The 113,775-nt window shown below is 47.1% G+C and overlaps 23 protein-coding genes across 46 annotated transcripts; 9 read left to right on the top strand and 14 right to left on the bottom strand.

Moving 5' to 3' along the window:
• Positions 1-8,278: 8,278 nt before the first annotated feature.
• Positions 8,279-9,448, bottom strand: LOC122620749 (uridine diphosphate glucose pyrophosphatase NUDT14). The gene is made up of 2 exons (XM_043798356.1): positions 8,940-9,448; positions 8,279-8,765 (listed from the first exon to the last, which is right to left on the bottom strand). Exons 1-2 carry the CDS (start codon positions 9,341-9,343, stop codon positions 8,531-8,533), a joined length of 639 nt encoding a protein of 212 aa, XP_043654291.1. The 5' UTR covers positions 9,344-9,448; the 3' UTR covers positions 8,279-8,530.
• A 103-nt stretch (positions 9,449-9,551) lies between these two features.
• On the bottom strand, positions 9,552-10,355 carry LOC122621542 (uridine diphosphate glucose pyrophosphatase NUDT14). The gene has a single exon (XM_043799439.1). It carries the CDS (start codon positions 10,321-10,323, stop codon positions 9,610-9,612), a length of 714 nt encoding a protein of 237 aa, XP_043655374.1. The 5' UTR covers positions 10,324-10,355; the 3' UTR covers positions 9,552-9,609.
• Positions 10,356-10,395: 40 nt separating this feature from the next.
• LOC122622434 (RUN and FYVE domain-containing protein 2) lies at positions 10,396-20,083 on the bottom strand. 7 transcript variants are annotated; one of them, XM_043800855.1, is made up of 7 exons: positions 18,915-19,129; positions 17,971-18,797; positions 14,162-14,595; positions 13,853-14,103; positions 13,392-13,794; positions 11,503-11,600; positions 10,396-11,375 (listed from the first exon to the last, which is right to left on the bottom strand). In XM_043800855.1, the coding sequence occupies exons 2-7, from the start codon at positions 18,773-18,775 to the stop codon at positions 10,748-10,750; spliced, it is 2,619 nt and encodes an 872-aa protein (XP_043656790.1). In that variant the 5' UTR covers positions 18,776-18,797; positions 18,915-19,129; the 3' UTR covers positions 10,396-10,747. The 7 variants fall into 7 exon arrangements, with proteins under 7 accessions (XP_043656790.1, XP_043656794.1, XP_043656791.1 ...); XM_043800858.1 differs by lacking the exons at positions 10,396-11,375; positions 11,503-11,600 and adding exons at positions 11,638-13,022; positions 13,076-13,145 and having other exon boundaries at positions 18,915-19,208; XM_043800859.1 differs by lacking the exons at positions 17,971-18,797; positions 18,915-19,129 and adding an exon at positions 19,534-20,081.
• Positions 14,648-17,263, top strand: LOC122622435. Of its 3 annotated transcripts, none has more exons than XR_006326297.1 (5): positions 14,648-16,348; positions 16,404-16,765; positions 16,833-16,886; positions 16,956-17,059; positions 17,110-17,146. XR_006326297.1 is itself a non-coding variant. In XM_043800863.1 (5 exons), exons 1-5 carry the CDS (start codon positions 14,686-14,688, stop codon positions 17,155-17,157), a joined length of 2,244 nt encoding a protein of 747 aa, XP_043656798.1. In that variant the 5' UTR covers positions 14,648-14,685; the 3' UTR covers positions 17,158-17,263. The 3 variants fall into 3 exon arrangements, 2 of the variants coding, with proteins under 2 accessions (XP_043656798.1, XP_043656797.1); XM_043800863.1 differs by having other exon boundaries at positions 16,820-16,886; positions 17,110-17,263; XM_043800862.1 differs by having other exon boundaries at positions 16,817-16,886; positions 17,110-17,263.
• A 146-nt stretch (positions 20,084-20,229) lies between the features above and the next one.
• On the top strand, positions 20,230-22,355 carry LOC122622437 (DNA polymerase alpha subunit B). Its single transcript, XM_043800864.1, has one exon. The coding sequence runs from the start codon at positions 20,390-20,392 to the stop codon at positions 22,217-22,219; it is 1,830 nt and encodes a 609-aa protein (XP_043656799.1). The 5' UTR covers positions 20,230-20,389; the 3' UTR covers positions 22,220-22,355.
• Positions 22,356-22,391: 36 nt separating this feature from the next.
• On the top strand, positions 22,392-23,488 carry LOC122622438 (E3 ubiquitin-protein ligase MARCHF5). Its single transcript, XM_043800865.1, has one exon. The coding sequence runs from the start codon at positions 22,461-22,463 to the stop codon at positions 23,388-23,390; it is 930 nt and encodes a 309-aa protein (XP_043656800.1). The 5' UTR covers positions 22,392-22,460; the 3' UTR covers positions 23,391-23,488.
• A 1-nt stretch (position 23,489) lies between these two features.
• On the bottom strand, positions 23,490-26,400 carry LOC122622439. Of its 3 annotated transcripts, none has more exons than XM_043800866.1 (5): positions 26,173-26,400; positions 24,983-25,104; positions 24,607-24,923; positions 24,419-24,541; positions 23,490-24,358 (listed from the first exon to the last, which is right to left on the bottom strand). In XM_043800866.1, the coding sequence occupies exons 2-5, from the start codon at positions 24,986-24,988 to the stop codon at positions 23,878-23,880; spliced, it is 927 nt and encodes a 308-aa protein (XP_043656801.1). In that variant the 5' UTR covers positions 24,989-25,104; positions 26,173-26,400; the 3' UTR covers positions 23,490-23,877. The 3 variants fall into 3 exon arrangements, with proteins under 3 accessions (XP_043656801.1, XP_043656804.1, XP_043656803.1); XM_043800869.1 differs by having other exon boundaries at positions 26,346-26,392; XM_043800868.1 differs by lacking the exon at positions 26,173-26,400 and adding an exon at positions 25,681-26,057.
• Positions 26,401-27,249: 849 nt separating this feature from the next.
• LOC122621892 (filamin-A) lies at positions 27,250-29,283 on the bottom strand. 2 transcript variants are annotated; one of them, XM_043799910.1, is made up of 3 exons: positions 28,650-29,283; positions 28,189-28,563; positions 27,254-28,125 (listed from the first exon to the last, which is right to left on the bottom strand). In XM_043799910.1, the coding sequence occupies exons 1-3, from the start codon at positions 28,792-28,794 to the stop codon at positions 27,830-27,832; spliced, it is 816 nt and encodes a 271-aa protein (XP_043655845.1). In that variant the 5' UTR covers positions 28,795-29,283; the 3' UTR covers positions 27,254-27,829. The 2 variants fall into 2 exon arrangements, with proteins under 2 accessions (XP_043655844.1, XP_043655845.1); XM_043799909.1 differs by having other exon boundaries at positions 27,250-28,563.
• An 8-nt stretch (positions 29,284-29,291) lies between these two features.
• Positions 29,292-32,063, bottom strand: LOC122621889 (tubulin polyglutamylase TTLL13). 2 transcript variants are annotated; one of them, XM_043799901.1, is made up of 6 exons: positions 31,453-32,060; positions 31,100-31,396; positions 30,891-31,044; positions 30,197-30,831; positions 29,599-30,139; positions 29,292-29,538 (listed from the first exon to the last, which is right to left on the bottom strand). In XM_043799901.1, the coding sequence occupies exons 1-6, from the start codon at positions 31,875-31,877 to the stop codon at positions 29,428-29,430; spliced, it is 2,163 nt and encodes a 720-aa protein (XP_043655836.1). In that variant the 5' UTR covers positions 31,878-32,060; the 3' UTR covers positions 29,292-29,427. The 2 variants fall into 2 exon arrangements, with proteins under 2 accessions (XP_043655836.1, XP_043655838.1); XM_043799903.1 differs by lacking the exon at positions 29,292-29,538 and having other exon boundaries at positions 29,909-30,134; positions 31,453-32,063.
• An 85-nt stretch (positions 32,064-32,148) lies between these two features.
• LOC122621890 (serine/threonine-protein kinase pelle) lies at positions 32,149-34,204 on the bottom strand. 3 transcript variants are annotated; one of them, XM_043799904.1, is made up of 3 exons: positions 33,663-34,204; positions 32,929-33,615; positions 32,149-32,866 (listed from the first exon to the last, which is right to left on the bottom strand). In XM_043799904.1, exons 1-3 carry the CDS (start codon positions 33,980-33,982, stop codon positions 32,341-32,343), a joined length of 1,533 nt encoding a protein of 510 aa, XP_043655839.1. In that variant the 5' UTR covers positions 33,983-34,204; the 3' UTR covers positions 32,149-32,340. The 3 variants fall into 3 exon arrangements, with proteins under 3 accessions (XP_043655839.1, XP_043655841.1, XP_043655840.1); XM_043799906.1 differs by having other exon boundaries at positions 32,929-33,622; positions 33,709-34,204; XM_043799905.1 differs by having other exon boundaries at positions 32,929-33,594; positions 33,663-34,203.
• A 300-nt stretch (positions 34,205-34,504) lies between these two features.
• On the top strand, positions 34,505-37,533 carry LOC122621891 (transcription initiation factor IIA subunit 1). Of its 2 annotated transcripts, XM_043799907.1 has the most exons (7): positions 34,505-34,670; positions 35,607-35,807; positions 36,098-36,106; positions 36,172-36,477; positions 36,538-36,745; positions 36,807-37,051; positions 37,108-37,533. In XM_043799907.1, exons 1-7 carry the CDS (start codon positions 34,647-34,649, stop codon positions 37,213-37,215), a joined length of 1,101 nt encoding a protein of 366 aa, XP_043655842.1. In that variant the 5' UTR covers positions 34,505-34,646; the 3' UTR covers positions 37,216-37,533. The 2 variants fall into 2 exon arrangements, with proteins under 2 accessions (XP_043655842.1, XP_043655843.1); XM_043799908.1 differs by lacking the exon at positions 36,098-36,106.
• Positions 37,534-37,734: 201 nt separating this feature from the next.
• Positions 37,735-45,221, bottom strand: LOC122621888 (zinc finger MYM-type protein 4). 5 transcript variants are annotated; one of them, XM_043799896.1, is made up of 12 exons: positions 44,904-45,221; positions 43,705-44,622; positions 43,372-43,635; positions 43,261-43,305; positions 41,168-42,990; positions 39,793-40,868; positions 39,346-39,731; positions 39,158-39,283; positions 38,973-39,094; positions 38,786-38,915; positions 38,624-38,723; positions 37,735-38,560 (listed from the first exon to the last, which is right to left on the bottom strand). In XM_043799896.1, the coding sequence occupies exons 2-12, from the start codon at positions 44,561-44,563 to the stop codon at positions 38,386-38,388; spliced, it is 5,106 nt and encodes a 1,701-aa protein (XP_043655831.1). In that variant the 5' UTR covers positions 44,564-44,622; positions 44,904-45,221; the 3' UTR covers positions 37,735-38,385. The 5 variants fall into 5 exon arrangements, with proteins under 5 accessions (XP_043655831.1, XP_043655833.1, XP_043655832.1 ...); XM_043799898.1 differs by having other exon boundaries at positions 41,168-42,987; XM_043799897.1 differs by having other exon boundaries at positions 44,946-45,221.
• A 288-nt stretch (positions 45,222-45,509) lies between these two features.
• On the bottom strand, positions 45,510-46,636 carry LOC122620084. The gene is made up of 2 exons (XM_043797379.1): positions 45,903-46,636; positions 45,510-45,851 (listed from the first exon to the last, which is right to left on the bottom strand). Exons 1-2 carry the CDS (start codon positions 46,584-46,586, stop codon positions 45,591-45,593), a joined length of 945 nt encoding a protein of 314 aa, XP_043653314.1. The 5' UTR covers positions 46,587-46,636; the 3' UTR covers positions 45,510-45,590.
• Positions 46,637-46,648: 12 nt separating this feature from the next.
• LOC122620085 lies at positions 46,649-47,609 on the top strand. 2 transcript variants are annotated; one of them, XM_043797381.1, is made up of 2 exons: positions 46,649-46,935; positions 47,176-47,609. In XM_043797381.1, the coding sequence occupies exons 1-2, from the start codon at positions 46,666-46,668 to the stop codon at positions 47,461-47,463; spliced, it is 558 nt and encodes a 185-aa protein (XP_043653316.1). In that variant the 5' UTR covers positions 46,649-46,665; the 3' UTR covers positions 47,464-47,609. The 2 variants fall into 2 exon arrangements, with proteins under 2 accessions (XP_043653316.1, XP_043653315.1); XM_043797380.1 differs by having other exon boundaries at positions 46,649-47,127.
• On the bottom strand, positions 47,511-54,312 carry LOC122620083. 3 transcript variants are annotated; one of them, XM_043797377.1, is made up of 5 exons: positions 54,068-54,312; positions 53,901-54,000; positions 52,208-53,257; positions 49,921-51,501; positions 47,511-49,852 (listed from the first exon to the last, which is right to left on the bottom strand). In XM_043797377.1, the coding sequence occupies exons 3-5, from the start codon at positions 52,830-52,832 to the stop codon at positions 47,691-47,693; spliced, it is 4,368 nt and encodes a 1,455-aa protein (XP_043653312.1). In that variant the 5' UTR covers positions 52,833-53,257; positions 53,901-54,000; positions 54,068-54,312; the 3' UTR covers positions 47,511-47,690. The 3 variants fall into 3 exon arrangements, with proteins under 3 accessions (XP_043653312.1, XP_043653310.1, XP_043653311.1); XM_043797375.1 differs by having other exon boundaries at positions 49,921-51,504; positions 54,068-54,311; XM_043797376.1 differs by lacking the exon at positions 54,068-54,312 and having other exon boundaries at positions 49,921-51,504; positions 53,901-54,014.
• A 440-nt stretch (positions 54,313-54,752) lies between these two features.
• On the top strand, positions 54,753-55,625 carry LOC122622343 (short coiled-coil protein B). Its single transcript, XM_043800729.1, has 2 exons — positions 54,753-54,944; positions 55,022-55,625. The coding sequence occupies exons 1-2, from the start codon at positions 54,890-54,892 to the stop codon at positions 55,372-55,374; spliced, it is 408 nt and encodes a 135-aa protein (XP_043656664.1). The 5' UTR covers positions 54,753-54,889; the 3' UTR covers positions 55,375-55,625.
• Positions 55,626-55,853: 228 nt separating this feature from the next.
• LOC122622342 (cysteine-rich hydrophobic domain-containing protein 2) lies at positions 55,854-58,287 on the top strand. Of its 2 annotated transcripts, none has more exons than XM_043800728.1 (4): positions 55,854-56,049; positions 56,438-56,846; positions 57,436-57,646; positions 57,710-58,287. In XM_043800728.1, exons 2-4 carry the CDS (start codon positions 56,719-56,721, stop codon positions 57,875-57,877), a joined length of 507 nt encoding a protein of 168 aa, XP_043656663.1. In that variant the 5' UTR covers positions 55,854-56,049; positions 56,438-56,718; the 3' UTR covers positions 57,878-58,287. The 2 variants fall into 2 exon arrangements, with proteins under 2 accessions (XP_043656663.1, XP_043656662.1); XM_043800727.1 differs by having other exon boundaries at positions 55,854-56,072.
• Positions 58,288-58,391: 104 nt separating this feature from the next.
• On the bottom strand, positions 58,392-63,082 carry LOC122622340 (PH and SEC7 domain-containing protein). The gene is made up of 3 exons (XM_043800725.1): positions 62,989-63,082; positions 60,342-61,197; positions 58,392-60,243 (listed from the first exon to the last, which is right to left on the bottom strand). The coding sequence occupies exons 2-3, from the start codon at positions 61,144-61,146 to the stop codon at positions 58,727-58,729; spliced, it is 2,322 nt and encodes a 773-aa protein (XP_043656660.1). The 5' UTR covers positions 61,147-61,197; positions 62,989-63,082; the 3' UTR covers positions 58,392-58,726.
• A 2,001-nt stretch (positions 63,083-65,083) lies between these two features.
• On the top strand, positions 65,084-68,892 carry LOC122622339. The gene is made up of 3 exons (XM_043800724.1): positions 65,084-65,358; positions 65,412-67,481; positions 67,539-68,892. Exons 1-3 carry the CDS (start codon positions 65,296-65,298, stop codon positions 68,766-68,768), a joined length of 3,363 nt encoding a protein of 1,120 aa, XP_043656659.1. The 5' UTR covers positions 65,084-65,295; the 3' UTR covers positions 68,769-68,892.
• LOC122622341 (max-like protein X) lies at positions 68,834-69,974 on the bottom strand. Its single transcript, XM_043800726.1, has 3 exons — positions 69,778-69,974; positions 69,226-69,626; positions 68,834-69,169 (listed from the first exon to the last, which is right to left on the bottom strand). Exons 1-3 carry the CDS (start codon positions 69,917-69,919, stop codon positions 68,948-68,950), a joined length of 765 nt encoding a protein of 254 aa, XP_043656661.1. The 5' UTR covers positions 69,920-69,974; the 3' UTR covers positions 68,834-68,947.
• A 439-nt stretch (positions 69,975-70,413) lies between these two features.
• Positions 70,414-73,196, top strand: LOC122619381 (adipocyte plasma membrane-associated protein). Its single transcript, XM_043796284.1, has 4 exons — positions 70,414-70,645; positions 70,715-70,920; positions 70,980-71,280; positions 71,639-73,196. The coding sequence occupies exons 1-4, from the start codon at positions 70,530-70,532 to the stop codon at positions 72,735-72,737; spliced, it is 1,722 nt and encodes a 573-aa protein (XP_043652219.1). The 5' UTR covers positions 70,414-70,529; the 3' UTR covers positions 72,738-73,196.
• On the bottom strand, positions 73,134-73,868 carry LOC122619382. The gene is made up of 2 exons (XM_043796285.1): positions 73,724-73,868; positions 73,134-73,592 (listed from the first exon to the last, which is right to left on the bottom strand). Exon 2 carries the CDS (start codon positions 73,558-73,560, stop codon positions 73,264-73,266), a length of 297 nt encoding a protein of 98 aa, XP_043652220.1. The 5' UTR covers positions 73,561-73,592; positions 73,724-73,868; the 3' UTR covers positions 73,134-73,263.
• Positions 73,869-76,155: 2,287 nt separating this feature from the next.
• On the bottom strand, positions 76,156-109,800 carry LOC122619541 (dynein axonemal heavy chain 17). Its single transcript, XM_043796530.1, has 33 exons — positions 109,612-109,800; positions 109,192-109,490; positions 105,957-106,179; positions 105,495-105,583; positions 103,987-104,631; positions 103,430-103,712; positions 102,896-103,374; positions 102,341-102,840; positions 101,948-102,261; positions 101,737-101,840; positions 100,612-101,192; positions 100,138-100,352; positions 98,884-99,060; positions 98,450-98,824; positions 98,213-98,386; positions 94,462-94,734; positions 92,896-93,384; positions 91,871-92,842; positions 90,600-90,866; positions 89,361-90,406; positions 88,523-89,063; positions 87,965-88,464; positions 87,151-87,906; positions 86,495-87,083; positions 86,011-86,259; positions 84,143-84,619; positions 83,721-84,085; positions 79,834-79,972; positions 79,593-79,759; positions 77,897-79,541; positions 76,717-77,843; positions 76,349-76,543; positions 76,156-76,255 (listed from the first exon to the last, which is right to left on the bottom strand). Exons 1-33 carry the CDS (start codon positions 109,798-109,800, stop codon positions 76,156-76,158), a joined length of 14,544 nt encoding a protein of 4,847 aa, XP_043652465.1.
• Between the last annotated feature and the right edge of the window lie 3,975 nt (positions 109,801-113,775).

Below are 113,775 nucleotides of genomic sequence, written 5' to 3'. Positions count from 1 at the left end.
TTCACTGTACACGAGCCCCGTACATAATTCGCCAGTTTCGGCCAAGCCATATAATTTGTGGCAACAACAAGAGCGGCAAATTGTGGCCATGTTGATCCACAACGCATTTTACGTACATTTAGCCAACGTCTTATAAATGTGCGGGCTTTACATCATTTAGAGTCGCGCAGCGCAGACGTTTATTATTTTCGCGAGATTTACATTTTATTGTATATGTTTTAATTTAAATTTATAACTTGTTTCCTTTTGCGCCACCGTCGCTGTGCTCCGTGCTCCGTGCTCCGCCGTTAAATGTTGCCTTAATTCGACAATTTAATTTGGGTTTATGCGGCCTTAATAAGGGGAGCCATAATCTGGAGGCGAAGTCGCCGAGCAAAAGGGCGCATTTTGTTTGACTTATGTGAAATGAGGAAGCTCGGCTTTAGGGGGGCGTGGCCAGGTTGGCTTTGGCTCTGCAATTTTCGAGATTTTTCCTGCTGTCTGGGCTTGTTGTTCACATTTTGCTCAGAGCATTTGCATTTGATTGGAACTTAATTCCGGTTTTTAAGCTGCGAAATTCGGGTCACAGATATTGAGTTTTGGATTAAAAAAAAACTAATGAGAGGCGTCGTTTTCTTTACACACTAATAACAGTATACGAGTCTTTGGAAAGTTTCGCAAATCGATCCAATTTTGTATGAAAGTCATTAAAAACTCACTTCTTTTAGGAAGTGAATGCATAACTTCCCCGTTGAATAACTAACTTAAACAAAGTTAGGGAAAGGAAATCTTTTTAGTAACGAATTCAAAAATTCTTTTCTACTTCTACTCTGTGGAATCCCTAATCCAAAAATTACATTTTCACGCCTTGCAAAGGGGCATAAAGTTGTATTATAAAATCTTAATTAAAATTCGAGCACAAATTGGAATAAGGTCTAGAAAATCATTGAACTTCTAGATGGAATCGAGTGGAGATTCAATTCTGTTTCGATTCGGTGTGAGACAAAGGGTTTAAAGGGCGCCAAGCAGTTTAGTTCCACTTGGTGGCCAGACAAGGTTATATGAGGTCCCAAAACAATTCCTAACTAACATACAACTAAGATGTTGGATGAGTAATGCGGTCCGTTTACATTTTGTTCCCATGAAGAAAAATATTTAATTTGATTGCGGTTTTTATGTCTTCATTAGCCAAATGCTAGGAAGGCAATAAATTAGAGATTTCGGCTCTTGGAGGCTGGAGGCTGGCGGCTGTTTTGGGTTCGATATTGGTCTTGTATCTCCCATTATTTCTGATGTTCGGCCAGTAATGCGGCCCATGCATGAAGATTAACACTTGATTAATGAGCTCGATTATTCATAATTTGTTGTTGCTGCTTTATCTCTCGAATGCCCACAAATAATTGAAACATTTTGCGACTGCTGCGCATGCGCACATTCAATGCTAATGCAACTTCGATTTCAAGATCATTAAGCGCTACACGGACATGTACATGCTCTTCCTTTGGCTGGCATTATTGATGATGCCAAAGAGATAAACAAAAAGCTGAAAAAAAAATAAATAAAATACCCACACATCCACACACATGGTTGCTCCTCGAGGGGCACGCACCTGTGTGCGTGTTAGCTGCACATTTGAGGTACGCAACTCGTCAATCAGTTGACCATGTGCAACCGGTTTCTGCTCCACTTCCAGTTAAATCTTCTCCCGATTGATTCCACATACCCTCAGATACTCTCATCGCCGGGTTAGATCAGCTCGCCCGGATCGCAGGCACTGTTTCACGGAAAGATATCCGATCTAGAGGATTACGGCTGTTAACCACTCATTTGACGTGACTATTCAGAGAGCTGTTGTCAAAACATGATTTGTACAAATTATTCCACTTTATAATAACACTAGAAATCTGCGATAAGAACCAAGCTTTTCATTATAGTGAACTTTTACTACATTATTTCTACACAAAATATATTCAAGTTATTTGGAATATCGCATATCTTTCGTGATATATTACTATATATTAAATATTGCCATAGCCTGATTGAGTTTATTAAGATCTTTAAGCGAAAGCACATTCGATCTTCGACTGATACCAATTAGCCACGCAATCGAGTTCACTTTTTACTTCAGGTTTTTTTATTTTACCATTTTTTTTTATTATCTAAGCATGTGTTGATTTTTCCCGGACTCAGCGGCAGCGCTTTTCCAACTGTCAACGGCGCACAGCCGTCGCGTCGAATGATTTGCAGATTCTGTTTGACAGTTGGTCCGGTTTTTCATTAATGAACATGAGTCCATGGCGGATCGATGGCCGAAGGGGAGCGACTAGGAGTGGAACACACACGCACTGCATCAGTGGATGGGCTTGTTTTGATTTATGGCCACATTGGAATGGGGTTTTGGAGGAGATTCCCGGGCGGCCAGGAGCATTGAAGTAAGGGGTTGCTCGGCCAGTGGATCGCTGGAATATTTCGTCAGGCTCCAGACTCCATACTCCATACTCCAACTCGATTCTGTTTGATTTCGTTTCGGCACCGGAATCGAGCTCCCATCCCAGCGATTCAACCCTAATGAAGATAATTTATTATGCGATGCCGTTTAATTAAAATCAGATAACCCAGCCAAACCGACCAGAAACAACGATCGCTGTCCGTTCAGCTCAGCTCACCTCAGATCAACTCGACTCCTTCAAACTGCATACGAAGTCTCCGACGTTTACAGACTTAAGACTTCTTGCCAGTCGAACTGTGCTGCCGTTTAGAAGATATTCTCTTATTTTTCTGATTTTCATAGACAGTGGAACCAAGGTAAGTTGAACATTGCAAACCGTTCTATATGTTAAAATATGATATTCTGGAGGTCTGGCATAATTAATACATATCTGACTTCCGCTTCATATATTTAAGCTTGGTTGGTTGTGGTCCACAAAAGGCTTCACTGTAGTTAATTTCCCAGCCACTGGGCCAGACAGAGAGATTTCGCGTTAAGTTCAACAACTGGCGAGCGGCAACAAAGTTGTTGCGGTCAACGTTGTCGTCGAAATCGCCGAATCACCGGATCGCCGTACGACGCCGGTGGCAGCTGCCCGAAACGCTGCCCGAATCCCCTAATCCCCGAACCGCAGACCGCATCTTCCCATCATCATGATTGGTATTGGTTCCTTATCAGGATCTTGTTTAGGCCATCTCGGTGCTTTGTTGATTTTGACTTTGACTTTTAATGCGCCATTACTTCAGTGTGTGTCCGTGCAGGCGGCCTTCCCTCCAGCTTATCAGCCAGATCAGGCCAAGTTTCACTTTTCCCTCGCCGACTTCCCAGCGCAGGCATCCTTAGTCATCGATGTATCTGTATCTGTATCTGTATGTGGTGGGCTTCTCGCTGGATTGCTTGTTTTATTGTTTGATATGCAAATGATTTTTAATTGTGTGGTCGCTCCTTCTTGTTAACCCTTTAAATGCTCACGTGACTTATTCGAACAAAATTCGACCAAAAAGCAGGGTTTGTTTATCAGTTAAATCTCTATGTAGATATATCTTTCGAAAGAGGAATGAAAATAATCGTATATCCGTATGAAATAAATCTACATCTTTTACAAGATACTAATGTATTAAAAATTCCTCCATTTTTAGTTTTGATTACTTGATATAAACAAGAAAACGTAAACACTAAATATAATAGGCCTAAATGGTAAAAACGGCAGAAATGTCTGAATAATCATTGTTGATTAAGTCCTAGTCCTTGTGAATTTACTTCCCATTTTGGACCCCACAGAAAGCACAAGATGAGTCACTTGCATGGCAGCCAGTTTAACTAAAACAACTAATTAAAGCAAAGTAAATTCGAATCGCCCCATTTTGGCACTTTCTGTGTGGATATTTCGCGGTTTGTGGTTTCTCGAATTCCGCTTAAAGGGGGCGGAGCACACATCTAAGTCGGGTCTAACGAGTGGCTAAGAGAGTTTCGAAGGTAAAAGAGGTAACCCATTTAAGAGCAGGCCAAGAGAAACCATTAGAGAAACAGAGAAGCCGAGAAACATGGATCGAGAAAAAGAGAATTCGACTTGAGGAGGCCAAAAAGTGCGCGCAATTAAAGCTGGCTTCGAGTGCAAAAGGCCTGCAAATCAATCAGTTGGTCAGGTGCAGCGGTTTGGGAGCCACTGGACGACGGGTTTCCTTGCACGGAGGTTGTCCGTGGTGTGTTATGTGCTTTGTCGGAGTGTCATAAATCAAGGCAAAGAGTGTGAAATTTTTTCGCCATCTGGCCCGACTTGGCCCGGCTTCATTAGTATTTGCTAGCCATGTCCAATGAGCCGTGCTCGGTCGGCATTTTTGACCATTTATGACTTAATTTCAATTATACGCATTTGGCCAAAAATATTTCTTCGCACTTTGCAGGCAATTAAAATGGCGACACGTGCAAAGTGCCAACGACAGTGCCGAATTTTTCAGTGAGGCTGGGAAATGGATCAATATTTGAAGGTTAATGGAATGACTATTGATGTTAAGGCTGCTCTTGTGGGAAAAATACATCTGACAAAAATTAATAAAATTAGATACATAGTTAATGTAGTTCAAAAGTTTACTACGCAGACAAACAACCGATTTAATTATTGCTCATATATTTTTTATAGCACTGAGCTAATTTCGCAGTTCATGGCGCAATCAAATGACTTAAAACACGAACTTACTATTTCCACTGCTGTGCAACCCAAGCTTCATTAATTATAAATTCTAAACTGATTCGCTGCTAATAACCATAATTATGTTCGCCAGTTGTTTTGTTTTCAGGCATTGTGCAGCCACTTGACACACATTTATGGCAGTTCTTGTGCCCAATCTGTCGGATGCCGCACCTTGCGGAGCACATATCTCCGGATCTCGGCGTCTCTGGTCGCCGCAAGGTGCAGGAACAACGCCCCAAGAAGCCCTCGACCCCGAAGTTAGTGGCATCGATTTTAGAAAGTCCATGGACCAGTGCAACGGTAAAGCCGCCAATGGAGCCTTTTCCTTTTCGCCAACTGCCGCGTCAGGAGCGGAAAAGCAAAACTTCAGGCCGAAATCCGAAGCCTATATATAACTCGATGGCAAAGGCAGCCGCATAAATTTCATTGCAGACATTTGGCCTTTTATTAATTGTTTGACGGCGCCCGTGCCCATGAAGCGGGACATTCCCTCCTCCGGCTCCTCGACAGCTCCGCCGATGCCGCCTGCTCCTCTTCCCACCTGTAAGCTCCGCTCCAAGAACCAACCCAGGTGAAGCAGCAGCAGCAGCTTCGGGAGCAGCCGCCACTGCAACTGCATTTTCCTCTCTCTGGGCGTGATGAGAAATTTAATATTGGCAAACGGATAAAACCGCCAGATAATTATACATTTTGAGTGGGCAACGCTGCGGACTGCGGACTGCAGTTCGGAGTCTTTGGTTTTGGCTTTGGCCACAGATTCAGCTTCAGCTTCAGCTGCAGCTTCGGCTTTACAGTTCATGCGCCTCATGATAGTATAAGATTTCATTTCATTAAAGTGCATCACGACGGACAACGGCCAATGGACGGCAGGCGGAATCAATGAGCGGCGGCTACATAGTTTCCCCCTGAATCCCCCGCGAATGGCCAACCCAATCCCATTCCCTGCTAGGCAGCTACCAGTACGGTGCAGTGAGAGAAAATATTATTCACTTGCCTAGAAGAGCATATCCAAATAGGAACATTAAGTTGATAAAACATGGAGTATTTGCAATAGTATCATGAGATCACTTAAAGCTATTTTGTGTATAGTATGAAGAATATTTTGGAACTTTAATTTCCAGTGTACTTACCTCGCTTACTTTTCTTCTTATTGGCAGATTACAACGGCGGGGTGGCCGGGATGTAGCTGGGCAACTTATAATCAAATCCGATAAAAAATTTCATTATTGCTCCACAGCAGCAGCAGCAGCGGCAGCGGCAGCAGCAACAACAAAAACCATAACTGTTTTACAGGTAATTTTGCTGTTGTTGTTATGATTGTTGCTGGCTGCACTTAATTTTCGCATGCGCACTGGAAACCGAGCCATGATCGCGATTTCTTGATCTTCCGTCTTCCCATCCCAGAACTGAAGCTCTCGACCATCCCCCAATCCGCCGATCCGCCGATCCCCGCCTGGAACTTTTCACTCCCGTTCGTGTGCGGACGCCATTTTGCGATTGGGATTGGATTCTCAGGGGCCAGAGCTCCACAGCTCCACAGCTCCATGGCTATTGCCTTAGCCACTGGAGGTCAGTTGGGTGCGCAGGAATAGAAAGACGCTTTGATTCGAAATGGCAATCTCTGGCCTATCGCCGCGCTGCTACGGCAGCACATAAATTGGGACGTGATTATGAAATAATTGCAATTCTGTACAATTGGACTTGCGCAACTGAGCAAAGCCAAAAGGTAAAGCCACACGGAAAATAACTACAAAGTGTTTGCATCACAACGGGGTGGCATTTATATGAAAAAGAAATCACTGTATGGTATAATTTAAGTAAAGTATACTATGTTCTCTTGCTTAGATATTTTTTCAGATTTTTCTGAATGCAGTCACGTTTTTTTCTGAGTGTTAAGGCAATCAGTTTCTGCGATGACTTCGATTTGCACCTTGGGGAGCAACGGCGACCACTTCAAACGGGAGCAGGTGACATGCGACAGATGGGTTTCAGTGCGATGAGGAAGCAACTGCAACTGCAACTGCAACTGCAGCAGCATCTGCAGCAGTAATAGGCTGCAGCCGCGAAACTGTCGCCAGACAAATCAAAAGAAATCGCTCTGGAATACGCAACGGCCATTAAATTAACGCAAAAGAAACGCGCTTTCATTCATTGGAGGTTTCAAGGGAACTGAAATGCACACTTTAAATCAATCAATGGTTTTACATAGCCTAGGTATAGATTATGAGTCCCCTTCAAGTCCAGTTTTGATGCTCATAAACATATGAATTAATTACTCTTAATTTAAGTTGGCAACAACTTTCAGTACTTCAACCTACATAAAACCACTGTGGCCACAGTTTGAGAGCCACTGGTGCCGTGACAAATCCCTGTTGTCGACATTACACCTGATCCACGTGGAACTCCCTCAACTCATTTGCATCCTCGATTCGCTGAGGGGCCTCCTGGACCCTGGGGTCCGGTCGTCCGCCAACATATGCAAATTAAATATAATTTCAACACTCGCATTTTTGTTGACTCTGCTGCCGACGGCTCCTCCGCCTCGGGTCCATAATTTACATGAGGTTAACACGCAAGCGAACAGCAGACAACAACAAAGAACCGGCCTTGATTATCAGCGGCAAATCGAATGCACGCACATGCGAAGGATGCAGGAGGGGATTTGGGATTTGGGAGCTGAACTTGAAGCTGGAGTGGGGGAATCTGGTAAAGGGGCAGCAACGGGGACAGGGGGGATCCGCCGAAAAGGAAGTCAAGTCTGAATAGGCTGAAAGAAATTCTATTACAATGTTGAAATATTGCCAAATCATGGCTCTGGGGTAAATAAATTTCCACGCCGCCACTCGCCATGACCGCTGAACCGGGATGGATGGAAATGGAGGATGGGTCCGAGGCTAGAGGATGGATAGATGCTGGTGCACGGAAAATAATTGCGTGATAAATGAAAATACAAAAGTATTGTTTACCAAGAGACTTTTATATGCGTGATGTACTAAAAAGATATTATTAATATCAAACCCACTGGAGGATATATATAAATAATAATAATATATCATCTTAATAGGTGATGATTCATTGCATCATGCAATTATTCAAATGAATTCTACTGCTTAAAATATAAGGCATAAGAAATATGCAAATCAAATTAAACTATTAAATGCATATTTTAGTCGAGAATTGAAAATAAATATGACTGTATGGATATAAGGATGATTCGCCAGCGAAGTGATATTTCTTTCTCTGCGATCAGGAGTACCAGGAGCGTTCATGGAAGCTAAAGTCCCTGGCCGTGTATAAATAAGTAACCCGATCCCAGCAACACGCTGCCCGACAGGGGCCCAAAAACGGCACACAGCTTCGCTTCGCTTCGGTTGGAATTGGGATAGGATGAGATGGGTATGTGTATAGGTCCACCGTACCAGGTCCCATCCCATCCCATCGCACCGCATCGCATCGGATCGGATGGGATCGAAGAGAAAAGCGGAACCCGTTTGGAGCTTCTGCAGCAGCAGCGTCTTGCGGCATTTTGATTTATAGGCGATTTATGCACTTGGCTGCCGCGGTGGGAGTGGAACTCGACGCTGCGATGGAAGTGGGAAGTGGGAGACGTCTTGACCGAATTCATGAGCGGACAGCTGGCCAGGGTTTATTACATATTACACGGTACATATCATAAGGTAAGCCTCGACAGGCACGGGAATTTCAGTATTATCGTATGCGCTAGGCGCACTCACAGTGCGCTCGGTTGGAAAGCATTCGAATGGTTGTGTTGACTAACAGAAGTGTATAAGGCAACGCTGCGGATGCGGACGCATCTTATCATCTTATCACGGCCGCCGCTTATCTGGTTGAATCAACACCAACGTTCGCCCCTAGGCCTTCGCACAGGGTGCCCGATTGGCGAAGAACCACATTAGACCCATCAGGCAGCTGGGCGGACTGTTGTTCACGGCTCCCTGCTGGATCATTCGCTTCGCCTCCTCCAGGGACAGCTCCACCACCTCGATAATCTCGTCGTCGACGCCGCCGCCACCGGTGGCCTTGTCCGCATCGGTCACCTCGCAGTAATACATGGTTTGCTTGGCACCCGATGAACCAACTCCAGATCTGCAAGGGAATATTCGAATTAAACTCATTTGTTTGTTAAGAATTTGGAAAAATCAATTATGATGGTTTGAATTCTGCAAGGGTTTAGTGTTAGTAGATTGAAAAACAATATAAGGATAACCAAAAATATAAAAATATTTACTTAACTATGTATCTACATCTATTTATATTTACCGGTAGACCATGACTTCCTCGATCCGTTCCACTGGGACATCGTAGCCACACTCCTCGACCACTTCCTCCCGAGCGATTTCCACCCAGCTCTTGTTTTTGTCCACGATGCCGGCGCAGAGTTCCAAAGTGACGCCGATGGCGGGCGGAAACTCCTTGAGGTCCACCTCGTCGAAGGTGCCCTTGGCGCTGGAGATGATGCCGTGATAGACGGCGGGTCGGAACTGGCGAACCAAGACCAGTTTCTGGCGAAACGTGTTGTACAAGATGATAGCCACACTATCGTGGACCTTCAGCAGGTCCCAGTTCTTCTCCACGCCATTCTGGACGTAGTACAGCCGGAAGGGCTTCACGTAGGGCGAGTCCTGGGGCAGGGGACCCAGCCAGATCTTGGAAACGTTCTCCATGCTGAATATGTGAACCTGGGGCACGAAAACACGGCAGTGGCACTACCAACAGCTGACTGGGAAAGCTCCAACCGGCGATGGGGAGCCACAATCAGATGGCAGCTTTTGCTTTGGGGAGCTTTTCTGACGTTTAAGGCCAGGCAGCGGATGGTCATACTATTCGAATTCGAAAAGTTCGTTATAACAGAACAAAATAAACTAATGAATATATTTTAATAAAATTTAATAATAAATTACGCGCAGTTTATTTTAAGTATTTTATACTACTATGTAGAAGCTTTGGGTGCCTTGTGCAGAAAGAACCATAGCAGTCCCAGCAAGCAGGAGGGTCCACCATTAGTTACGGCCCCAGTTTGCACCAGTTTCCTCGTCTCCTCCAAGGACATTTCCAGCACCTGGATTTCCTCCGATTCAACGCCTCCGCCTTGCGAGACCTTTTGGGCATCACACACCTCGCAGTAGAACAATGTCATGGCACTACTGGAGGTACCAATTCCCGATCTATAGTCGTAGACATGTTGCAGGGATTCGGTGGGCACCTCGTAACCGCATTCTTCAAGGACCTCCTCCTTGGCGATCTCCACAATGCTTTTGTCCTTGTCCACGGCGCCGCCGCAGAGTTCCAAAGTAACTCCTAGTTCGGGTGGAAACTTGTCCAGATCAGCTTCTCCTTTGGACATGTCGGATGATCCAGCTGAATGTATTCCCTGGTAAACCGCTCCCCTGAACTGACGCACGAAGATCAATTTTTCCCGGGATTTGTTGTATAGTATCACCACCACGCCATCTATGGTTTTTATAATGTCCACTTGTTTCTCCACATCGTTTTCGATGAAGTGAAGACGACCTGGTTTTATCCAACTCGAGTCCTTGGGCATCGGACCAAACCAAATCCTTGAAATGCAACTTGGCTGCATCTTGAAACCCGATTTGGCTGACGAGCAGCAGTAGCGACCCAGGTTGACCAGTAGTTTTAACATGTTTTGTGTTTTTGAAAAGCATTTCGAAACTTTATAATTAGTTCTGAATGATTTTCCAACGACAGCGGCTTTTTCGTCTTCGTTTGTTTATTTTAATAAGTTTTGTAACACAATCTTTATAATTTGATTACACAACTCCATAAATGTACTATCATATACATCCCCAAAAGGGTATTAATCATAAGGTCGAATGGTCAATGCCTGCGATTGTTTAAGGGTGCGGTTGACATCAATATTAATGCAATAACATTTAGGTAAATTTTAAATCTCTTATTATTTCACATAAGATACGAGCACAATATTACCATTTAATGGAACAGGAAGTGTACTTATAAACATAATTTCTAGAGCTCTCTTAAAATCACGCCCGCCCCAACAATTGCCGGTCGAACAAATAACCATGTCCAGCATGCACCATAGATTATCATTTGGCGGCGTAGCAGTTATCGCACACACGTACTGGTTTCCCCGGCTGACCCTGGGCATTGAGGAGGGGCAGCGTGTGCTCCGAGCAGGCCTTGCAGAAGATCTCCCCGCAGCTGCGGCAGTGATGCTTCCGCCGCGTGAGATTGAACTCCCGCTCGCAGGCGGTGCAGTGGGTGGCAATGGAGTCCGGTGCCCAGATCCCTGGACTTCCAACCGCCTCCAGCGTGGCTTGCAGCGATTGGGCGGAGCCGGAGAGTAGCTGCCGCTGGCGACGCTCCTGATCCTGCATCTCCGACACCTTCAGCTTGCTCACGCTCAGCTGAATGCCGAGCTCCTCCAGCGTAGTTTGTGCCTCTGACCATTGCGTTCGCACCTTGTCCAGATCAGCCTTCAGCTTGCCGTTCCTCTCCTTCTCCTCGGCCAGCTCCTTGAGACAGGCCTGCAGATTGGATATTTTCTCCTTCAGCTTCAGCTCCTTCTCCTGCAGCGAAATCCGCCACTCGCGCTCGATCCTTGACTCGGCCTCCGCCCGGGCAGCCCGCTCCTCACTGGCGCTCACCTGGGTGGTCAGTGTTTGCGACGTGGTCTTGAGAATCTCCCCCAGGTTGCTCTTGTCGTTACTCCACCTGCAGAGGGGGTAAAACCAGGTTTAATGAGGATTTCCGAATAGTTGGAGAGAAACATCTTGATCAAGAAGCTACCAAATGAGTTCCCGATCAGTGGTTTCATATCCCTACTCCCCCGCGATCTTACTTTTTCTCCAGCTGATCGATGGTGCTGGCCATGTCCTCCTTTTGGACCTCCAACTTGGTCATCAGCTCCGTTTTGTGCGTTAAGGACGCCTTGCAGTCCTGCCAACGAAGAAAATAAGCGGATGTACCAACGTTCTAATCTCTCGTCGTTTAACTTAAGCTCGATGTTAGTATGGTGAAAAATGAAAGACTTGAGGTTCGGATAAGTTTTATTTCTCTGGGTTCGATTTGGAGGAGTACGTGGATTAGAATATATGCAGAAGTTCCAACGCGTATAGTACATTGCATGGACTTGTAGATTCATATAGTCTCAATATTTATTCATAGTATATAATTACAGTATTTGTATTTGACTAGACTGAGTGTATAATTACAATATAAGCGGTTGCGTGGGGATCCATACGTACATACATATGTATAATAAACATCTGAAGCCTCTTAATCACACTATACATATATACATACATACGTCGTTACAGTACATATAATCGTATTTAATCTTTGCTTACGGGGGCACTGGGAAGATAATTTAGCTAACAGGTTGCATACATTAGTAATTCAAAACCTTTAACAATTCTGGTATTCTTTCCTTTAAAGGGATCTGGTCTGCGGGGTAAAGGCATCCTATATGGTACACACTGGCTATAGGGTTCATATTTAGTTGTTGACTTCCCAATCGAGAGTCTTGGTAAGCAGTTTCACTTTGAGTTCCGTGCGGCACCTGGATCCGGACTTTGAGTGGCTATCCAGGTCCTTGGAATGTTGGGAGCAAAGCAGGCCTGTTCCGATTTTCACATGTTATGTTTTAATATGCCGATCTTTGGATCTACTACAATTTAACATTTGTAGGCAATTACTTCATGAAGGACTCTTCAGAAAGCCAAATAATAGTTTATAAATAGAATTAATCCTTAGGTATAAATGCAGTCAGGCACTAAATACATTCAGTAAATACATTAAACTAGTTATAGTTTCCATTGAAAGTAAATTAGGTTTCCATTCAAAAAACATATAAGTTAATTAATACATTTATGTATAACTCATTCTGTGAAAACCGAAACTGGCCCTATAAACAGAGGATCCTATTCTATAATTAGCTGCTGTTTAAGTTTCTCCATCGGCGGTCTGCTCGCGGCACAGGACATAGTCGCTTTGGGATGCATCCACTCCGAAGTGCTGGGTCACCACAGCCGCCGCCTCGGCGAGCTCATCGTTCAGGGACTTGGCGGACGTGGGCGTCTTGGCATCCTTGCTCTCCGGCAGCACCTCCGGATTGGGGGGATCCGACTGGCGCGGTGACTTGCGGTACTTGCTCGGATCGAAGGGCGGAAAGGCGTCCATCTTGAGATGCATACGCTTCATGGGCGGGCCAGCGTCCTGTTTGTGCTTCTTGGTGAGCGCCTCGAACTTTTCCAGATTCTGCTGTCGCCGCGTGTTTGGAGATCGATCTCCGCCAATGGCTCCGTTCCCAGCTCCAGATCCCGATCCCGATCCCGATCCCGATCCCGGTCCATGGTGTTGCTGGTCGATGAGCTTCGATTCGTATTTCTTTTCTAGCGATTGTAAAATGTTACCAATTTGTGAGGCTTTCGTTTGCAGGCGCGAGACCATCTCGCCCTTCTGTGTGAGTTCATCTTCACATTCCTGGTTAAATTTTAGACGGGATTACTTTTTGACTTGCAGGCTTAAACCGATTTACTTGGAGCTAATGATTAAATTATAAACCAAAGCTTACAACGAAAGTGAAATGATGCCAAAGCTACGAACCAGATGGAGCGAATGAATGTGGGCAGATGAGTTGTGGGCAGTGTAATGAATGTTTGAATGAGTCATTTTGGCATCGCAAGCAATCAACCAAACTGACCCATCATGATGGTGATGAATACTAACCTGCAGTTTTCGGTACATCTCCAGGTTGATCTGCTTGATATCGTCCAATTGGCGGCGCAGGGAGACTATCGTGTCCTGCTTTTCGTGAATGTCCTTCTCCAGCAGTTTCATGGCCATGTCCGATTCCGCCTTAAGGGACACCTGCAACTTGAGCTCCTTCTCCAACTCGCCGTTCTTGCGACGCTCCTCAACCAGCTCCTCGGACGCCTTCTCCTTGTCCTTGTCGGAGGAGCCACCCGAACCAGTTGAATTGTTGTCCGCTGCCGGAGTGGACTGTCGCATGGCCTGGTTCTCGGCCTGAAGAGCCAGCAGGCTATTCCGAGCGATTGCCAAATCCTCTTTCATCAGCGCATTTGTGGTCGTAAGGGACTCAACTTTGGCCTGAAGATTGCCCACAGTGGCGCTGAAAAATGAGTAATAACTTAGCTGGGGGGCACTACATTACAACAGCCGAAACCCACTTCAGGTGCCTGTTGAGCTCCTCAATGTAGTTCTTCTGATCCAGCACCGCAATCATGTTGCCCTGCCCAGTGGCATCCAGCAGGGCAGGCGGAGCACTGTCTTCTGGAGCGGCATCGGCGTTGCGGGAACTGGAACGCAGGTACAACGAGAAGTCGATGACGCCCTGCTGTGAGTCCAGGTCCTCCTCCTTGACGCACAGATTGCAATCGATTACGTTCAAGCCCACCAGAATGCCCATTATCACAACGATCTGGAGCAGGAAGAGATGGGTTAAAAGGAATCCTTCAGCAGATGGCGCGCAAGCTAACCTCATCGCTCATCATCAGAGCATGTGGCTCATAGTAGTCGAAGAGTGAGTCCTCCCGGTGCTCGATGAGCGCCTGCAGGTAATCCGATAGCTTCTTTTGCATCAAAGCGATCCTCAGCCAGGCTCGAGCCCGGCCGATGTGGGTACGGACGGTGGGCAGGTCCCTTACACTCGCCGTAATATCCTGCGCCTCCGGACAGTAGTGCTCGACGCTCTGCAGCAGGTCCCAGAGTTCCTTTCGCGGTCCCAGCAGACCCTTCTTGGGCCGCAGTCCGTGCCCCAGGACGTGCTCGATGACGATGAAGAAATGCTGCAGCGGCAGGTGATCCGAGTCCAGCATGCGACCATATCGCAGCGACTGCTCCAACAGCTCCTTGACCACCAACTTGCAGATGTTCACCAGATTGCTGCGCTCAATTTCCGCCGTGTCCCGGGCTGCAAATGGAGGAACGATGGTTCCCAGATTAAAGACTTGGCTGGCGCAGAACTTTGCTTCAAAACAACTGACAACTGAGTAACTGAGTAATGAAATTGTATGTGCTCTCCTGGCTGCTTTTCTTTCTGGCACCCGGTGGTTGTCCCATATACAGCATCGACCTGGCTACTTTGGAGGTGCCAACCAACGATTTTCAGAACGAACTGACCCTGCAATCCATGCTCAGCTCGGAGCTGCGGGATTACCGCAATGGCCTTATCGAGAGGGTCGATGACCAGATGACGAATCCTCCATATTCCCCGCCAAGGAGCTACCAGGAGCTGGAATGGTTTAAGGATGTGCCCAGGGACCTGCAAAAGGCGACGAGAAGTGCACCAGATTCGGACTCATTCCTGGGCACAAATCTGTTTGGCAACTATCGCAAAAATTGCTTTTCCGCGGAGGACATTGCTCTTATATCCGCCCGCAAAGACTTCGAGCTGCTGGTGCCCAAATCCTTTCCGTCATCCATGCTCACCGACAGCATTGTTTACATGCTACTCCGGTACTTCAATACTGTTAACCAGATCGTGAAGCGGATGTCAGACGAGGACACGCGACTCATCCTTCAGAGAGCATTCTACGACGCCCTCGGTGGCTACCTTCGCTATTATCTGTTGCCCATGGCCCAGTTATCCTTCTATGCCGGACGCATCAAGCTGAACACCGTGGAGCGCTTGGTGAACATTTATCAACAGTGCAAAACGACACTCAATACGAATGGAAATGGCTGGAGAACGCCGCACAAGGATATAATGTCCCAGTTCCAGTTGGGAAAGATCGAACCCGTCAAGCTGCCCAAGAGCTGCCATTCCCAGGAGGATGCCTCCAGCTGTGCTTCACTAGATCAAACTTGCATCTCCCAAGAGCCGGATCAAGGCAACATGATTGTGACTCTGCCCCGACTGGAGACTCTGGATGAGAATGGCTACCTAAGCAACATATATCTGCCGTTTCGGAAGCGACGCATCTACAATCTTCGTTCTCCAAGATCAGAATGCGTCCTGGTGAAGTTCTTCCAAACCCTAACCAGCTGTCATCGGTTTCAGGGCATCAGCCAGGCCAATTACAATCGTCAGTTGCTCGCCTGGATAAAGGAAAATCTAGAAATTCACTATGGGGATGATGTATTCTACCCGGGTCTCGGCAGGATTCTGCAGATCCAGGAGAGGCTGTCGAAAGAGAAGAATCCTGAGGAGGAATCCCGGGCACCACCCAATGAGAATGACGCGCAGAGACCTCCCTTCTCTCCCAAAGAGGACTCCCGCAAGATTAGTCGCTCTGCCATTCACTGGCAGGAGACTTCGGAACCAGAGCAGGAGCAGGAGCCGGAGCACCAAGACGAATGGCTAACCGGATTGGAGAAGGTGCAGAACCGGCAGGAGGATGTGGAGGAGTGCCGCGAGTGCGACAACGATGAGACATTGATTTGGTGCATTGCCGCCTTTCTGACCCTGCTCCTGCTCCTCATTCTGCTCATCATCTGCTGTTGCATGCGAAGGGGCAGGAAAAAGAGGGTTGGCCCAGCGGATGCAGAGGCTCCTCCGCCGAAAGAGAAACCCAAAAAAGAGAAGGAGCCGCCGAAGGCCAAAGAGCCAGAAAAGGAAAAAGAAAAAAAAGAAGATAATAAAAAAGAAGATACGGATGGTACTCGCCGGTACTACTACTCGGGTTCTGGTCGGTCCACCTCACAAAGATCGGTGCAGGGAAATCGTAAGTCAACATTTTCGGCAACTCAATCACTGTCTAACCCCTCTGGTGTTTACAGGTTATCCGAATAATCCCGAGCTAGATACCTTCACCTCAACCTCGTCGCTGGGCTGTCAGTTCAATAGAAAGTGCATGCCCATGAAGTTCTCGCGAGCGAAAGGTGGAGACTACTACGCCCCAGACAAGAGTCGGGATCAGATGGGAAAGCAGGGGACTGCCTTCAAACTTCTTTCCGATGACTCGTCTCCTAGCCGAGCTCCCTACAGGGACGTCAGTAAGCCCGCTTTAAAGTCGACCCTATCCGTCATTCCCTCGTCGGATAGCGAACTGGACACTAGAGAGAATAGGCGCCAAAGGTATACCCGGGAAGAAGCCAGGCGGAAGAAGCACAAGGACTTTGAGACTGGACGAAAAAAGGAGGTAAGTTATCAGATCCGCCTGCTTTTGAAATCCTGAACCCAGAGTCACCAGCAGACCAAATCCTCAGAAGACAAGAAGCAGTCATCCCCAGAAAGGCGATCGCCCAAACAAGTGAGGATAGGTAAGCCCATGACTAGAAATTGACCAATTGATAAATTTCCTTTATCTGTTGATATTAACATTTTTAAAGCAACGCCGAAAAAGGAAGATACATCCGATGATCCTCTACTGCACAGGAAAAAGTCTGAAGACAAACCAGATTCCTCTTCCCATCGACTAATGGGCGGTTCAGAGGTAAGTTGGATTTAGAAAATATAAAAATATTGATCTTATTCGTTTTTCAGTCTTTAAAGAATTCTCCCAGCTGGGAAACGACTTTTGACGATAGCTAGACTAGTTGGCGATATTTTAAGCTGTTTTGTTGTTTGACAATCTACTTTTTAAGTGTATATTTTTTGACAAGATAATAAATCCGTTGAGTTTTAACTTTTAAAATAAGTTTGTACGTTGTCATTGACCAAAATGAATTTCTCAGTAAAATAATATGTGAGATTAGAATTATCTGCCTAATTGAAATCTATCACTAATATCCCTAATCCAAGCTGCGATTCAAGTATTTCCTAAGTAAATCTCGTAACTTTTAATTAAGAGCAAGCAACTAAATGTGCAACAATGCAAAGAGGCATGCAAGTAGATGAAAGATTACAAAGGCCAATATAATCGAGAACCAAGATCTAGCCATTCACACATTTTAAAGACCTGATACATTTTCGTGCTTGATAAGAATCTGAAGTGTTCTATTATAGAACAAAAAACTAAAGCTAATTACTACACATAAAACAATGCCAATATCTTACGAAGAAAGATATGCTTGGGTGTTTAAGTTAATTATTGTAAATAAAGAAGAGAAATAATAACCTAGAGAAGTCTCAAGCCTCAAGAAAGTGGTGACTTGGCTCTTCAAGTTCTTCAGATTTTTGTGGCCCTTGCAATCTAACGAGAACTGAAGAGAGACTACAAAGTAGGAGCGTGCTGAGCAACAGAGGCATCAAGAAGCGACCTACAGAGATGCGACCACTCGGCGAAGAGGCCAACACTCTGGTGCTGCGACTGGGAGTGCGACTGGGACTGGCCGAGTGCCGAGGAGCCACTGTGGACCATGTCGCACAGCCGGCGGCCGATAAGGTTTTCAATTGCCATAATACCATTGTCGGTGATGTCCAAGGCGCCTCCTCCTCCGCCGGCGTTACCACCACCACTGCCGGTGGACAATCCGGAGAAGCGTTTGCTGTTGCGCTTGCTGGAGCTGGAGCCCACATTGTAGTTGGACCCGAAGCCCGTTTGGGAACTGCTTCCACCTGCCAGTTTTTCACTGGTCTGAGCTGCCTGACTGCCAGTGCCGCCGGCCACGTCGATGTCCTGCAGCTCCTTGAGGCACAGCCACTCGCCATCGACGGATACCCGGAAATTGCACAGGTAAATGGTGTCCTGGACACCGCCGGCCAGCTCCTCGCTGGTGTTGGCATGCGAGGCTTTTGGCAGGGCAATCGTGTTGCTGCTGTTGCTCGCCTGCTGTTGCTGCAACACCAGGGGTTGCTGCTGTGTCTGTTGCGGCTGCTGCTGTTTCGGTTGCACTTGCTGTGGGGGTGGATTCTGACCCTTTTGGCTTTTGGCCGCTGCTGCCTGCGCCCTTGTTGTTGCCGTTGCTCCAGTTGCTGCTGCTGTTGTGCCAGTTGGTGTTGCTGCCGTCGAGGACTTTGCGGACTTGCCAACTTGTTGTTGCCCCGTTTGAGGCGCCTTCTTGGCCGCCGTTGCTCCTGCTGCCAATGACGTCGTGCTGCCCGTGGTTGGCGTTTTCACCGCACTCCTCAAAGGTTTCGAGCTGCTGCCGCTGGCACTGGGTCCTGTTGCAAGGCTACTTGACTTCATGCGACTGCTGGTGCTGCTAAGGTTGTTGTTGTTCGCGGACGACAACTTGGTCCTTTTCGTATCCTCGACGAGTCCACGCATTTTGCTGGTGCTTCAAATACGGCTGAGTGTGTGTACGTGGGCGTCCATAAAAATACAGATATATACATATATCGATATTAGCCGTTCAATAAGTTCGGAGTTTCCTTTGCTGCGGCTTTCCACCAACTGTTTGCATTACCTTAGAGGAGCTTCCCTTGTGTAAACCTCTTTTTAAGAGGTTTTTCCTTCTGAAATGAACCAAATAACCGAAAATTCTCGCCGCTTTAAGGGTGCACTGTTATCCTGTTGTGTACGCGTTGAGTAAGACTGGCAAAAAGTTCTTTATCCTATTGATTTGTCAAGTGCGCCAAGCTCGCAAGCTCCTCGCGAGCTTTTGTTGGGGGTGTTCTCGATGGTTATGCTGTATGTGGTGTGTAAATCACCTTTGACACTTTCCCGATGCACTTTTATTAAATTAATTATATTATTTTAATTGTTTTTATAAATACCGAAATATTTAGACGACAGTTTTGCACACCCTAAGAAATGGCTAACCAATTCTTAAAGAAATTGGTTTTTGACTTCCCAAATTGAAATATATGTACATACATATGTATATGATTATATATTATATTTGTTAAAAGATATTTTAATATAATATTAATAACTAATTTTCCTTTTTAACGGTTTTTAAATGCGTTAATATTCAAAGAATTGTAGTTTAACCTTTTGTTTATACACAAAATCCTTATATTATTGATAATGCGCAATGGAAAACAAAGGCGCTTATCATCCAACGAATTATAGTTAGGACTCACCGCGTTTCAAACGTTTCGCTTTCAGTTTCGATGGCGATGGTGATGGAGCGCTGGCGCTCGCCACCGCGTCCGGTGCAACAGGTACAACAGGTGGCGCGGGCTTGTCGGGCTCGTCGGGATACGGGTACGTGGTGGTGCCATCGATTACCTCGGAGGAGGCGGCTGCTGCGGCCGCGTTTGAGAACTGTGTGGAGATGTGGCTGAAGATCTGCGACGAGATGCTCTCCGTGCGCCGGAAAGTGTTCCGCAGGCGGTCCAGCGATGACGTGGAGACGGTGGGCGCAGGCGCGGCATCTCCAGTGGGGGGCGTAAGAGAAACGGAGGCACTCGAGGATTGGGAGTCTTCGCTCCTTTCGCGGCGCACCAGCAGATCGTCCGTGCTCATGGCGAATCACTTACTTCGCGGCGATTATCGGCACACACTACGGGTTTACATCAATCCAAACGACGCGATTACAGCCGCTAGTTTGGATTGTTTGCACTTGAACGCGGAGTAAACAAAAAAGTTTGTCAATACAAAATTAAAACAGCTGTTGCATTTCGATTGGGGATGGGCGATAACTATCCCTGCTCTCAGACCTAGGTTATCGCAGCTCGATGGGTTTGTTATGTTATCGAACTTTAGTAAACACATTTAAAAAGCAAGCACTTTCATAAAGTTTATTTAAAAATTTGTTTATAAAACGCATATTTTAGCATGAGTTAAAGCTAGATTGAAATTAGCTATGTTATCGATAAGAAATCTTGAGCAGGTGTTAAAACTATCCAAGTCTGGCAACACAGTGCCCACTTTTACCGCCAAAATAAATTGCTAGGTTTATTTACGAAAATTACACGCCCAACGAAAGGACAACGAATGGAGGAGGAATTAAAGCAGCAGTTCGACGAGATGGGCGTGGAGCCAGCGGACCCAGTTCTGGGCAGGTGTGCGGAGCTGGCCATCACGTACAACATCCACGACGCCACCGAGTTCGTGGAGCAGTGGATGGCCTTCAGCTTGTCGCACCTCCATGGCGAAGATCCTGCGATCGAAAACCTGGGCGACTTCGAGCGCAAGGTGCTGCAGCTGCGGAAGGACAAGGCGGGATCCAAGGCAACTGCCCAGAGGGCGAAATCATATGCTCCCTCCGCTGTTAACGAGACAAGCTCACTGGCCACCTATGGCGTGATGGAGGACGATCCCATGATTGATGACTATGTCAGCGAATCGGCAGTGGACTCCTCCGTTCTGCATACACCCAAGGCTAAGAAAGATTTGGGTCGGACGTCAAATCTTAAGGGTGGCGTGCTCTTCAGCCCCGCCAGCTACACACCCCAATCAGCAAAGCGGAAAGCAGGGTTAGGAACACCATCTAACTCAGTGGCAGGGAAACCGGGCGACATTGTGGACACCTTCGGACATCCCAAACTGCTGGCAGGCTCCAGCTGGCAGTCGCAAATGGAGCACACGGTGCCCGTTACCCAAAAACTGCTGCACAACGACGCCCCGCTGACCATCGCCAATTTGGGCTACATGAACGACCTGCTGGCCGACCGATGTCATAACCTGCGCGTCCGCTTCAACCAAACCGGGCCTGCACTGGTGGACAAGAAGCTTGGACAAGCAGGCGCAGCCGAGTGCATTTGGTATCCGCAGGATAGACAGGTGCTGCAGTCCGCTGGTGGACTTCACGCGGTGGGAATGATTCATTCGGAGGACGATGGCCCCCTGGACGCCTATTCCGCATTTATGGTCGTTTTAGATGACGATGTAGAAGATGAAATGGACCCAACACTAACGCTTAACTTCTCCAGGACCAAGTCTGCCAGCATATTCCCCGGTCAAGTGGTGCTCGCCAAAGGGTTCATACCCAGAGGTAAAACCTTCATGGTAGAGGAGATTCATACAGAGCGCAAACTGACGCCAGCGAATCCTCTGCAAATAGACAGGGAGCTTCAGTTTGTGGTGGCCTCTGGGCCCTTTACGGACAGTACGGATCTGTTCTACGAACCGCTACACGACCTGCTCAAGTATATCAAGGATCACAGACCAGATGTGCTGGTGCTCACGGGTCCCTTCCTTGATGCAGATCACAAGATGGTCGGCGAACTGGCCGAGACTTTTGATACATTCTTCGAGAAGATGATCGCGGGAATAATGGAGGCAATTGGTAGCCACACCGCAGTGCTGGTGGTGACCAGTCAAAAGGACGCCATGGCGCTCTCCGTATATCCCACACCGCCACCCACTCTGCGCAAAACCTATCCGAATCTATATTTGCTGCCCGATCCCTCTCTGGTAGACTTGGATGGCATTACGCTGGGCGTCACCTCAACCGACGTGGTGGATCATCTGCTGAGCCACGAATTCGCTGTGAATGCCGGCGAACGGATGCACAGGGCCATTAATCATTTGTTTCACCAGGGCTCCTTCTACCCTTTGTATCCGCCGGCGGATGAAGACATGGCCTACGATTCCCAGCTGGCGCTGAAGTATGCCCAGCTCAAACAGCTGCCAAATGTACTCATCCTGCCCAGCGATCAGCGGCACTTCGTCCGCTTGGTAAACGACTGTCTGGTGATCAATCCCGGTCGGGTCGCAGACAAGAAGGGCGGCACTTTCGCCCGTTTCTTAGTGGCGCCTTCAGTACCAGGAAAGCCAGCCAACATGTTCAACAGTGTGGCATGTCAAGTCCAACGCATCTAACCTGACCACTTAGTGATGATGATATCCTTCATTAGCATTGAGTATGGTAATAAGATCAGTACAACATTATTTATAAATTTTTACACCCAGAACTTTTCTGTTAAATAAATTTAACCACAAACTATTAACAAATGAAGTTATGCCCTGAGTAGCTATTGTAATGTGTGTAAACATATGCCCTGTATATTTTTCAGATTCAAGTTTTGGATAAAACAAGAATATAATATTTCATTGAGTTTAGATGTCAGAAATGGCTAGCATAGTGGTTGTGCCAAAGGCGTCAGCTGGAGATGATGCAGATGGACAACCTTTTCCAATAGATAAAGAAGATCCTACGGAAACGGAGCGCTGCTGCTGGATCTGTTTAGTGACCGATAAAGAGGACGGTCGTCTGGCTTGGGTGAATCCCTGTCCCTGCCGAGGAACCAGCAAGTGGGTGCACGAGAGCTGTCTTTTCCACTGGATTGACGAGAAGATACGAAAAGAAAGCGATCTGGAAACCGTTTCCTGCCCACAATGCCAAACCCAGTACAACATCATATACCCGAAACTCGGGATTTTCGCCAGTGCCTTGGAGCTGATGAATAGTCTCATTTTAAGGCGCTTGTATAAATGCCTGGCCCCTGTCTTTACGTGGGTCTGTCTCTATTGGTTAGCAATTACGTTCGGAGCAAGTACATATATGCAGATCGGTGGTCATACCCATCGCGTCCATCACGTAATTCGGGCTAAAGACCCGTTGGTTATTCTGATCGGATTCCCATTAATCCCATTTGGTCTGATACTTGGACGCATGATTCCGTGGGACGACTTCGTGTTGCGCTTCATTAGAAAATGTTGTTTAATGATGCGAAATTTTGCCACGATGTGCCTAGGCCGTGGTTATGACCATAAGGCCGACCCATACCCTTGTGCTACTATGGCTCCAAAAATCGGATCGCGGGTACTCTGTGGGGCGCTCCTCTTGCCTACCATATCATTATACGTGGGTAGGGTTCTTTATAGCTCTGTCGATGATAGGTTGCAACAAACTCTTCTTGGAGGACTGACTTTCATAGCGATTAAGGGAATCTTTAAAATGTACCTCAAGCATAAACAATACCTTCGCCGAATGAAAAGTCGTATTTTGGATTACACGGATGAAAACCTAGCGGAATCAGCTGAACAATAGTTAATCTCAAAATCTGGAGAGAAGCAAGAAGTAATGAGAATATTTAAATTCTAAAGTGTACAATTTTTGTAATACAACTTGTCAATATTGCATGCTGGCTGCCATTCGTAAATAATCGTTAAAGCATTTATTAATTTATGTATAATAGTTTACAGCTAACAGTAGGAAATGGTGTCTAAATGTAATGTACTCCCTAGGATCTCTATGCACGATTGATCGATCCTGGCCCCCTTTACCGAAGTCAACTCTGTATCGAGGGTGTGATCGTCAAGAACTAAAACTCCAATGTATATTTTAACTATACAAAAAATACTGTATGCCGTGTGTGTGTCCAATGAACTTGGCCGCAACTCAGATGCGGTTAAGTAACTGCGCGCCACCTTAAGTAATCCTCGCCTGCCGTCTCACTTCGTTCGCCTTCTGGGCCTGATTCCTGGAGCTGCGTCGTCCAACAACTCGTTCAGTTGTTGGGCTCCTGCTTGTATTGTTATTGTCGGTTGTTGACCCCCTCGGGGTTGTGGCTGCTGACCATGCTGTGCTCCATGTTCTTCACGATCACGTAGTTGGTGATGTGGTTAATGGCCTCGTCCTGCAGCCGCTCCGGCCAGCGCTTCATGTACGATTTGATGAAGTCGCCGAACGTGTCCACTTTATCCGGAGTGCTCTTGTGGGTGTCCACGATGTTTTTTACAATGTCCACGAACTTGTCGTAGTCCTCGTGCGACTTCTTGATCTTCTGGTAGTTGGCCACGCCTCCATTGGTGTTGCCCCCACCACCACCACTGCCACCGCTTCCCCCGGCAGCCGTGTTCATTTGCTGATCCATGTTGTTATCCGCCAGGCGGGCCGAGGCAGCGGCAGCCACCGCCGCCACGGCCGCCGAGGAGGCCATGAAGTTGTCCACGCTGCCGGCATTGGGTGGTGGCTGGGAGTGGTCCATAAAGTGCCGGTGCATGCCGTACTCGGTCCTGCAAATTAAAATTATTATTTTTTTTATATGAAGAAGGTGTTGTATTGCTAGTACTCACTTATAGAACCCCTCCGTGTTGTTACTATTAAACTCTTGCTGAGACATTGGATTTTTCCAAACTGGTGACTCGGATGTAGATGGTAAACTGCTCGTATTGGACGAACTTGTCATGCGTTTGTCTCTGAGGAATAATAAGATTATTGTTAGTTTGAAAGTGCTATATGGCAAATATGTATCTCTACTGACTTGTAACCGGTGTGTGCGGCCAGACTCTTAAACACATCATCCACTTGACTGTAGAACTTCCAGGTGCTGATGATGCCAGTGGTCTCGAAGGTCTTCTGCTCCTGTCGGTAGCGCTGCGTAAGATTGTTGACTTTGAAGTGAACCTCGAGTGCAGTTACAGGGACGCCCAGCGAGGTTAGCTGCTTGGCCATTGCCACATAAAGATGGCCATTGCGTTTAATGGTGCGCAGCTCATAGGCGCAGACTTTCCATAGTTTGATCAGCTCTAGAACACCACTATCCTCCCATTGTCGGCGCTTTTTGTTGAATTTTTCATACTGTGGAAAGATATTCAATTATACTTGTGATAAAGTGGCGAATTCCGTAGACAACTTACAGGCATTTCACATGGGTCTTACTGCCGACAACTGGGATTGCCCGACAATCTTCGTTTGCCAGCTGGAGGAGCACATGAAGCGGATTATCTAGTGAACTGGCATAGTGTACACGGATTCGGTCCTGAAATAAATGGAATAATTATTTAACTTGCAGGTGCCATTGTTTATTATTTGTTTTGTTGTAAATATTTGCATTGCAATCCCTGAGTTTCAGGGATTCCTTAACAAGTTAGGTTTAGAAAGCACACGTAAATAAACAACCCGACATATGGCTTGCAACCTCTTTGATGACTATTTAATTGCATTGAAAGTGTAATTAATATTCTGCAGTCTTATCCCTTCGCACAAAAAGGGTAATGAAATGCCTGAAACTCAGCTTCTACGTCCGTATTTAATATCTTTAGCGGACATTTTTTGGATCCATCCGCATTACGTGCGTTCTTTGTCTGCTGGGATTGGTTATCATTGACTGTCAGTACAACTTTGTTTGTGGAGTTCGTAGTCACATTTTATCCCTAGTTATTAAGTCACCTATTTTTACAGTTATCAGTTTTCAATATTTGTTTCTGCTTGGAAATTTAAAACACAAGCTAGTCTAACCGCATTTCTTATCACTAGAAATAGAAAGCAATAGGTACTGCGTTAAATTGTCGTATAATTTTGAAATGGGTTCTTATGGCACCCAAGTTGTTTGTACCGTAAATGGTTCTAAGTAATCCTTGTAGCATGCAACATGGTTTCTGACACTGAAGGGTATCCACTAGTCTGTGTACATTGTCTATTTTCTGGCTTTCAATTATCATTAAGCCGGCTCACACACACCAACACAGCTCAGCCGCTCCCGCACAAACACACACGCATGCTATGCAAACCGAACGGTAAACGGTAAACAAATATTAATTGTGCGAGCGAAACAAGTTGCAATTTGCATGCAGCAGCAGCAGCACATGAAGGTAGTGAGAAGTGGATGCGGAGACGTTTGGAACCGAAGTGAAGCGGTAACTCAAGTGTACAAGGGAGTTGGGTTCAGATGCGGATGAAGATGCTCCGCCGACGTCGACGGCGACTGCGGCTGCGGGGTAGCAGCGGTGGGGGAGCCTATGTATGTAATTTTGCGGGGGGGAGAGGTTACTTTTCTCGAATACACACACGCACACACTTTTCCCATTTCAGAGATACACACACTCACATCACAGCCACATCCGATTTTCTTGCGTTGATTGCGTTCTATTGTTACGTTTCTCGCTTTGCTCCATGCACCAACGGACGAAACAACAACACTGCGACGCCAACAGCGGGGGCACAAAACTTAATAATAAGTCAAATAATTAAATTTTAATTATCTTCAAGAGGGAAACACACGAAAAACGTAGTTTGTAGCTCCTACGCTGCGCAGCTCTCGCCATTCGACTCTATAATGATGTTCTCCGCGGGAGCGAGACAGCATTGTATGGCAAGAGCAACAAGGTGTGAGCGGTGCGGCTAGTGTGCTATGGCGTTGCCAGACTGTCGCCGCTGCAGTACGTTGGGGTTTCGAACAGCGCCAAAAGGTGGAAAATTGAAAATGTTTGCAGGGGCTTTAGGCACATAGAACCAAGTCATCTGCCAATTTTCCTGCTCAATATACTCCTACTTCAATCTCGGCTCGTTAGGGCGCAACAAAACAAGCGCATTTCATCGCTCATCATCATCATTTTCATCTACACCACCTCCTCTCCCCCGCCAACAAATCGCTTCTCTTGGAGCATAATGCACACACACACTTGTACAGGCACACCGACACTTATGTGCCGGTCATCATCATCATCATTAGGTTGTGCGATGGAGCAACAACAACAACAACAGCAGCAGCAACAGCGAACGTCATTAGCGGGCTAAATAACAAAAAATGATAATGTCGCTGCCACAAAGTCGTCAGTTGGCTTTGCTTGTGGGGTAATCATCATTAAATTGCACATCGTCTCGATGAAAAAGTGGTAGAGGGGTGGTTGGTGGGCGACGGGGGTGGGGCAAGGCGAAAGAAGAAGAAAGTGGGGTAAGCAAAATCCCAATAACAAGGTCACCGAATATTTGAAAATCTATCTAAGAACTTTGTCAACAACATTGAAAGCAAACTTTGAGATAATAATATATATATTTTCAAATTCTGTGTTGTGTTTAGAATGTGCTAATCTTTTTATTTTGATTGTAAGCAACGTAGGATTAGAAAATAAATTTGTCATCATCAAGAACTGGACACTTTAATAGCAACAACATCGTCTGAACCCCGCCTTTAATCATTTCTATGAACAGTGATGGTCAGTTCAATAATAGCCGTAAATTAACCACATATACAAAACCCCAATTTTTTTTTTTTATAGAGTATGGTACTTAAATTATTTCATTGTGTATGATTTTTAATATGGCACTCTTAACATGGTACTCTTTTATATAATTGTTATTTTAGTACATTTATTATATATGGTTATTAACACATTGTTATTGGTAAATGCATGCTAAAATCTAAAATGTTGTATTTTTATTACATACTTCTGACTATTGCATCAACCTCGGCTGTACACATTACTATTTGCCCCCACAAACTCAGTTTACCCACATTCGCCGGTCATCATCATTAGGTTGTGAGGCGCCGACAGCATCAGCTCCCAAATGCGAACGTCATTAGTGGGGGAAAGGCCAACAAGGAACGCGGCTGGAGCACCCATAACGCTATCATCGGCAATCATCATTAGGGAGCACATCGCCCGGAGGAGCTGCTCAGGATTCCACTGAGGAGGCGGCTGATGGGTGGTAGTGGCGCCCCATCAAGGTCAGCTGATTTATACTGGCACATTTATATTGTACGGCTAATCCGCACTTAAGCTGAACGGTGAGCCCGGTACGTGCTCCTCGCCCCACTTGACCACCAGGATGTAGTCGCCGGTATCGCACACTCGGTAGGTCACCCTGTGAATGCCACGGCCCAGATGCCTGACCACCACCTCCTCGCTGGGACCGCGTTGCCCCAGCACCCCCACCAGGAGCAGGTTGCTTCCCGCTTGGCTGCAGTCCACGGTGAACTCATTGCGCTCCACCAAGCTGACATGGGTGAGTCCCAGGCCACGGCTCTGCACTCTGCTGGCATCCGAATCCAAGGTGGGCACTAAAACAGACCATTGCTCATTGATTATCTCAACTTGGGTGCACTTTTCTTGATAAAACATACCGGAAGAGCTCGCAGGTTTGCCCTCGATGGATTCGGGAGCACCTGCTATGGCCACGATGATGAATGGTGAGCGGGGCAGGGTGACGGAATTGCACTTGATGTGCACCTTGTAGAGACCCGCTCCGGCGGCCAGTTGGCAATCGATCTGGAAGCGCTCCGGATCCAGCTGCTGCTGCCGCACGGGCTGGATGGGCTGGCCACTGGGACCCTCGACGCGCACCTCGAAGTTTCCCTTGACCCCGTTGCGCTTGATGATGAAGCCCAGCGGGCTGTTGACCCTCACCGCTCCGCTGGGAAAGTGGAGCAGCTGCACCTTGCCGGCGTCGGTCAGCTCGGGTGCCACATAGACGCGCGGCGTTTCCGAGGGATAGGCATCTGCAGGCAGATGCAGAGAGGGGCGCAGAGATTGGTAGTGTATAAATAGCCGGTTCGATGTTTACTTCCTCATCGACGCTACTCACCCGCATCGGGCGTCCGCTGGTAGCGTCCAAAAATACCGCCCTCCTCCGGACTATTGCCATCCAGGCCACTCGAACTGGAGGTGGAAGTGGAGGCCGAGGTGGCTGCCTGCGTGTTGAGACGCATCTCCTGTGACACTTTGAACATGCCGCAGATATTTGAGGGCGATTTGAATATGAATCCTCTTTACGAGTTTACAAATAGTTTACAAATATTTTCTCAAATTTAATTGGCGACTGCCCGGGGCGTGCTCCTTCGACCGACTGAACTCGGTGCTCTCTCCTCCAACTCAATCGCATCAGCGAAATGCTCTCCAAATGCCAGATTCTCGATCTCCGATGTCGGAGCTCTCCCCCATCCATCCGATGGGGCAAATGTTTACGCTGCTTGTGTGCCGGGCAGCCTGCCAAGTATACACAATATAGATTGCCTCTACGCGGATCGCCCAGATGCGATTCCAATCTAAACAGGAGAGTACGCTGCCCGGAATTCGCTATCTAAGTCGATATGAATCGAGGAAATTTTAATGTGAATCGCTAAATTAACACGCCTTATTAATGGTATAAAAACTATTAAGATCGAATGTTAGATGGTCCCATAAAAAGTGTTTAAAAATCTATCTGTATTATAATTAAATGGCACTGTTTTAAAGATTCGAAAGCGTTTGATTTTATTTTTGTTGACGAGCAGCAATTTAAATTGAAATAACGAATTTAAGAACACATCGTCGAGGAGTGCAGTCTGCGTGTCTCCAACTGGGCAGAATGAACTCGAATATGATTATGCAGTATGTCGGATGTCAAAGCCGTGCTGCAAGTTGTGGTATAGATGTGGATAGACGACCATGTCCGTGTTGGTCAAGTGGCCAGTTTCATACAGATTGCTGTAGATCTGTGGAAAAATATATCCTTATATATGTAATATATAGTTATTAAAAATGGACTGACTTACATTCTCGGTGATCTTGAGCGTTCGTATCGCCTCCGATCGCATGTGCAGCCAAGTGTGGCGCAGTCGCTCCTCCGCATCCGAAATGAAGCCCGGCGCCCAGTTCTCGCGCAGCCGGAAGAGGTTCATCCGGTTCTTCTCGCGCACCGCCCGCGGCAGCAACAAGGCATGCCGTTTCCGAGCCTCCCGCTTGGCCTTTCCGTTCAGCATCTGCTGCTGCTTGGCCTTCTTCTCCTCGATCTGGATGCGCATCTTCCGCGCGAGATCCTCGCGCTTTTTACTGGCCGCCGTCTCCGCAAAGATGGACACCTGATTCGACTGGGCATAGAAGCGAGTATAGTAGTCCAGCTTGCTCAAGTCCGGTGGCGGCATTATCTTCCTGAAATTCCCCAAATGACTCTCCTCCCAGGCGATTTGCTGGGCCAATGGACCATGGTCCTCAGCATTCGGTTCCATATCAACGGGATGCGCCTCTGGACTGCCCTTCTGGGCATCTATTTTGGCTTTGGAGGTGCCGCCACCCAGACGCGGACGTTGAACTGGTCTGGAAAATTGACATATATCTGTATCGCTGGTACGAGACCAATGATCTGGAACTTACGGATCTCCCCTGATCTTGAGCAGCCGCTGCTTGACCCGCTTGCGATCCTCCTTGAGAATCTGCCTCTTGTCCGCCAGCACCGTACTGACCAGGTTCAAGGTGTCCCGGATGAGAGGTCGCTTAACCTCCCTGTCCACCTGTTCGTTGGTATGGAAGCTGGGCGAGTGGTTGACCTCGAGGATGTAGGGCTTCAGCTTCCAGTCCACCAGGATGTCAAAGCCAAGGATCTCGAAGCACGCCTGGATCTTGTCGTGCCCCGGAAAACAGGCATGGTAGTTATGCTTCAGCACTGGCCACGCACTCAGCACCGTCTTGATGATCACATCGTCCACATTGCTCCAGAACTCCTCCACATCGTAGTTGTGGCGTCGCATCCAGTTGTTGATGGCACTCAGTTTCCTCTTGCTCCCGCAGTCATCGTTGTCGCAGAGCTCGTAGTGCGAGTTCCGCTTGTTCACCGAGTAGTTGGTCAGGTGCATGTACAGATCGTTCGCGTTTCCGGGCGTGGGCTCCACATACTTGTTCGTGGCAAATCTGGCTAATCCCTCGTTGTACACGAAGATTCGCAAGGGATCCACGGAGGTAATCAAGGTGTAGACCCGCAGATCGAACTTGTAGCCATCGATGAGAAGCGGCTGCAAATAATGCGATGTTTAGCCAACTTGTGTCAACTTTCTGAAGTACTCCCTTTTACCCTGTTTATGTACGTCTGGCAGATTAGCCGCTCATGAGCACCTATGGTCTTCAGGTCGTTTGTGAGCCAGATGCCACGACCCTGGGCTCCAGAATCCGGTTTCAGGATGAATGTGCGCTTGTGGTTGAGGGCGTAGTTCATGGCATCTCCATAGCTGAAATCGGTGGAATCAATGATCATCATTGATTATAAATGACTATCGGTCTTACTCCGCCGGCAGCATCCAGGTCTTGGGAAAGATCTTGTAGTCCTGCGGGAAGAGCTTCAGCATTCGGTTCAGATTCCGCGACAGGAGATCCTTGCGGCAGATCTCGATCATGCCCGGAAAGTGATTGATCTGCTGGAAGCGCTTCATGTTCTTGAACAGCTCCACGCCCGGAAACGAATCGGACCAGAGGATGTTCCACAGCTTGGACTCCTTGACCAACTTGTAGCCCAGTGTCTTGGAGATTTTCCCAATCATGGCGTAGCGCGAGTTGGACACGCAGATGGTACTCTTGGTTTCGCTGAAGGCGATTACGTTAGAATCGGCTTTCAAAACTACAAAGCTAAGGAAGATCACCTGGCTGGCCGCTCCTCATCGACGTTCATGGGAGGATTAAGCACTCGAGTGGGGCATTCCACTCGGTAGGTCTTGTTGTTCAGTTGAATGAAGCCCTGCAGCTTGGCTTCCGCAGCAGGCATTGGACTATTTTCATCAGAAGATTGTCCGTAATATGGGGAGATCTCATCCACTTCCTTGCCGGCACGTGCCCTCCTCTTCACGCACCGGATCTTCTTCATCCGGCGACGCGGGGACGTGGGCTGTTGAGGCGGCGATTGCTCCGGACTGAACCATTCCCGGTCCAAGCACGGCTGCTCACTGAGTGCCATGTCCAGGGCGCGAACAACGTGGGTCCTTTTCTCGCGATCCTTCCGAAGCTTCTCCTTGGAGAAGTGGCGCAGCTCCTGAATCCTCTTGAAAAACTTGGAATTTTTTAAATTCATTGCCTTTTTCGCTGGTCGTCCTTGATTAAAAATTGAAAATTTATCTCGTGCTAAAATCTATATCTATAAAAGTGATTCGTGTCGATGGAGAAAGCCGGAATTCTTCGTCACGAATAAAAACAGTATTATTTTGCGATGATTGTGTTGCGAAAATGAAAATAGTTATAACCAAAATGACGCTAAAATCAATACGTCGCTGGGATGAGTTTTAAATCACCGATTTCAGGCATTCGTTAAATTTCGTTTTTCTGAACATAATAACACTAACAACTATGAGTACAAAATTTTAATATAAAATAGTTTAAGCATTTACAGTTTTCCATAACAATAAGTCTCTAGAGGGGATTTCCTCGGAATGTTAGAGTAAATAATATATTGCAATAGATCACAAAATGTGGAAATGGTTCAAATAGTTCTTCGAGCTTTCAAAGTTCGTCAATAAAGGTAACATAATAAGGCACATCTATTCGGTTTCAAATGGTTCGAAACCCATGAGCACCGCATGCATTGATGGGCGATTCTGCAGATTCAGGGCAGTACAGTTGAGGCCCGTCTCGATGGCGCACATGCACATGTCCAACTCCTTGCCCATCGGTGCTGCAAGGTGCTTCTCTAGCAGTTCTCTCCGGTTTTGCCGCCACTGCTGCTTGACATAGTCCAGCAAATTCTTTTTCGTTTCGTTTTCCGGCACGCGATCCGTCACTTGACGCCCCGTGAACACCTCCAACAGCACAATGCCAAAGCTGTAGACGTCCAAGCCCGTGCTGAGTTTTTTGGAGTTGAGGAACTCCGGTGGAAGATAGATCTTGGTACCGAAAACTTTGTTCACTTCCACCACAGCGTCCAAGGACTTGGGACCCTCGCGCACCAGCCCGAAGTCTCCGATTTTTGGCTGCATACATTGGTCCAGCAAGATGTTGGCCGGCTTGATATCTCCATGGATCAGCGGGCCAAGATCGCCGCGAGCCGTGTGCAGGAAGTAGATGCCTCTGTGGGAATGAATTGAAAAGGTAAAGTTGGTTGATAGGACTAAAGATACGATAAATCCCACCTAGCGGTGCCGAGGCTGATGTTAAACCGCTGCTGCCAGGTGAGAGCTGGTAGTGGGTTTTGGGCCTTGTGCGCTCTTAGGCGAGCCTCCAGGGAACCGCCCTTCATCAGCTGGTAAACAAGGCATGGCTTTGCCCCTTTGACGCTGTATCCGTAGAGGGCCACGATGTTGTCATGCCGGATGCTGTTTAGATACCTCAGTTCGTTGTAACTCTGCTGTAGCTCCACCTTTCTCTGGTCAATGTTGGGGCTGCGGTAATTCATCACCTTGATGGCCACGTCCAGTTGCATCCATTTCCCGCGGTACACGTCTCCAAATCCACCCTGTCCCAGGCGATTCTGCGGACTCCATCCGTCCGTGGCGTTTTCCAGCTCCGCATAATCGATCTGCAGCAAGGACTCAGCTGCCCGCTGGACCGTGCTATGGTGTATGTTGTCCAGGGACTCCAGGCTGGGAATCGCTTCGGTTGCAGCTGTGCTGGTGCGATTGTTGTTTGAGTTGCTGACGCCTGAGGAGGAGGGAAATGGCGGACCATTGTTCACTTTCGCACTGGAATCGGGAGCAGCACGCAGCTCTGTGATGTTCGGCCGACTCCTGGGAATGTGCTGGTGCAGATCCTCGCTAACGTAGTCTTTAATCAGCAGCATTGCGTTGGTCAGCAAAATTCTAGAGTTGCAAAGCTCAATTCTGGAATCTTAGGTTATTATATAGGTTATTATCTCCAACTGACTCACTTTCTGAACAAAATAAACAAAGATCTCATCGTGTGACCGTACTGACCGCCCCAAATGGTAAGAAACTCATTGGATGCTGAGCGGCCACGCTGTTTCTGACTCCTTATCTGCTCCACTTGGTCCGGATAGAGTTTTACGGTCGTGGCCATTTGGTGCCACACGTCCAATGCATCCAAATGGGCACAAAGTTGGGCTCGCACGGTCAGCGGCATCAGTCGGATGGGCATCGAGTCGTCGATGTGGGATCGCGATCTGGTCCTGTTGCCATTCGCTTGGTTTTGGGCCTGTGCCTCAGCTTCAGCGGTCTGTACGCCACTCATCTTTCACTGGTGGGCAGTTCAACTGGTTGCGACTGAATCATGCGGTCTGCGTCCCCGGATGCAAGCGTGCCCGTTGAACAGGGGTATGTGGCGCTGGGAACCTGTTGCAGCGAATCGAAAATCACTTTTGGGAAAATTCCCAACTTGATTCGAAGCGGACGACTTGTTAGCAGTGCAGCTAACAGCGGCGCAACAAGTGATAAAGCAGCTTAACAGCGGGAGCCAGTCTGGCAACGCTTTCAAAGTCTGGAAAATAATACACTGGGAAAAGCGGTAGGTACCTAGATGCCACTGTTTTAAATTCATAGCTTAAAAGAAGCAGAGGTCCATTTTAGGTTATTCAACATTGGTGTAAAATAAATTTTAAATAGATTTATAATTAAATACCACTTATTCTCTGCAGTTTTGTATATTATTTTGTGGACTAAAATATCTTAGAAATTACCGAATGCTGTAGCCGTAGTATGACCAAGTGCGGCGTTGCTGTTTGTGGACTTGTGTCATTTTCAAGCGGTCCGCAACCGGTCACACTGCTCCGCTTCACACCGTCACGAACGCATCTCTATCGCTAATTCTTCGCTTCGCCCATTTATAATTCAGCAAATACGTCAATTAGCGACCCAGCGAACGGAAAAGCCTCAAGCTGGCGGAGAAAAAGGTCCAAATGGCGCTGTGCCAGACATCGGTGGTGAGTGCGCAATGTGATCCCAGGGATCCGCTATCTGTGTCATCGGCGGTGGCTCCATTGCATCCGACATATGGAAGGCATCCTATCAAGGAGTTTCTCCTCCACCACCTCCTGCCGCCGCCCACGCGGGAAAGTGAAAGCTTTCCCAGTGGTCATGATTACTACAGTTGTACTACAGCATTAAGCGCTGCTGAAATCCGAGATACCCAAACTGCAACCTCTTTTGTGTCCATGTTCGATATGTGTGTGTTTGTGTGAGTGCGTGTCTGTCTGGCTGTCGGTGTATTGGTGCGTTCATTGGCTTGCAGTTTTGCGTTTACCATCTGGGTTTTCCGATTTTCGGCTTTTCCGCGGAGCAGTACGAACTCTCTTGGGGGTTATAATTAGCAGTAATACATGCTGCGTAGTCTGTGCTATTATCGGCAAAATGCGGGGTCTCCTTATCGCCCGCTGATAAGGCAAAACGAACTAGTAGTAAAACAATCGACTGGCATGCCGGTGTACGCAGTATATACATTTGTATATATACCAGCATATGCCTGGTATGTATGTATATATGTGCCTGCATATGTACTGCAACATTCGTCGCAAACAAATAATTTGCATAGCTTATTTGTGTTTTGCATATTCACATTACAGCTGCGTCTGAATTTTAATGGGGGCTCAAAAGGCGCACATATTGTACGCCACATTTTAACTTCTATAGCGTCTTAATGAGGAAATGGGCCTGTTTCAGTTTACTTGCTCCACGGATTTACTAGGCACGTAGTTCCGAAGCAATCCCTATTGTTTTGTCCCCAACTGTATGGACGCTAATAGCAGGGAGTTGAGCTGCGATAATATAATGAGTGTTTAAGTCAACACAATCCCAGATTGATCGTGCATTTCGAATTTAATTATATACAATTAACCGCATTCCCCCTTTACTACCCGCAGCTGAAGGTGTACCATGCTGTGATCGAGGACGTCATCACAAATGTGCGGGACGCGTTCCTGGACGAGGGCGTTGACGAGCAGGTGCTGCAGGAGATGAAGCAGATCTGGCGCAACAAGTTGCTGGCCAGCAAGGCCGTCGAACTGAGCCCAGACTCCAGCGACGGCTCCCACCCGCCGCCCATCGTGGCCAACAATCCAAAGGTAAACGAACTGGAACCCCTGGGTTAATATGTTCATCTCAAAATTTGTTGTGCACATAGAAGTCCTTACCATCTATATTTTTAAGCTATGTGTTACCACTTCACCCCAAATACATTCCAACTAAGATATCTTGCTTTATCTTCCTTATGCTCCACCACTTGAACCACTACAATGCAACGCGACTCACCAACAACATCGACTAATGCGCTGCCTTACACATCATCAAACTCCATTCAAAAACCCATTCATTTCCATGCGCCCTCACATCCAAACGCACATTTCGACTGCAGAGCAACAAGGTAAAGCCATCTGTCTGCAGAAGGATTTTCAGAATAAGGTCCACTAATCCTCTATCCCTTTGCAGGCAGCCAATGCCAAGGCCAAGAAGGCCGCCGCCGCAACCGCGGTCACATCACAGCCACAGATCGGCGGCAGCAGCTCCGCGTCCTCGCTGGTAGCGCTCAAGTCGTCCGCTGGAATGGCTGCCGGCAGCGGAATGAAGAACGGGCTGGTGCCCATCAAGCAGGAAGTTAACTCACAGAACCCACCGCCACTGCATCCTACCTCGGGGGCAGCACTCCTGCAGAAACAACAGCAGGCGGCGAGCAGTGGACAGGGTTCCATTCCAATTGTGGCCACGCTGGACCCCAACCGCATTATGCCCGTCAACGTAAGTTAAATGTAGATTACTAGATGCGAATCGAGCTAAATTTGCTAATGGACTTCACAGATCACGCTGCCATCGCCAGCCGGCTCAGCCAGTTCGGAATCTCGAGTGCTCACCATACAAGTGCCTGCCTCAGCGCTGCAGGAGAATCAGTTGACCCAAATTCTGACTGCCCACCTGATTTCATCCATCATGTCCTTGCCCACCACGTTGGCATCGTCTGTGCTGCAGCAGCATGTAAACGCAGCACTGAGCAGCGCCAATCACCAGAGTAAGCAGACTCAAATCTCTTTTTTTGCACACTAGTTGTAACTATTATTATGGAAAATTAGAAAACCTTGCCGCTTCCAAGCAATTGGACGGTGCCCTGGACTCCTCCGATGAGGATGAAAGCGAGGAGAGCGACGACAACATCGACAATGATGATGACGATGATCTAGACAAAGACGATGACGAGGATGTGGAGCACGAAGATGCTGCTGAGGAGGAGCCGCTCAACAGCGAAGACGATGTCACCGACGAAGACTCTGCTGAAATGTTTGACACAGATAACGTGATTGTTTGTCAGTACGATAAGGTGAGTTCGCAGAGGCACGTTTATGAGTTGAAGTTTATGACAAGCCTCCTCCACAGATTACCAGGTCGCGTAACAAATGGAAATTCTATCTCAAAGATGGCATCATGAACATGCGGGGCAAGGACTACGTGTTCCAAAAATCGAATGGCGACGCCGAGTGGTAATGGCAGTTGAGTGAAGAGCGGCGGCAGTGTGAATATATTTACAAAAGACAGCAAACAAAAAGCCTCATCGAATGCGCCTTCAGCCCTGGACAATAGCTAACCAGACAGGTCTCTGCATCACTGGAAGACATGACCAAGCGACACCGTCTGCACAGAAAGCAACGTACTCGGGCCGACACTGTATCTTATTTTAGTTCCATCTGTTTTGTATTACGATAGCTAAAAAGAGTGTGTTGAAATCAACCATCTCAATTAAATGTATTAAATAGAGTGCCGCATAACTTTTGTGTGAATAAAAAAAAACACTTGTGAAAGTTATACGCTTGCGTTGCTTGCTACCAATTAGGAGATTCTATTCCACATGATTCACTTATTTGATTAGGTCTTAAAGAAGTGTGTTGCATATTTTATTTTTGTATACTACAGATATAATGCCGAGAGCTTAAATTTAAATCAGGAAATACTCAAATTTCGGGTCAAAAGGAACCCTAATCTTTAGCCAAATAAAAACCATCTGAATTCATAGAAAGTATGTATGTATTTATATATAGACATGTACATGCACTTCGATCTTGCAGTTAAGGAGTACAGCATTTTACAATTCAACACTTACAACAACAGCGCGGCTAATTGTTAAGGTTCGCATCCTATGTACAACTCACATTGTACATGTTCTGGTCATCCATCGTCAATCTATGTACATACATACATGCACTTATCCGGTCGGGCACATCGCTCTTGCCTTATCGTCTAAACAATCTAAGTAATGACTAAAGATGCATGGTTGTCTGGCTTACGATCCTAAAACTAATGAAAATGTCTCGGGTGTCTGCATGAGTGTGCGTGTGTGAGTGTTTGTTAAGTTCGTGTATTGCTGGTTGTTGATTCCTAAGATTTAGTCAATCGAAAGTGAGATGGGCTTGGTTAGCGTTTACATTTTATACAAGGTCACCTCTTTCAGCGATATCGCAACTATAGACAATCAAAATAGGTGTACAAATAAGTTTAAAACAATTTATAATATAGCACAACTCTCGCTCCTAGGTTAGTCCTATTTGGTTTTGCCCGCAAACAAACTTGTGCTAAGCACCAAGCCGAAGAATCGTCCTCCGGGTGTCATTGCAGGACAAGCCGTGCACGTACACAATGATATAACTGCCTAACTAAACATTAAGTCGTTAGTAGCGCTATGTTGATTTCCTTGACCATCTTGACGCGGTGCAGCATCCGCTGCAGTGCGTCCTGCCCCAGAGCTTGCGTCGAGTACCAAACCGGCGAGTCGGGCACACAGGAGCGCTCGGGTTGCAGATAGAAGACATCGTTGCGGGTCTTCACGCTCTCAGGGCTGTTGAAAAAACGTATAATGATTAGCAATCTATTCTGTTGGGTATCAAGCATACTAACTAACCATTTAGAGAGATAAAATTCGTAAAGGCGGACGGGACAGCGCAGCGGATTCTCTTCATTCTCCTGCTGCTCGTAGACTTTCTTCTTCCGCGGATTGGCATCTGTTTGAAATAGTATGTATGAGCTCATGTGCTGTGCACCTTAAACTAAGTCGAAGACTTACCCAAGCCCGCCTGCGGTGGATAGAATCGTAAGAGCACGTTTCGTGAGCCAGGAACTTTTGAATTCTGTGATGAGCGCTTCCAGTGCTTCATTATGTGCGAGAAGGATAACTGCATGTGCTCCTCCACAGTCTGAAAATACAAACGAATTTAGCGCAGGTCAACAAACATAGCATCGGTTATTCCTACCGTCAAATTGAAGTGCTTGGTGTTAAAGAACATCAGCGTGCTCAGCAGAACATGCGGAGAGTGGGCGCCCAGTTGCTTACACTCCCATAAATGCTCCTCCTCCACGCGAGTGACAATGTATTCTGCCAATGTAAGGAAAGAGGTGATTATGTTGGAACTGAAACATTGAATGTGATTTAACTTACGCGAATCGTTGTAAAGCACGGAGAACTTGCGCGCCACCTCGTCAAGGCACTCGGTAAACCGCTCATAGTACGGATCATAGAAGATGTTGTCTATGCGTCCATTTACATACAGATATTGCTGAATGCCTGAAAAAAAGATTAGAATGAAATTAAATAATACACTTTAACCCCGAAAGTTAAACACATACCCAACACAAGGTAGTAGATGGTGTCCGGCGCGTATTCCGTCCCGTTGGGCTTGCGCACTTCCTTGACAAAGAGGCAAAGCGAGTAGTTCAACTCGTCGGCGGTCATTTGAAGCAGCTCCGTTTTGAAGGGTCGCCGGCGCATTGAGCTCTTCTCGATGTCCGCGTTCTTCGTCATCACCCACTGCTTCCATGCGTTCACCCCGAAGGTGTACTTAAGGAACATCTGGGCGTCGGGCTTCTCCTGCGGCTGCTGTGCCTGCTGCGACTGCTGCTGCAGGGCCGAGTGGTCCATTTCGCCGCCGCGCTGCCTCTTTACCGGCGACCGGCTATTGCGGTTGGGTGAGTCCATGACGACGCCGACGCCGCGCTTGCGTCCACGAGGTGTTCTGAAAGTCACAATTCGAGGACTTAAGTATTGACTTTTGATTACCATCTTGCATTACTCACCGCTGCGTGGCATCAAGCATGTGATGCTGCTGGTCTAGATGATGTACTCCCATTTGTCCCATTCCGTCGTGTCCCATTGGCGACTGGCTGCTGATCGTATTCGCCGTCATCGACGTTTCCAGATCCACCGTCGAGGTCTGGTGATGATTGTCGTAGTCGCCTGTGGCCATCTTGAGGGCAATCTGTAGCATATCGTCGCCGTAGGGATTATGCCCGGCTCCACTGACGTCCACCACTTGCTGTTGTTGCTGCTGCTGGGCGACGGACTCGAGGCTGTTCTGGTACTGCAGAGTGACCAGGCCTGGATCTGGCTTGATCTCGTTGTCCGAGTCGGAGTCTGATTCGTGCTTCTCCTCAGCTACCATCTCAGCCATCATAAGCAACTCCGCCTCAAGCGGATCCTCTGGCATCTTGTCTTGTATCTTTTTGATCTCCTTAAGAATGCCTTGCGAGGTGTTGCGCGTGGTGGGTATGAAAATAGGCACCGGGATTGGCAGCGGAATGGGCACTGGCACTGGGAACGGAGCCGAGTACATGTACATGGGTTGCGGCACGAAGATGGGCACCGGAACGGGGATGAGCACCTTGTTGGAGTAGTCCTTCTCCGTCTGGGTGGCGCAATCCCGCACGTCCGGGGTACACTGCTCGCCCTGGGTCACTGTTAAGGGTTTACAGCTTATGTTCACGTTTCGCACAGACTTGGGATATGGTGGCACTGTGATGATCTTGGTCTCCGTTACCGTAGCCGGTCCGAAGTCCATAGTTGTGGTGGTATTTCGCCTGCCCGGTATTCCCATGTGGGAGCTGCCGCCTGACATAGTGGGCGATGGCGACCGTGCTGCGTAGTCAACCACGTGCTTGCGGGGCCTTCCTCGAGGTGCTGGCGTATGTACGCCCGACATGGACAGCGGCGGCGGTGAGGGTCCCGATTCCCGGGGACGTCCACGCTTGCGTCGTACCGTCAAATTGCCGATTCGGGCTTCAGTTTCGCCGCTGGCCAACGATTGCACCGTGGATATAACCGGTAGCATGGTGCCGGAACCGGATTTCTTGCCTCCAATGCCTCCTTTTCCAGTCTGCAAGAATCGGGCATTTTAATCATTTAGTTAATTAGGTATAACAGTTAATTAATTCACATAGGTTTCTGTCTTAGTTGGCATTGAATTAGGTTGAAATGTGAAAAAAATTGCGATCGAATACGAATTGTAGTACATGTATTAATAATTAAGCAGGTAACTCTATAAAGAGTTGCTACACTTCATTTATGTTTAACATTCCAACACTAATAGCATGGTTGCATTACTTTCTTAATAGTTTTGTAATATCCCAAAAAACAGTGTGTACCCCCAAATGTATTCTTCAGTTTTCGACTCACCTGGGAGAGCTTCAGTTTGACACGTTTGGGCAGACCCGTGGGAAAGGGTGCCGCATTCTTGCTACCTCGATTTGATTGCTGCTGGGACTTGGAGCTGCTGCTGGGAGGCAAGTCGCTGTCCAGCGTGAGGGGAGCGCGGGCGAACTGATTCTGGAACTGCATCACACACTGGTAGGTGCAGAAGTTGCGCATGGAAGCGTCCGACATGGTTAGGTGATACTGAGGCGTATTGAAGTTGGAACAATTGTCACATTTGGTCACCGCTCTTGCGGAGATGTTGCAGCTAACGCCGTGCATGGTCAAACAGTTGATGGAGCAGGTGAGCGTCTCCTGATCGTGGGGGCCACCAATCTGGTAGATCATATCAAAGTTGTACTTCTTTACCTTGCACCACTGGCAGGACACGATGTGCCTGTTGACGATGATATACACGTTAATGCACACCCGTGAGCAGAAGACCTTGGGTGACTGCTGTTCGTTGTAGATGGTGTAGGATTCGGCGCTCCGCCGCTCAAAGTATTTGGCGCACATGGCGCATGGATCAGCGTTCACATTGCTCACAAACTTAAAGGCCGAGAAGCAGGGATTCGAGCAGAAGTAGTGCTCTCTGTCCTCCAATAACATCTCCACCCTCACTGGCTTCTCGTGGTTGCACACACCGCACACATCGGTGCGTAGTTTTCGTCGGGGATTGCACATGCTGTCATAGCGACGAAGGCAGGCTTGCGAGCAAAAGTCCTTGAACTGATCCTTGTCACCGACCGGGGCCAGGAAGCCCTCCTGCCCACCGCTGATGTCCTTTTGGCAGCAGGAGCACGTCTTCAGACCCTTCTTGAAGGTGTTAAGGCATCCGGCGCAGCAGAACTGCCGCACATCGAAACCGAATCGCACGCAGTACTTGCCAAGCGCTATGGAGCTCACCTCCTGCTTGCAGGTCTCGCATGTGGAGCCGATAGTGCGCTGATAGCTGCCTAGGCACACCTCATTGCAGAAGTCCATGGTCTCCCACATGAGCTGTTTCTCATCGGTATTGATCTCCGCCTCGCAGTCGGCGCAGCGCCTTCGGAAGCTTTCGATCCTGTCCAGGCGCGCCGTCTCTGCCTCCTCCACCGTCCTGGCCACCACGCTGCTCTCGGTCCGTTTGCTGGGCGAGTTTTGAGGTGGCTGCAGCGTTGTAGCGCCAATGTTGCGCACTCGAATTGAGTGACGCTTCAGCTTGAATTTCTCTGGCTCCTCGGCGTTGAGCAGATTGAAGCAATCGTCATTGCAGATGTAGAAGCAGTCCTGGTCCTGCTTGATGAAGTACTTGCACCGTATCTTTTCCTTGCACTGCAGGCAATCTTGCGTATTGGCTGGAGTAGCTTCCTCCTCAGCCTCTCCGGCCTCGACATCGGCACTCGCCTCCGTTTCGGCGGCGCCTTCTTCTCGAACAACTTCCTCGACCAGGAATTTCTTGCGGCGCACAAAGTACTTGTCGGGTTGATCTTCTAGCAGGGCGTTGACACAGGCGGTGTCGCAGATGTACTCGAAACCACTGGGAGCCGGTACTTGCGGAGCTTCCTGCTCCTCAGCGTTCTCCTCCGCCTTGTCCTTCTCCTTTTCTTCTGTCTCCTCTGGACTCCTGTACCTGAAGCCACAATTCTTTTCGTCGCCGCACTGCTTGCACTTCTGTACGCTGCCAACGATCCAACTGATGATGATTTTCGGCGTGGACCCCGGTTCACCCGCTCCGGCACTGGAGGATTCCTCGGCTGTGGGCTCGTCGGGATCGGGAACATCGCCACCGGCCTCCTCTTCGTTTGCTGCCGCATCTACTCCATCTGCTGGCAGGAGAAGGGGAATTGCATTAGTTTATGTACACGCAACAGGTGGATAAATCAAATACAAATGTGAACTCATAAATAAATTAATCAGTGCTTAATCGGAAAATTCAAGTGCAAGTTCACTGATTTGATTGTTTAGGAAACAGAATCATTCAAATTTTTTGTAAGAAAACCGAAATACAAAGCAGGAGAAGCTTAATTAAAACAATACAATGCAGGCGAACAAAGGTGTTAGTGTGTTTTGCCCAGAAATTAACCCAATCTGCTCACCTTCGGCAATATCTGTTGCCGCCGCCTTAGCTCCAGCTTGAGCATCTGCAGGCAAAATGGATAGAGTAGATGTGGGATTGGGCATTTCATGTCTTAGTGTGGCGCACTTACCAGTTGGCGTGGATGGAGATTCGTCGGTAGCGTCAGCGGCAGCTGCACTGTCGTCTTCTGGATCGACGGCGGCATCTGCCAGGGACTTTCCATCGTTATCGGGAGTCTTGGCTTGCCGCTCCTCGGCACGCTCCTCCTCTTCGGCGGCCTTCTCGGCGTTCTCGCGGGCCAGTTCCTTTTCAGCTTCAGTAACTTCCGTCTCTTGATCGTCGGGAATGAGACAAACATCTGATTCCTCTGGCTCCAAAACATTTTCCACCGTGTCTGCAATGAGTATATTTTAATTATTAAGAGTTTATATTGACATACATCTAAAATAATCCGGAAACTTACCATCGCCATGTTCGGCTTCACCAGCTTCCTCTGCATTTTCATCCACCTGCTCCGATTCTGCATCTGCTTCTGCATCGGGATCATCTTCATCGGCGGGCGTCTCCTTTTCCCGCTCATCTGGATCTTGACCATTGTCCTGTTCCTCTAGGCTTGTGTCCACCTCATCTCGGCCCTCCGGTGGCTCTGCATCCTCGGCCTGGTGCGAATCTGCGCCCACGGACTGCATATCTACATCATCTGCCGCCTCTCGCTCCAAAGCTGCATCCTCCTCGGCTTCCTGCTCAGCTTCACCTTCTGCATCCGCCTCGCCTTCCCCTTCATCCACATCCATTGCTTCCGGGGAAGCGGGACCACCGTCGACAGCATCTGCTTCAGCGGCTGCTGCCTCCACCTCCTCCGCAGTGGCCTGAAGGGCATCTGTCTCCTCCTCCGCTTCCTCCGGCTCTTCTTGTGGATCTACCCGGACGGCTTCTGTTTGTGGCTGCTCATCCTCACCGGCTTGAGGCTCCTCGGATGGCGTTGGTTCCTCGGCGGGTTCCTCTGATTCCACGGGATCTGCTGGTGTGCTGGCCGCCTTATCTCGCGACTGATTGTCATCGGCGTCAAGTGATCCCTCGGAGATCTGTTCAAAGTCGTCCTCCGTCTCCTTGGCCGGATCCTGTGGCTGAGGTTTGCTTTCCGGAGCAGCTGCATCCTCTGCTGGCGGCGAAGCGGGTGTATCCAGAGCTTCGCTTGCTGCCGCCGCAGGCTGTTCCTGATCCCGATCCTGCTCCTGTTGTTCCTCTGTCCTAGGGGTGGCCGACTCCGGTCGCGCATTGGAATCGGCGCCGAAAGAGTCCAAGCTGGATATCTCCTCCATTTCTCTGCTTGATTTTTTAACCGATATTCGCTGAGCGTTTGTTTATATAGACATGAAAACTGCAACAAAAGGAAAACAAACAACAAATGGTTATTGCTCGCCTATCGATAACAATTGCGGCGCGGCGGACTATCGGCTGGCCAGGGCCCCACACCATTGCCGCCTAAAATGTGTACACACACACGCACAGGCACACCGACGCACACACACACACCGAGCCCACGGTACAGTGCACGAAAAAACAAAACATGCGCCTCCAGAGAGAAAAAAAATGGGGAAAAAAAGGAGGAGTGTGTCTGTATGCGCCGCTCTGCCAGGCAATTAATATTACTGCACTTGCATTATCTTTTTTGGCCGCGATGCATGGGCGGCTTTTTCGTACTTTTGTTGCGTTGCCGTACGGTACTTCGATAATCCGCAATCCAACCGCCGACTTTTTTTCGGACAGCACGAGTTTGTTGTGGTGAGCGCGTCTTCACAAGCCGCAATTAACTGCCTTTCACCGCTGCGCGGGCGGGCACATCATTAACGGTCTGCTCACGGTACGCGCAAAACTTTTCACCAATTACCAAACACCTTTTTGCACTGTGCAATTTCTTGCTTTCTGGCCACTGTGTGAATTTTCGGCTTTATGTGAGTAAAATGGCGCACCAGTGTACCAAATGCGGCCCTCGCATAACGCATTCGGTTTTCGGCTGGTATATGCCAAAAAAATACCGAAAATGGAGCATCAAAAAATACCAGTGTGTGAGGTGCACCGGGTTGGCAGCGCTGGCCGTTTGACTTTTGAAAAATGTGTCTATTGGATTTGACACTTTTGATCAATTGGAAATGATGGAAATTTATAACTTATTTATAGACAGTGTTTCGTCAGTCGATTCAATCTGCAAGCTTCTCGTACATGAGTTTCCAATTCGCCATATCCCAAAGGTGGCCAATGCAAAGCTATTGAAAACTGATATTTTATTGGATTCCTTTTAAGAAAATGGGGCTTTAGGCAAGAAACTTGGGGATTCCCCCTGATAATTTAGTTTTGGTTGATAAACCCCTCGGCATCCAGCAGAACATTGGGAAAATACTTGATAATCTTGGTGAAGTGTGGGAATTTTTGGGTATTGGCAAAGGTTATCCCATTGATCTCCTGGTACTGCTTCAATATCTGGATGAGCTCATTAGGAGGCACTGCATCCGCCACTAGCCAGTGCTGAATGACGTAGTTTAGGGCATAAACCGGGAGATTCATCAAACTGGGTTCTTGTATTAAAGATGCCCCTTCCTTCACGATTTTCTAAAGGATAATCAACTTAGTAAGAGTCATTTTGTATTCCAATCTACTCACCTCGAGGCACACCCGCTCCACATCGGTTATGTTATGCCGGAATGCCACGTCAAAGGCAGGAAAGATCTCATCTGGCGGCCATTCCAGTTGCTCCAGTTTCTCTGCAAAGGAGCGGAGCAGCTCCGGCATGTTGTAGGCGCAGGACAGAATAAATATATCGCCCACCAGCTTCAGCTGGACCAACGGCGTTGTCACCTCAAAGGTGTATATGAACTCCAGAAAGATCTCCACGCTCTCGGGCGAAACCCCATTAATCTGCAGCACGCCGTTCCAGTGCTTGTTCTGATACACGTCCTGCTCCAGCTTGTCGGAGGCGGTGGCCAGGAAGATCCGGTGGCAGCCAAACTTTTTGTAACACACACTGACCGCCGGCTCGTCGGATTGGGGGCAAGTGCTCAGAACGTGCACCTGGCAATCGGCATCGGCTCCACTGCGAAAGTATTCCAATCGGCGGGTTCTACTTGTGGCGTGATTGGTTCCATCATTCGAGAAGCCCGCTCGGATATCCCCAACAACAGCGGTGGTTCTGGGGACCACCAAGCTATCCATATCCGCACTGGTCTTGTGCGATGATTTCAAGCTACGGATTCCTCCCTGGTCATCCGTCTCCTCCTCCGGGTCGGCCCATCCATTGGTGCTACCCTGGTGGGTTCCGCCGGCGGCCCCTTCCTCAGAGTCTGACATTCCTGCCAGGGAATCCCAATTTTGAATTTCAAATTGTGTGCTATGTGAGAGCAAAGGCCCTAAAAAATCCCCAGTCACTATGAACTGCAAGCTGCGTCGCCTGGACCTGTTGCGGAATGGCCAAAAGTCGGACTGCGAGCTCCACGTTTGGCATCCGGACAAGGCGAAGGAGGGCAAGCGTTGTCCATGCATCTTCCGCTGCCACCAAGTGATGCTCATCTCCGCCTCCGCGGAGTTTGAGCGGCTTATCCGGGATCCCGAGTTCCAGAAGAACAAGCGAGTGCTCAGCGTGGAAGACGCCTCCTCCACCGCCTACGAGGCGCTGCTCCTCTACATTTACACGTACGAGGTGTGCAATGCAGTCACCATTGACATGTGTGGCGACCTCATGCTGCTGGCCGAGCGCTATCAGATGTTGGACTTCATGGACTGCTACATCGACAAGCTGGCCCACCAGGAGTGGCCCATGGAGGTGGTTCTGCAGGTCTTTCACCTGGCCAGTGAGCACAACCATCCGGCTCTGATGGATCTCGTGGCGAAAGTATGAGTTCCCATACTTTTATCTTGCTTAATCCCTATGCCTTTCCAGAAAATCCTGCCTGTAGCCACCCAGGTTCTCAAGGACAACTCGTTCCTCAAGCTGAGTGTGAAGGAGCTGAAGGCTCTAATGATAATCCTGAAACAGGATGGAATTCTTTCCGATCACGAACTGCTGACCTCGCTGAAAAACTACCAGGAGGTGAACAACCTGCGCTACGAGAACATGGAGCACTTCCAACAGTTCGTTGAGGTGACCCAGTTGTTTGGTCACGTCCTCTTCGAAGTGGATGGCACCATGGTTCTGCGCGAGGCGGATAAACCTTCACCAGAGGAATAGGCTCAGACAACTATGTAGGTTCAGCCAAGGAAATAAGAATGGATGGATTACATATCTAGAGGGATCATTTATTGGATGAGGGGGCAAAAAACAAACAAAATCGAATTCATATCGGCTTATAGAATAAATACTACCTATAAACATAATACCCGAATGGGCCGAGGCCGGTGCAACAAAATAATCTTACAAATCAATCAACGGAAGCGGGATGCCTGGTATCCGGAGTTCTAGGAAGCCGTGCGCAAGGGCATGCGCACTTCCAGCGGCACCATCACCACATCGGCGTCGGCATCGCCATCGGCATCCTCGTCAATCACCAGGCAGCTCGGCTTAACGCTGAGAAAGTCATCGCTGTCGAGCATCACGTCCTCGTCGTCCCCGCTCTCGGAGAGCTCCTGGTCGTGCTCCGCCTTGTAGCCGTTGCTCTGGGACTGCTCCTGCTGCTGCTTTGCCGCAGCAAGAGGGGTGTCCTCCTCCCGAATCGGAGCATCGGCATTGATCGCCAGTCCGCTGGTATTGGAACCAAACTTGCAGACGACCGCGATGCGCAGATTCACAATCAGGGAGTAGAGCTTTACGGCCGGGCCCACCTTGAGCTTCAGGTACTTGTCCAACTCCTGGCGCCCCAGCATCAGCAGCGCCCTGCCGTCGATGTCCTGGTCGAGGATCAGCTTGGCAATGTCAGTGGAATTCAGGGCACGCTCGATGTACTCGCACACATCCCAGCTGGTCCAGTGAAGCGGATTGGAGCGCACCTCGTCCAAGTCAAAGGCGCTGTTCTGCTGCCAGAGGCGATAGTTTTGCAGGAACTGTGGTCCGTAGTCCTTTACAAAGGACTTGGCTATGGCCAGGGAGCGTTCATCTGGCACCTGCTCCGCATCCTGCTTCTGCTTTTTCACAACCTTCTCCTTCGGTGGAGGCGTCTTTCGCTTGGCTTGCGCCTTAGCAGCCGTTTTCGGCTGGATAACCTCTGGATGGGATTCATCCTTAACGGCTTGCTTGGCCTCCGAACTAGCTCGCTTTGGTTTCTTCGCCCATCCACGTCTGATATTCTCGGGCGCCACACGCGGTGGCTTCACCGTCTTGGAACGCCACTGACGCCAATTCTCCGGCGCATACGGACAGCAATCCCGCAAAGCATGCACATTGAGATTGAAGCGCTTGGCGTTGCCATAGCCCCGACATCCCTCCACATCGCAGGGCATCACGGACTTGGTCTGGAGATAGCCAGGCGGAGTTTCCAGTTCGTGCGAAGTGGCCTCGCACCAGCCGATGGGGTGTAGATCCGGACTGTCGTCCTCCAGCCAGAAGTAGTACTCCGTGGGCCAGCAGTCCAGGTGCAGTTGAACCCGGTAACCCTTCCGCGTCACCACAGTGGCCGGACGAATCAAGCAGGGATTACGCTGGTCCACCACCTCCAGTTTCATGCGTGCTTGGTACTCCATCGGCTGACGTGGTGTGAACAGCTCCTTTGAGGCGGCCATTCCTCCAACCTCTGATATGTAGTCATCCCAATTGAACGCCGACTTTTGGTAGTCCGGCGGAACGATCAACTGCTGGCGTCCCTCGTGCCAGCCGCAGGGATGGATGTACGGTGAGGTGATGTGTACCCACAGGTCGTAGCAGTCATCCCAGCCGTCGAAGTGGACTCGAATACGCTCGTCCAGAATATCCGTCACTGTGGCCACACAAATCTTTCCCGTGTCATTTAAATCCTCCGCCTCGAGATGCATGCCCACAGCGAATCCGTTGCGAACTCCCAACTGCTGCTGCATATTCAAATGAGCGAAGAGCGCCCGCGGAGCCGCCTTGCCGCCCGTTTTCACCAAGTAGCGGCTCCAACTGAAGCGCTCCGAGTTGTAGTCCTTGGGCGCCTGCAGAACGCGTGCTGTCTCATCGCACCAGCCTGGCGGAAAGATGTCCTGCGAGTCGGCATTCACCCAGAAGTCGTACATGGAGGAGTATCCATCGAAGCTAAGCTTCAGCCGATAGCCACGCACCTCGACAATGCTGCAGACACAGAAGAGTGAGCAGTTCTCCGGATCGATGGCCTCCAGCTTCATGCCGCGCTCGAAACAGTTGGGACTGATGGGGAACGGGTTAAGGAACAGGTGGATGGGCGCTGCCACATCCTTTCCCTTTGACTTGAGGTACTCGCTCCAGCGGAATGGCTTCCTAGCCTTATCCTTTTGCCGTTGCTGCAGCTGTTCTTGTATGGCAGACAGAGATTTCGTTTGGGTTTTGTAGTTGGCATGCTGCTTTTGTGGCGGATCTGGCACTGTTCCAGCTGTTTGCTCTAGCTGGGTACGGCTTATCTTGCTGTCCTTCTGAGTAGTCGTCGGCAGACGACGCTTCTGGGATCGACGCACACAGCCAACAGAGCAGAAATCTGTGGGAGAACATAATATATAATATATATAAAATATACAGTCTTTGGAAAATGATCTCTTTACTCACGTGGTGCCAGAAAGTCAGCGGCGGGACCGTGGCAATTGCAACGCTGGCACAAATAGAGAAGCGGATGGATGCTGCCCGATGGCCGGCGGCCCGGACGATCATACAGAGGCCGCTCGAAGTATGCAGCTGGTCCTTGGCGCGGCTGGCAGCGCTCGTTTATCTGCAGGAGGTTGAACTGGTTCAGCTCGAACCGGATGGTGGAGTTCTGCAGGTTGGCCGGCTGCTGGCCGCGCCATTTCAGCATGGTCAAGTTCTGCATCATGCTCCTTTTAAAGGTATTGGTCTTGCTGCCAGGAGATGGGAACACATCATGGTCGTGAGCTTTCTTTCCATTCTTTACAGGTGGACGTGCTGGCTTTGCATCGGCTAATTTGGGCGGCGGTGACGTTTCCGATGCATTAGAGCCGCTCGAGGAGGAAGAAGAGGAGGACTTGGGCGGAGTTTGGGGCACCTGCTCATCGCAGCGCAACGAGCGCTCAAAGTCTTCCCTGCTCAGTGGCAGAGATTCCGCCTTAATGATGCTTATGCCAGGCAGCAGACTCAGTTCCTCCTCGATTTTCTTGGCTGGCACCTCCTCCACATCGCTGTTGGACGAACTGCCGCTGGCACTGGAAGAGATTGTCGTCACGGAGGAGTTCTTTCTCACGGGTTTCTTTTTGGCCACCGCTCTGCTGGTGGTGGAAATGGTTATCCCTGCGGGCAGAATGGGCATTGTCATCTGTTTCTGCTTCGGCGTCTCCTTCTTTTCCGGCTTCTGCTGCTCCTCCTCGCTCTCATCGTCATCTTCTATGGTGATGGTCTCAATGGGCGCACTGGGCTGCTCGATTACATCCACTTCCTTGGCCATTATGGCCACCGAATGACGACGCTCGTTGCTGGCGACTGGAGAAGGGGGATGGTTGGACACGAAGGACTTCGAGCGCTTCAGCTTGGGCAAATCCTTGGGCACAGCCGACGGGAGTTGAGTGATTTCCTTGGTCACCGGTGGTTGCAGTTGCAGAGTGTCCATTGGCTTCTGTTTCTGCTCCTGGGCAGGTACCTTTTTCTCCTTAGCTTTGCCATTTGTGGAAATCTCTAAAGGTTTAGGAGTTGGTTTGGGTGTTGTCTTGGGTGTGGGCTTTGCACTGGGCCCTACATCAACCTTCTCTGGAGCTGTACTAACTGGCGCCACTTCCGGCACAGTGGGCGTTTCCTGGATGGGCAGCGGCACTGCCTTCATGGCCACGGGCTTGGCCTTAATCAGGCTCACGTGGTTGTTATTGATGGTCGGCTCCTCCGTGACAACGGGCATCGTTTTGGCTGCAACAACCGCCTTCAGTTGGCTGGCACTATTATTATGTTTGTTGTTCTGGACGCTCTTGGTCTTATCCTCGCCACTGGGGTTCGGCGATGGCAGAAGTTTCTTCACATGATTGGCTTTGCCGAGAACGAGGGCATTTGGATTGTTCTTGACCTGGTTGAACTTTAGACGCAGCTTGTCCACCGCCACCTTGCTGAGTATGAGTGGCGCACGTGGCTTGAGTGGATTGGCCAGCAGGGAGATCTGAGCACCCGGAACCGTGCTGGGAATCTGGACAGGTGCTGCTGCACGGATGCAATCAAATGGAGAGCAAGAAGACAGATAGACACGAATTAGCATTGAGTTTTCTTTAATTAGTCACCCGAAGGCAATCCGATTGGATCCTCCATTGAACCCGAACCCGATCCCCGCACCCTGCGCTCCGATTGACTGTTGATCCAAAATCTTCTCCTCTTATTGCAGCTGCAAAAACCTGATCGTCATCATCGTTGTCGCTTTGCTGCTGTTGTTGTTTTTGCTGTTTTCGCTGGCACCCCGCCTTTTGCATACTGCTATTGATAAAACCAGCATATATACACCATATATATTGGAAATAGCAATAAATTCTTCGTGTTTATTTTCCAATTTGTACCGCCCCATCCATGGAACTCAATTCGATGGTTGAACTTATTTCCGAAAATGGCACACGCACACAAACCCTATTAAATTGGTGTTATGAAATGTGCAGCAGTCGAACAACAACTAAAAACTAAACCCGCAGAGCGATGTGAACAACGAAAGTAAACTATAAAGATTGCCCCGCACCCCACACGCACACACACACTCACACACAGAGTTACACACACACTTGCAACAGTATTTCCCATTTTCCGACTGGCCTCGGATCTGGGGATCTGCTCTTCCTCTTCCTGTTCTTCGGCTGGCGGTTGGGAAGCCCACTTGTAACTCATAACTTACATAACTTGGAGGAGGGGAAACCCTACTTACCCGTTTGTATTTTCGGTGGAACGACCGTTTTGCCCACGAGCGTTAAAGGTGCTCCTCCAGTTCCAGTTGCGCCTGCTGCACCCGATCCTCCCGGCTGCACGGGCGTCCCGCTGGTGTCAACGGTCAGACTGCTCTTGTGCAAAGGTGTTCCGGAGCGTATGACCACAGGTTGGGTATTGGATGCACCTCCGCCAAGCAGCGTGGGTTTGCGATTCGGTGCCAGAATGGCCACCAACGGCTGGCTAGGATTACTGGGCGATGGCACCAGCTGAAACAGGGGCGCAGCTGCTGCTCCAGCAGTGGCGCCTGCACCAGCGGACTTTATGGAATTTGGCACTATGTTGACCGCCGTCAGTTTGGATTTCATTGGCTGGACATTGCTGATGGTGATGTTGCAGGTTTTGTTGCCGCCCATGGATGCGAGGGGCAGGAAGCGCAACTCCTCCTTGCGCGGAGCCAGCGTAAGGAGGCTGTTAGGATTTGGATTTCCGCCGGAGACGGAGGCAACACCATTTCCATTTGTGGTGGCCGAAGCGATGGCTGCTCCACTCGCTGGCGACATGGAGATGGATATATCGCGCTGGAGCTGCTTGGCCTCCGCGCTGGCCAACGACAATGGCAGCATTTTGAGTCGTTTATGCTAAAGACTCTATCTGTATTTTGGTTTTCCCAGCGGAAATCGAAACTATATTCGCGTCTTTACAATTTTTGTACGTTGAGGCGCACAAAAGTTTTTGGCATTTTACACTCTGCACCGGCGTTAGTATTTTTTGTATTCCCCCTTTTCACAAAACTCTTTGCCGATTTGTAATTTTCTTTATCGCCCGATTTGTGCTTTATATACGTATATTCCGCAATCACTTTTATACTTATTAAAATCGTAGCGGTTTTTAAGTTTTTGAATTAAAGTTATTGTTTCGCGCGTTTTTTTGCACTCATTATCTGTGTTTCTCGGATCTCGTAATATACCAACGGTTGGTATTTAAATGCGCAGATTGCGAATTTGTTTTAAATATTTACGGTTACTTTGGGTTTGTTTTTGTTATTTACCTGAAAATGGTTAAGTAAGATTTAGTTTCAAGTGCAATAAAAGGATTTTTAAGCTGCAAAAGTATGGTGATTAGAAAATAACTACCAGGTAGCAGTTTCTTTGCAGCTTGCAAAGTTGTGGACGTGAAAACCGAGAGCCATCTGGTCTTATAAAATGGACTATTTATTACAGCTGAAGGTTATTAGTTGCAATACCTCCGTTAATCGCTATCCTTGCTAGATCTTTTTATTGCGCTTAGTTTTCCTTTTATTTGTTTGACAATTTACCCGCGGCCATTGGGCGAAACCCCGTTGCCCTGGTACGGTCACACTGGATATATATTGAATTTTGATACCATTTTTAGTTATGCTGCCTAAAGAGTTATGTTATCTCAAAAATGACCTGACCCTATAAATAGATACTCTGTTCCTTATATCCCACCTTATGACCGCGTTTATAAGCCCTGGATGATAAAACCGATCCGATCTCCCAGCCCCATGTTACGTAGCAGCCCCATTCAATGTCACAATAACAGAAACCTCTTATCTTGGTTCGGATGAACCACTAGCCAGGGATTTGGGCAAGAGCCCATGGAATGTGTCTAGATTTTCTACTTTCTGGGAGTCAGGGGCACACATTGCCAGAATCCAACTGTTGACTTACCCGTACGCGATTCTTTTTGCCCGCGGAGCGAAATGAAATGTACAGCCTCGGAGGAGGCGGAAACCAGGATATCGGGATGCTGTTCGCTGGACGGACGCAGCTGGAATGAGAGAACTTTAGAAAGTCAGGTCGAGTGTCGAAAGGTGGGCCAGGATATATACGCTTACCTGCTTTATCCGTATGATTCGATTGAACTGCAGTTGGTTGCTGCGAGGGTGTTAATGCTCGTTCGACCTCGTATATGCAGGCAAAAACGAATGCCCAATGAAATCGGGCGGAAAAACTGAACAATTCAAGCACACTTTTCACCAGGTAAGCAAGCTAAAGCAGCTCGAAACAATCCGCACTCCCAGCGAAACGGAAGCGTTCTGTCGTCCAGCAATATTAAAAACTGCAAAAGCATGTGTGTATTTTAATTTCTATGATCGAACGTCACAGGTGGCAACTCTGGTCGCCGATTCGTGTGCGCCTGTTGTCGGTTATTTTGAAAAGGCGGAAATAAAATGGTCAATAAACACGCTGTCTTCCAAGTCTTGTGCGAACTGTCTTGGAAACGCGGTATTTAGCTCTCTTAAAAGCTTAAGTGAATATCATAAGCTGGCTTTACAAAGGCCTTATATTTTAAAACAACTTAATACGGAAATGGCCCCAATATTCAGAAAAGCGGCTTACTTTCTCGGTACACTTAAAACGAAAAGTGTTTGCTTACTGAATAGATGCAGATATTTTAAACCGCACATTAACTTAGCATTTTTATCTAAAACAATTGTTAACAGATTACAAAATGCAGCTGCTTCTTCTTCGCTTTAAAGTTCTGCTAGTATTGGAAAATGCCGCGCATACTAAACAACGGCAGCGCCAGCAGCTAGTGTTGCTCAACTTCACAAAGGGTAGTTTTATTTTTCGTGTCAATTGTTAAGAGAAATTTAGCAAAAGTTATTAGAGTTAAAGTTTAAAAGAATAAAGAGTACTCTTGAACACTGCCAGCCATGTCCCTGTTAAACAATGACGACAGCATTCCCAACATGGACGAGGATCCACAGGGTGAGTGAAATCCGAAGGGAGTGGGTGGAGTCCCAAGTGATGATGTTATCATTTGCTAATCCGCCCCAAAAACACAGTGGTCATTCCGGACGACGAGCCACCGGCGACGGGACGAATGCCCAGTGGGAGGTCCATGGACTCCTTGCGCTCCTCGTTCACCAACCGGAGTTCTACGCCAGATTCATCGCACAATTCGCTGGAGGCCATGGAAATGGCCCAGGACGATAGGGAGGAGAAGGCCCGCCTCATCACACAGGTCCTGGAGCTGCAGAACACCCTGGACGATCTGTCGCAACGCGTCGATTCCGTTAAGGAGGAAAATCTCAAGCTGCGCTCCGAGAACCAGGTGCTCGGCCAGTACATCGAGAACCTGATGTCAGCCTCATCGGTGTTCCAGTCCACCAGTCCCAGTGCGGCCAAAAAGAAGTAATCTTCTGAAGTCCATCGACCCACCGGTACTGGAAACCAAAAACCTTCTCAAATATGCCTTCTCGTTCACGCTAGAGCTACATATGTATATTTTAATCTGTAACACTCGTAATTAAGCTATTGCAATGTTATTTCAGTTGCCCAATTGTCGAATTTGTATTTGTTTAGGCTTAAGCTTATGGCGCGCTATGTATTTTATACATAAAAGTAATTAATTTATATAGATAATTAATAAATCAATATTACCCCATCGCAATTAAAGGATTTGAAAAGGGAATCGGGCTGGCAACACTGCTAAGCCAGCTGCCTTTGAAGGTTGTTAAACAAAATAGCCGTGTTCAAATTGCATAACTTACAACATAGTGTAATTTTTATTAAATTATAAAATGTATTTATTTATATAAATATTAGCCATAATTAAAAAAAACACCTGTGTACATTTTATTTGAAAATTTTGAGCTGCCACCAACGCAACAGCCTGGCATCCCTGGTCGGCCAGCTGTTCGTCGTGGTCGTGCAACAACAAATTGAGCAGTGAATTTTCGTATTCGGAAAACGTAGAAAGCGTGTATAAGTCGTAGTCTCTGCTCGGAATTAATCGAAAACAGTCCCAAGCTACAGGAAAAACTAGAAAACCGATCGTGCTTACACCAAAATAACCCAACGTGGAAGAAAAGTGATTGCGAAATACGCTGCAAGGTGTGTGTGTGTGTGTGATTTGGTGCTCTGTGAGTGGTGTGGGGGAAAACAAAACATTTACGTTGTGGTTTTGCTTTTAATGATGTTTGTTTGAGTGGGAAATTCCAACTTTAGTGGCTATTAATGGAACGCAAACATTTATCTGGCCTTCCTTTGTATTTGGAATCTCTTCCCCTCCCGCTCTATCTTGTAGAAAAAGCAACAACAAAGTGCACACAGCGGCCAGTGTTGTGAAACACCCCCCACACACACACGCACGCACACGCGTTGCATTTATTGTTTTTTAATATGCACTTTATTTTGAATGCCACCCACCAACGCCCCGCCAACCGCCACCCGCTCCGCCCACACATTTGCGTCAACAGAGGAGGCCAGACGTCATAATCGCATCACTGGAAAGCGCGACAGACGTCGACGTTTTATGGCGGAAGCAGCAGTGTCAATCTGCGATTGAAGGACAGCTCTAAAGGAACACCCAGATCCCCGCCAGCAACGGCAGACAGCAACATGTTTTGACCTCCCTCTCGGCACAGCTGGAGCGTCCGCTGCTCTTCTCTGTTCCCCCTGGTCACCTAGTCACCCGTTCTCGCCGCATCAACCCATCAGCCCTTCATAACAGGCACAAGATCCATAAGCACGGCCAACCATGTCCTTCTCCGACTTTGACGCCATCTACGAGGATGAGCAGCTGGACGAGCTGGAGCACTTCCAGGACCAAACAGTGGCGCCGGTCCAGGAGCCTATCATCATACGCGGCGCTGGCAACATGACGGTGTAAGTGGGTCTATACACGAGTGATAAGCGGGAAACCAGATAGCTGGTGTAGTTAGGAGTGTAACCCCATTCAGAAAGACAATAACATTATCAGCACTTCACACATGTCAATGGTGGATCACACACTTGCGGGCAAAGTAATAGCGGAAGAGCCATAGTAATACGCAGTGAGGGAATAACCCAATTATTTCATTTATTAAAGGATAGGATGCCACAGAGATTCTTTTTTTTTATTTATCTACAAATGTGGCCCTTGAAACCATACTTTGAATAATTTCTCTTGTCGACAAAAATGTAAAGTTATACAGAAAAAAATAACGAATTAGTGATTCGACCATTGGTGTATGTTATTAGCATTGATTGCTATATGTTCTGCATGAACCTATTTAAAAAAGTAGTTCAAGGTTACCGCCACCTAATTTCGATCTAGGCCCTGCATTGCTATTGATACCGCTTGACCTAATTTTTGGGGGGGGAAGGCGGCTTTGCTGCCCAGCAGTCAATTACGGGAAGGTTGCATAAGTGATGAGTCAGGGCAGAATAGTGCATTACCACACCAATTCAAACTTTCTCACATGCTTACTTGCAGGTTTGGGCTGAGCAACCGCTTCAACGCGGAGTTTCCCTGCGGTCTGCTGTCGCGAGTGGCTCCCGAGGAGTTCAAGGCGACGGTGGGCCGGATCAACGGAGTGCTGAAGAAATCCCTGCCCGTCAACGTCAAATGGCTCTTCTGCGGCTGCGTCTGCTGTTGCTGCACGCTCGGTTGTTCCCTCTGGCCTGTCGTCTGTCTCAGCAAACGCGTAAGCCTAAGATAAATCTAGTAGATTTGTTAGAATTCTATCTTAAACGCTTCACTTTTGCAGACACAACTCACACTGGACAAGCTGTTCGAATGGGAGAATAATCATCTATATCATAAGCTGGGCCTGCACTGGCGACTGCATAAGCAACAATGTGATTCCAATTCCATGATGGAGTATGTTATTTTAATTGAATTTATACCCAAAACGCCCATTTACCGGCCCGACTAAGTGCCGGACATTAGGAGGGGCATGGGCACGGTATCGCGGGGTCTCGGGGTCGTAATGGTAATTGTAAAATAAACACTAGCTGCTAACACTTTGCTTTAGGCGTTTACGGATCGTGCTAATCAGCAGAGAGTAGAAGTACACTAATCCATAGGACAGGCAGGCACAGCACACAAAACGGGCATTACCTAATTTAGTGCACTCGCAGATTGTCATTTTATACTAGTATTATTTGATTTTCGGTTTATAACAAATGTTTGCAAACTCTAGGCGGTAAGATTGATTTTTCGTAACTTTAGGGCGCTCTTCTACTTTTTCGATTTTGTTTAGTTGTAAATTCTTATTTGTTTCCCAAACTAATGCAATACTATTTAATAAATTTCTTGGTAGGAAATTTAAATGTATTATTAAAAGTTGTGTTTTTTTTAAACTGCATTCATATCAAATCGTATCACATGAATATTTTGTAAACTAATGATTACAAGCCCACTTCCGGATTCCCGAAAAAAATTCTCACTTTCTGTTATTGTACAAGGTACATATATATTTTGATATATATCATATGGTTACCTAAGTATTTTGTGGTTTCAATAACTTTACAGCACTTTGGGGCATAGACGGTCGATGAACAATAAATACATTTTAATTTACTTTAGGTTTCATTTATGTATTAATGCTTAAATATAATCAAGTCTTTTAACAATGCGCGGATCTGGCTCTAGGAATATATATATATATATATATAGTATATATAGCTTAAGGAATGCGATTGGAATGAATCGGTATTAACAATGGTGTTTGTCTTTTTGGGGTAATACTTGGAGATGTGTTAGGAAGTTGGGAAAAAGCCATCTACTGCTCTCCGCTAATGATTTCAACATTGTTGGAGCCCTCGGACATGGCTAGAGTGGACATTTCTAGGTCGCTGTCATTGGCCATGTTCTCGTCGTCGTCACCATCGTCATCGTCATCCTCATCCTCATCGTGCTCATAATCATCATCTTCATTGTCTTCATCTTCTGGCTCTCCCATAGTTTCCTGCACATCATCATCAGCATCCCCTTCTCCATCTTCATTATCCTCCTCGCTCTCCGGAGTTTGAAGTTCGGTTTCTGGCTCGAACGGCATCTGAGTTTCGGGAATGACACCGTTCTTATCGTCGGGTTCCATTTTAGCTGCCTCGGAAATTCCACTGACCAGCTCGTTGGCGGTTCTTAACAACGCATCTGTTTGTTTGCGCAACGTCCGCATTACTAACGAGTCCTGCTTCATCTGGAACTCGTGCTCCCGCCGTGCGATCTCCTTTTGCTGCAGGAAGAAGTCCTGCAACATCTCCTTCTGTGCGGTGCGCATGGCAGAAGCAAGTTGGCTGAGTTCTTTGGCCAACAACTCGTCCTGACGCTTCCTGCGCTGCTTGGTGTCCTCTTCGCTGGTCTTCTTTTTGTTTTCCTCACCAATCGCAGGGTGAGATCGGATGTCTTTCGGAGCTGAACCGTACATATTGCTGCTGCGCTGCAGTTTTACCGGCACAGGCATGCCCATCACCGGACTTTGGCCCAATCGACGCTTTCGCGGCTGGAGCTGTTGGTGCTGCAGCGGAGTCAACTGGTGGGAAGACATCATGTGAGCCTGTCTACTGGTAGAAGCACCTGCTTGTTGCCCAGCCATCGGATACTTGGGTGGCGGTCCGCGGCCCAAGAGACTGGCCATTGTGGACGGCGACTGCGGTGGACTGGACACGGACTGATCGATGTCGGGAATCATCCGCTCCGGACGCAGCGAGTAGCCCGTATCTCTCATTGGCACCGTCTTCATGCGCATTCCAGTCGGCTGGACACTGATATCCCTGGGCAGACGCAGCCCGGATTGACTGCTATTCGGATTCTGCTTCCGGGGCAGCATTAACTTGCTGTGTGGGTGGACAAAGTTGATGCTGCTAGTGCTTTGGAGCGGCACAGATCGGCTCATCTGCCCCGGACTGGATTGTTGCTGCCCCATCTTGGTGAGCGTTGGTGGCGGGCGGTCGATTTGTAGGATGCCGTGAGTGGGTCGTCGAACCTCGTCCTTGGCAAAGGAGGCCACACGCAGCGGAGGCGGTGCCACCGGCGTGGATGAGTAGACGCTCTCATCGTCGGTCTCATCCAGAGTTACTGGTGGCGGCGAGGGTGAGGCTGGCGCAGTGGGCGGCGGTGTGTTGGTGGTGTCCATGCCCAGATCCATGTCGGGTTCATGTTTAACGGACACTATAAACGGCATGTGGGGAACATCCTCCTGGTCGCCAAGATCGGCATGGGAACTTCCAGCCTCGTAGTCGAAGGACTCCATATCGGGTTCGGACACCATATCATGCTTTTCGGTCGTTTCATAGCCTGCAAACATCGAGAGGTACGTCATCAAAAATCACATTTCTATTTTCTAGTTATGGGAATCTAGAAAAACATTCATTTTTGACAATCTCCTCACTCACCTGTATCAATTGGCTCTGGTTTTATGGGTCCAAGTCGGAAGCCAAATATGGGATGCTCCACTCCAAGAATATCCTCCTTGTTATCATCACCCGCCGTCTTGGAACTGTCCATCGAATTTCCGCATTCACTCAGGCTGCCGTTGACATTGCTGCTGCCGCCGCCTTGATTTGAGTCGCTCAGCATACGGCAGAGCACGCGGTAAACCTCCTCCGGCACCACCTTGGGCACTCCTGTACCATGACGCGTTGTTGTGTTGTACGTGGACTTGAGGAACTTCCACTTTGTCCAGATCTGGATGCTGGACTTCTTCACGTAGCCCTTGCTGCGCATCACCTCCTCAATCTGGCGGAAGACCTGCTCGCTCTTCATGTTCCGGTCGTTTAGCTGCTCCAGGGCGTTTAGGTTCTGCATAATGCTTAGCATCTCTAGCATTTCGGCCCGGCTCCACAGGTTGCGTTCCGGCCGAGAGCTAAAGCTGAGGGAGTCGCTCTTGACGGAACTGCCGGCGGAATAGGGTGGCGACATGTGCGCCTTAATGCGCATGGGCGTCAGCAGTCCGTCGACATCGTCCACCACGCCGTTGCCCGTGGAGGCCGTGTGCAGAAGGTGGTTGATGTCCTGGCCGCTCGGGTTGCTCTGGATGTGACCTTGGCTCTGACGCATGTTGTGCTCCACTTTGCTCAGCAGCCGCATCTTCGTGTGAGCGGCCACCGTCGTCGGCGGAGAGGAGGAGCTGCTGGTCGCTCCTGCAGCTCCGTGGCTGCCAGACGACGAGGAGCTATCCAAATAGCGTGGCATTAACATGGATGTGGCTCTGGGCGTTCACCCTTTGATTAAGTTCCAAAATCGCCAAAGCTGTTGAAAAACAAGCGAGAAAATATTTCAATATTAGTTTTGAAAATAGTTTTTGAGAACCACGAAATATTGATTTGACACCTGAAGTCATAACCAGTTTTGGAAAACTTGAAAATTCTGGTTTAGACTATGAACACCTTGTCAGTCAATAGGAATGTTAAAGCACAATATGTGAAGTGCAACAAATGCAAAATCAGGCATATATGTATAGTTGGCGTTGTATGCCTAAAACTTACTATAAGTTTGATTTTGTTTTTGCAGTCGAATTATATTTTTTGGTACTCTAAAAGTATGCTACGATTCATTTCAAAATCACATCTATGATGTTACATAAATCACAGATATTATGAACAGGTGATTCACTGCAGGAAAACTTGATTCGGAATTTAATTTCTTAATCACCAAATCGGATTCCGTTTGATATGTACAGATACTATAACCCACCCGAAATTCACTTGGCAGATGGTTAAAAAAAATATGCTGGCTATGTGCCAACGAAAAAATCCAGTTTTGGACTTTTTGTGTCAAAAGTCAGACAATCGTGGATTCGGTTATCTTTCGGTTTTCGGCATTCGTCTTCAGAATCCACCACCAACTCGATATTTACTGGCATATACACATTTGTTTGTGTTAAGTTGACGTGTTTCCAACTGTTTAACACATTCCGAAACCAAACCGAAAACAAACCGAAATCGAAACCCATCAAAGGTGGCAGCTCACCGACACGCTCACCGTAGCCAAATAAATGCACGAAAAGAGCTTACAAATCTAAAGCGAGGAAACTTGTATATATATATATATATAATTTTTATCGATTTTGATTATTTCAAAACGAATAATGGCTGCACAAAAAGCGAACGTAAAAAACGAACTCTCCCGCACACAGATACACTGCGACAAAGTGGCAAGTGGAACACACTCAATAACAGAACATTTTCGAGATAGTGATTTCCAAATGCAAGTAAACAAGATAGCGCCGAATACCGAATAAAGCGTAGAAATACAAATTTTAAGAAGCGATTACGCATCGTACAATTCGGAGGATGATACGCCAGTACAGAACAACGAATATGAATGAAAGCGTGGAAGTTACATATAAAGTTTCATAGTGGCGGGTTGAAACTAGAATTGAATCTCAAATTTTGAGTATTTTTCCAGCAACGACGACTCAAGATTCGCACAGTGGTTGGGGGTAGTTCGAACATTTGCTTTCAAAGTGATATATCACTTGAAGTGTGCTGAAGGGCAGAGTCTGTCTTAGCAGCCCCAGTTAACCAACTAATTCCGAACTTGCACACTGACCACAGAATACCGAGGCGGAAATGTAATTGCCAACTTAATTTAAATCGCCTGCAGAGCACTGTAATGAAAAAGATACGATAATAAGCTGATAGATGTAGCGGGGGGTGGTGTGCGGGCTGGCGAGAGCCACTGAGAGAGCAAACTAATTTTTTTTCTCTCGCTCTCGCTCGGCTCACCCACACACACATGCACACCGACGGAGGGAGCTCACGAATTTACGCTTGTTATGTGCAGTTGAGAATTTTTCAAGAAAAAGAAACAGAACGTAACTTTCATCCATAGTGAATAACATCCATTGACAAGTGATATTTTGTGTGTGGCATTTTTCGCTAATCGGCGAATGGCAATGGTTGATAACTTAATGCACATGCCTGCCAATAAGTTTCAAATAATTCGACTTGAACTATTTATTTCCCAAGCAGAGCAACACCTTGCACACCGACACACAAGGCACACGCACGCACACGCTCACCGCACACACACACTTACCAGCGAAGAGAGCGGCGAGAGAGTGGAAAATACGAGCCGTTTTCAAGCGTCACAACTGAGGCAAACCGTCGCCGTTAACGACGATTTCAATACTAATTTTTAAAACTCGAAAAAGCGACGAACGGGCCTACAAAAACCCAACTATATACACGGCCACCTGCGCTTGTGTGCGTGTGCGCTACGACGTTATATATTCGTGTTCGTACTTGTATTCGTATTCGTATTCGGAAGGTACAAATAATGGTTATGGTCGCTAGTTGTTTTTGAGATTGCGAGAGATTGCCGGAGAGACAGTTGCCTATTATTTTTTATTTTGCCTTTTCTTCTTTCGCTGCCATTTACGTTTTTATTCCGCTCTTTTTTTAAGAACGGGGTTATTTCGGGGAATATATAAATTTATGGGTTCGCGCGCACACACACACATACACGCACACACACTGCATATAAAACTGCAAAAAAGCTACAGTTTTGATGTACATATATACACATGTTGAAATCGAGTATAATGATTTTTCAAGTTCTGTTTTCCGCTCGTCCACTGCCATTCACCGTGAAATGAAGAAGACACGAGCGGAAAGTTTCAGACTATCTCTAATCTTTATCTTCATATCCAATAATGCAGAATAAGTTATTAAGCTTGAAGGTTCGAAACTTTGGGGCTGCGTAAATTTTGATACAACTTTAAACCAGTTTGACAACTGCGCTTAAAAACCTATTTATTTTTTTTTGCGTTTCAGAGTATTGAAATAAATTCAATAGTATTAAAACTAAACCAAATTCACTATATTTCTGATTTTCCTATACCCTTTTAAAGTTCTTGTGGGAGATTACTTTTGGTGCGCACTGTAGTCTGAGCAATGTGAACGCAGATAATCGCTCCCGACTGTAATAACTTGCTTTTTTTGTGTAATAGCCAAGATATCAAATTTCCGTGGGCCGGGCCGTTTAAGTATTCGATTTCAGGTTCTCGTCGACGGGAGCCTACTGTAAATCGGATTCTCAGTATGAAACCAAACTTCTGCCAAGCTGTGTGGTAAATAATGTTTCGTGAATCCTTGTTACAGGTGAGAAACTACCCCTTTGCGGAATAAGACGTTTCTATTATGTACATATCTGTAATTGAGTATATAAACGACCTGCTGAATACTTGTTCAAAAAAATCCCATTCAGCCGAGCTTCCTTGAAGTTTTCGGGGTGGCAGATGCCGAGAATGCGAATAATAGGTTGTATCTCGTATCGTATCTGAAAGCCATGTGCTGAAGTTGAAACTAGATTTACAAGTATTGGGCGGACCGAAAAGATGGGTTGCGGGGAAGCTGGAGTTTTTCGAGCTCGGAGCGGAGCCAGAACAGGAAACTTGAACTCGAGTGCAACCTCTATGGATGAGCAGCAGCGGCGCTGGAAAAATGCGGAAAACCTCTTTTTTGCCTTAATTACGCATTGCACCAGTTCTCGGAAAATCCACACGTTTTATCTGAATTTCATGTAAATGAATAAATAAAACGCGATGCAAACCTTGCAAGCAATGAATCAAAGAGCGCAAACACATGCATTTTCTTATCATATCGAACTTTGAATTTATACATACATAGTTCAGTTAAATGAAACAAATTTGTAGAAAGCACTCACTTGCAAAAATAAAGAGTCGATCAATTGGCCTTTAGGTCTTTTCTTTTTTTCCGGTTCGCAATTTCTACTTTTTATATGTTTTTTTTTTGTTTACCGGACAAACGTTGGTTGCCAAGAAGACTTTTGAACTTACATGTAAGTTTTGCAAATTTCTGCTATCGAATCTATTATATCGGCCGTATCAAACAGCTGCTCGTTTTTTTATGAGACGCAACCTTTTTATTCTGAAATCTTTTATTTTAAAACATATTTAGTAACATCTAATACAAGATATAAATATATAAGATAATTATAATATCTGATATCTTTTTGAATACCGCCAATAAATATTTGTACCAAAATGTCGTATCAGAATCGTGTACCTAAATTCCCGCACCCCGTACCCTGTACCTAGTAAAGCCATGCAACCATACTTACAACCCTCACGAAATGAGAGCAAAATAAAAAATACAAACTGAGTCTCGTACAGGATAACTTGGTACCGGTATAACTGATAAATATTATACATTAATTAGTAACTTAATATCTAATCAATAACGGTTGGGCGTTTCAAGTTTTTTGATAACGAAGTCTTATCGATTACTGCGCGTTTATCGCCGCTCAGCGGGTGGTTTTTTGTGGAGCCCTGGTTGGGGTAAAACGAAAGTTCTGCGCCCCTCGCGAGAATTGAGTTTGGGCATGTCGGAGTCTCCGGGAAAACGGCCGAAAATCGGACCCAGCGATTGCCTCGTCTACCTGCAGGTGAATTGAGTACATCGCGGGGACTGAGCTCTAACAGATTGTGTGCTTTCCAGGGCCTGGGAGATGTCCGCCCGGAGGATGCCGCCCTGCAGCTGGCCCAGCGAATCCAGACGGAGGAGGATGAGGCGTCGCAGGCGGACACGTGCAGCGGTGCCAACCAAGCCGCCCTGAATATCAGCTTCCGGGTGTACTACCACATAGTGCACAAGTACGAGTTGCAGGACACGCACTTCGAGAATCTTTTCCAGCGTTTGACCAGCGAGCAGCCTACTGCCTTTTTGATGCTCCAATCCATTCTGCTTACGGATCACTGGAAGCGTCTGGATGCTGCGCTGCTGGAGGAAAAATGCACCACTGCCATAATTGAGGCTCTGCAGCGGAACAATCCCAGCCTGATGGCCGTGCTCAAGGCCACAAACTTGCTGGTAAAAAAGTTCCCCAAGCTCCAACTCCTTCCGCTGAAGCTGGAGCACTTCTATCACTGCCTGCAACGCCAGACGCAAACGGGATCCCGTGAGGAAACGCTGACGCTGTACAACCACTGCTGCAAACAGCCAGAAAGAGCTTTCTCCTACTTCCGCTTGATTGTGGAGTTCTGGCCATGGACTAATCGCAACAAGTACTATCTGCTGAGCGGTGCCCTCAACTCGCATTCCCTGCCTGATCTCTTGGCGGCCACTAATCAAAGCGAAGAGGAGTTCTTCAATGGCCTGAGGCTCAGCTTGAGTTATAAGGGACTTCGGGCAGCCAGTCAATATCCCGTGAAAAGCTTGAGCAACCAGCGCTCCCCGGCACTACTTGCCGCGAGTGTGGAGCTGCTGCTTAACGGAAGTGTGGCCGAGATACAGAACTTTCATTCACAGTGGTTTCTGCGCATCCAACAGCGAGAGGAGTTGTTTGAACTGCTGCAAGCAAATCCTCAGATTGTGGAGTTTCTGGCCTCCGAGGAGGTAAGGTCGCCGGGCGATCAATTGCGTCTGATTCTGATCTTTAGCATGTTCGCCAAGGAGATATATGCCACCTCCAAGCTACATTTCTTCAAAATCAGCACAGAACTGTTGACCAACTGCAGCCAGATGGAGACGGAGGCGCAGCTATTGATCTTTCGTTTTCTGGTTGACAATCTGGGAAACTTTGCCGTCGAGGACTGTCTGGATTTCTTTCACAGCTTCGTAGAGCGACATCGCTGTCTGGAAAGCTCAGAGTTCCGGAACACGATGCTGGGTAAGATGCCCACGATTATCAACCACACGGCCAAGCACTTTCATAAGGTGCTCAAAGCGGACAGCGGAGTGGGTGGTCATGCATTGGCTCAGAATATCAAGCGATTCTTCTCACATCTTCAGCATTTGATTGAGCGGGACATCCATAGCGAGGTTTATCAACCCAAGATCTTTGCCCTCAAGTTGCTGGAAATCCTAAATCGGTCGCTATATGCGGAACAAGTCGCAAAAAATGCCAAAATGTGCAGTCCCCAACAGAATCAGCGAATGGGAATTTTTCTCCTGGAGCACGGCGTCTTTCGACCAAAGGAAATGGCGCTACAGCTCTTCGATACCCTGAACAATCCACAAGGTTTCGATGATGCTTTGGACTTGACGGTGTCCCTGCTTATTCAGATGGGCCATGTGGACAGTGAAAAGTGTGTGGAGCGTTGCTTCGAGCTGTGTCACACGTCTGATATGGATGAATGCTCCTTGGTTTCCCTCTACGCACAATTGGCGGTTACTAAAGATCAGGCTGGACCAAAGATATTTGATGAGTGCCTGAAGCAGCTTACCGGCAAATTAGATCCGTTTTTCGAAGATCCTTTGCAGACTGCCAAGAGTGAAGGACATCTCTTTGGCTATCTCTGCGCATTGGACGAGGTGGTCAAGGCTGGCTTAGCAGTGGAGACGCCTCTGGAGGACTTGTTGCCATTGCTAGAGAGAATTCTTAGCGGCATTCTCAAGTTCCTCAATGTGGCCAACGCTCGACGCCAAGAAAATGCAGCCACTGCAGCTAGTTTTCAGGACATGGACGAGAGTCTCCAGTTGCTGGTCAGCGAAAGCTCCTTCAAGTCCGATGGCGAGGAAGAAGCTTGTCGGAAGTACTTACTGATGAGCTTCTGGTTAACATTGAAGGTGAGTAAATAGAAATCTAAACCTTTATACACTAATTGATTATATTACCTACTATAGGGCTGTTGCGATCTGGCCACCAGCATTGGGTGTTCCCAGCTGCAAACCTCTGCCAGTGCAGCAAACACCGAGGCTCTGCGTCGTTGCCTCAACATTAATGTGTCTGTTTTGACGCTCTGCCGGCACAAAGGAGCCATAGAGGCGGCCGGCTTAAGCATTGGCAGACTTACTCGTGCCATCACAAGTAGCTTGGAGAGCAGCGACTCGGGTTTCCAAATGCTACACGATTGTCTAGAGCGGGAGCTGCTGACTGAGAGCCGTCAAGTGAGCACTACGCGACGTGGTGCCGGCTTCGCAATAATGTTCCTCCACGTGCTGAAGAACGACAATCCGCGACAGCGTCTGCTGCTCCATCGCGCTGTGCAGCAAATTCTTAAGAGGCTAAATGAAAATCGATCCGCGGAGAGTGTTGCCCTTGATAGCAAACACGATCGCTGGGAGGCATTGGTACTGCATTACCTTTGCGTTCTCGTGCGCGACACTGAACTGAGGCCTGCTATGAGCAAGTACTACAATGAGATTCTACTGGTGGCCATGGAGCATATCACCAACCCCGAATGGACCATTTCGAATGCGGCACTTCAACTTTTCGGCGCCAATCTGGGCAAGCTGGTGGGACAGCGCCAGGCTACCGAGTTTGACACACGTCCCGCTTGGGAACCCAGTGAGCTGGACTACGACGAATTGGGCTGCTTGCTGCCCAAGGCTTGCGAGCACATGCTGATGTGCTGTGATCGCCAGGAGGTCACGTCCTCCATAATACTCTTTCTGGCCTTCTTGTCCAAGGTCGAGCACTTGCGTACATCGGGCGGCAAAGAGCCGAATCCCTTGCTAATTCGCTTCCGCCGACTCAGTTGGCGTTTGTTGCGGCACAAATGTGATCAGGTCCGCCAACTGGCGGCCACCTGCTTTGTGCGGTCACACGAATTCCGTTGCGATCTACCGGCGGCGCTGCTGGCCAGCGCCAAGTTAGCCGCGAATTTGGAGGAGGAGAATTTCTACGAGGGACTGATATACACTCTGACTTCGGGCGTGCTGAAACTAAAGCATGAAGCGCGTCATGTGTGGAGCGCGGGGCGTCTGGAGGGATTCCTTGAAGAACTGCTCACAGCGCTTGACGTCACGGAGCGAGTTCGTCGCTTCAAGCCGTACACACGGAACGTGCTGCTGGAACTGCTTGGACACCTCGGTAGTACGGATAAAGCGACTCTCGTCGATTCTCTCGGCTAACATTAGCAAATCTAGTTTTATCTAATCTTACATTAAGCCAAAAAGTCATATTTCCTTGTCAACGCTTTTACAACTATTCAAATGACGCATTTAATGTTTGTACGCAGTAAACGTAACGAAAGTATCTACCAAACAGGGATTTCTAAAATAACGAATGAGAAAATTAACTAACCGCGCGATCAGCTGAAACCCTCGCCGGACTCCTGCTCCATGGCCTGCAGTTCCTGTTTTTCCAGAGCCTCCTGCGCCATTTGCTGCAACGTGCGACTGAGGATGTTGCGCAGGATGTGCGGCTTGCAGTGCTCCTCCAGCCAGGGGATAATGCCGGTGGTCAGCTGCTTAAAGTTCTCCATGGGTATGTGCTGAAATGTCTCGAACATTTCCTCCATGATGGCCTGGAACTACGGAGAGGGAGTGATTTTACAGATTTTCAAAGAGCAAGGAGCTATATACTTACCACGTTAAACTTGGCTTCATCGGTGAGGCGTGCCTCCTCTGGCCCTGGATTCGCCTGCTGATGCTGCAGCATGTTCTCGTAGCCGTTTTTAATGATCCGCAACGCTGTAACCTCCTTCTGTAGCGCCGATCCCTCGTCCTCCTGCTTGAGTTTCTGTTGGTTAAGGTAGCCAATGTACTCGATGGACTTCTGCAGGATCAGGGCCTTGCTGAGCTTGTAGCCGGAGGAGTCGTTGGGCTGGCAGCGTGGCACCAATTCCTGTAGGCTGTCGTAGCCCTTCTTGATGGCGTCCCGCCGCTTCTGCTCCGCCTGTGTGTGCGCCTCCCTTCTCCGCTCTTTGTAACTCAGCGTGGAATTGGCGGCCGTGGAATGGCGCGCATCGCCGCTATCGTCGTCGTCGTCTGCGATACAGAATAGCAACATGAGACACAGACACAGAACAATGTAATAAAATGCTGCTGATAGCGAGTAATTCAATGCCACTGCTTTATCAGCTGCCCCCGCCCCCACACTCTTCGCCAACGTGACCGATCTTGACCAGCGTTCGCCCACCTGTATTGTGCGCCGAGGAGTTCGGAGTGTGAGTGCTGCCCGCACTGCTGCATCGCGAGTAGTGCTTGTTGCTGTGATCCTGGTCGTGCTCCATGCCGAAAACGTCTTCTTTGGTGCCCAACGCGTTGTTATTATCGCTCATCGTCAACTGCGACGTTTTGGAATTCCCAAAACAAAAACACCAGCAATAGTGTGACCGTCGTGGGGTGTCGAGGAAATCCTCAGCTATGTGATGGTCACAATTAGCGTTGTGCGATAGTTATAAATTTAGTATTTTTATAAGATTGGAATATATTAATTATATAAGTGGTAAATGACTATAAGGGGAAGTTAAGGTACCTAGTTCTGATGTATTTCGACGGACTATGCTTATTAATATTATTTTTATTTTTATTTATTAAGATGCTATTCTCGGGTTTAAAGCATGTGATGATTTATAAATATATGCGGCACATTATGTAGATTAAAGCAAGAAAAAAAAGTGGTTTCCCAGCTTTTATCATCAGAAATAACATAAAATTAAAAATCGTAAATTGTATAATTTCTTGTAGTAGAGTGTAAGTGATGGTACGCTCAATCAGAGAACGATAGTTGTATCGATATTTCGGCCACCTCTACCGGTCCGGATGATGACTTTTGCGTTTTTTTCTTGTTGAACTTTGCCGTCGTGTCGCTTTCTTCGGGGTTATTGCTTAAATTAAGCGGGTTTTCGGGCTATAATTTGTGATCGGCGGACGCACAAGAAATCAATCATGGGCCTGCTGTACGCGCTGCGTGTGAGGATCATGAACTTCATGATTTTCTTCCTCATCATCATCCTAATACCCGGTCTGCCGCCGCGCACCACCTTCCCCTTCAAGGACTATTCGTAAGTGCCGCCCGCTTCTATTGACGTAATTCCCGCCCTAATCCTTGGAGAAATCCCCAATTCATACAGTGTGACCCCGCCCAAAGAGCTGAAGGGCGCTCTGGAACCGAACTTTCACCTGGAGGGAGCGGAGCGACTGCTGGAGGGGCGGGTCTACGGCCCAGAGTGCCTGATAGCCCGCAACAACGAGATCTACACCGGCATCCACGGCGGTGAGGTCATCAAGCTAACCTCCAACCATGTCACGCATGTCACCAAGATCGGCCAGCCCTGTGGTGGGTATTTTCGAGTCCATTCAAGGGAATACATTTCATAATACTAAACCCCCTTGCAGAGGATATCTACGAGGAGTCCAGGTGCGGCCGTCCTCTGGGACTGTCCTTTGATACGCAGGGCAACAACCTCATTATCGCCGACGCCTACTACGGCCTGTGGCAGGTGGACTTGGGCACCAACAAGAAGACTCTGCTGGTCTCCCCCGCTCAGGAACTTGCCGGCAAGTCCATCAACCGCCCTGCCAAGATTTTCAACGGCGTGACCGTGAGCAAACAGGGCGACATCTACTGGACGGACTCCTCGTCGGACTTCACCATCGAAGACCTCGTCTTTGCCAGCTTTGCTAACCCCTCCGGCCGGTGAGTTCATCGCATATTTTTGCGTAACTGTCTAATATTGCTAGTTTCCAAAGTGATAGCTGTTTGGAATAGAGCTACAGTAGGACCTCGTTAGATTGAATTTGTGTATTCAAGAAGTTTTTTAAAAACCTCATTAATATTTTGATGTGACCCACTTTAGATTATTTATAACGTTTGTAGCGGACTCGAGGGATTCACTTAATTAATCTCAATTAAGATTCCACGCTTTCCTCAGCTAGCTTAATTCCTATAATTAAGGGACAAGTTACACATGTATGACTGTGAGACGAACGCAAACCGGTTTCTTGATCGGGTCCAATGGTTACTCTAACGGCCTGTACTTTCTTCTACCTTTCAGTCTCTTCAAATACAATCGCGCGAAGAATGTTAGCGAGGTGCTGCTGGACGAACTGGTCTTCGCCAACGGATTGGCCCTCAGTCCCAACGAGGACTTCATCGTGGTAGCCGAGACAGGAGCGTTGCGTCTGACCAAGTATTACCTCAAGGGAGCAAAGGCCGGTCAGAGCGAGGTGTTCGTCGACGGACTGCCCGGTTTGCCCGATAACCTGACGCCCGATGCCGAGGGCATATGGGTGCCGTTGGTTCAGAGCGCGGATAGCGAGAATCCAAGCGGCTTCACCCTGTTCACTCGCTTCCCCAGCGTGCGCCTGTTCCTGGCCCGCGTGCTGGCTTTGTTCGAGCTGCCCTTCCGCTACCTAAACAGCATCTATCCGAACAAGTTCTCGCAGCGATTCGTTCACTTCGTGGGCCACATGGAGAGCATCACTTTTCTGGCGCCCAAGCGTAGCACTGTCGTGCGTGTGGACTGGAACGGCAACATTGTGGGCTCCCTGCATGGTTTTGACAAGTCGGCCGCCACGGTTTCACACGTCCTGGAGTTCCAGGACTTTTTGTTCCTGGGCTCCCCCACCAATCAGTATCTAGCGCGCGTGAAGTCGCCAAAGGCCAAGCAGCCCACGCTGAAGGTGCGCAATGTTCGCGTCGAGGGCGAAGGTTTGGAGGCGTCCATTGGTGTTCCACCCAACACAGCCACTCCTAAACCCAAGGCGGCTCCCAGCACCACCACCACTCCAAAGCCCACAACGACAACTACTACAACCACGCCGAAACCCACTACCACAACGACAACGACGCCAAAACCCACTACCACAACGACAACCAAGAAGCCAACGACCACTACCACCACCACGACTACTACACCTAAGCCAACCGCTACGAAGCCGCCGGCAACTAAGCCATCTACGACTACAACAACGACCACCACTACTCCTAAGCCAACTACTACTACTACTCCAACGCCCTCTAAGCCGAAAGTCAAGCGCACAGTGCCTGAGAAACCCGCGCCCGTTGAGGAAGATATCCCCTCGGACACACAGCCACCTAAGAAGGAGAAGCTCAAGGTCATCAACAAGCAAGGCGTCAATGTGGAGCTCTAAGATCGCAAACGCATTAGCTTTCTCCTAAGTTTTCGGGTATATTCCCAGGCGCGAGATTAGTTTCTTTACGTAGTCAAAACCTATTCTGATTATTATCTTTTCCCTCCCACATCTCAACCATTTTTGGGGAATATTCAAAGGTTTCTTATTTATCATGCCCCAACTCAGGCCAGTCGAGGCCAGTTAATTTTAGTCGAAATGTAGCTAAATTCAGACTAGCCGAGGGCCAAGCTCAGATGAACCTCGAAGGGCAACGCTTTATATGTTTTAGACTAACATATAATTCTGTTTTGCTTAAACACTATATACATTCCATTCCTTTTTGCAACCGCAAGTGCATTCCATGTAGCTAAGTTAAAAGTAAACAATACCCTTAAATTGTTGAACTCGAGCAACTATTGATTTTGTACTGATTTTTTCTTATTTTCTTATTAAAAATAAAGGTATTTTGTAAAAATAGACGTAAGCCTAATGAGGTTGGTTGTCTTAGACTAGCATTAAATTACGATTAGCCGATTAGCTACCACTAATTTGTGGACACCGATTGACTGATCTTGGCTCGGCCAGCCGGCTCCTTGGGATCCGTCCAGGCCCAATCGGCATAGTGGACGCAGCGTCCCAGTTCCTCGGAGTACAGCTGCGACTGCGGACAGCGCTGGAGACGAGCCCGTGTGCCCTGCTTATCGCACACCCAGTAGGCCGTGGGATCCCAGTAGTTGCGGAACATGCGGTTCACCTCATCCAGACCCTGGCAGCTGGGCTCGCCATCGTGCTCATGCGGGCGGCGCTTCTGAATGGGCAAATGTGCTGATGCGGTGGCCATCTTCTTCAATTGATTGGGTTTTTTGGCGTGTTCTGAAAGCAAAACCGGAACTGAGCATTAGTCCACGATGTCAATGCATGATCGTCGCATAGATTTACTATAATTCTTGGCGCGGCATTTGCCCCACATATTTGACTGAATTGAATTCTCCCTTTTCTCTTACCTTGTGCTATTTCTTGGTTGTTAGTTATTTTTAACGGCTAGCAGCCTGTTGCTCGCTGTTGCTGAGTTATTTCACTTCTGATTTGTCATACCGAATCATTTCCCGCTTAAATACCATTCCGCCGGACGACGTCGACGCCGCCGTCCGCTGCTTGGGCATAGATAGCGTTGGTAGTGTCTGGTTCGAGGGCCGATTCCCAATCCGATTCCTACGCTTTCGTTGTCGGGCAACGAGCACTTTTTATCTACGTACGAGTATGTATGAGGCCCACGAATTTGCACGGTGCGCGGGAAGCGGAATCGCCTTGATCTTGTGGCGCCCCAAAGGGTGGGTGGGGGTCTCCTGGGGGCTAAGACCGCCTGGCCACCACCAAATGCCCGGTCGTGTGTCACGTGTAGTCGTCGTGGTCGGGGGAATACGCCCAGCGCAGACTGCCGTAAATTTCGCACAAAAAACGAGCGCAAACATATTTGGAGAAAAAATTAGGTAACCGGCTCTCAGGTTGAAACCACTTGGTGCACTGCGAAAAATAAATGTACGAAGCAAAACGATCCAAAGAGTTTGTATCTTATTTTGCAAATAGCACGTTGAACACGCAGTTTGCTTGTTTAAAACTTTATCAGTATGCTCATTAATTTATGAAATAAAGGAAATTCGTATTTAAAATTATTGTGCCGGGTAATTTCTCTGGGTGTATGAGTTTCCTGTCTAACTTCCAAGGGTTGAGTTGAGGTCAGGGTGCCGCCAGTGTCTTGTGAGGAATGACGCCATCGGAAAATGTCAACAAATGCATATAGTTGGCACACACTTGAATCGACTGTCAATAAACCCCAGCAATCCAGTAGTTCGAGGTTTAGCCCGTAAGCCGCCACCACTAGCAGCCAGATCACGCATCCGCCATGTGGTCCGCATGACGAGCCCCCCTATTCTAGGCGCTAGTCGGTAACTTTCCCCTCGGCTGGAGTCCGTGTGTCACCAGTTCGCGATAAACGAAGGCAATTGCCAGCGACACCTTATCACCTAACGAGGTAATCAGCCAAAGCCCAGACGTTTCTTACTCCGGTTTCGTAGGCGTACAAGCCATTAATTGATTGGCGAACTTTATTCACGTGATCACCCAGTGGTTGAGTTTCTTTTGGGCCCCAAATGGCTTGGGTCAGCGCCGCGAAGAGGCATAGCAAACTGGAAATAGTTGGATGTCTGGCGATTATGCGCGCACGTGGGCAGCTGGTGGTCAAAGTCGCCGGGGCCTCCGGAGCACGAGCTTCCAGGCCGGTCTGGCGATCGAGACGTGCTCGATGTGAGGTATGTATGTCTATTTTAAACAAAAAAAAATCACGATCGAGTGGGGGATCGCCAGTGGACTTCACGGGGAATATCTGCCGCATGACTCTGAAATTTCATGAAATGCAGAACGTGTTATCTCGAAAGCCCGAGGAGGGAAGTATTTCATAAGCGTTATCAAATTATAACGAAATTTAAAATACTACCTCCATAAACTAATATTAGACCTCTACTAACTCGCTGATTAGATCCATAAAACGTTAAACTTTCTTTTATTCCAAGTCATAACGCCGCACTCCAGCATTCCATGGACTTTGGTTACTTCGTCACTGGAATCGAAAGATATATTTCACAATTCACATTTATAATTGCTAAAAATTCCAGCTGATACCTCATCCAATGCTGGAATAATTTCAGTTTGTCACGAGCCATATTTAAAAAGTCTCATTAAAAATAAATTTATTTATACAAGTACAAGTACGTCACTGAACTCGAAAGGGAATATTCCATACTAAATTTCGGCTAGACGTAGTCTACATATTTTAAAATGAAAGAAATAAGAGGCTATCTACAAAGACTCAACCAATGTATATTTGCAAATGACCTTTAAATGATACGTCACAATGAGACGACAAGTTTCTGTAGCCACTATTCAATATGAGCCCATTTTCACATTCGGTTGTGTTGCTATTTATTGGGATAGTTTAATAATTTCGATATAATATTTTAAGAATAAATATAATTAAAATAAAACTGACTGTAACCAGTTAGAAGTGCTATTTTGTGAAGAAACATTTACGCCCACGATTCGAACAAGTTCACCTTTGTGAATAGTCGATGTATTCCACATGGCAACTAGAAACCAGTTCAGCATATGTTGTTGGAAACATTAGATAAGCGATATTTTTCCATTTCGTCACCATTTCGCCAGGAGCACGTGAGTTGCGCGTCCAACGATGTGCTGCTGGTTATAAATATCTACTAATTGATTAGTCATACATGGGGGTATATCGTGAAATTTGCGGGCTTTCTCGCCTCTCGAGCGTTGAGTAGTTTGTGGAATGACGTAGACATATATGCGGTGGGAATACAATAGATTTCCATGTGTTATTCGTATTTAAAGATATGAGTTTTGCATTGTTCATCTCTTATGGCTGCAACAGCAGCGCCACGCCCCCTAGGATCCAACGAGAGGGGCGTTCGCGGGTCTTGAGGTTAAAGGTCCACACGTAAGTACTGCCCCGCGACCTAAAAGCACCAGAGAGACGTCAGTCAATTAGGAAGCGGCAGGACAAAGGAGTGGGCGGACGGGTGTCGTGCATCTTGGGGAATGTCACCCACCTGGTCTTGTACAAAGGACACTCGTAGACGCGCTGCAGCTCCTGCTTCTCCTGCACAATGGACTTGATGTAGATGACGGGCATGGCGCAGAGCATCTCTTTGGGGCGCAGGGCCACAATGGAGTTCAGCTGGCAGTCCCAGCTGGCGCCATCCATGTACAGGTCGTGGACAAAGGCGCCCTCCATGGGCGGCAGGCTATCCGAAGGATGTGCAGAAGGGCAAGCAGAGATGCATTTTAAAATCGTGTAAATGCATCTTTAAATAAGATTGCACTTTTAAGGGGTAAGGATTTAAGCTTTTCAATACCAATCATCTTAAAACTAAATTTTAGTTTGGCTTAAAAAACTGAGATAGAAAAATCCACCTACGTGACGTCGTCCTTTTGCTTCTTGGTGACATCGCAGCTTATGAGCATCCTGTCCAGCGGCAGGTCGTGTTTCCGAGCACTCTCCTGCATGATGGCGGTGAGGAAGCTCTGCGGATTGAAGAGTCCGCCCAGCCAGATGGCGCAGGGCAACTTGAAGTCATTGAGCCAGCCGGCCAGCTCCTTGATGCGATGCAGCAGATCCGCAAACCAGGACTGCAGGCCCAGCATGCTGGGATAGGCCAGTCGGGCCCAGGCAGCCGGCACATGATCATAGAAAATAGCATGATCCAGTCGCTCCATCTCCTGGGTAATGGTGAGTTCACCCCTCAGTCCCAGCATCAGTTCACGCAGGGATCGTTTGATTTCGCGGATCAGCGCGTTCATCCTTTCGCATTCCTGGAGAGCCACCACCACGAATGGCGTCTTGCGTTCCACGCGATTGAGCAGAGCCTGCAGATTGAACTCATCCTGCAGCTTGTCCAGGAAGTCGTCGATCATGATCTTGACCAGCTCCTCGCGCGGTGCTCCGCAATGGGAGCTCAGTTCGGATTCCCGCGGCTGCAGCTCGAAAATGGTGCGCAGCAGCTGCTCGGATGCGGTGGTCAGGAAGCCAATCTCCGCATTCGGATGCAGACCATAGAGCAGCGGACTCTCCTCCGGCAGCATTTCCGTAATGTACGAGTGATAGCCCTCGAAGTCGAGATTCGGCGGTGCTGGAAAGCCGGGGCACAGCTCGAAGTCACCGTCAATGAGATCCTGCTGCAGGAGCTCCTCCAGATAGGTCTGGCACAGCCGGCGGTCCCAGTCATCCGTGATGTGGCCACCGTACATGATTTCCCCGAAGAGATAGCGCAGATCCTCCCACGGAATCCGATTGCTACCCTCCAGATAGTTGTGCAGTACATTGGACGAGATGGTCAGGTCACCAATGTTGAAGGGGTACACCTTGTTCCAGCCCTGGGGTCCAAACTTGCGCCTTTCACCGGCCACCGCATGAAAGTAGCAGAGGGCGAACAGGATCGACTTGAACTCCGCCTCCTGGGTGCACGTTTCCAAGGCGTCCTGCGAGAAGTTGTCCCACGCCTTGTGCAGATTGGCTGCCATACCCGATGGCGGTTCATTTACCACCTAAAGAGTAAACTTTGAGTTGTGCAGTTGAATAGGATACGGAAAAAACCTGCCTTCAAAGAGGATTCCAGGATGCCCTGTGGAATCACGTGGTACTGAGGGTCCGGAGCCGGTTCTGCGCTGATGAAGAGACGGAAACTGGACTCACCCCGCGACTCGCTCTGCAGCACAATGCGCTCGATGAGCTTCTCCAGCGTGGGCAGCCAGTTGACCACCAGGTGGATATTTTGCAGGATGACCCACTGCTGACCCGACTCCAGAGCTCCCAATATGGCCTGCTCGGCCAGCAGCTCCTGGCCCTGGCCCAGTGAGATGTTGACCAGCGTATCGGATTCCGTATGGAAGCCCTGTCGCTGGCCATAACGCTCCACATCCCTAATGGGGTCCACACCGGGTGATAGGATAAAGAACGCCGGCGTGGCCGCATTCAGCTCCTGAAAGATGGCTCCAAAGGGCGGCGTTTGGATCTCGGCATACGCCCGTCCCATCGTCTGCTCCACGAACTGGCGCATGGCGTAGGTCATGCGATCCGGCCGGAGTGACCGGATGATGCACAACTTCTGGAGCGGAGTGCGGTGCTTCCATTCGCCAGGAAACTGCTCCCGCTCGGGAGTATCGCTGGCCATGAATTTCCGCCAGCGCTTCGTGTAGTTCTCCATGTCCTTGTCAATGCCGTAGAAGTGTTCGATCAAGGTCAGGGACTTGATGCCGCCCCAGGCACTGCGACCCACGAAATCCAAGGGCGACAAGGTAGTGGGATCGTGCGGGAATCGCAGCAGGAAGTCCGTTTCGTCCTTGGACACCTGTTCGGCGGCTATAAGGATGCGCAGGGTCATGTGCGAGGTGAAGGTCAGCTTGTCCGCCTCGAAGAGACCCCGCAAAGTGTAGCGATAAGTCTGCAAGGTAATGGATTCCACGAGGTGGAGAACGCGCTTCTCGTAGTTCTTGGACTCCGAGGCCATGGCAATAGCTTGGCGGAATACGTTCATAAAGGACTTCAGCGAGAACTTGTAGATGGGATTTATCCGACTGAGATCGGTGAGTACGAAGTACAATATAGCCGCTCTCTTCGCAGCCGATCGGTATATATTCCGGGTATCATCGATCTGCAGAGTCGTCACCCTGGCCTCCCGCACCTTCGCTTCGATCTCGTCCACAGTTCGCTTGGTGTTCTCCAAATTGATCACCAGTGCGTGATCGTCCAGGACATTTTCACCCGCTGAAGCTAGCCGGGCCAGGAGCTCATCCTCGAGAGCCTTCAGGGATATCTTAAATTTGTTCTGCTGCACAGTGACTTCGGTTTTCATCTGCTCCAGATCCGGTCTCTCAATCTTGACCACCTCGGCCAGAAGCTGTTCCTCTAGGCCATCCGGCGTGACCGTGAAGTTAATCAAGGTGGTTTGGGCCTGCATTTCCGGTTTGTAGTGCGGATTGGCCATTTTGGTGTGCAGGATGAGCCGGAAGTTGGCATGGAACTCGATCTCCTTGTCGCCAATGCGCAGATAGCGTCCTTTTTTGATCAGTGCCCGGCTGAGCAGGGGCTCCAGAACCGTATCCATTGACTCCTCAATCTGCTCGATGAGCACCGTGTCCCCCTGCGAGATGCTCTTCTCAAGAGCCTCCAGGAAGCCCTTCTGTCGCAGGCGCAACACCACCAGGGTGGATCCAAAGCGATTTTTGATCCACTTAATGCCCTGGCTAAAGATGATATCTAGATTTTCGGAACATAGGTTCTAGGCATAGACTTACAGTTGGGGATCAATCATCAGCGGCCACCTGGTGGAGTACTGCAGTATGGTGGCATTCTCCGTCGACATCCGGTCCATGGGCAGACCCTCGTTGTTCCAGGCGGCTATCTGGGCGTCATCTGAGAAGAGGGCCAGGGTATCCACACCCTCGGTGTGGGGAATGTGGGGCTGTTCACCCGAAACGAGAGACTCAGCTTAGCACCAGCACCGGGCAACCTTGGCAAGTGAAAGTGTTAACTCACATCGATTTTGCGAAAGTTGGGCAGCCACATCTTGTGCTGCAGTTCCTCACGATAGCGGCGCGTGAAGCAGCCCACGTACGACAGGAACGAGGAAATTAGCAGTATATCTCCGGGCAGGGTACCAATCTTGGCCAGCAGGCTGCGGATAAAATAAAGGGTTGGGGGGTAAGTGGTAAGTGGTAATCCCCTGCTTTTGATGCTAACAAATCGTATAAATTACAGCAGCAGCAGGAAGCTTAAGGTTGCAGCATCACCCGACTTCCGCCAGCAGAAGAGGCAGGCATCTCCGCTGCATTTAAATTTAAATGAGGGGAAATTGAAAAAATAATGATGTCGGAGGAGGAAGTAGCCGGAGTTGTTGCACCAGCCTTTGTTGCTGACATTCCCCACCAAGCTGGATGATGGGTGGGCTCACAGGAGAGATGGGCGAGCTTTAGTTGCAGCACCAGCTCCGGCTGAAGTGGTTGCATAAATTATCGGAAATTGCTGCATGCCAACTCTTATTGAAATATTTGAGCTTATTATGTCAAAGCTGCTTGGCGAGGGGCGAGGGGGGAAGGGTGAAAGGTGGACTCCTTGCAGCACAACTTTTTGTAGTGCTTACTTAAGCTATTTTCAATTAGTAAGCCCTAGTGGTGCCCTCTTCACCGCCAGACGCACTCAAAAACTCAAAATGAAAATGAAAATGAAAATGACAATGATTTATGCTCATTTATATGCACATTCATATGCTTAAAAGAATAATTGAATAATCTGATAATTGCTACGAGGATCAGAGACCTCTGCGAAAGGGGGGACACCTAAAGTTCTGGAAATTCCCAAAACTAACTCATCTGCATAGATCGTTGTTGATTTAAAACCCTGGCTGGGAATTTATATGCACGCCACTGCCTGCCATTTGTGTGGCATAATTGTTTTATGCTGAAAATATTGTGTTGAATTTTGGGTGAAATACCTGTCAGGTGACATAAGAGCATTCTCATTTAGAACGGATAGAATTTTTCGAAGGCAGCCCGACCAACTATGCCAGCAGCTCTAACAATAACAACAATAAGTTGGCAAACAAATGCGAGTATCCTGCAGGATCCTATTAAATGTGTGTGCGTGTGTAATGTCATTGTCAAATATGCAGAAATTTATATGCAAGTCAGAGCAGCTTACACACACCCTGGTTGTACCTTGTACACCCCCACACACACATCCACACCCACACGCACACCTGTCCGAAAAGGCAGCCCAACGCCACCCAGCAAAGGTACAAACAATTTGCCGTAGCGGGTCAAATTATATTTTCATAAATATTTGAACAATTCTCACTGGCAAAGTCCAGAATCGAGGCTGTTGCTCCTTTGCCAGCAATGCATTCAATAACCAAGGATCGCCCATGCTCACACCTACATACATGCACATGTGGCACACACCCACACACACCTGCACACATAGTGCCGCCCTACACAGTTGGGAAATTTTTCATTTTTCGTAATTCAATACGTATTTCATATGCATTTATATTCGGACCCAGATCCCCCGGCGATTTAGCTGCTGACGCAGCCCATTTTGTAGGAGTTCAGTTGTGCAGTTTGTGTGCGGACTCTGCAGTTGTTTAGGTGCGAAAAATGCAGTACTTTGCCACCCCAATAATTCTCCAAAACACCCGAAACACCCAAAAACCCCATCACCATCATCATCATCGGCATCGATGGACGCCCTTTACGGATTTTCTTTTGGCTTGCACGCGCACTCAATTGAATTTCAATGAATGCAACCAGTCGTCAATGGGCAGCCAAAGGTGTCGGAGTGCTCTGCGTGTTGTATGAATCTACAAATGTACAAATGTACAAGTGTGCAAATGTACGAATGTACGAGGAGTGGTACGAGCTATATTGCCATTGACATCTATATGAATTTGATTAAGTTTTTGCCCACTGCTTATTGCATGTGGCCTGGTGGTTTATATAATTGATAGTTGGGCGCCCCACTGCTTTTGGTCTTTCGCTTTGAATGAGAATTCTGTATATTCATGACCCCGAAACGGTTGCGTTTTCATTAGTCTCCCCATTCAGGTGCCATTAAATCGCAACGTTTTTGGCACAAGTTTGGTGGTTACTGATAATTTGGCTCTTTGAATCAGCCAAGATAAACCTTATTTGGGGAAACGATGTTGGCACCTGACGACAGCTTTTCTAGGAATTCTGGCACGTTTTCTGGTTTTGCATTGCATGTTTTTCCATTCCATTTGGTAATTTTTGATTTTGACAGAGATCAAACAGAATTCCCATTATACTATAACTAGCTAGGGAATATAATAGCGAGCATTATCTGGAAATATTATTACATTAGTGTTTCAATTTTTTTGCAGTTAATTAGTAATAATAATATGAAAGCCACAATGGCAAATGAGTGAAAACCAAAAATGGAACTAAAAGCAACTGAATGCAGATATGAAATATTTTGTGTTACATTTGTTATCTTTCTCATTTGATATTCTACATGAAAAGTTCATTTGCATTCATTTGATATAGAATGTAAAAACCAAAGCACAGTAATTGTGTTTGAGCTGAAGCTAAAAGTTGAGCAATATTTAATAAAAGAGAAGTAAATTCGTATTTTTGCTCTTTCTAAGTCTACCGCATGAAAAGAAGAATATGATGTTTCTTTTGAAAGGTTTTGTGTATACAAGCTGACTTTATTTACGTTCGAAACGGAAAATGCTTGACTTGATTGCTAATAAATAACAGCAGTAAATAAATTTTGCCTAAATAGAGAATATTTTTCAATCATTTTATGTTTTCATAGGTATACACAAGGCTTTGCCTACAAACGCAGCTCAGCTATAAAAGTAAATTATCCATATGACACGCATGACGACATGTTGCATGCCTCGAGGCGCTTAGATATATCATGTAAATTTTCAGCTATTCACCGGCTGCATCAGTGATTCCCATACGTAATCCGTGGGGAGATGCACAAAGCCCACGTTTCCATCAACCATGTCCTTGGAAATCCTAATAGGCTTTGACTCCTGCTCACACGCTGCCTTCCATCTTCCACCATTCTTCGCTTCGAGATTCGTCCTCTTACCCATAACCACCCACCATTGTGGCAACTTTCACACTTGTCAACTGCAATTGTTGGCTTGTTAGGCAGGTGCCTTGCACCTTGGCTCGACATTTTCGTGGCTCACATCCTCATCGGAGCAGCACGAGGAGGAGCTGCAACAGATGGGATTAGCGCCAGCCCCTGCAACCCACTTGGTATGACAAGTTTGCATATCCCTATTTGGAGTACGTGCCTCCGGCTTGGAGCTGCTTAAATGCATTTCGGTTAACTGCCAATGATTTTTGCAAATTGCCGTCACTCCTGGCGGTTCATTGCCTTCCGACGAGTGCGCAATCGAGTGAATGAGCCGGGTTCGGGGACCCCGGAACACTCTGCGCCAAACGGGAGCGGATAAATACAATTTACGGCCCTTTATTGCCTCGATGGCCCGCCACTCAGCGGAGTTCTCATGCACTTTGGGAAAAAAAATAATAACTGGGGAGCAAATTGCCAAACGCTTTATAAAAGCTTTTGCAACATTAACTCGAGATATTAGCAATAAACGTTTATAAACAAAAGGTTTAGGGTAAGCAGTCGATTTTCCAACATAATGAAAATATAATATAAAATACTCTGATATGAGTTCCTTAACTTAAGTTACCCATTTCAGATAAGTTATATATTTCTTTCAGTGCAAGGCCACCTCTCTCCACCCCCCGACAAGTGGCTGGCGAAGCAATTACAGCCATGGCGAACGCGCACAGAATGTAAATTAAATTTAATAATTGATTACGCATAAATGCAGTGCTATAACCAAGCGCCCGCAACAACATGGCCCAAGGACTCACCTCTGGACGGACTCCTTCCAGCGGACATTCTCGTTGGCCAGCCCATTGACCAGCCGATGGGCCAGGTCGATGGTGAAGGCGGTCTTGTCCGCCTCCCGTTGGCACCTCTGCTTCTCGGCGACCGCGTTCTCGAACTCGGCCTGGATCTCGGCCAGCTTGGCCTCCAGATTGTTGATCTTCGCCTTGAGGTACTGCAGCCGCTCCCTGGCCTCCAGCAGCTCCTGATGGGAGTCTTGTAGAGCCTGCTGCTTGGGTCCCACGATTAGGAAGACCTGGTGATAGCGGTGTAGATTGATCACCCAGGCACAGAGACCAGCGGCAGCCACCGACTTTTGCACCACCTTGTCGGGATTGAACTCGGGATCCTGGCGAGCACATAAGTTACCATTTAGTTTACGCTTACTAATCATATGTAGTACCACCTTAAGATACTCTTGCAGAGTTTCAATGATATTGGGATGTATGTTATCCTTGTTGTAGTTGAGCAGATCGTTGAGGAACTGGTCCACGCGCACCATCATCAGCTTGGATGCCTTCCAGCTGCGATCCCTGGGTATCTTACCATTACTGGCCAGCAGCACCATGACGGCGGCACAGACATTCACCACCGCCTTGGGTGGCGACCCAAAGGACTTGAGTTCGGTGAGATTGTTCTTGTTCAGGGTATTAAGTGCTGCTTGGGCGGCCACCAAGGCAGGTTCCGCCTGACGCAGATCCTCCTCGCACATCTTGGTTTTCATCGACACATCCTCCTCGATGATGCGTACTCGCTTCTCCTCCTCGGATGCGGTGTACCGTTCCCGCTTCACCTTCTCACTTTCGGCACTAACAATCACAATCAGTTTGTCGGCCGCCGCGTTTTTGGCCGCCAATTGTACCTCCTGGATGGCCAGTTGGTGCTGCGTGTGGAATTAGAAAATCCGTTGAATGGCGTCAATTGAAACTGAAAGCCAAAATCAAAGTGAGCTGAAAACTTTTACGCCTGACGAAAATAATTAAAGCCCCGGCACGATGGCTCAATATTTACGCAGAGCAACTTTGGCGCACAAATTGCGGCCACATCCGCAGAAATACAAGTGAATTGGGGAAGTGATGAGCGAAATCTGTATGATATATACCAACTTTAAGACTTCATTTATCCGAAATTAGCAATAATATATTGAAAGTAGACTTTCGCGTAGTAACTAAAACGAATGTTCTTAAGCAAACCTATGACTATTAGTACTTTTAAGAATTTTAATAGTTTAAACATTTCTTTTAAAGCGGAAAATGTGCTTTTTTACCCATTCCACTGCCATTGCTACAGGTAAACCCCATCACTAGAAAGCAGACGCGATGTAAAACTGGAGTGAATACTGGGAAAATGAAACGGCTTTTGTTCGAGGGAAACGAATTCAATTAATTCAATTAGTTTAAATAACATTTGGCCTGCTCCCCCCACTTCCCCCCACTTCATCGCCGACACAGTCGACTGGATGTTGTTTAGCGGCGAGGAGTATGCTGCGAAATAAACGTGATGCCGTTGGGCCTCCACTGCGTATACGCGACGTAACCGGAAACGGCGTTAAAAACTCAAAGAATGGCAGCGACCTTCCGCTTCTCCGGTTTCCGCCATTGATGTTGCCCGGCCCGCCCCATCCCGGAGTTGGACAAGTGGACAGCAGATTTGCTGCAACAACAATTCAATTAAGCGCACTAATTGAATGGCGAACGCTTCGCCAGCGGATCGAATGGCCGTGTACCATTGAAAGCTGATGCCCAATGATGATCGATTTTGCGGGCACCCTGCGTTCGTGTTTAATTAATATTTGATAGCAGACAGACACAATTTTTAACTCTGCCGCGATTGTAATACTTTTTATTTGTATTTTTTTTATTCGTTGGCATACTGGCAGGAGGTATTATTTGAATCTGTGTGTGCAGTGTGGAAAATAAGTCTAGCTGTATTTAAAAACGGAATCTTAAATGAGCAATTCATTTGCTTTGAATGCGATTTTTGGGTTCAGAACTTTAAGGGATCAATATGCAATGTTGGTCATTACAAATAATGTGATTCATGTTGCATGTTTTCGTTTATTTAATACATATCCAATGATATTACGCTAGTTTATTCTGTGTGTAAAGAAATTCTTTACATATTTTTTTAAAAAACTATTTAGTCCCCATTCAAATTTGATGTGCCAGTGTATGAACACCCGCGAACCGTATTCACCGCATGCACATTTCATTCCCATATGCCATATGGTCACCATGCCGCATTCGCCGGTCGGCCACTCCATCATTTACTCACCTTCAGCGTGTCCACCTGACGGGCGCACTCCGCCAGCTTGGACATTCCGCTCTGCAGACGAGCGATGCGCTCGGCGAACTCGCCGTTTTTGTCCACCAACAGTTTGCGGTAGAGGAAAATGTATTCCAGAAAAGTTTTCGGGGTCGTGTAGTTGTAGCGTTTTTCATTCTGCAGATAAATTCTCGATATCTGATTCACGGTACCGTGGACGTAAGCCATAAAGCAACCGATGGGCGGCACCAGAGCGGGCTGCATGCAAATTTTCGGTGGGCGAAACGGAAAGGACACATGGATCAGGTCAGTCGGCACTCGTCCTGGTCCCAGGACTTAAAGTGTCCGGCCTGACGGTTTGCAGTTGTAAATTGCGCCCGACAGACGCATAAATAAGAGAACGCACTTCGCAGTGCACTCGAACAAATAAATGCCAGGCACATTTAAACCAATAACTTAAAAATGATTTTTTCTAAACTTTTTGTACACTTACCTCCAGAATACCACTGATCTCATTGAGAAACTTCTGGGAAACGGACTCCAGCGCGCTTTTGGGCCACTCGTGGAACCAGTCGATGGCCGTGCGACTAATGATGGCCGGGAATTTTCGGGCCCGAACCCGCAAAGTTTGACCCACCGGCGAGAAACAGAGCACCACTTTGAGCAGTCGCCTTACCTTCTCCACAAAATAGCGCCAGCAGTTCTCCTTGGTGTCCAGCGTACCGCTCTGTTTCACCTCGTTGCGGATCCCATTTGTGATGGTGTCCAGTTGGTCGTCGTTGAAGAGCTCGGGAATTTCACCGGACGCCAGGAGATCATTAATCAGCATCAGTATGGACTCGTCGGGAATCTGGGCATCCGAAATGAGAAACACAGAGGCCACATTTTTGAGGCCCACCTTCATGTAAAGGCTGCCGATTTCCTCTCGCATATCCAGCAACCCGAATCCCCGCTTGATTTGGATTTGCGACACATTTAGCGAGGATATAAAGGCAGCCAGACGGGCCAGAGTTTGCTTTCCGGAACCCCCGACTCCAATTAGAAGGGCATTTCCCCGGGGACTCTCCAAGATGCGATTGATTCTGGCCATAATAAAACACATATATTAAATAAATGGAATAATGGAGTAAATAAGTGTGTTTAGCTTACCGGCACACGTGAATCATGGCATCCTCGAAGAGAACGAGGTTCATGTAGCCCACCACCTCGTTGTAACTGGATTGGGCCTCAATTAGCAGTTGGTACAAGGAGTCCCAGCTTTTCAGGGGCATATACTTCTGGTCCACCAGCGACTGAGCGAAGTGGCTGTATATCAGCGGTTCGGCAAACACAAAGTCCTCGTCAAAGTCCTCGAAATCCTTCTTGAAAATATCCCGTATGGACGATTTGAACGACTTGATGTCGTAGGGATCCACCAGGCGATCGTGGTAGACGCGAAAGGCCTCGTGCACGTAGAGTCTCATCAGTTCAGAGGGTCTGCTACATATGGTGCCGCCGAAACCCGATGCTCCACCACCACCCGCCGATGCCGGAGCACCCACGCTATTCATCAAACCCTGATAGATCCCCGTGAGATCCCGCAGATTGAACAGGTAGTGGAACTTGAGGGCGGTGGGCAGGAAGGCATACTCCACTCGACGGTGCAAGGCAATACCCACGCGCACCAGCAGGCTGCCAATGGACCGTATCTCTTTGCTGAATCCTTGGGCAGGACTCTCCAAGTGGCTGCTCAGGATGCTGCCGTAGATGTGATGCAGCGTGTCCTCGGCCGGCGGTGCCACCGAAAAAACACAGAAGTGCCTCTGCAAACGGGGATCGATGGTAAAGGAGCCGGCTGTGGGATTCATGCAGGCTGCGAACTGACAGTGTCGGATGTCCTTTAGCTGCAGCCGCTGGCGGTCGTACCTGGTCGGGAGATGACTCTGAATCACTAACCACAGCCCGCACACTGGAGTGCACTCACCACTGCCTGTAGTCCATGAACTGTCGCATTATCGTGTGCGGCTGCACTGTGCCGTAGGCATCCACCTCCGGCATGTTCAAATCGTTGACAAAGTAGATGAGCCTGCGCTTCGGTCCACTTGGTGCGTAGCAGCGTCCCGACTTCTTCTCCAGCGGTCGGTCGAGCATCTTCTGGAATATCTCCGAGCTGGTGTAGTAGTTGAAGTGCGTGGCCTGCACGGTGGTCAGCAGTGGCGTCGCTGAGGAGGAAGCCTTGCGGCGCACAACTCCGGCTCCTGGCGGATTCCCCGACTGCTGCTGATGGCTGTCAGCTGTAGTTACCGCCGACACGGCCACTTCGAGCAGCTCCTGGTCGCTGGCATACTGACCGAACAGCTCTCGGAAGATGGCACCTTTGCCGCAACCGGAGTTGCCCACCAGCATGCAAGCCAGGTTGCGGTCGATGAGCAGCTTGAGGAAGTAGGCCAGTCGAATGGTCTCCGCAGTGCAAATCAGCACATTCTATTCGGTAAGTAGGGATTAAACATATATGCTATATGTATTTCCATCTATTGATTACCTGTAGGGGAGTCTCGGAATCAATTTGCCCCTCCAGAGACTGTTGGGCGGCCAACTCAGACCACGGCTGAAACTTCAGTGTCTGCACATTCAGTTGGTAATCGAAGACAGTGCCCTGGCTGGGCAACTTGATGTCCTTGAACTCGCCTATCCACCACTTGTGAAACTCGCGATGCCAATCGATGATGACATCCTGACTTAGAGCCGAACCAAAACTCCAAACGGTGGCGTACACAAAGATCGTTTCCAGGGCCAAGACCATCGCCTCATGGGAGAGCTCCCCGTGATGCAGACTGTGCGGATTGGCTGCTCCTCCAGCTGCACTTCCTCGCCCTCGTCCATCGTCATTTCCTTCATCGCTGTCCAACAGGCACTCAAGCAGGTGGCAGGTCATCTGGATCATGGCCATGTCCGTGATGGGAGTAATGCGCCGGAAGTCGCGTTGCCGCTGCATCAGGCAGGGAAAGTACTTCTCGAAAAGGGTGGTGAGGATGCCCCTCTCAATCATGTCCACCCTAGTTTCCAGCCAGGACGATACGTAGCTAATGAAAGAAACAGTTAAGATTGTAAACAAATTTCGGTAAAAAATTATATAAAAATCTGCAATGAATTTGGAATGCCAATTCGTTCTGTTTTTTCACGAGTTTAATGGGTTATGACATTATGTATATCGCATATTTGCATTGTATTAAAGTTTTTATACTCGCATAAAAAGTAATGTAACATTGTTTAAAGATTGAATTTTTTACAATGAAAAATAACAGTGTTCAACAGTGTTTAACAGCTGTTCAAGTATTTATATATTTTTTTACAATGTGAGACCATTTTGGATTACTCACGGTGACCAGCCCAAATCCTGCGGATTGATGTACAGAATGCCCGCCCGGGAGACAGTGGCTGGAGTCGCTGCTTTCAGGTGTCCCACCTCGAAGAGCAGCCGCATCTCCCGCTTCAGGGATATCCTCTCATTGCTGGCCAGGGTCAGAATCTTGTTGTCGTCCATCAGCGTGTTAAGACTCTCGATCCACATGGGATCAATGTCGCCATCGAGGACTATCCACTTGGGATTGCCCGGTGGCATGTTGGCTTGCTCCCTCATAATGGAGGAGAATAAGCCATCCTTCCACTCCCTCGTCGTGGGATTAACGATGCCGAAGAGCTCGTCGTTGGACAAAGCCTTCGGATTCAGGACATGGCACACGGGCTTCAGCTTCTGGATGCGATAGGTCTCTCGCAGGGTTTGCCAGATCTTGGTCTTTCCAGTGCCCGCATTGCCCACTATGAACACCGAGTGTCGCACATCGAGCAGTTCCTGCAGTTGCACCACCTTCATGAGGAATCCCTCCTCCGGCTGCAGTTTAATTTCATTCACCGCCCTCCGTATGGTCTTCTCGAACTCAAAGACCCGCTTTCGTGGGACATCGAGAGCCGGAAAAAGGTCTCCGATGAGACCCATAAATATGGGCACATCCTCCGTGACAATCTTGGGTATGTTGAAGTCGCGCAGTGCTCGCATCAGGACCTGATCCTCCGGCCGGCTGTGGTCATCCCGCTTGAGGGTGCCAGCTACAACCAGGACGGACTTAATGGCCCGCAGACCCCAATCGTAGTGATCCTGCTTGGACAGCAGCTCCTTGCACAGCGTGTACAGTGTGATAAATTTGCGGGCCAGCAGACGGGCATCCTGGAAGCCTTCGGCCATTAGCATAATCTCACAAATCAAGGCGAAGTCCGGCACAATCATGGCGCATGGCCGGAACAGGGTCTTCAGGTTCTCCGGCAGCTCAGTTCGGCCGGCGTAGCCGGGATTCATGGTGATAAAAATTCCGACCGACGGCTCCAGCGAAATGCGCTCGCCCATAAAGATAAATTGGGTTTTATGCATCTGTAAACAAGGAGCAGGAGGAGGAGTTGGAAGAAGCAGTAGAGCACAGGACACAGGACACTACCGAACACAGAGACTACGAGGTCCTGGTAAAGCAATCAATGCAGAATGGTGCAGGATGGTGATGGTGATGGTGCAGGATGGCGAAACAGAGGAAAGGTGACTGAAATCAATTTGCAAGCGGGCGGCGTACCTTTATCGCCTCCTGTATGGTCTTCACCTGGACGGCCACCACGGACAGGACCTCCACGCAGATGCGATTGAACTCGTCAAAGCAGCCCCAGGCTCCCGTCTGGGCGAGTCCTTTGTAAATGTTGCCACAAGATTTGTAGTCCATTTGCTCCGAGCAGTTGAAGACATAAACCATTACGCCCAGGGCGCGTCCCAGGTCCTTCGTGGTTTCCGTTTTCCCAGTTCCAGCGGGTCCAGCGGTCGCACCGGCCAATCGCAATCGCAGGGACTGGGGAAAGATCCAGAAGCATTTGTGGGCAGTGGCGGAGGTGGCATATGTAAATTGCTAGCTACATTTATTTTCCACTAACGAGTTGTTTAATTTGCCGCAGGCGGCGATGAATACTCGTGCAGCTACACAAAACTGATGCGATGCGGTTTCCTGCAATCACCTGGTTATGCTGCACTCAATTTAAACGTATTTCTCAATTGTGGAGACTGGCTGCCCGAAGGATGTTCTTGACTTGCAAATAGAGCGTTTATTGAAAATACTGCAAGGTATTGTGAGTTAGGCAGATGGATGGCAGTATATATTGCCACTGCGAACTTCCTCTACATTTTTACCTCGTCAAGTAGGGGTTTTTACTGACAGTAATTAGAAGAATTAATGGAAGATTTAATTAAATTTAATTGAGATGCGCTACGACATTTAGGATTTCACATAACTAAATGCAATGAGCAGTGCTCTTGATTCGGAAATATGATATTTATTGTAATGTGAAACATGAACACGATTGCTTTTGACATGTATGATTGCTTTTCCCCGATGTTAGTTTTCACACCTTCATTTTGTGAAACTTTCCGACACATTTTTAACAACATGATTCGCGGGTGTCAGAGATACAACATCTGATATGGCAGTCGTGCATGAAATATTCGACTGACAATGCAATAATCTGCGCTTATTGCACACGCAAATTTCATTTAATTTATTGAATTTCCGCCCTTTCTCATTCTTGTCACTCACAGCTATCAGTGGGTGTTTTTTTTTGTCTCAACTGGCTTTAACTAGCTGCTGATTTTAATATATTCAAGCCACGGGACATTGGCTTTCAATTATTCAAAGCCGAGCTATGGACTTTACATTTGTAGCGGATTTCCGCTGCTAAATCCATTAACGCCCCCTGGCAGGCGTTGAAAAGGTTTATATTTAATTCAGGGCTCGTTAGAAAGGATTTGCATGACTACAAAGTGCAAGTTATTGGCCCTTATTCAATTATACTGTTTACTTACCTGCGTCAAGGTGATATAACAGCGATCCGTTAGCGGGGTAATGACTAGTCGAGAGGTGTTCCCCAGATACTCGTAGGCATATCGGAACTCCGCATCGCAAATGTTGGCGAAGCAATCTTCATCCCCTCCTCCACAACTTACGGCCGTGCTGGCCCTGCCACTGGAACTCCCCGCCTGGTCATCGTCCCAGCGGTGGCGCAACTGGCTCTGCCACTGGAAGGCCAGCGAGTTGTCCACCTTGGTGGCTATGATCTTGCCCACCACATCGCGCGAATGCACATCGATCGTGCAGATGGTCATGATCTTCTGGCGATCTCCGGGCGACAGTTCGCCCAGCAGCAGATTGATCAAGGCATTCAGCTGGGCAATCTGTCGCTTGTGCAGCTCCTTCATCACACCCTCGTAGCCCTCCTCCATGCAGCCGAAGGATCGGTTCACATCCGCCGTCCAGCTGATTTGGCTGCAGCACAGCGCCACCTGGGCGGGCCAGTCGTAGAGCCAGAGTTCCCGCGGCTTCTCCCCAAAAACGCGCAGGGCACGCCGGAATAACTCGTGGAGCGTACTCCTCATCTGCTGGATAATGGCCCTCAGCCACAGTTCCACCCGCCCGCCGCAAACGATGTAAGCCGGCTGATCCGGATCGGAGGACACGAAGGGCACATACTCATCGTTCTCCTTGGAGTGCATGCCCAAGGCGTTCGGGGTGTTGGTTTCGTACTGCAGCCGAAGAATGGAATCGAACAGTTTGATCAGGTGGCGGTCAATCACCTGCGGATTGTTCCCATTGGACAGAATGTCCAGCAGATCGGCGGCGGAGATGAAGTAGAAGCGTGGAAAGGCCAATCTCTTGGTCTCCAGGTAATCATTAAGGGCCTTCTCGCAAACTGCCAACCGATGTTGCAACTGCAACAATTGAGCCAGGACATCCTCATGACGCAGCACCACCTGCATGACCACTCGAACTTCCTTCACCTGTAAGGGAATTTTACTTTAATGTCCATCAATGCTCCATGGGTTGGACCCACCTTGGCTAGCAGTGCCGTAAAGTCCTCATCGATCCTTTCAAAGTTGGCGGCATCCGCTGGCAACTGCGCTCGAATATCCGCTGATCCAATGAAGATGCATTCTAGGTAGATCCACTTGCGCTGCACCTCGAACCAGTTGACAATTAGAGTATCGATGCCGCCCAGGACTTTTTGCCAGTGGGTGAGCTTGTCCAGGAGGTACTCAATGTGCTTGGAGGTCGAGATGTTCTGCAACTGCATCTGGTTGTCATCCAGCGTTTCGATGAGCTCCTCCGATACCTTCAGCAGCTGAATATGGGGACGCGTGTGGTGCTGCTCCAGCTCGAATTCCAGGTGCGCCCACGTGGCCCTGATCTCGTCCAGCACTTTGGTCACCGTCATCTCCTTGATGGCACGGTCCACTGTGTTTTTGATGTCCTCCTCGTGATGCTGCAGTTGCAGGGTCAGCAGCTGGGCCAATTTAGTGGATTTGTTGCACTTGTACGAGAGCTGCAGTGTGGAAATCACATATTACGCATACGCCTAGTCGGTCTAATTACTCCGAAATTCGAATGCATTTCAATGGATTTATGGATGTCTCAGTCGGTGGACAAAAGTCAGGGGATTAGTTCATTTGCAAAACACTGTGCTGCAGTTCGTTATATTTAAAATATTACAAAAATATTTCATGAAAACATTATAAATAAAAGAAATAAAAGAGTTTATGTTTCGAATCTTGTGCATACTAAACAATTTTTACGATTGGGAAATGTAATATTTATATTTATTTTTGTAGACTAGTGTAATTGATAGCTCTGAATGCCATTTAGAAGTTTCCTCGTTGCTCTCGGCACACAATATTAATCACACATTTTGGCCGAATTTCGGCAAATTTAATTAACAGTACTGAGCAATGCCGTCCATCAGCCAGTTGTTGGTGCTATTATGTAATGGAGACAACGCCCCACAAACTAAAGGAATGCCATTCAACAATGCACATAATCCGGAACCCAGGATGACCGATGCCTAGTAGCTGTATTCTGATTGGACTTAGATGGGCAAATGCGATAACTACATTTTAATACATGATTTCAAATGATGCAGACACTGATGCAGACTGATTCGGTTTCGTATTACACTTCTGATTATGATTTACACTTACCAACTCCTCCATGGAATGCTGTCCACTCAGCTGAGCATGAAGAGATAAGCGGGAATTTTGATTAGATTTCAGTTATTCATGCCACCTGTGATCTGTAATTCAATCTAATTGCTGCGTTAGTTTGAAAGATTACCACTGCCCGTAATCAGTGTCCCTTTGTTTGGCAATGGCAATGTGACAGCTTCTGTAGCTTCAGAGGTTTCCGGCTCGCTGTTTAACAACACATCAACGGCGCTAATGTGTTTGCCCAATGTGCGCCATTGTGCCCGCCATGTTAACTGGGCACAAAGAGACATCAGCCGGCGGCCAGATTGCCGGCTCCATTGCAATGCATTGCTCCACTGTTGGCACGCTCAATCATTTGGAAAGACACACACAACCACCACACGCCATTCCATTCTCGAAAATCTCACTATTGTGCTCACCTTTGTTAGTTGCATCAGCTCCATCCAGTGGCGTTCCGTAATTGCCGGATTCTGCAGCTCCGTGATGGCCCTCAGCGAGGCGACCAGTTCGCGCAGCACGCCCACAATGTGAACGTATGGAGCCCACTCGCGGATGCACTTGTCCAGGGTGCGCAGGTCGCGGGTGAACTTCTTGCACTCGTGCTCCATGTCATCGGTGTCGATGAGCAGCCAGGGCGTGGCGTGCCAGGCCACGATGCACGACTCGATGACGCGCACAAAGTCCCACAATTGCTGCCGGCGATGGGTCAATTATTAGTTTTGCTGTGCTAACAAGGATATGGTTAAGACATCCCTAGACATCCCTTCCAGCACTAGCTGCTGAAGAAACGTAGGGAGTTCGTTTAATTATTATTAATAATAATATGGACTAATCGAACTCAACGAGGTATGACATTCCATATTTGGACCAATATTTCAAATGCTCTGATCAAAATACTAATATTTAAAATCGCAGAAAAACAGAAAAACGAATTTCGGCAAAAATTCAAAAATCATCATTAAAAATTGCAAAAAATTAAAAAAAAAATACAATTTTTTTTTGAAAACACAGTTCGATTGGAAATTTAATTACGAATTCAACGAGGTATGACATTCCATATTTGGACCAATATTTCAAATGTTCTGATCAAAATACTAATAAATATAATCGCAGAAAAACAGAAAAACGAATTTCGGCAAAAAGTCAAAAATCATCATCAAAAATTGCAAAAAATTAAAAAAAATACAATTTTTTTTTTAAAAGACAGTTCGATTGGAAATTTAATTACGAATTCAACGAGGTATGACATTCCATATTTGGACCAATATTTCAAATGTTCTGATCAAAATACTGATATTTATAATCGCAGAAAAACAGAAAAACAAATTTCGGCAAAAATTCAAAAATCATCATCAAAAATTGCAAAAAATTAAAAAAAAAACAATTTTTTTTTGAAAATACAGTTCGATTGGAAATTTAATTACGAATTCAACGAGGTATGACATTCCATATTTGGACCAATATTTCAAATGTTCTGATCAAAATACTGATATTTATAATCGCAGAAAAACAGAAAACGAATTTCGGCAAAAATGCAAAAATCATCATCCAAAATTGCAAAAAAATAAAAAAAAACAATACAATTTTTTTTGAAAACACAGTTCGAGTGGAAATTTAATTACGAACACAGGGAGGTATGACATTCCATATTTGGACCAATATTTCAAATGTTCTGATCAAAATACTAATATTTAAAATCGCAGAAAAACTGAAAAACAAATTTCGGCAAAAATTCAAAAATCATCATCAAAAATTGCAAAAAAATAAAAAAAAATACAATTTTTTTTTGAAAACACAGTTTGATTGGAAATTTAATTACGAATTCAACGAGGTATGACATTCCATATTTGGACTAATATTTCAAATGTTCTGATCAAAATACTGATATTTATAATCGCAGAAAAACAGAAAAAACGAATTTCGGCAAAAATTCAAAAATCATCATCAAAAATTGCAAAAAATTAAAAAAAAATACAATTTTTTTTGAAAACACAGTTTGATTGGAAATTTAATTACGAATTCAACGAGGTATGACATTCCATATTTGGACCAATATTTCAAATGTTCTGATCAAAATACTGATAAATATAATAGCAGAAAAACAGAAAAAAGACTTTCGGCAAAAATTCAAAAATCATCATCAAAAATTGCAAAAAATTAAAAAAAAATACAATTTTTTTTTGAAAACACAGTTTGATTGGAAATTTAATTACGAATTCAACGAGGTATGACATTCCATATTTGGACTAATATTTCAAATGTTCTGATCAAAATACTGATATTTATAATCGCAGAAAAACAGAAAAAACGAATTTCGGCAAAAATTCAAAAATCATCATCAAAAATTGCAAAAAAATTAAAAAAAAATACAATTTTTTTTTGAAAACACAGTTAGATTGGAAATTTAATTACGAATTCAACGAGGTATGACATTCCATATTTGGACTAATATTTCAAATGTTCTGATCAAAATACTGATATTTATAATCGCAGAAAAACAGAAAAACGAATTTGGGCAAAAATTCAAAAATCATCATCAAAAATTGCAAAAAATTAAAAAAAAATACAATTTTTTTTGAAAACACAGTTTGATTGGAAATTTAATTACGAATTCAACGAGGTATAACATTCCATATTTGGACTAATATTTCAAATGTTCTGATCAAAATACTGATATTTATAATCGCAGAAAAACAGAAAAACGAATTTCGGCAAAAATTCAAAAATCATCATCAAAAATTGCAAAAAATTAAAAAAAAATACAATTTTTTTTTGAAAACACAGTTTGATTGGAAATTTAATTACGAATTCAACGAGGTATGACATTCCATATTTGGACCAATATTTCAAATGTTCTGATCAAAATAATGATAAATATAATAGCAGAAAAACAGAAAAAAGACTTTCGGCAAAAATTCAAAAATCATCATCAAAAATTGCAAAAAAATTAAAAAAAAATACAATTTTTTTTTGAAAACACAGTTTGATTGGAAATTTAATTACGAATTCAACGAGGTATGACATTCCATATTTGGACTAATATTTCAAATGTTCTGATCAAAATACTGATATTTATAATCGCAGAAAAACAGAAAAAGCGAATTTCGGCAAAAATTCAAAAATCATCATCAAAAATTGCAAAAAAATTAAAAAAAATACAATTTTTTTTTGAAAACACAGTTAGATTGGAAATTTAATTACGAATTCAACGAGGTATGACATTCCATATTTGGACTAATATTTCAAATGTTCTGATCAAAATACTGATATTTATAATCGCAGAAAAACAGAAAAACGAATTTGGGCAAAAATTCAAAAATCATCATCAAAAATTGCAAAAAATTAAAAAAAAATAAAATTTTTTTTTGAAAACACAGTTCGATTGGAAATTTAATTACGAATTCAACGAGGTATGACATTCCATATTTGGACCAATATTTCAAATGTTCTGATCAAAATACTGATATTTATAATCGCAGAAAAACAGAAAAACGAATTTCGGCAAAAATTCAAAAATCATCATCAAAAATTGCAAAAAATTAAAAAAAAATACAATTTTTTTTTGAAAACACAGTTTGATTGGAAATTTAATTACGAATTCAACGAGGTATGACATTCCATATTTGGACCAATATTTCAAATGTTCTGATCAAAATAATGATAAATATAATAGCAGAAAAACAGAAAAACGACATTCGGCAAAAATTCAAAAATCATCATCAAAAATTGCAAAAAATTAAAAAAAAATAAAATTTTTTTTGAAAACACAGTTTGATTGGAAATTTAATTACGAATTCAACGAGGTATAACATTCCATATTTGGACAAATATTTCAAATGTTCTGATCAAAATACTGATAAATATAATCGCAGAAAATCAAAAAAACGAATTTCGGCAAAAATTCAAAAATCATCATCAAAAATTGCAAAAAATTAAAAAAAATAAAATTTTTTTTTGAAAACACAGTTTGATTGGAAATTTAATTACGAACTCAGGTAGGTATGACATTTCATATTTGGATCAATATTTCATTTGTTTTGATCAAAATACTGATATTTATAATCGCAGAAAAACTAATTCAGGTTACAGACAATGTGTTGATCTCTAAGCTTGTTGTATATTTATACTATAAATTTTATACCAGTCTACATATCTTTGACATGTACTCACCTTGACCCTTCGCAGCTCCACCTCGCAGAACTGCAGGGTTGCGGGATCGGGTGGCTGGATGCCAAGAAGTCGGGCCCAGCGGGTGTAAAGACGCTGCTGTCGGCGGAAGCGGTGCAGCCGAGTATAGACCTCGTCGCAGATATCGTAGACTTGCGGGCAGGGCACCCGAAAGAACTGGAAGTATATACCGATGTATATATGTTTATTATTATTATGTATAATACAGTCGCCACTCACGGGCATCTTCTGGAACTGGCGGGCATAGTGCTGCAGGTGGCAGGTGTGCAGGCCGATGAGAGCGGTCACACGTTGTTGCTGGTGGAAGCGGGTGTCCTGCAGCGCCTCCTGTTTAACGGTACTCGCGTGCTTCAGCTGCTGCCACTGCTGCGGCAACTGTTCGATTCCACGCAGCAGCTGCGGCTCGAACTCCACGTTGTAGGTCTTCAGTAGGCCCATGATTTCCTTCAGCGGCTTGAACACGTTGTCCGCATAGGGTTCCCGCTCCCGGATTTCCGACATGATGCCGAGGACGCGGAGCAGGGCGGCAAAGTCCTGGCGAGCGATGTGCAGCTGCAGCGTCTCGTGGCCGCGAGCAATAAAGCCATTCAACTCCTGCAAAAGGAGTTTCCCCCCATTTAAGCTGTCTTCAAACGATTTCAGTTGCATCTCACCTTCAGAGTTCCCTGGACGTAGCGAAGTAGCCATCGCTTGCACAGGTGTGACCACTTGCAGGCCAGGTTGAGGAGTCCATACTTGAGGGGCTTGATATCGAGAGCCAGCCAGCCGTTGATGCACTCCCTGTTCTCGCACTGGTCAATGGCATCGTGCACTTCGTTGTAGTTCTCGATCTGTGGAAATTGTGAATGGTTACGCAGTGACAACTTCCTTTGACTGGCTCTACCCTAATTTATTTCCTAATTTGCACCACACATGGGTGTTTTTCGGATGTGTGTTTGTAAGTGTATTTGTGTGTGTGGCTGGCTAAGTTCCTTTGTGATGTGTATATACATATTATAGTGTTCTACCGCTGGCGTCGGTTTATTAAGAACACCAGCTGCTCCAGAGGCAACGCAATGGCTAGTCATAAATAAAATGCCGGCCAGTGATTTCTCGTGCCCTATGCCGGCAGTGGGGCATCACTGAACTTATGTCTGGGAAAAAATATGTTGAAATTCATCGAGTAACATTACAGACGATATAAAGCTTTGCTGGAATTAGAATATTACAGAAAGCTATTGAAAATTAACTATTGGAACTTGCGTCTCTTTTATCCAAACTTTTGCTAAGTTTACTTGTTACTTGTTAACTATATGTAATGCCTTGGATTAGACCATTTGCAGTTCGTGGCCTTCCTGCTGGCGAATTTCCCTCATTTTATTGGGCAACACCCAATTTCCCGCCATGTCCGTGCACTTTGACCATGATTTGTTGTTGCGTGTGTGTGTGAGTGTGTGCGAGTGGCTGTTGGGTAATTTATTGCATACTTTTCGGGGCGTTTGATAATTGTTTAAAGAAAATATTACGCATACGTCGGCGATTTGCCTGCTGGGCTGCAGAGAGTGGCTCCCAATTGCCCCAGAACATAAGTCAACGATGCCATGTGGTGGTTAAGCAGTTGTTTTGGGTGTTTTGCTTTGTTTCGTTCGGGGATCCTTTTCCTTTTTTCGCTTATTTCCTTCTTGGCCCGGTCAGTTGCCACACATTTGACCCTAAATGGTTGGCATTTATCAAGCGTTATTGGTCTCAGGGGCTACATGGCGTAAATTGTGTGGCTGCCAATTGAGCGACCCAGTCTGCCTCCCCCTATCCACCTAACCCCCCCTTCATCCTTATCTGCCCCCTGAAGTGGGGTGTGAGTGTCGCAGCCACTAAAGCTGTTGGCATTCGGCGCGCCGGGGGCATTTCCTTTGCCTTTTCCGGCTCACCTCCTTTTTGAACGTCTCCATGATGGCATAGCCACCGGCGCTGACGTGGTGCGTCTGCTCCCTGGCTGTTTGCATGCAAGCGGCCAGCACCTCGCCCCTTTGCTGGGTCCACAGGAATGCATAGGCCTGGAATTTGGCAGCGTAGGCCGATGCCGCCTTCACCGTATCCGCCAAGGCATCTCGTATCGCCCTCTCCAGCATTTCCAGGCCATCGGCTGGGATACGAGAAATATTGGATGAAAAGAACTGAGATCTGAGCCAGACATGTAGACAAAATGCCATACCGTTTCGTAAGAAATACTTAAGAAGTAAGTTATTTTAAAAAGCTTATAATATGAAGTTTTGTATATGATAACTGACAAAATAAGTTATCAATATATGAGGGTAACAATACATAAAATACACAAAAATATATATGCCCCAATAAAGGGTATATCACAATGCGCCCACTTAGCGGGGTGGCGAAATACTTACCAGTGCATTCAATTTTTTGACTATACGCCTTGGCGGCAGCCAGCAGGTTGAATTGCACGGCCTGGGGCTTTGGATCGCCTGACTCCTGCTCCTGTTCCTGCTCCTGTTGCTGCTCCTCCTTCAGCTGCTGCTCCTGTGCCGTGTCCTGTTTGGGCACCCGCTTCAGCTCCTGTTCGTACGCCACCGTCGCCGTGTCGTCGTCCTCGTCGTCGTCTTCATCATCCTCTGACGCGGCATTGTCAGCCACAATTCTTGGCATGCAGTCGCATGTCTGTTTTATATCGAGCAACAGCTGCTCCACAATTTGTTGAAAATTATTTTCCACACTTGCATCAAAGGCGGGCGAAAAGCGTATTTCCGTTTCCGTCAGTTCCAATTTCACTTCGAAGAGTGGAGCATCGTTGGCTGTGGGCGGCGCCCCCCCGGCACCCGCTCCTCCTGCCGTGGATGTCGCCTGTGGCGTTGTGATTTGCTGAAGGACTAACCTCGCCATGCTGGCTGAACAGCCAGGATCCACTGGCGGTGGAGCTGTTGCTGTTGGTGTCGTCGTTGCTGTCATTTCTTTGTACAAATACTCTAAACTGAATTACACGGCGTATGAGTAATGTGAAAATTAAATTTAGTGTTCAGTTTGCTTTGCAACTTATTTCGTTTGCAGGCTGAGCCACGCCCCCCGCTGCCCGCCCCTTTATTTTTGGCTGACGTTGTCTGCATGCAATCACGAAAAGTGCCGCTAAGTGAAACATGCAATTGACGCATGAATGCTCGGCCCCCCGGCAAATTTGTTGTTGCCATTGTTGCCCCCATATTGCTGCGGTCGCGAAGTGTGGTTGTTGCAGTTGCAATTCCAATTCCAATTGCAGTTGCAACTTGCAACTTGCACTTGCACTTGCACTTGCAGGTGTCTTTCATTTTTGCGGTTGCAGTTGTGCGATTTCGTGCTCATTTACTTGATTAGTTCTGATGAGACATGAAAGGAGCTGCCAGCGTGCCGAAATGTAATGGAATAGTTGGCTGTCTGGTGAAGAAGTGCAATTGATTGGCGATGAGTGCTACTGACAATGATGATGATGGTGATGATGATTGTGGGAATTTCAAGTGCTTCAAGTCGGACTGCTTAAAAACCTTATTCTCATCGCCTCGCGAACTTCGCGGCAGATCAGCTCATCCACGCTGGCCAAGTACTTGTTGTACTGGCGCCGCTGCTCCTTTGGGAATTCACGCACAAACTGCAACGAAGGCAGACCAATAGCTTTAATCGCCATAGCGGATAATCATTGCAAATAGCATTATGTAAGCTGTACTTAAATCACTTCACAATTGCCTTAAAACCCACCTCCTGCACACTGAGATCTCTGGAGTACAGCTGAAACTCCTGTGACTCGTAGTTGAAGAACAGACAGAAGTTGGCAATCAGCAGGCGATTCAACAGCATCTTGGTCTCATCGCACTGCAGCAGCCGCAGACGCAGTCGGTCCTGTTGGTGGCGCAGATCGAGGAGATTGCGACCGTATAAGCTGCGCTGATGCAGTGGCTCCCGGCTCCAGCGACGCATGCTGGACAGGATTGCGTCCAGGTTGCCGTGCGATTGCTGCAGGCGGGCGAATAAGTCGCGACTCTGCTCAAAGATGCCAGCCACAAGTTCATCATCTGCAGTATTTGATAATAATTACTCATTTAATTTCTTAAGAAACTTTCTGATTCTGATTGAGAGATTGAATTTACTTACTGTAGTTGCGCCAAGTGAGTTGCTGACAGGCCATTTCCACGTGCTCGTCGATGGTCGCCAGGTCATTGCGAATCAATTGGAGCTCAGCTGCGGCACATTCCCCGGAGCGGATGCCATTGTAGAACTCACCAATCTTGATGAGCCGGATGCGACGTTCCCAGTAGGCATCGCGGTGTGCATAGAGCGTGAGCAGCGGCTCCGGCAGCTGGAAGAGATCGCCGGATAGGCTGCCAGTGGACTGGAGAGCCAGCAAGTATTTGGTCTCCTTCAGCAGGGTAAACAGCACTGGCGAGAAGTTCAGATGCAGCTGGCTACGATCCTCCGAACGGGAGAGCACCGATTCATCTAGTCCCTGGATGATGAGCTTATCAACGCACTCGTGCCAGGAGGTCCAGATTTTCATTTGCAGATTACTCAGCTTGGTGGTCAGAATATTGCGACGCGAGAGCAGGCAGTTCCACTGCATGGGTAACGTCTGCAGCTCAGATTTCTCCTTCAATCTAATATTTGCAGTGTATATAACATGTTTTTAAAGGTTTCTTTAAGTGTACTTACAACTGCTCAATGAGTTGGCTTAACTCCTTCGCTCCGAACTCATCGCATCGGCTTATATGCTGCTCCAGCCACATCATGGCATTGGCAATCGGTGGAAAGTTGTTGGCCAAAGGTAAAGCAGCCAAGCCACGAATCTCGTAGCCCAGCAACGACTCCGCCACACTCTCCTCCAGCTGCTCCATTTCAGTGTCGTAGATGAAAAGGATGTGCGGCAGGACGCGAGCCAATTCCGGTCTCACAGCCTCGCGTTGCAGCAGGGAGCCGAACATCAAAGTCAGCCGGAGCAAGTGCATCCAGCTGTGACATTGTTCAAAGGCCTGCAGCAAAACGGTGGCCAGCTTCTGCTCCAGCAGCTGCATGCGGCTAAAGAAAAGGGTTTGCTCCCGGCGAAAGCATTTCCATTTGCTTGCCACCGTGCCGGTGAGATCGATGTCCACGTTGCTCCACTGCTCAAAGAGCACTTTGAACTCGCCGAAGATCTAGGGTAAGCTTTAAGATGTTGAAAAATCCCACTTTAAACTTATAGCCACTCACCTCTCTGACGCGTTCAGTCAGCATTTTGCCACGCAATCCGCCCACTTCCAGCTTCTCCAGCTGCTGAAACTGCACCGCTGCCTCGAAAACCTGGCGCAGCTCCACCAGTTGAAAGGAGAAGCCGTCGAGTGTTTGGCCAAACACATCCTCGTGGCAGAAGCGCCACAGCTGCTGCTGGTCATCTGGCGATGGAGATGAAGCCACCGCAGCTGCTCCTTCTGCCAGGGCGGACAGAAGGACCTGACTGCCGGCGTAGCGCTCCTTGTAGTCCAGCATTCGCTGTCTGCAGAAAGTTAGTTGAATACATCTACTATTAAATATTTATACTACAAACTGTAATGAAATTGTAATGTGTCCCTGAATTGAACATTAAACTTGTAATTGAATTTTTGGCAGTTTGCTAACAGTAATGAAGAATGGATTGGTTATTATTTAAATTGTGTTAATGTTCAGATAAAAGTTTTCATCAAGAATTAGTAATTAATTAAATAATAACTGTGAAAATGTAGCAAAGTGATATTTTAGAAGTCAAAGAGTTTAAAGTAAAATAATCTTACTTGAAAAGCTCCAGCACCTCGGAGGTTCGATTGATTTTCAGTAATCCCTCATCGGCATCACCCTGGAAGAGAAGCTGCAGCTCCAGATCCTCGGCAGCTCGATGCACCAGCATGTTGCAGATGCAGCGCAGCAGGACACTCATCCTTTGGGTGCTCCGATAGTATCTGGCATTGCTCCACACCAGGTGCACAATGTGGACGAGTGGTGCCACCAAATCGTGGCCATTGCTGAACTGAACCGAATTAAATGCGGCAGTCTGGCGGAGCAGGGGCTGCAGCCAAAGGGACACATCCTGTGCCTCCAGCCAGGCTGCCACCAGTTTCCGGAAAGCCGTCGCATATGGCTGATAGTACACCGACTCGATGCGCTCCAAAATCTGGGCCAGAGTCTTGTGCGTGGACTCTCGCAGCTGCTCGTAGATATTCTGTAAGTTTAGCTTCCGGTTCGTCCAGAATCCAATCTCCTGGGCGGGCAGGGAAACCAGTGTTATGTGCTTTGGCTGGTGTCCGGATGACTGGGTGGCCGCACCCAGTGGCTGGCACTCGGAGCGCTCCAAGACAATGTCGTGCATTTGTGTGGTCCAATTTATGAACATCTCCTCCAGTAGGTTTCGGAATTTGGGATCCAGAGCCGGTCGTAAATGACTGTAATTATCAAGACTTCATTAAACATCCCAAAAGCAGCCCATTAAATATAATTTTGCTGGTAGATGTCTGCCCTTTAAAGTTAAGTACTTTAAATTGAAACTATAGTTTCTGTTCGATGATTCAAAATGGCTAAATTGGTTTTATTTGCGATTTTATTGAGAGAAACTTTGGTTCATGGGGAAAACTTGTATAATGAGCGGAAACATTTATTGACCTAATTCGCAAAAATTTGCACTTGACTTCCCCATTTGATGTTGCCATTTGTTTTTAGCATTTTTCCGCAGTTAGTTTTCAATAGCAAACTGATACCAATCAAAATGGCTTGATGGTTTATTTTGATTTTTGCCGTTGGTTGGCTTACAAATTTGTCTTTATTAAATCGAATCGAGCATTGTGATTTGCTCAAGCAAACATCTCTTAATACATTTTAAAGGCTCTTGACGTGTGTATCGATGGCAATTTTGGCTAAATTCTGAACCAATTTTCCTAACAATGCTGATGGCCAGCACACGATTGCTATTTCTTTTAATAGTTGTAATTTAATTAAAAGCATTTGTACGATGGGAAAATAATCGAAGTACACCAACAGTGCTCTATGTATGGCCAAGGGGTAAACAACTTGAATTTTCCCCCGGAATTGCTACCTAAATAAATTTCGAGCAATTCATGCGAAAAGTTATGCCAATGAAAATCAATTTGGTATCATGAATAAGCCTTTCTCTGTCTCCCTGGCCACATAAACAATACCAAATAGCTGCTGGGGCGACATCTTCCACTCCAAGTAGCTGGAGATGGAGCCGGAGGTGGATGGCAGGGCGGAACTGTAAGACAATGGCCATCCTTCGATGGCTGGAACTTACCCTTGACTCACGTGGGCAAACACTTCCTCGACGATTGTTGGCGAAACTAATAACGATAAAATTGTGCGATTGTTGGTTTTGCCCTTAATCTGTTGGGATAACAATAAAGTATATACAGACAGAGTGTATACGTATCGCCCGTAGACACATGAAAAGTTTTGCCAATTAAGCGAAATACTTCCAAGACAATGGTCGGAGTCGTCCCCCAAATGGGATGGGAAAATGGTTGAGGAAACCTCTTCCTCCGCCCCACTGCACTCAATTAGATTAATTTGATGAGATACCGCAGCTGCCAGCTGCACTCGGGAAAAAATCGACCTCTTAATAAATGGAATAGCTATTAAACTGTAATTATCAAAATCAGAACTCAATGCAATAAAAAGAAAAGCAATATATATATAAATAATAGGTTCTGGTTGTCTGGTCGACTTTTTCCTGAGTGTACCGCCCAGAATGACCCACCTCGGTCAGTGTGTTCCGCACTTCCTTGATGCGCGCCTGCAGATCCTTGCGCACAATGGCGGGCCACTGACTTTGAGCCTGTTCCAGCAGCGGCTGCAGTACGTCGTCGAACAGCAGCGACATGGTCTCGATTTTGCTGTGCACCGGGAAGTCGCCGTACAGGACGCTCTCCGCAAAATTGGCTGCCGTCAAGGGTCCGTCGGAAGTATTACGGCGCACAAAGCACAGTGGTTCCCCCAGAGGCCAAAATTCAAAAAATATGAACCAGAATAGATTTGCGCAAAAAGTAAACAAATCATCTCTAAAATGTCCAGACAATACAAGACAAAACCGGTTTTTTCTAGAAAGCTAACGGGACTTTCTAAAAATAGAATTGAAGTCGCAAGCACAAGCTCATTTGCGAAGCGTAGTTGGACGAATTGCATTCTTCTTAATAACAGAGCGAACTTCAAAAAGGTAAAGCGTCAGTAATACTTATCTGATTGATATAATTTAAAATGCAGTTTAAATTTGAAGGTATTTACTTTTATAAATTCATTATGTTAAGTTAATTTCATTGATTTAACACTTTTTTTGTAATTATATTTGATTTAACCTTTTTTGTGTATTTTGTGAACGTCTTTTTCATGTTTACGTAAAGTTTTAGTTGTGTCCCGCCGATACCCCGAAATAAATGTTTATGTCATTGTATTAAAGAGTTTCTTGAGGTAATAAAACTCTTCGAGAATTTTGCGGAAAGTTGCGGATGTGCTTGTTATCGTTAATATACTAACCCAATCTCTTATTTTTTCAAAGTCAAATTTGCCAACGAAGTCTCTGTTTTGCCTTTTTATTGTGCTGTCTGTGTGATTTTGTCTTTCGTGTATGTGTAAAATTTTCAATGCTCATTTAATTAATTATTTTGTCATTTTTTCTGTGTAAATTTGACTTGGCTTAAGACGGCGATTTGTATCAGTGTGTGTTTGAACGCCATCACATTTTTAATTTATGGTGCACAAAAAAGGGTACCTATACAGAAAAAATACAAGAAATTATCACTGCTGTACGAGATGAAATTAAGACTAAAGGCTACATAGTTGAATTGACCGAACATATGCAATGTATTCCAAACCTTTGTAAACAAATTGCTGATTATTGGACACGCTATGATCGAAAGAAATCGTCAGTACTCAAATATAAGTCTGATTGGCTGAATCAAAACGAATCAATTCCAGTGAAAAACATCTCTAAAAAATATCAGCAAAGGGTACAAAGTCCACATCGTGGACGTCAAAAACTTGATTTTGAGGAATCCTCGGCGAGAACAAAGCGACGGCGTATAGCTCATCTGGCCGAATTAGACGAATCTGCTATTTCTTCGTTACGCACTGAATGTGAAATGAAAAATATATTGCCAGCAGATCCCGATGAGGTAATTTCGCTATTAATGGAGACCGCTATGTCTAAAAACCAATATTTGCTTATCAGAAACTTCGTGAACAGCAAAATATCCTTTGATTTTTTTCCATGCTATAAACGTATATTAAATTCAAAGAAAAAGAGATACCCTGAAAACATATCTGTAGACGAATCTCACGCTGAAGTTGAATTACAAAGTTTATTAGATAATACAGCGTCGAGTATTTTATAGCTACAGGCTAATGTTGTGGAAACAGTCAATGACGATTCTATTGAAAATTTGGTGTTAATTGGAAAATGGGGATTTGATGGAAGTACAGGTCATAGTGAATACAAACAAAAATTTTCCAATAATGATTTAGATGACAAAAGCTTGTTTGTGACATCCTACGTACCACTTCAACTTATTTCAAAATCTGGCAATAAAATAATTTGGAAAAATCCCAGGCCCTCCTCAACGCGTTACTGCAGGCCAATACGTTTCCAGTTCCAAAAAGAGACAAGTCAACTTTCTATCAATGAGGAGAGATATTTTAAAGAGAAAATAAACCTTCTAAAGCGGTCAGTGATTTTTATTCATAATAGAAATATAAACGTTGAACATAGTTTACAACTGACTATGGTGGATGGAAAGGTATGCAATGCCTTAACTGAGTCATCTTCTGCCAAATGTTACATTTGTGGTGCAAATCCAAAAGAAATGAACGATTTGGACAAATGCTTAAACAAAGTTGTAAACAAAGAACATTTCGAGTTTGGTCTTTCTCCCCTTCATGCAAAAATACGCTTCTTTGAATACTTTTTACATATATCTTACAAGTCCTCCGTCAAGATGTGGCAGGTGAGAGATCCGGAAAAAAAATTGGAAGTAATGAAAAGAAAGCAAAAAATTCAAAAAGAATTTCGCGAAAAAATGGGATTAATAGTTGACAAGCCCAGAGATGGGGGTAGAGGATCATCAAACGACGGAAATGTCGCTAGAAAATTCTTTTCTAATCCAAAATTGGCATCTGATATTACAGGAATAGATGAAAACTTGATCCATCGTTGTGCCACTATACTTCAAGCTATTGCATCGGGCTACAAAATTAATGCCAAGAAATTTAATGAATACGCTTTAGAAACTGCCAAGCAACTGACAAAAAAATATTCATGGTACTATTTGCCGGCTACAGTTCACAAGGTATTAATTCATGGATCTGCAATTATAGAACATGCAATTATATCAATTGGAGAGCTTTCCGAGGAAGCTGCGGAATCAAACAACAAAGAAATTAAAAAATGTAGACTTTATCACAGCCGGAAAATGTCACGGATTATTACAAACACCGACATTTTGAATGCACTCCTTCTACGCTCCGATCCGTTTATAACCGGACAGAGGGACCTTGAGAAAAAGGATAAGTCAACTTTGCTTGAATCTGTTTATAGTTTGCTAGAGGAAACATTGTAAAATTAATAATAAAGTATTAAATTAATTTCTAATATGCATTTTTATATTTTTCATTAGTTTTTTCCAAACAACAAAAATAAAGAAGAAGAGAATAGAGAGAAGAATAAGACTCCATAAAGTATATATATTTGTCTGCCTGCCCATTTGTCAAAAATATACACGAATTAACCTGGTTTTATTTGCTAAAAAAAATTATTGCCTACTTATAGGTGCTTGAAAAGGGGTTTTTTTGCATTTTGGTGGGGAAGGGGGCTCCAATCCTAACAATTTTTACACCATGCTTACTGAAGCACTATTGGATCCCTGAGGTTAAATTTGAGGTTTCTAACTGCACTGGAAGTATTTATGGCCGCGTCTCCATACAAGAGGAACCACTGTGCAAAGTAAGCGCACTTGCCGCGTGGCACGCCGTCCAGGGTCGTAAAGCTGGAGGAGGCGGGCGGCAGCGGGATGAGTAGGGCGCCGGGCGTGGCAGACACCACGGCGGACACGGCGGCCGTAACTGTGGCCATGGCTTCATCTTCCGGGGGCAACATGGCCGTTGGATTGGAGCCACGCGCACTCTGCACCGAATAGGGCAGGTACAGGTCACTGAGGCAGCTCCTGGGCACCAGATCTCCGCCCGGACTGATGGTCATCACCAGGACGCGAGTGTGGCCATGCTGCCAGTCCACAACAATGCGCTGCATCAGGTTTTCATATATATTCTTATTTAATTCGAGACAATAATATTATAGATATCGTGGAGGAGTATCCTTTCCTTGATTCCTGTTTTATTCCCCCTGTGCAACGGTGGCCACTCACCCGCAGGTCATCGCTGGCCATCATCTTGGTCCACTTATCCGGCTTGAGGCGCATCGTGGTCGTTGTGTAGGCGGCCACCCGCTCCAGCCTGGCATCGCTGTAGTCGCGCTGGACGCGCTGGCGACCGCTGCCGTTCCCGGTGGGCAGGCCCTCCTCATCGCTGCTCGCCATGCCCGCCGCATCGGACATCGGACATCGGTCAGAGAACTTTGGCGTATATGTACGTGTAGCGGCGGCTGCGATGCGGCAAATCAAACAACTCGGCGCGGCAACTGGCGTTAAAATGATGATGGGCCCGCGTCGTGTGACCTCTAATGCCGGGTGGCCAGTGGGCGGTGGGCGGTGGACGCGGCGCCAGCCACGTCCCACATATCGATCAAACTTCAAATTCGCATTAACGGGGGAAAAAAGACTTTAAAGTGTGTGCTCGCGCAGCTATTTCAAATGCGGAATGCAAGAGCGGGCAAAGTTTAGCCAGCCACCCACCCAATCGTGGAATGGGCCCATTCCACCTGGCCAACTTTAATTGCACACGAAGTGAGCGAAATGTAATTTCCGCTTTTTCCGAAAGTTCTCGGCCTGCAGAGCGGGCTGCTCATAAGTCAACATCAGATGGTTTTTGGTTAAGACCGCGCCGCTGCATGCAAATGATGCAAGTGTGCGGGGCTGCTCATTTTCAGCGTGCAACACGGCGTATGCTTAATGGGCGCAGCTGATCGAATGTCCTGGCACTTGTCCCCTTGTCCCCTTGGCAGTTTAAGTGCCAAGTCATCAGCAGTGCAGCAGCAGCAGTCAGTGCATCACAAATAGTGCAATTTATGGCTGCACATCCTGGTTATCCTTTCCGCTCCCCCACCTCGAAAGTCAAGCGCTGTGAGTGAGTGACTGGCATATGTCAAGTAACAGCAGCAAGTAGTTGGTGTTGCAGTTGCGCTTGCAACAAAGGCCCAGCCAGCATAGTTAAAACGCCTCTGCAATTACCGCAAGTACACATATGTAACCCTTTTGCGCCATATATATTTAGTAAGTACTCGACCCAAGTGATGCCCTGGCGCAGCTTTAAATATTTATTTCTGGCCAAGACTTTCACCATCACTTGGGGAGTGGCGCTCTCTACTTTTTATTCGCCATAAGTAGCTTATGTTGCATTGACAACTAAAGTAAAGTAAAGCGAGTTGCTTTCCACCAATCCCATTCATTTTCCTGCGTCCCATGTAGCATAGCATGCCATGCCATACCATACCTACCCGAACTTTGTTTGAAACCTGCTGACTGCTGCGTATTATGATGATGATGATGATGTTGATGGGGATGGGGATGATGGCACGGTGATGTCGGCCATTCTGGACCGCTGTGTAACTTTGATGTGAGCTCCACTTTTAAATATCAGCGTCACATCAAAAACAAGTGCTTGGCAACCCGCAGCTCTGCTCCCATTTCTGGTCGGGATTGGTCCCTGCCGCACTGGCACTGGCACTGGCACCCTCGGGACAAATGCATTGCCCTCATTTTCGGAGGCAACCGCAACTGTGGCGCTCAGCGCCCTGTGCGCTTGGGCGTGGGATTTTGGATTTGGATGGATTTGGATCGGGGGCGTCGTTTCTGGTTCTGTTGTTAATGAATTTGCTCAAGCTGTTTGCGCACAGCTTAAAATTCACTCTTGCCCCGGGCTGGTAGCTAGGAGACTGAACTGCACAATAAGAAATAAGGGAAATCATCTGAATCTGAATTGTGAGTTATTAAATATGTGAAACACAATTAGTTATCTTCTACATATTCTCATTTCTACATATTTTCCCAAATATACATATGTTAGTTCCTGATTAAATTTCAAGGTAATTTCCAGTAATGAAATTTATTTTCTGTGCACCAGTCCCATCTGCACTCGTTTGATCCATAAACTTGTTAATATAAAAACATATTTGAATAAGCATTTCAGCAATAAAAGAGATTATTTTACATAGTTTGCATAGCCAGGCGGCAGCAGGAAACTGAGGTCAGGTCTTCTACCGACTGCCTCTCGAGTCCAAAGCAGGTCCATTTGGCTGTCTGCTGCCTGCTGCCTGCTCATCGGCCTTAATGTCCTGGCCAAAGTGGGTCCTTGCTGTCTGCGGAGCAAAGACGTGCATAAATAGTGCGACAGTCCAAGTCAAACATTGAAAGCAAACGAAGGAAATATGCGATGGTGGTCCGCATGAAAGGCGAGAGGCGTCGGGCGGCAGCCGCAGAAGAAAAATAAACTTCGAATTGATTTTAAAAGGAATGCCTCGATGGCCCCGGCACACTTCAAATTAAGTAAATCGCACAAAAGCCGAGCTGTGGATGGCGGACCAAATGGGCAGATGGACGGTATGGACGGATGGACAGTGGTCGGCACTGAGTCGTGGAAAATGAAACTGTAAAATGCTTTTACTACATTTTCCCGCCGAGTGGCTGTTGGGTACTCGTACTCGTGCTTTTTGAATTTATGCCAAGCCTCGATCCGAACAAGTTGGCTTGTACTTTATGAGCGAGCCCTTGCCTCCCGATATCCCCCCCTGCCCGATGCCCGATTCCCGACTTTTCCGACTTTTTCCGGGCTGCAGCTGCTGATGAGTTTCATTATGTGCGAACAAATCATCACATGCCACTGGGTTGGGTTGGGGTAGGGGAAAATCTGGGGAGGAGCTCAGAGGCTGGGCGGCAGACTGCACGGCGTCGTCCTCGTTTAAAAGCAATTTCGTGCATTTGTTAAGGACACGCGATTCGATGTGTGCGAGGAGTGTGCCAGTGCCAGTGTGAGGAAAGTCAACACTATTTCATTACGGACAAAGACCATTTCCATTTGGGCATATTTATGGGAGTGCGGGCATGCAGCGGTGGCTCTTAAAAAAGAAATGCGTTAGGAAAATGGACGAGGCACTCAATGAAAAGCCGGCCCAGCAACAAAATCGATCAGCGCACAAAAAAAAAAAAGATAAATACAAAGCGGACCGTTTGACAGGCCAAACAATGTCAGTCCTAAGCCATCCGCCACTGACCAAACTTGAAACAAACAAAATTGGTGGAACCAAACTAAAGGGAAAACTATGATCGAGGGATTAGACCACTCAATACTCAGTACACTGCCTTTAGTCTAGTTTAAACTAGGCAAAAATATGTGTTCAAAATGGCGACGGTAGACTTTTAGACACCACCCAAAATGATTGTTTTTGTAGTAACAAATCATATCTATGTGTAATATACCTTCTGTTCCAATATTTTTTGAGTAAGAAATTCAGAAAAAATCGCCAGCTAGCCAGAAAGGAAAAGCAAACGAAGCCAAACCGACAACTCCTGTCTGCGACTGTTAGCGGCATTGTGTGCAGTCTAACGACAACATTCAATAAACAATTCACAATTGATTGACAAACGGACGGGCGGTCCAGTGTTATTCGTATTCACTGCTGACGACTGCCGATTGACGAGTGACCAGAAGGACTAGCTTCTGTGCTGCGTCCATTGGACACTGGACACTGGGAAAATGGGCCATGAATGAGCAACCACGACAAGTCAGCGGAAGGATGTTAGTTCGAGTGGATGAGGAAATTGAAAGCGAATGCTGACAACAACAAAGTTGGGCCCAAACAAAAAAGGAAAAAACCAAAAACAAAAAAAACAAAACAAAAACGGGAGAGCTAAAATAGAGCAGAATAGGCGACAGAAGCGACAGAATCCACCGTCCGAAAAACAGGCAAATATAACGAGAATCCGCCTGCTGGAACAAAAACAATGAAAGCAAATTTCTATGCGGACATCCGGCGGCGATTAGACGCGGACACTGAGCAGTGAACAGTGAACAGTGAAAAGTGAACAACGACGCTAAGCACTGGCCAATGGTAATCGATTGTGGTTAGTTGGCAGTTTTTCGGTTCTATTTAGCAGCAGGAATATTCACACTTCCCATGGGGCAATCTGACTTTGACGTAGGTACAACTACGACGAATTATATGCCGACTTCTGGGAGTCCTTGCTCCTTAAATTTTGGTCACGTCGCCGTTGGTTACTTCCGGTCTTGTTGCCGCCTCCTCAAGCTTGGTATTCAAATAAGTCCGAGAAATGAATTGGGGAAAGTCGACCACTTTATACATCAGCTATCTTCAGAGACATCGTTCGCCGCAAGGCAACTCCCACGTTGGGCGCCAC

The sequence above is a fragment of the Drosophila teissieri genome, chromosome 3R, assembly GCF_016746235.2.
Source record: "Drosophila teissieri strain GT53w chromosome 3R, Prin_Dtei_1.1, whole genome shotgun sequence".
Lineage (NCBI taxonomy): Eukaryota > Metazoa > Arthropoda > Insecta > Diptera > Drosophilidae > Drosophila > Drosophila teissieri.
This window is presented reverse-complemented; position numbering and strand designations above follow the sequence as displayed.

Coding starts and splice junctions, on each gene's coding strand:
- LOC122620749 (XM_043798356.1), bottom strand. CDS start 9,343: ATGGAGAACGTTTCCAAGATCTGGCTGGGTCCCCTGCCCCAGGACTCG. Junction 8,766..8,939: donor GAGGAAGTCATGGTCTACCG/GTAAATATAAAT, acceptor ATTCCCTTGCAG/ATCTGGAGTTGGTTCATCGG.
- LOC122621542 (XM_043799439.1), bottom strand. CDS start 10,323: ATGTTAAAACTACTGGTCAACCTGGGTCGCTACTGCTGCTCGTCAGCC.
- LOC122622435 (XM_043800862.1), top strand. CDS start 14,686: ATGAAATTGTATGTGCTCTCCTGGCTGCTTTTCTTTCTGGCACCCGGT. Junction 16,887..16,955: donor GCCCAAACAAGTGAGGATAG/GTAAGCCCATGA, acceptor ACATTTTTAAAG/CAACGCCGAAAAAGGAAGAT. Junction 17,060..17,109: donor GACTAATGGGCGGTTCAGAG/GTAAGTTGGATT, acceptor TTCGTTTTTCAG/TCTTTAAAGAATTCTCCCAG.
- LOC122622434 (XM_043800855.1), bottom strand. CDS start 18,775: ATGCGTGGACTCGTCGAGGATACGAAAAGGACCAAGTTGTCGTCCGCG. Junction 13,795..13,852: donor GAGCTCAACAGGCACCTGAA/GTGGGTTTCGGC, acceptor CTCATTTTTCAG/CGCCACTGTGGGCAATCTTC. Junction 11,376..11,502: donor ATCGATCAGCTGGAGAAAAA/GTAAGATCGCGG, acceptor CCCCCTCTGCAG/GTGGAGTAACGACAAGAGCA.
- LOC122622437 (XM_043800864.1), top strand. CDS start 20,390: ATGGAGGAGGAATTAAAGCAGCAGTTCGACGAGATGGGCGTGGAGCCA.
- LOC122622438 (XM_043800865.1), top strand. CDS start 22,461: ATGTCAGAAATGGCTAGCATAGTGGTTGTGCCAAAGGCGTCAGCTGGA.
- LOC122622439 (XM_043800866.1), bottom strand. Junction 24,542..24,606: donor GCCGCACACACCGGTTACAA/GTCAGTAGAGAT, acceptor ATTATTCCTCAG/AGACAAACGCATGACAAGTT. Junction 24,359..24,418: donor AACACGGAGGGGTTCTATAA/GTGAGTACTAGC, acceptor TTTAATTTGCAG/GACCGAGTACGGCATGCACC.
- LOC122621892 (XM_043799909.1), bottom strand. CDS start 28,794: ATGTTCAAAGTGTCACAGGAGATGCGTCTCAACACGCAGGCAGCCACC. Junction 28,564..28,649: donor CCAGCGGACGCCCGATGCGG/GTGAGTAGCGTC, acceptor ATCTGCCTGCAG/ATGCCTATCCCTCGGAAACG.
- LOC122621889 (XM_043799901.1), bottom strand. CDS start 31,877: ATGAATTTAAAAAATTCCAAGTTTTTCAAGAGGATTCAGGAGCTGCGC. Junction 31,397..31,452: donor GATGAGGAGCGGCCAGCCAG/GTGATCTTCCTT, acceptor AATCGCCTTCAG/CGAAACCAAGAGTACCATCT. Junction 29,539..29,598: donor CGCTCAAGATCACCGAGAAT/GTAAGTCAGTCC, acceptor ATTTTTCCACAG/ATCTACAGCAATCTGTATGA.
- LOC122621890 (XM_043799904.1), bottom strand. CDS start 33,982: ATGAGTGGCGTACAGACCGCTGAAGCTGAGGCACAGGCCCAAAACCAA. Junction 33,616..33,662: donor TTGTTTATTTTGTTCAGAAA/GTGAGTCAGTTG, acceptor CTAAGATTCCAG/AATTGAGCTTTGCAACTCTA. Junction 32,867..32,928: donor ATCAGCCTCGGCACCGCTAG/GTGGGATTTATC, acceptor TCATTCCCACAG/AGGCATCTACTTCCTGCACA.
- LOC122621891 (XM_043799907.1), top strand. CDS start 34,647: ATGGCGCTGTGCCAGACATCGGTG. Junction 34,671..35,606: donor CGCTGTGCCAGACATCGGTG/GTGAGTGCGCAA, acceptor TACTACCCGCAG/CTGAAGGTGTACCATGCTGT. Junction 36,746..36,806: donor GAGCAGCGCCAATCACCAGA/GTAAGCAGACTC, acceptor ATGGAAAATTAG/AAAACCTTGCCGCTTCCAAG.
- LOC122621888 (XM_043799896.1), bottom strand. CDS start 44,563: ATGGAGGAGATATCCAGCTTGGACTCTTTCGGCGCCGATTCCAATGCG. Junction 43,636..43,704: donor TGAAGCCGAACATGGCGATG/GTAAGTTTCCGG, acceptor TACTCATTGCAG/ACACGGTGGAAAATGTTTTG. Junction 39,095..39,157: donor CGTGCTTTACAACGATTCGC/GTAAGTTAAATC, acceptor TTACATTGGCAG/AATACATTGTCACTCGCGTG.
- LOC122620084 (XM_043797379.1), bottom strand. CDS start 46,586: ATGTCAGACTCTGAGGAAGGGGCCGCCGGCGGAACCCACCAGGGTAGC. Junction 45,852..45,902: donor TGGAGCGGGTGTGCCTCGAG/GTGAGTAGATTG, acceptor ATTATCCTTTAG/AAAATCGTGAAGGAAGGGGC.
- LOC122620085 (XM_043797380.1), top strand. CDS start 46,666: ATGAACTGCAAGCTGCGTCGCCTGGACCTGTTGCGGAATGGCCAAAAG. Junction 47,128..47,175: donor TGATGGATCTCGTGGCGAAA/GTATGAGTTCCC, acceptor ATGCCTTTCCAG/AAAATCCTGCCTGTAGCCAC.
- LOC122620083 (XM_043797375.1), bottom strand. CDS start 52,832: ATGCTGCCATTGTCGTTGGCCAGCGCGGAGGCCAAGCAGCTCCAGCGC. Junction 51,505..52,207: donor TCCACCGAAAATACAAACGG/GTAAGTAGGGTT, acceptor GCATCCGTGCAG/CAGCACCTGTCCAGATTCCC. Junction 49,853..49,920: donor CGCTGACTTTCTGGCACCAC/GTGAGTAAAGAG, acceptor GTTCTCCCACAG/ATTTCTGCTCTGTTGGCTGT.
- LOC122622343 (XM_043800729.1), top strand. CDS start 54,890: ATGTCCCTGTTAAACAATGACGACAGCATTCCCAACATGGACGAGGAT. Junction 54,945..55,021: donor CATGGACGAGGATCCACAGG/GTGAGTGAAATC, acceptor CCAAAAACACAG/TGGTCATTCCGGACGACGAG.
- LOC122622342 (XM_043800728.1), top strand. CDS start 56,719: ATGTCCTTCTCCGACTTTGACGCCATCTACGAGGATGAGCAGCTGGAC. Junction 56,847..57,435: donor GGCGCTGGCAACATGACGGT/GTAAGTGGGTCT, acceptor GCTTACTTGCAG/GTTTGGGCTGAGCAACCGCT. Junction 57,647..57,709: donor TCGTCTGTCTCAGCAAACGC/GTAAGCCTAAGA, acceptor TCACTTTTGCAG/ACACAACTCACACTGGACAA.
- LOC122622340 (XM_043800725.1), bottom strand. CDS start 61,146: ATGTTAATGCCACGCTATTTGGATAGCTCCTCGTCGTCTGGCAGCCAC. Junction 60,244..60,341: donor ACCAGAGCCAATTGATACAG/GTGAGTGAGGAG, acceptor CGATGTTTGCAG/GCTATGAAACGACCGAAAAG.
- LOC122622339 (XM_043800724.1), top strand. CDS start 65,296: ATGTCGGAGTCTCCGGGAAAACGGCCGAAAATCGGACCCAGCGATTGC. Junction 65,359..65,411: donor ATTGCCTCGTCTACCTGCAG/GTGAATTGAGTA, acceptor TGTGCTTTCCAG/GGCCTGGGAGATGTCCGCCC. Junction 67,482..67,538: donor GCTTCTGGTTAACATTGAAG/GTGAGTAAATAG, acceptor TACCTACTATAG/GGCTGTTGCGATCTGGCCAC.
- LOC122622341 (XM_043800726.1), bottom strand. CDS start 69,919: ATGAGCGATAATAACAACGCGTTGGGCACCAAAGAAGACGTTTTCGGC. Junction 69,627..69,777: donor CTCCTCGGCGCACAATACAG/GTGGGCGAACGC, acceptor TCTGTATCGCAG/ACGACGACGACGATAGCGGC. Junction 69,170..69,225: donor ATGAAGCCAAGTTTAACGTG/GTAAGTATATAG, acceptor CCCTCTCCGTAG/TTCCAGGCCATCATGGAGGA.
- LOC122619381 (XM_043796284.1), top strand. CDS start 70,530: ATGGGCCTGCTGTACGCGCTGCGTGTGAGGATCATGAACTTCATGATT. Junction 70,921..70,979: donor CAAGATCGGCCAGCCCTGTG/GTGGGTATTTTC, acceptor ACCCCCTTGCAG/AGGATATCTACGAGGAGTCC. Junction 71,281..71,638: donor TTTGCTAACCCCTCCGGCCG/GTGAGTTCATCG, acceptor TCTACCTTTCAG/TCTCTTCAAATACAATCGCG.
- LOC122619382 (XM_043796285.1), bottom strand. CDS start 73,560: ATGGCCACCGCATCAGCACATTTGCCCATTCAGAAGCGCCGCCCGCAT.
- LOC122619541 (XM_043796530.1), bottom strand. CDS start 109,800: ATGTCCGATGCGGCGGGCATGGCGAGCAGCGATGAGGAGGGCCTGCCC. Junction 79,973..83,720: donor TGGAAGGAGTCCGTCCAGAG/GTGAGTCCTTGG, acceptor TTTTATCCGCAG/CCTGCTGGCCAAGATTGGTA. Junction 76,544..76,716: donor AAGCAAAAGGACGACGTCAC/GTAGGTGGATTT, acceptor TCCTTCGGATAG/CCTGCCGCCCATGGAGGGCG.